Source organism: Neodiprion virginianus, chromosome 1 (assembly GCF_021901495.1).
Source record: "Neodiprion virginianus isolate iyNeoVirg1 chromosome 1, iyNeoVirg1.1, whole genome shotgun sequence".
NCBI lineage: Eukaryota > Metazoa > Arthropoda > Insecta > Hymenoptera > Diprionidae > Neodiprion > Neodiprion virginianus.
The window spans coordinates 12,837,308-12,981,486 of NC_060877.1; the positions used below are offsets into that span (position 1 = coordinate 12,837,308).

At 36.8% G+C, this 144,179-nt stretch overlaps 5 protein-coding genes across 10 annotated transcripts in view; 2 read left to right on the forward strand and 3 right to left on the reverse strand.

Annotated features, from left to right (window-relative positions):
- Positions 1-7,696: 7,696 nt before the first annotated feature.
- LOC124299707 (SRSF protein kinase 3) lies at positions 7,697-47,727 on the reverse strand. 3 transcript variants are annotated; one of them, XM_046753017.1, is made up of 7 exons: positions 47,661-47,727; positions 47,020-47,500; positions 32,156-32,369; positions 18,116-18,431; positions 12,223-12,816; positions 8,587-8,902; positions 7,697-8,373 (listed from the first exon to the last, which is right to left on the reverse strand). In XM_046753017.1, exons 2-7 carry the CDS (start codon positions 47,226-47,228, stop codon positions 8,082-8,084), a joined length of 1,941 nt encoding a protein of 646 aa, XP_046608973.1. In that variant the 5' UTR covers positions 47,229-47,500; positions 47,661-47,727; the 3' UTR covers positions 7,697-8,081. The 3 variants fall into 3 exon arrangements, with proteins under 3 accessions (XP_046608973.1, XP_046608981.1, XP_046608965.1); XM_046753025.1 differs by having other exon boundaries at positions 32,156-32,351; positions 47,020-47,726; XM_046753009.1 differs by having other exon boundaries at positions 47,020-47,726.
- Positions 47,728-50,963: 3,236 nt separating this feature from the next.
- On the forward strand, positions 50,964-55,352 carry LOC124308779 (nucleolar protein 11). 3 transcript variants are annotated; one of them, XM_046771827.1, is made up of 4 exons: positions 50,964-51,289; positions 51,842-52,373; positions 52,455-53,494; positions 55,190-55,352. In XM_046771827.1, exons 1-4 carry the CDS (start codon positions 51,158-51,160, stop codon positions 55,316-55,318), a joined length of 1,833 nt encoding a protein of 610 aa, XP_046627783.1. In that variant the 5' UTR covers positions 50,964-51,157; the 3' UTR covers positions 55,319-55,352. The 3 variants fall into 3 exon arrangements, with proteins under 3 accessions (XP_046627783.1, XP_046627790.1, XP_046627799.1); XM_046771834.1 differs by lacking the exon at positions 50,964-51,289 and adding an exon at positions 51,319-51,535; XM_046771843.1 differs by lacking the exon at positions 50,964-51,289 and having other exon boundaries at positions 51,842-51,924; positions 52,062-52,373.
- Positions 55,353-56,747: 1,395 nt separating this feature from the next.
- On the reverse strand, positions 56,748-65,828 carry LOC124308792 (cytochrome b-c1 complex subunit 2, mitochondrial). The gene is made up of 7 exons (XM_046771857.1): positions 65,672-65,828; positions 65,280-65,419; positions 64,313-64,504; positions 61,285-61,501; positions 59,575-60,006; positions 59,279-59,500; positions 56,748-57,010 (listed from the first exon to the last, which is right to left on the reverse strand). The coding sequence occupies exons 1-7, from the start codon at positions 65,714-65,716 to the stop codon at positions 56,924-56,926; spliced, it is 1,335 nt and encodes a 444-aa protein (XP_046627813.1). The 5' UTR covers positions 65,717-65,828; the 3' UTR covers positions 56,748-56,923.
- A 347-nt stretch (positions 65,829-66,175) lies between these two features.
- On the forward strand, positions 66,176-74,056 carry LOC124308747 (nuclear pore complex protein Nup107). 2 transcript variants are annotated; one of them, XM_046771763.1, is made up of 8 exons: positions 66,176-66,453; positions 66,802-67,363; positions 68,177-68,652; positions 69,077-69,284; positions 69,411-70,264; positions 70,547-70,864; positions 72,315-72,566; positions 72,726-74,056. In XM_046771763.1, exons 2-8 carry the CDS (start codon positions 66,808-66,810, stop codon positions 72,825-72,827), a joined length of 2,766 nt encoding a protein of 921 aa, XP_046627719.1. In that variant the 5' UTR covers positions 66,176-66,453; positions 66,802-66,807; the 3' UTR covers positions 72,828-74,056. The 2 variants fall into 2 exon arrangements, with proteins under 2 accessions (XP_046627719.1, XP_046627726.1); XM_046771770.1 differs by having other exon boundaries at positions 66,176-66,352.
- Positions 74,057-88,704: 14,648 nt separating this feature from the next.
- LOC124308762 (protein Skeletor, isoforms B/C) overlaps positions 88,705-144,179 on the reverse strand; it is a 68,573-nt gene continuing 13,098 nt past the window's right edge. The window contains exons 2-11 of the mRNA XM_046771782.1: positions 131,894-132,119; positions 130,430-130,541; positions 101,474-101,712; positions 99,728-99,908; positions 99,141-99,161; positions 96,577-96,943; positions 94,623-94,943; positions 92,759-92,882; positions 91,476-91,770; positions 88,705-89,056 (exon numbers count right to left, since the gene is read on the reverse strand). Coding sequence (XP_046627738.1) covers positions 88,910-89,056; positions 91,476-91,770; positions 92,759-92,882; positions 94,623-94,943; positions 96,577-96,943; positions 99,141-99,161; positions 99,728-99,908; positions 101,474-101,712; positions 130,430-130,541; positions 131,894-132,119 — 2,033 coding nt within the window. The 3' untranslated portion in view covers positions 88,705-88,909. The remainder of the gene's footprint in view (positions 89,057-91,475; positions 91,771-92,758; positions 92,883-94,622; positions 94,944-96,576; positions 96,944-99,140; positions 99,162-99,727; positions 99,909-101,473; positions 101,713-130,429; positions 130,542-131,893; positions 132,120-144,179) is intronic.

The window sequence follows — 144,179 nt, forward strand, 5'->3', positions numbered from 1 at the left end:
TAACTTCAATCGGGATGGGATGAGTGAGTGAGAGGGTGAATAAATAAATGACACAGTTTCGCGGGAAAGACAGGACGCTTGCTTCGGCATAAAAACCCTCACGGTGCAGAGGGAAAAGCCGAAGCAAGACCAGTGTTTATTAACTGCAAATCAGATCATCATAGAACAGGATAATACAGCCGCTGGTGCGTTCCTTGGCAACTAGATTGAATGATCATTCAATGATCTTAAGCCAACTTATCTAAGTCTCCATGAGAAACCGTGCTCCGCAACTTCCACGCACTCGTGGAAGCAGGGAGTGGGGAGCGTCAGGGTGGCCCAATGCCGCGCAAACAGCGGTCCCGACGTCTCGGGAACCAACGCTGAAGTGCAGTGACGCTCGCCCGGGAGACGCGACACCCCCGGCCCAACCGGAGGGTGAACCACGTCTCCCCCGACCGTGTTAAACGGATAAATCTTAAAACTACGCGAGACGAAATAATCGACGCGCGTGTCTAAGGAAAACCTAACACGTCCTACCTATTCGAGCGCTCGAGACTAACTAACTTGCGCTGCGCCCTCACCGGCCAAGCGAACGGACGTAACTGCCGATTCGAGTATCGGCCCACGAATTTCTGGCGTGGGCAATAAGTACGTAATTTGAATTACTATAACGTTGAACTACTCGTCATGTGGAATAAGAAAGTAAATCTACTGTTGTGACTCTTTAGTCACCTTATACGTTGTAAATAGGTGCAACATACAAATATAACGAAACTAAAGTATTTGCTGTGATAAATTTACAAACTAATATAATAATAGTAAAGTGGCGCGAACAAATACAATAAAAAATTCTACAAGTATCTAACCGACAATTATATATAGAGTTCAATATTTTCAATAAATTCCGTCAGATATCGATAAAGAATCGTTTGTAGGGCAATAATTTATTGTTGCAATTGTTTGGTAGTTAACCCCTTTTTCTCATTTTCGTCAGCTTCGAAATCTTTGAAATAGTACGATTTGATGGATTCAACCCAAGCGGCTCCTGAACCCAATAAATAGTTCCAGTTTATAAAAGTGGGTACGACGCGGTCGAACTTTGCCAGAAAGTCATCAACCAGTGCCTCATTTTGATAGAAAGCTGATAACAATGTAAAAAGTAACGTAGTAATGAAATATTTCTGTTAAATAACTCGCTTGTTCGTTTTGAAAATAAATATATCGAATATGATTACCTTCAAATCTAAACTACGTAAACACACTGGATGTATCGACCAGTTTTAATGTCAGCTGAGAGATTTCGAATAAGGTCTGGCAACGTGGTAGGCAAAATTGAATTGACGATTTAACTCGAATAATGAGCAATGTGTCGCTTTTTCACAATCTTGTTGAATATGAATATAGTTTTCTCATACATTAAATAAATACTTATTAATTATAAGTATATATAACGATAGTAAACATTTCAGAGAGAATTGGTAAAGCATGAAGGGCGGCGTCGCGCTCGTAGCGCGAGTAACGCAAGGTCAACGCTAGAGTGGATTCTGTAGAATTACGATTTTTAGGATCATTTAAAACATTTCAGGTATTTAGTATTCAATTTTACGTAAGCTTCCCAAGTCTTACAATTTTTTACTGGCGGGCGAGTAGTGGGTGGAGGAGCGGGGTGAGGGGAGGGGGGGCAAAATGGGCAAAAATCGTCGTACATAATAAATGAATGGCCGTTATCAACAGGCATTGGCATATTAACCACTGCGGTCCACTACCGTTTGCGACGTGAGTATTTTTTATACCTATCGTCATACATACTTATGTTGAATATAAAATAAAAGCGAATAAAAACTAGTGGAAGTAAAGAACTTCATTTTATGAGAGATAAAACAGCTAGTAGTTGCATCATGCAAGTTGTGTTGAAAGCGTGAACTTATTGGCGATAATGGACGATAAACTATTAAATGATATTAACTTTACTGACATTTATTGAAAATGTGTAACATTCCAAAAAAATAGTGCAATCAAATATAGTTTGTTTGTTTATAGATTTTTAGTTAACGATTATCATAATGATTGTATCGTAAGTGACAGTGTAATGTATTGCTGTAATCTAATTACGTCCTGAAACATTTCAAATAATGTGCACAGAGCGCACAAAGTTCTTATACCAAAACCTAACATATATTTTTCAGCTGATGGGAGAGTAAAATAATCTTCGGCTACTGGATGAAAGTGAAATCAGCATTCAAGTTACCGTTTTATAACATTCTCGATTCATTCAATGAATATACCCCGAAACAATAAGACAATGCCGTGTTTGAAATGTAGTATTACAAAGTTTAATATACTAAATGATAATGCAGGACAAATATTAGGATAGATAGATAGATAGATGCGTATTTGTTTGATTGCGGGGCAACACCCCAGCAGCGATAGATAGATATATAGGTACATAGAAATTATACATACTTACATACAATATAAGGTAAGGTGATCGGTGAACCAAATGAAAATAAAATAAAATAACAAACACATTATACTGGCACAACGTAAATACGCACAAATCCAAAGAAAAGCATATATACACAGAGCAGCCACATTCCGCGTACATCGTACATCATACAGCATACAGTACATCAGACGATTTCACTTATGTTCCACACATAACCCTCGTCGCACACGTTCAGTCGCTTCCGCGCGTAGGTAGTTCAAGTAACCTAGCACGAAACACAGGCAAAGTGGACGCTGGTGTGATTGTCGGGGGCAGAATTCCAGGAGCATGAAGAATCACGAGGGCTCCGCGGGAAAAATGGAGGTTGATTCTATGATAGAAATGTTTTCCAGATCTGAAGAGAAATTTGGCGTAAGGTATGGCAATTATATAGGTGATGGGGATTCAAAAACTTTTAAGGCCATTCTAGAACTAAGTCCTTATGGTGGAGTTAACTGTTGTAAAAAATGAATGCATTGGCCACGTAGAGAAGAGAATGGGCACCAGACTCCGAAACGTGAGAAAAGAAAAAAAACTTTCCGGAAGAGGTGAGTTAACGGATAAAGTTGTCAAAAAACTTACGAAATATTATGGTTTGAGCATTCAAAGAAATGTAAATAGTGTTGAAAATATGAAAAAAGAGATTATGGCTACTTTGTATCTCATTTTTTCAACAAAAGAAAAGCCAAATCACGAATACTGCCCGACTGGACCTGAAAGCCGGTGTAAATGGCAAAAACCAATCGCCTTAGGTAAAAATCCAAAATTGGAAGATCTTTCACCCTTACTTCACGAAAGTATCCAAGAGCATGTCCTGCCAATTTATCAAGATTTGTCCAGAGATGATTTGCTAAAAAGGTGCATGGGAGGCCATACCCAAAATGCAAACGAAAGCTTCAACTCGACGATCTGGCGATTGGCTCCAAAACATTTGCATTCTGGCTTAAAAATTGTTGAAATTTCGGCCTACATCGCTGCTGGTATAGTCAATGATGGCTTCTCTTCAATCTTAACGATTATGAATGCATTGGACATAGTTGTTGGCACCAACTGCAGAGTTTTTGCCGAAACCTCGGATGAGGCGCGAATTGTACGGCAAAACAGACTGAGTCTTTCCGAGACGAAAGACGAAAGAAGCTCGTATTGCCCGGAAAAAACAGCTGGCGGAAGAAAATCAGCTTTTCGAGGAAGAAGAAGGTCTGCTGTACGCGCCTGGCATCGCTGATTAATCGGTAAGTCACTACAATTACTAGTTTTCACATGTTGAAACTTTAAACGCTATTATCTTGAAACAACATTTTCAAAAGCTGCTCGTGTTGTAGCTCCAAAAGTTATCGACCGATTTCGATGAAATTTTGGGAGATCACACTCAGTAATATTATTGGAAGGATATACCTAAAGTTTGAAAGATAGCGTGTGAATAAATACCTTTTTAGGGGTCAAGTATGTCGAAAAAATGGTCGAAAATTCGAACTTTAGAGTAAAGTGCTCCCAAATTTTCAATTTTGCACTTAGTCATCATTTTTTAGGTATATCCTTCCCCTTAATATGTCAGTAAACGAATGACACTTGTTAAATCTTTTTCAGACCAACAGCAAAAGAGTGACAACTGCAGCACTTTTCGATGTCACGGAAAACAGGCGTCCGAAGACCCTTAATAACGCCGCCATTTTGTGTATCATCGCAACAAAAAAAATTCCTTCCAAACTTGAATACTTCAATAAAATTATGTTAAAATTTGAAAATGATTAGATTATTTTATCCCCTTTAAAAAAATTCTCGAAAAATACCTATTTTTCACGCTTCTCAAGGGATTTCTGGCCTTGATGCGCTACGCTTATACACTTCAGAAAATGTGTTTCATGCATGACAGTGTTCGATACAGATCACGAGGTCATTTGCGTAAAGCGAATAGTGACATCGCAAAAGGCACTGGAGGGAGATTGTTTATAAAAAGTGAGAATAATAGCGGGCCGAGAACACTACCTTGCAGTACACCTGACAGGGGAAGACGTAGCCGCGAGGTCATACCACTAGGATGGCGAACCACTTGCGTGCGGTCAGACGGGTATGAGTTGAATCACTCCAGCACGTTGTCTGATAGTCCGATAGATCGCAGCTTCGACAGAAGCAGCGCATGGTTTACTGTGTCAAAAGCTTTGAAGAAATCCAGAAACATCACCAAAGTCACCATGCGACAATGAAGCGCAAACCTAGTCACCCACCAAAAGCAAGAGGGCTGATTGTATGCCCTCAAGAAAACCAGTCTGACGTGAATCGAGATAATTACCGCGCGCTAGATGCACCGCGAGTTGATCATACACTATCCATTCGAACACCTTAGAGAGTGCGCAGAGAAGCGAAACTGGTCTAAAATCTGACGGGCCAGCGGGATTGCGAACTTTCGCTATAAGTACAACAATTGCAGATTTTCACAACGACGGAAGCGATGCCGTTGTTAGAAGCGAATTCAGACAATACACAATCAACGGTATCAGTAGACCTTTTAATGTCTTAAAAGCCTGTATCGGAAGGTTATCGGGACCACATACATGAGTTGTAGTCCGTGCCAGCGCACTGTCGACACATCTATTCGTGATCGGTGAAAAGATGAAGGATTCTCTCTACCTCTCGGCAGGGCTCTGAACCGCTGGGCCATCATACCGCAAAGTCACAGAGCTAGACACAAAGTGTTTATTAGGGTCATGAACCGAAGCCCCAGCAGGCAAAGCAGCTGGTAGCTTTTTACACTTGGCAAGACCAAGGTTCTCCATCTCACGCCAAATACATCACGCACCACCACTAGTATTAAACCGCTCTTGTATGTAAAAAGTCTTAGCGGTTGTTTAAGCACGCCTTATGTTTCTACGATATGCGATATATTTAGCGAAAAATTCCGCACTGCGAGGTCTCTTGATGGGCCGATAGCAGGCGTTGTGCTTTTCCATCAGACGTCTGATATCTATAACGATATTTAAGGCGGAGGTGAATGTCGCTCAGTAAGTTTCGAAAAGGCACGTCGCGATCCAGTACCTCATTCATGAGGTTATTAAAGATTGATACCCGTTCATCCACCGACGGCAGCGACGAAAACTGCGAGAAGTCAAACGTAGATAAGGCAGCAGAGGCGATCTGCGATTGGTCATCGCTTGTTAAGAGCTCACCGCCAAGGAGACCAGCATACATTTTGCCGTATGGCCCGATATGGATATCTTGGCAGAAAATACATTAATGCTCTCCTCTTCCAGACCGGTGAACTTGCGGATCTCCTTGTGCTCTGAGGGCAATGCGCGAACGAGCAGAGATACAGGGAGTTTGGTGAGCACTTTTTTCAATCGCTTCGTCGATGCAGACTGCCTTTCAATACTCTAGGTTTCCCTCAAAGTCGGCTAGAATTTGATTTCGGCGCTAGCGTTGGTTGAAGAGCACAATGAGGATCCGCGCACAGTCCACCCTCGGCGTGGTATTGCTCAACTAAGCTGCCAGTCTTCGTCAAATTAAATAGGTCATATTCCGACTCATTTACGAAAAAACCATTCGTCCAATTGCCGGAGGAATCTGCTGAAGCAGCAGCGCGGTGGGATGACCGCAAATGCTTGGCGATGGAACGAGGCTCGTTCGTAAAATCAATAAAAATTTATTACTAAAAATGATTTATTTACTCTTAATCTGCAATTCATCTACTAGGCCAACACTTAGCATTCTGTACAAAATAGTTATAATGAATCTGTAGCTGTGGTAATTTTTCAGATACTACAAGTGAGGTCAAACTTGATCGTGTACTTATGCCAAATCAGACCGTTCATGCCATGGTACATACCATTCCCGACCTGCAACGGCGAGGTGATGAGGAACAGCGTCAGAGTTAAGTTCACCGATTGTACCGCATCGCAACTGTAACTGTAGTTACCCGAGAAAGGTCCCGGAGAAATACCGTAGCCGAGGTAATAGCAATCTCGTACTGTGTGCCAAACTACGAGCCTCAGATGACGTAAATATGGAACTTGCTGAGAATTCGGGTATTGGATCATCAAGTTTCCGCCGGAGCCTTTAGCCATATAGACCGCAAGTAAGTTCACGGCCAGGGTGTATTTCCTAAAGGCGACCGATGGAGAGTCCAAACAACGAGCCGTTAAAGCCAATAACAGAACAGTAGTGGCCGAGGTAACAGAAACTCGAACGCGATGAAGCACGAATACAGCCACGAACGACGACGATCACGTGCGCCGATCAGCACAGAGTGAACCAGCTCGACGTTTTGCCGTACGAAGACACAATCTTTATATCTCGGAGTGTCACCTCGGTTTCGATGTTGTTCAACACTCTACCGTCGTGATGCCTTACCTCGACGAAAATTCAGCGCACAGATGATCCAGTGTTATTAGACAGAAAATCGAACTAGGTCTATTCGTTCGACTTACAGTCTGAGCCATTTTTTTCTAGATACATCTGAGTCAGATAAAATTTATATTGCTCCATGAAAATATTAATGAATGAAGTTGCGGATTTTGTGGTTGAAATAAAAAAAAAAATACAAAATAGGAAACCACGCAGTAAGCGTGGTAGCGGTGGAGGTCTCGCGAAGCAGCTTACTTGCAAAATGGAATGCCTCAGTTAAAAATAACCGTCCGATCAATATTTTTTTACAAAATCTATTGTTTTTATCTTTATTTCGGAAATTTATTACGCAATATTATAGCGTAATTAATTATTCCATATCAGCTATGCTTGTTATTGTGAATATTAGAATTGCTATACTGTTCCCGCCCCGTACCGTACTGTCTGTAATTTGATATCTAAGTGTTTGTCGTAATTTTTCTAATTCTTCCTTAATTCTATTTTCACGGTTTAACATAAGTTGTGGGTAATCGAGGCTTTTCATTTTATGGTACGATCTTACTATTCTTTGTAAGGCTTCGAGCTCGCTCGAGATCCAGCGAAGTATACTTGTCGTAATTACTTTAATTGTGTGGCATAGGCCACATTTCTATTTAATACGTAGGTTATCCAATTACTGCTTTTCTTACTTCTACGAAAGGTATCATCCCGATGTGTGCAGTCTTTTGCCGCTGCAATAACGAAAATTTCATTGTTAGATAACAAAATATTGAATTTTTATGAATATTTTCATTACCTAAAAATGAAACTGAAGTTATAATAGGGCATGTAAATAATAGACAAAAGCGGTCATTCGCTTTTTTAAATATATAATTTAAATCATTATTATTATAAATTATTACAACGTTATACACAATAATTTCAAATTTATATTCTAATGATTTAAATCGTATTGGAATTTTTATTTCTTAACATTCCAGAAGCTTAAACCATTTGCATTCGACACCTATTTTTCTAGTCTTGTTTTGTCAATTTGCACAGAAAATCTAAAAGAATGAACATCTGAGGCTTTAGTTTTTCGAGATCGCAACTATAGCCAACGATATACTGCATAAATAAGATTTTCTTTTAATATCTCCAAGTACTTTATAAATACGGTGGCTGTTCAGATACTGCGCTCTTATGTGTAATGAGAGCTTAAGTTTTTTTCTTTCCCGTTTATTTCGGAAAGGGTGAGGGGTTGAAAAATTGGATAATAAAAAGATTAAAAACGTAATCATTTGACTTGGTTTAACCACGGATGTTTCAAACACTCGGCTGCTGTAGCCCGTTTGCTTGGATCGAAGTCAAGCATAGGAGTTAGGAACTCAGCAAATTCACGCGCTTCGCTGGGCAACCAATCATACTTTTCTGTCAATACTTCGTAGAGGCTCCAGGGCTTGAGACCCGTAATATGCCTCAACTCTCCTTTCTTATTGAAAAATATTCTCGAGTGTTTCCCAGAAAGTGCGATTTTCCGCGGGATTTCCCCAAGTAACTCTATTATGTGGGCTAGGTGGTCTTCGTCTCTGAAAAATTTAAACAGCTATTACGTAAATGTGCACTATTAGGGTACTTTATGCAGAGTCCGTAAACTTCGAAATCAAACTTTCCGAGCAAGTGTTATAAAAATTTAAATTTGACTGACTCAAATTTTTTCTTAAGATATTAGAGTGATGCTTGAACAACTATGTCTATATCTTTCTTCGAACTACGTATAGTGAAATTATTTTGAATCTCACCTGCAGTAATCGTCGCCACTATGAGGTTCAAAAAGATAATCACCAGTGGCTAATTCAAAAGCCATACACGCTGTTGACCATATGTCTGCTGAAGTGTCATAGCCAGCTCCCAACAATACTTCGAGAGACCTGTATTGTCTAGTTTGAATATCTTCCGTAAATTTTTTATGGATCCAGCAAGCATTTCCTAAATCAGCAATTTTCACCTCCACTTCACATTCGACTATCGCCGGATCCAATGGAGCTACCGATGCACGTTTTATTTGCAGCTTCGTCTCTGGAGGGTTTAGTGTCCGCACATTGTTCAATGCATTACCTATTATACATACAATGATCTAAGAAAATTTAGGTCAGCCAAATTAACCACTACTTTCTTTCTCTTCGCCTTCAAGTTTGATTATAATTCTGGTATATAACTCAACCTCCAGATACTATAAATAAGTTTACTAGTAGTGTTTCTTAGAAAAAAAATTCCGTAACACCAGTATTTGGATCGTTACAGTGTTTTGCCCTGTTAAAGAATATTACATTGTGTTACAAGTGCAGAAAATGGATGATTTCCGACAAGTGTGAAGTTTACACCATGAGCCACAAAGGCGAGTGCTGCAGCCATCGACATGTGTACATACGCTATTTGTTCAACCTCTGTGAAGGAAAATATGATTTGAGAAGCACCAAAAGTGCCACGGACAGCATGTAATAAAATTACGTTCGTAATGACACAGTGCGTAAAACTGAGTTATTCGAAAGTGCGCATGCACCAAAGAAGCCCCAGTGTAAAATCAATTATTCCAGTTGTGCGCATGCGCAAACGTCGTTTTACGGCATTGTTTTGAAACGGGGTACTTTGCACACATTCCACAGACTTCGAAATCGAACTTAACAGGCAACTGTTGGAAAGAAAACAATCGAAGATTTGGAACCCGGCTAACATTGTAACTCGATAAAACGAATCGACCGAGAAACGCCGTCACAATAATATATGTATATAAGTACCAGTCGATTACGCTTGAAGAAAACCTCGAGTTTCTGCTTACCCAGATAACTAAGTGTGTTTGTGCAAAAAGTCTATTCCAGTTTTTGTTTCCGTTTCTGCGAACGTTTCCGAAAAATAATTTTTATGCGATAAATGCACATTACAACAATAATTGTTGTGTAAGTATAGCAAAGCTTACTTGCATTTAGTGGATATTGTGGACTTTTTTCAAAACAGTTTACTTGCATTTTGACAGCAATTGAGGACACACCTTGTTCTAATATTAATAGCAGCACTTTACAAGCGTTGCTGCATATTGCTTCAACATTTAAATGCACTTTGTTATCTGGGTAAATTGATATTTTATAATAATCAAATACAAGTCAGTGATTTATCCTCTCGTTCACCGGTTTGTCCCTTTGTATAGCTCACCAACTTTTATTTTCTTTTTCAACATTTCAATTTTAGAATTTTCGATCAAGCTTGATTGATTGAAATTTCAAGGACATGATAATACATGTCGTGTGCGAAAAATAACAAGTGCAAACCATACAAAATCGTCTGCTTTTGCTTAAGGGAGGATACAAATTAACATGAACACGATTCTGCCTTGACCACGAAAGATTCAGGAGCCAATTTTGCACGATTTTGGTAAAATAAAATCGTGAACAATTCAAAAGCTTAAACTTTTTCCTCGTTTACAGAAATAATATCGTTATTTCTTGGAGAAACAGGTTAAAATTCAATGAATTTTTGAACACAGCCAGTAGATACAAAACTTATTATACGTAATTCTTAATGGGTTTGGATTCAAATTTATATGAACATTGAAAAGTAATTGTAAGCAGGCTGTACGCTGTGCTATTAATTTCTCCCGCCGTTCCCCGCGTTGACGACGGTTTACAGGGTTCCACGAATGGAGGTACTCTGAAATCAAAAATCAAATCATTTGGTGTAAATTGATAGTATAGCTAAAATGTAGTACAGGGATATTGGAAAATAATTCAATTATGAAAATGGGACTGATTTGAAAATTACATTTGGCTTTTGATATAAAAATTGAAACTTTAAAAATATGTTTGAAACAACTGATTAATTAGGTTGGAAAATCCCTGTGCTACATTTTAGCTATATTATTCATTGACCAGAAACAATTTGATTGCTGGAGTTCAGAGTGCCCCCAATTTCGAATTCCTCTAGATACGCCGTCAATGCGGGGAATGGCGGAGGAGTTTTGCCGCACCGTATACAATGGCACTCCATTTGTAGTATAATTTCCATATATAATTATAATCAAAACTCATTCAAATATGTAATGTGTACCCGTAAGATGAAACTTTTTTCGCTTACTGGTTGATTCGAACAAAACAGTCATTTTAGAATGCTCTCAGCACGTTGACCTATTCTTCAACTCAAACTGGGAAATTTTTTCATGTCCTCTGGTCAGTCCGACAGCGTGCCCCCTAACTTCATTCTTTACTTCAGACTCATCCTTCGAGTCAAATCTTTCACTTCATTTCTACTCCATTCACGATAACTTATAAACGATATGATAAATGAAAGATCCGAAAAATAGCATGCAATTAGTGCTCGTGTTGGCTCGTACTGCATACACACCGGTACTTGTATCTCCAACTTTACACTCGTATTTGTGTGAAACCAGCACTCGCCTTTGGTTCACCATGAAAACTTTATACTTGTAAAAAATCGCCCACTCTCCGCACTTGTAACATAACATACTATTTTCAATTTTCTTCATACCTAGGGAAGATACAAAACTCAATATCGTAACTGAATATGCCGGGTTTTTGAGTTCAGTTGTGCAATCTACGCAAGCTCTAAAAGATCTTCAGAAAGCCATCCCAAAAGTCAATCAATTTGGATGCTATTTTTATTAGCCCTTGCTACATTTAGGGGAAAAATAGTTTCGGCTTATTTTTTAGTCGATAAGCTAGATGGTTGAAAAAGATTTGTCTTGAACCTGAAGAGAATGAATTCCTTCATCAGTATAGAAGATTTTAAGTGAGAGGATACTAAAACATCATCTCAACGTATTGCAAGAGAAGCTGATATGGCTCATTGATATGACAACGCCACTGATGTTTACAAAAATGACATTAAATAAAGCCCATTGTTGACTACCTGCAAAGTGAAGGATTACCAGTAAAATGTGTTTTAAAAAACCAAATAATCGGCAGAAATCATAGACAGAGTGAAACGAACTTAGAGCAACAAGAACACTGTTCAAATCACTTGGTTCCAGTATCAATGAAAAACAAGCACAAAGACTTTCTGAAGTTGTCAGTTTTTTAGGTTGATTCTTAACTTGGATGATATACCCTTCATACATCTCCAGAAGTGAATTCTGACAGATTCAAGGTCACTGGTATCGTCTGCTACTATCTATTTAACCTGCATATCAGCCGACATGGGTGGCCTTGAATCTATCAGTATCCACCTCAGAAGATATATGTAACATTTCATTGTGGGACTGTAAGAAACAATACATGTTTGCAGAGTTGTAGTTTTTAAAATTTGTAACAAATATTAGCCTACCTCAGGCAAACTACTAATCTATAAAATTTTATATAAATTCCGTAGATTTGACGATTGTGACGTAGCACACATACACGCTGTAACCAAAGTAACGAATAAATTACCTTCGCCACATTCAGTCGTCTCCTCCTGATCAGGTGGTAATATACCTTCTCCGCAACTTTTTTCAACATCACGCAGAACGATGTCTTCAACATTTTGGTATTCATCAGGAGGTTGGTTCTCCATTTTTTCTCCCCCTGCTAATCCGTCAACACCATTTGTCCGTGGTATATTTATTTGAGGTACAGAAGTATCTAATGTGTCAGGTGATTCTTTGCTCTCTGTTGCAACGTCTTCTATACTCTCTGTGTTTACATCCGCTGGATCTGAACTGTTGTTTTGGACTTCACCGTTTTCTACAGTATCTACAATGAGTTTACTCTGCTCTTCAATTTCTTCAATTTGTTCCATCTGTTTCTTCAGCAGCTCATTTTGTCGCTTTGCCTTCTTCTTCAACTTCTTCTTCTTGTTCTTTGACATTTTCATATTCGTTGTGGGCTCTTGAAACTCTTTTGGCGCTGTCGATATCAATGACACTGGCAATTTCAAGCCCAACGAGTGAAGTTCTGTTGCTTCTGATGCCAATTTTCTAATATAAGTTTCGTCAACACAAATTAATACATTCTCGGGTTTTATGTCTGTGTGAATAATTTTACCTGGAACAGCAAAATATGAAAAAATTATTTCCAGGATTAAAATTTAGTAGAAATGTATAAAATTGATGAGCAATATTATCTACATAATGAAAAAACGATTTCATGGGAATATAGCATAGAGATGAATAGAAAAATAACAGCTCAGTAATCAAATAATGTAAGAAAAATTTCACAAGGTTCTTCAAAAAAAATAACGTTGGCTTAAAATTTAGTACTAGATGTCTCGTTGAGCCAAAGATTTCGATACACGACGACAAGGAAAATCCTATTCAATACCGTTATTTGTATATCCGTGCATGTATGTGGTACTGCGGTTCAAAAATGCTATGGAAATTAATTTTTATATCGTATGTAGTGTATGAAAGATTTTGTTCATTCGATTTCATGTGCAGAAACTTTGATATACACGAAAAACCTATGATACAGTACGTTTATTGATACACAACAAAGCTACTGAAGAGTATAAATGAAATTCAAAAGTAAAACAAATAGCCCACAGGTACAGAAAATTGTGAAAAGTGAAATCTCGTTATCTGCGCAGATGAATAAGAATAACAAGACACTTTTATCTACAACGTGATGAAAAAACTTTACTAACATAACATCCACAAAATAAATCTAAGGTAGATTCATACAATAGAACGTTTTGAGGATAAAAGAAATCATCGTGGCCAACTAGCTTGACATGTAAAATCAATATGGAATCTGATTGTTATTCATGTTTTTTTTTCTTTTGCATAACAAATATCTAACAAAAGGAAGGTGCGAAGGTTGTCACTGCAGGTCACTGTCGAAAAACTTGGAATCAGTAAACGAAAGCGCCCGTAAAAGAAAATCAACGTGAAACTCACGAACAGAGCTGAAAACGAATATTGCAAATAGGCGAGAATAACAATACTTTACCACCATGGTGCACACGATACTTTCTGCAATGAAAGTATGATTTAAATTTTTTTCTGTAGCGGAATACATAAAAAACACATTTTAGTAATAAGACGTGAAAGTGTACGTTTTGGTACTCAGATGTTCTTTTTCTGTACTATCGCAGAAACGATTTACGTACGGAATGCAAACAAAAAAAAAAGACGCATTAACCATACTTGCGTTACTTAATAATATATATTCCTGTATTACATATAGGACTTCATTTCCGACTCAACTCTGGCCACATGATTGACTTGAAAATAGAGACTCGATATATCTTTCGCAATATTGGGTGTAAAATTGAGAACGTAGTTCAATAACGAAAAATTTATTTTTAAAAATACCTACAGCTAGTGTATAGGGGTAGGTCGTCTGGGGTGTAGGGGGCGAAGCCCCCATCGGGTGTTATGACACTTTAATTATACTTTTTATAAAATAAAATTGAATTAAAAAAAAAAAAAAAAAAACTTGGTAGTACAATAAAAATAATTGTCAGGCATTTATAGAAAAAACGGTTGACAGCTGTGTCTTCTTTCTCTTTCTCTCTCTTTTCAAGCACCAACTGCAGGCCGTACCGAAGAATCATATTATAGTGAATTGAATAGCATGCGCTTCCCCATATTTCCTGTTACACGTTTTCGTCGCATTCACGAAATTAGACGCACCAAATGTCACATTCCGAGAACTAAGATGTTACGCATCAATTTGTAACATATTCTATCAATATTTGCGGGAGAAATACGCCACTTTCGTCCCACTTTTCAGGCCGGAAAAGTTAACATTATTGTTGAACCGAGAATAGAGTATTTTTTACCACACATGTGTCGAAAACTCGTTTTCTCGCGCACGCGTTCGCCTACGACTCATACTGAAAATTTATGCTCGGCGTAAAAAGACCTACTTTGCCTCTGGTACACAATCTACTATACTACAGTTCTATACCTACATGAGCAATGTATAATTTTGATTGTTGATAATAAGACGAAGAAATACCAGTACCCCATTTTTGCATAATCACCAATTTTTTTCGAGTTCCAAAAAAATTTAGAAAAGTTTCCGTTTAGAGCTTCTGTCGGTGAAAATTTTTATATTACACTGCGTTACCGAAATATTGTATAATGTACTCTTTCAAATATATCGACTAAAGTTTGAAATATTAAAAATCATGGGAAATTCTTTTTTGTAGATCTTGATAAGATACATACACTTACTTCTATTACTTGATAAATCACATATTCACCGAGAAATATACAGATTTTTATAAATTGTAAATATTATCAAAATCTACCCGTACTAAAAAAGGTATCTGAGTGAATTTTATACATCAAATCTCTATTAAGATCATTGCAGGAAACGTGATAGTTAATTGTTTACACATTTATTTTGACACAAGACAATACTGACAAGTGGAATCGAAGATGCATTTAAGCGTTGGTATTAGTTTCATTCAAAGTTGACCATAAAATGCTGTTGGTAGATCTACTATTAATTGGGGCAACATTGTTAACCAAGTTCCTAGCTCGGATCAGATGGGATAGCGCGTGAGATAATAAAAAAAAAAATGTAGAAGTGCAAGCCAGTCTCCTGAGCTGGCTGCACAATTTTTGCATTGAGGTGGAGTGGGGGAAACGGGCCACTTCAACTTGTAATAAACAGTATGAAAAATGTTATTTTTGCAACTAACGTGACCAGCGACACGGTACCTGAAAATTGTCGTATAACTCCCGTATTTTCCCGATCATTTTATAACAATTTTCGGACATTCGTAACATTCTTTGAACTGTACATTTATTGAATATTAGTTGTTTTAAATAATAATATTTAAATACGCACGATACTTATTGTAAATAATATGCTCATCGATGAATATAAATTTCCGAATCAGTTAAATACCTCGAAAAAAAGGGTTGAATATCCCTATGCCCTGCTTAAGGTGGTGCCTAAGTCGATTTCGACGTTGACGTACATACATCAAAATATCGCGGTCCACGTATCTCAGTCGCGGTAAATAGCTTAACAGGCCCATTTTATACACAATTCAGAACAAAAACACGCCCGATACATTTTGATTTGACGCAGAAATAATGAAATGGCAGGGATTCTACGAAATAGCAATAGTAAATTTGTTGCTACACGAACTTGATGCCAGCTTTATTGGAAAAGAACAAAATTTTGGAAAATGAATTCCCGAAGAAAACAGATAAACCAAAATTTCGTTGGTATGTTGTTACTTTCGGTACACATGAATAATACGTTTATGTCTTTAACATTTTAGTTATAACAATTTTGGAAAGAATAATTTTGCTGGCTTTTGGAATAACAGTAACACAAAAAATTATATACCGAAAAAGTGAACACACCAAGTTTTGTTGTTATTTTTTTAAGCTTCTACGTTTTTGCTAGAATGTGTGAAACAAAATGTTACAATTTTCATATTACGGCTTTGATCATTTTTGAAGCAGCAGAATGATGCGTGCGGCTAAAGATAAAAACGATCAAAATTCCGAATTGCCAAAACTCTGAATAGTCAAGACTATGGTGGTTACCAAACTTCACATATACCGTAAAGCTTTTACTGCGCAAGCGTGAAGCATTTGCCACATGTGTAAGGGGCCATACTTAAATTACGTAACAAACGTAAGGGAGGGGGGGGGTCAGACTCGATTGTTACACTTTGTTACGATACGGGGGAGGGGGTCTTTTGATGCTTGTACGTAATTTTTTGAATTGAATGTAAAATTTTTTGATAATTAATAAAAAAATTCAAACTGAATTCCCGCGCCAGATTCTGTTATAGCCAAACCTTTAACATTTTGAAACTAGCTCGCTGCGGTAGCTCTTGGCATTAGATCACTCAACTTACAGTAATTAAAACACTTAATAATTAATTAATAATTAATAAATAAAAGAATAATGAAAAATACAAATGATTTTAATAAAATTTTATGCTATTTCGTTATTTGATTCCGAAAAATTACGTACAATTTGGGACGGGGGGTTGACATTTTGTTATGATCTGATACACAGGGGGGGTAGGGGTTGAAAAGTTCTTCAAATTCCGTTACGTAATTTAAGTACGGCCCCTAAAGGTTGGTGTGATTTTCTAAGTTTCGACCATTTAGAATTCTTATCGGTTGAAGGTTTGACCACTCGGGCTCTTAATCATTCAGAAATTTGACCAGCACCCAATACTTAGTACGGACTACGAAGCTTATTACAGAATATTGAATTTACCACTTGCTACCACTAAAATCGATTTCATCAATCATTTTCCACGTTATTTTAGTCGAGTGGCTCGCAGCAGTTCGTAGCGCGCGTTCAGTCGTATTAAATTTGTGCACATGTCGCCGCATGCACATTTGAACGTCCCGGTTCGCCATAAATTCACTGTATACTGAATATATAGTAGTATATATGAAATTTAACCGTTCTGTGGAAGAGATTTTTATTAATTTATTTGAAATCGATCTTTATGGGCGGCTCGATCAAAATTCTCACAAGTCTACTCTAAGGGTCATGCTAATACGGGGCATTATTTTTCACAAGCCAAAACGCACAAAAAAATTTTCAAATCGGACTCTGATTTAGTTCATCTATAGTCCAGTTAGAGGCCAGTTTTTGCCCTATCATAAATGATTATCAAAGTTGTAGGGATCAAACCTTTTGACTTCGGCGTGCGCATTATTGTATTTGAATGTATTCGACTCCTATCCTACTGTAGGAAATCAATCAAATTAACAGCGTTTTCAATTCATTGTTTCACGCGGTTTTCATTGATACTAAGCATTATACGATAATGGCAAATTTGGTTCTATTTTTTCAATAAAAGTAAAAACAAAAACGAAATATCGTCAAATTTCGGTATCGGTAATTTTTTTTTTTTTTTTTTTATTGCACTTAAAAAGAATCATAAAAGCTTTTTTATCGTAGGTACCACGAAGCAAATTATAGCTCGGCTTGTAGTTCTCTAGAAACACAGCACACCGTGAACGAAAATATTATTTCCGAGCGGAGCAGAGTTCGACCCTATGTAGTGCGCTGCACAACCGACTGAGACATAAACTCAATGTGGCCTAATGCAATGGATATCAGTTTTTGGTACAACACGCAAGGTCTCCGCTTTTCTCAGCTGGTTCAAATACCGTGGCGTGGTCTGCAGGTAGGCCAGAACTTTTTATGCTAATGGCAAACCACCTTCAGCCTTCGTCTTTCTGCCACGGGGTTTCAGTGACAATGAGCGCAAAGACAACAAAGAACCCGCGCTGTCGAACTAGGCACTACCGTAAGGGGAGAGAATCATTCGAATTGCACGTGCGGCCGTGAAATTCGAAATTATTAATTGGACATTAAGTAATTGTATTTTCATTAGTATTACATTTGTTATGAAGATAATCCAAGCCTTCGAGAACTTGTCTGATGATGCTCTTCACATTGGTTCTTGGAATGCCTCTGTAGTTCGACTTTATGATGAGTTTGAGGAGGTTGTGACCAAGGACTTCGAACACCATGCAAACATGGAGGCCATTAATTCCACTGATTCTAAAATCGTTCAGCAACTGGACGGTCTTATTCCGCTTTGGGTCGTTGACATCTGTGTCGCGGACGTCTTTGAGTAGTTTTATTTCATCCAAAGCAGTTTCCGTGAAGTGGGATGCTGACTTTACAACTTTAAGAGCAACAAATCGTTTATCCTGTAACAAAACATGCACAGTAGTTTTAGAAACATAACTGTAACGAACGATACGTTGTAGAGACTGAAAGAAGACTTCGATTATACATTACATTTGATAAATTAAAGTAGCGCAGTTACGCAGGACTGAATTTGTGGATAACTTGGAAGCGGCATACTAATTATGTCTCTGTCCATTAATAATGATTAAATCGTAAAACATGATGTGATGAACCGAATTATTCGTATGAATAGTTACCCAATTGTAAATTATTTCATTTCGTTCTATGATACGGCTTTGTGGAATTTTTAGATGCGATATTCTAAACGTTTTTATCATAGGAAAATTGCTTGCGACTTTGCATATCTTTTTAATAAATATGATGACTCAATTATTTCTTGTCATATTTTGAAACATTATAAGCAGATTATTTTTTTAACAAATTCTTTCGTGTAGAAATATTCTCAAACAATTGTTTTCAAGAATATAGCTCCTAAAAGACGCTGTATTAAACAAACAACTTGAACTAAGCACATTTTCTTCAGTCTTATTACTTCGATGACTTGATCTGAAATTTCAATGTATAAAAACATACTCTTCAAGTCTGATATTCTCAAATATTAATTTTCTTATGTCGAAATCGATTTCGAGGTTTACAATGCACTCTCCCAATAGGGCCGCAACAGTACAAGAGGGGAAGCGATTTTTAAGGATTCGGAGGCCCTGCACCAGTTACCTTTGCGCGAGCGTCTCTCAGACGCGCGGATACATTATTTATATCGGCTAGACTCCCATTTCATTTCATTTTAGCCTGGAAATATACTTGTGTGTCAATATTTTATTAATACATCAGTTTTTTTTTTTTACATAATTATTTATGTAAACATTTTACATGAAAGATTGTGTGTTCAAATGGGAATAAGTGATATTTTACTTCAAAAATGAGTTCTAGAATTTTTTTTCAATGTCTAGGTATTGTTTAAGAATTGCAGATAAAGCTCTCTTAGTCTTCCTAGCTAAAATTGATTTTTTAAATATTATAAATCATCGGCAAAGCTAAAGCAAATGCCAAAAATGTCGAAAAAGACCTTTATTTCGCACGAGGAATGGCGCGAAGAGATATATTTTCACGACTAAGGGATTGTACGAGGAGTTTGAAAAATATTTAGGGTGAAATTCACCCCCAGTGACCCGCTGGGGTTGAAAATAATTTTTTATTCTGATGTCCATATGAAGTATGAAGATTTATAAAATCTGCTATTTTTCATTGTATTTCTAATATTTCGTTCCTTTCATTCAGTGATTCAAGATGAGTTTACTACTATATCAAAGGTAAAAAAAAACTTTGCTGTTCGTAAAAAAAAAGTAGAGGTAGAGAGCAATTTACTTACGTCATTTCATTAAGATTGGAACAAAGTTTATTAATTAGAGTATACCTTCGAGATTCCATAAACAAAAAAGAAGAAAAAAATCTCAAGTCGAACACCCTGGCAAACAGCGACAACGCGGTACGTTAACGTAGATTTGCGGTCGGACGCGCTACGGATACTCAGAGTACCAACATTATTCTTTGTCTTATTCTTATAGATGAAGTGTGATTATCATTTGTTATTACGCATTTTCTTTGCATGTTTGGAACGAAACAATAAGCGCCATTCATACTCACGAGTATTTTGATCGACTAAACGAATGCATCTGTTATTGAAATTCGCATAAACATAAGTAGTAACAAAGATGGTGTTCTGTGTGACGTAAGCTTACTACCAAGCGTTTCATTGGAACGAGAAAAATGTTAGCCTGTCCGATAGAGCAATCGATTATGCGCATGCTCTGACCATGCTGAGGTCCGAAATCGATCAGTTCGTACCGAACCGTCGTGGCGTCGACACGCTCAAGCACAGTATTGGGCGCCGCCGTGTCGCAGCAGAGTTGTTAGCTCGTACGCATGCGTGAGCTAGCGAGTTGCTTGAGAGCATGCGTAGGCAACGCCCGAGATAGTACAGCGATATTCATGTATGCCTACTCACTTCCAGCTACCTATTTTCGGTCCGAAACAAAACGCGAATTCGATTCAATACGAATTTTGTGATAATGGCTGGCGATACAGCCGACGTGAGAGAAGGGGACGCAATATTACATAATTCGTATAGAATCGAAGTCGCATTTTGGTTCGGACGGAAAATAGGCAACCGAAAGGTAGCCGATAGGCATACGTGAATGTCACTGTACGAACGTTCGCGGACAAGCGAATGTGAGATCTTACATAAAAAAAAGGAGATAACCCGCGACCATGTTTAAGGCTTCATAATCACCACCGGAATTGGTAGTGGTATCACACGGCCGATAAACATGCTATTTTTAATGAATAAATTATACTCAAACCATAATAACAAAGTATGCGTAATGACCCCCTTCTTCGTGTTTCCGGTCGACTCTCATCTTTTATCATAACTGTACAATGCTGTTCGTCATTCACCGTTCGTTACTGGGAATTGTTTAGCATTACTAGAGAAAAAAAATACACTCCCAAAATTGTATATACTGTAGGATTCGGATGTGTAATATTGATTGTCGCCATTGTCGCCGCCAAATTGATCATCGCATCGTCAACATAATATTCATCATTTTCATCATCTGTGACAGTAATAAAAGCTGGTGAGAATCTAGCAGTGACTGTATCTGCGAGTAATTTATAAAACAAATACATTTCAATAATTCTCACTCAAGTCAAAGGAATTTTGAATTTTCATTATTAGATTTGAAAAGAAAATTTTGCGAGTTACTCTTTTGACAGTTAAACTGTGTCCCAAAACATTCTCCTTTATAATTACACTAATTACCGATTGAAAACTTATGCCATTTTATTTCTCAGAAATAACTTACTCTCGGAACAAAATTGTTGCGATATGAAATATCGATTTTTACTCAAGTTTTTGAAAAAAAACGAAAACTTTTACCCGTGATTCAATATAGGATACACTTTTCTTGATGTCCTATCAATTTTTCAATCAAGATCTTCTGAAATAAATCTGACTAATACAGTGTACTCTCTCCATAGGGCTACTTCCCCGCTTTCGTACACGGTTGCTATCCCCCACTCCTCGACCTAAGTTTATCTTTGAAGCAAAAGTCTCTCATTAACAATAAAGCCGCGCAGCGAATACAATAGTTCTGTCATTTCTATTACCACATAAACGAACTTATCCCCATTTGAACACACAATCTGCCGTGTAAAACGTTTACATGAATAATTATGTATAATAAAAAAAATGTGTTAATAAAATATTGAAACATAAATATTTTTTCAGGTTAAAATAAAATGAAACTGGAGTTCATCCGATGTAAACAACGTATATGAGCGTGCACGAGAGGCTGGCCCTGCTGAGAGAGTGCGACTTTTTTATAAGGTGCGGTAGGGGGGTCTCCGATTCCTGCAAAATCGCTTCCTCTCTGGTACAGATGCGGCCGTAATTAAGAGGGGAGACCCAGTTAGAATTTTGAAAAAATCGATTTCTTTTTTTTCCATTTTCTAAAAGTACAATATTTCAAGAGTATTTTCCGACCAATTACAAGCAAATCGGACCGTTATTCGCCAAGATATATAACTTTGAATGGCGTCGTGTCTGACAAAGCTAACCGGCGCTCCCTCGAAAATACTCGAGAGGCAAGGGTAGCTCGTCGTCAACAAAAAATTGCTGCAGGTGCAGTTAACAAAGCGGAAGAAGGCGTGGTATATGGCCCAGGAATAGACAATTCAATGTAAGTAACAAAATAAATTTTTTATTTGCATGCAAATCGTACTGAAAACTTTAAATGCGTTTTTCTGGAAATCATGATTTCGAAGTCGGTGATCACTGTAACTCGAGAACGGCTTTACCGATCGGTTTGAAATTTGTCACACTGATTCTATATATAGTTGTCCTCCGGATGAACGAAGGATTTTGTTTTTTGACAATTATTTTTTTTTTATATAGCCAAAAATGTCAATGAAATTTTGGTCAAAACAACACTTTTGACTTTTAACGTCCGCCATTTTGTGAAAAATTGAAATCTTTCAAAACCCTTCGTTCATCCGGAGTGATTGATTATACAGTGATTTATTATACATTATATCATTAACTGAAGATCCCCCCTCTTTTGTTGGCTTCAGATGATCCATTGCAGCGCGAGAGTGATCACCGCAACACCCTTTTTTTTGCAGACGTCTCGCCCATTGCCTCCTACCGGCTTATTTTTAAATATTTTTCTTTGAAAAAATTGTAATGTGTACTTTCAATATACATCTTTCATATGGAAAAACTATTGTTATAAATTATTTTGTCGTTTGGCCAAAAAAAATTCGAAAAAAGCCTTCTTTGGACGTTCCAACTGGGTTTCCACCCTTAAGAAAGTACAGTGTGTTTTTTCCACCAATTTCCAAAGTCTTCCAGATCCTTCAAATTAATTTTCGAGATATTGCTATACACATATATACACACGCACGCGCGTTTCTATCCGGAAATGGTCGGAGGTGATTCTTTGGAACTTAAAATGTCAAAATCTAGTGTTGTTTGAAATAGGAGAATGCTTCGGATGGCTCGGTTAACGGACCAAAATGTGTCTGTGAGAGTAAAGGATATATTGTAAAGAGAAGTATAACAACTGACATAAGATAAGACAATTAATGAAATTGGAAGAGTGAGAGTGGTGTTATCACGCAGCGTAAGTAGGTCGGTATTGGAAGAATCTGTGAAGTAAAGAAATAGTATTAGTTCGTTGTTGGTTGAGGAGGTTCGTCTAGGAACGTAGACACAAGTTGGTTATTTTTCAATGTAAGTAGACAATATCCAAGCTGTAAGAAAACAGTACACATAATGCGTTTTATGAATGTAATCGAACGAGTCGACTAGAGAAAAGAGCGCGAAATAGGCGCTAAGTATGTGGATTAAATGCTCTCAAGAAGGTTGCACGAACAAGGTGCCTGAAAGGATCTCAGGAAGGTTGCACGAACTAGGTGCCTTGGATGAGTGCACGAACTAGGTGCTTGAAAGGATCTCAGGAAGGTTGCACGAACTAGGTGCCTTGGACGAGTGCACGAACTAGGTGCTTGAAAGGATCTCAGGAAGGTTGCACGAACTACGTGCCTTGGATGAGTGCACGAAGTAGGTGCTTGAAAGGATCTCAGGCAGGTTGCACGAACTAAATGCCTTGAATGAGTGCACGAACCAGGTGCTTGAACTGGGTGAGCAAACAAATAAACCAATGCACAAACTCGGTGCGGTAAAGTAACAGAGCGTATTCAGTATCAACTTGTGATTCAACCAAGGTATGGGTGTTTGTAAATCTCAACGATGAACAAACTCGGCTGTGGTCAGACTAGAAGTGAGCGCCGCTCCGCGATGGCGCTTTTATATGGGGTGGTTGGTCGTATCATAAAGCGTTCAGCAGTCGTTCGGTGACGTCACAATTCTGAGAATAGCGACAGACAGATTATCTGCTCCCTTGCCGGATTATACTCTTAGGTGCTCATTCATTCATTATAGGCGAAAGTGAATTCGACAGCGTAAATCCATACATACAGAAAGTTACCGGTATGAATCACAAGAAAAGAAAACGTGTAACTAATGTTTTTCAAACAAGTGTAAACTCAATTTTTCATTATAGGAAGTAAAAAAAAAAATAGATGGAAATCTTTACTAAAATTTGTAAGACCTGTATTTTTGTAGGCCGAAATCTCGACGGATTCTACTTTTTTTGTTAATAACAATTAAAAAAGTGAAACACTGGTTGCGTGGCGCGGCAAGTCAAGCTCAGCACCCCCGTGCCGCCGCGCATTTCTTTTCTAGATCCATAAAGTTACCACCCTCACATACTAACAAATTGAAAAACGCATTCAACTACAATTTAGTACTCTATATAAGCTCTAACCATCGAACTTTCACCGAACCTAACGCGGAGTTTATTGGATTCCGAGTTGCACTGTATGCGGATGCTCAGGAGTTAATCAGGGTTTGATGTTGCAACTCGAGCTAAATAGGTTCAGCGATATTCATTCTCTCGAAGTGAGCTTTCGTTCTTGTATGCCCTGTTTTTAGTCTATTGACGATACTAATTCGGACCGTGTCCGAGTTCAAATTTCTAAACCATGGACTGAGTTTGAAATTTCCCGCCATTCTGGTGTATCTCACTCCTTTAGATATTGGCGGACTACCATAGGTCTGTATGAACCTGTTCGTGTTCTTACTTGATTGGTCTCTAAAGATAGGGTATAATTCTTTATATGATAGACCCATAAGGTCCACTTAGACCTTGTTACTCTCCTCTTTGGCTAGGGTGTTCGCTCGCAAGTTTCCTTCTATACCGCAGTGTGCAGAGATACATAATGACATAATGGCAATGTCATAGCCCTTGCTCGTTTCTTCTAACACGGTAAGGTCCAATGTCTTGGAAATTTTGGTGTCCAGTCCGAGGTCCAGTCCCTCTTTTTGGGTACTTCCAACTGCCCTTAACGAGTCTGTACACACCAGTATATTCCCTTTTACTTCCTTGTCTTTAAATCCTTTGTATTCCATGGTAAATGGTCATTATTCCTAGATTATCTATGCTTCTTTTCGGATCTGCCGACCAGGTTATAGGAGAATGTGGATATTAGTTTACACAAACTCCTATGCTACTTACTTTATTGTTGGGACGCCTTGACCCATTCGAATAGGCTACTTTGTAATTTGGGTACTCAAACTCGATCAAGATTTTGAAGTCCGTGGAATTACCTGTATTGGTTTTCAATATTTACCCCATTCAAAGTTTACGTCATTACTGAGAAATAAGGTATGGAAGTCTATCCTGTATGTGGCTAAGCCTTTCTCCTTTCCCAGCAATCTCAGTACCACTCTCATCTTTTGCCAAAGGTGTTATAGTTTCGAGTCTAGAGCCTGCCCATTATCTATATAACTTTGATTTTTCAACACCTGAATCTTCTTGAGCTTTCATTCTATGGAACTCTTTCGGTTAGCCAACCTTTTGGATAAGAATCGGTGGAATAATTTGTCAAATCTATCCTTTAGCGTAACCGAACCGCTCAAATGTATAACTGTGTTGATTGGGGTGGCTTAAAAGCAATCTAGACCTGTTCTCATAGCTGAATTGTGCCCACTAGCAGTCCTGCCCATCCCAAACCCGGTGTAACTAGGCCCATTTATACCTGAATTAGTGTCATTGGATGAGATCCCCATTTAATGCTCGCTATTGATTGTAAGATGTTCAGCAATTTTCCACTTTGCTTCCAACTGCATCAGTGTGTGGCTTCCAACTAAGTTTCGCATCTCACGTTACCTCGAGATATCGAGTCTGACTAACGTTACTTACCACATTTCTATAAATTTTTAAACTAACTGTGTTCGGTCTAATATGCGTTTTCTTGTAGTTAAAAATAATCGACTTCGTCTTTAAACACGAGATCTGTAAGTAATTTGTGAAGAGTTTACCCCCCAGGGCGGTTAGATATTTCTGTAGCGCTCTAGCTACCGATAGTGAACTAGCATTAGAAGTCAAGATCCTCATATCATCCGCGTAAGATGGAGTTACATTTTCCGGAAGGTACTATATCCCTGAGATAGATGTTGAAGAGTGGGGGACTAACGATAGTTCCTTTCGGAAGTCCCTTGCTTGTCGTCTTTTCTCCTATATTTCTCCCATCCGAATACCCAATTATTCTCCTGTCACATAGAACTCGGTAAATGAGCCTGATTTGTTTCTCCGTTAGTAGGTGTGTTTGTTAAGTGATCATATTTGATAAGAAAGTTTCCCTCGTTAACGGCTTCCCTTTCTTTGCATAACTTTTTAAACTCTGTGACAAAGGCCTCCCACCTTGCTCTTTTCGTACCAATTATGGACCATGTATCAATGATATGGAACTTCTCTCCCATCTTTTACTAGGAAAGTGGTCACTCTTCGTTGTATCCGGCAATACTTTCCATTGCGTAATTACACTCAGAGTGCTGGTGATGATGGTTATGTCGGGGACTCTATTTTTGCCCAGTTCTGATTGGATTGTGGTAACTTGTCCATTATTGATGACTCCTAGATTTACTTCTGAAAAGATGTCCGCAACCCATTCTCCTCGGGGGTTTCTTATATCGTTTCCCTATAGTGGGTATTGCGCACACCGGTTGAGTTCGTATTGGATGGATTCCTCAACTACACCTCTCTAGTTGTAGAGGGGGGCGAGCCCTGTTCCTCGTAGTCCCCACTCAGGCAGGCGTGTATGTACAAGGTGGCTAGACCTGGGATCGATGAATTATTTATTTATCATGTATGGGAAAGGAGTTAAATCTGCTGCCTCTTTTCTCCATTGCCTCATTTATGGCCAGGGCCTCTCTTTGGTTGAGAATCGTAAGTAATTCTCAGCCCTTCATTTTTTGGCTTATCAAAATTCTTCTGATATCAATTATTTCCTGACTGATTTTCATAATCTCTCTCTTCTCTTCCTCATCTATTCTAGAGTCTAATTTCGAGGCATATTGGCTATTAGTTCTCACCTGCAAACAGGATTCTCCTGGCCTTCCTCCATCAATATGGAAATTATTAACGCTACTTGCCCCAATACTTGGCTGAAGGTTCTCACTACCGCGAATTATGACCTTGGCTGTACCTGCCTCTGTTATGGTACCCCCGTGGTCCACGCCTCCATCTCCTCAAAGTTGGTGCCTATGGAGTCCCTTAATTTGACTACTTATTGATTAAACTTAAATATGATGCATCCGTAGTCTGATGCATAGTGTGGTTCCAAACAGTCAACACATTTAACCTGATTTATGCAGTTCTCCTCCTCATGGCCACCCCACACCTGTTACATCTTGAAGGATCGTTGCGGTTGGTCCCCATATGTCCAAAACACTGGCAATTATAACATCGTTTCATTTTTTGGTTAAATTCGCTGACGATTCTTAAATTTTTTTAAATCTTTTTGATGCTGGTACTACTGTATGTACATACAAATATTTTCGCGATACCTGTACTCTTGTACTCTGGATCCTACGCCCCTTCTTCCAACTCTACCCTCCTTTTTAATATCTCCATTTTTTCTATCACTCTTTCGGACATGACGACAAGGCCTTCCCGCTCCTTTGTGAAATCTAGAGGGATCCTGTGAAACATTCCAGCCTTGAAGTCGTTGGAGTTGGAAAGCGTTGAAATTTAAGATTCTCCGACTGCGTGGATACACTCTTCTACGAAGGTGGTGGACTGTCTCGAATTGAACCGGAAACTTCTCTTGTTCCACCTTATTTACGCCCTTAATTTTGATGTTGCACTGTCTTATTGTTAGTTTCCGTCCGAAGAGTGATAGTTTCCCAGATTATTTTACGGGTATTTATCGAATACGTGCACTATATAAGGAGGAAAAGAGTCTAGATCGTATCTGTTAACATTTCGTTAAAAAAGTTCTGTCCTGTATTGCACTTGGCTGTTCACGGTGGAGCTAACGGATGGCTATCCTCTAGAAGGTCTCTCTGATTCGCTGTGAACCCGTTTTACGGTATCCACATACTGTGTCTGTGATCTTTCGGTTAATGCCTCTGATTTTTCTCTGTGTGAGTCTAGGCTAAACTCTCTACTCGCACCTATTTTATGTCTTGTATATCCTCTACAAATGGATTTATACTCTGAGGAGAAACTTCCCTGGTGTTTATGTTTTTTTTTTTTTTTGTTTCGAAACCGTCTAACTTTGCGACTTCTGTCCCCTTCCCCTCTTTTTTCCATTGCTGTCTTCTCCAACTACTGATATGTTAGCAAAACTTTGAGCCTAGAATCTACTTACACAAGGATTGTTAATTATACTTAATAATTACTTTTGCTTAGGCCTACATATATCGGAGTGCTCTTACCCATTATTTATTTAGAGTTATTTGTAACTACGGAGTTGGTAGAAGGATTTTTTGGTCTTACTGTAATGCTTTGACACCTCTTTGCGTCTCCTCTGGATCAGTGCTGTGCCGGTTGTTTGCTTTTTTTGGAATCTTCCCCTGTACCTCGTTTCTTCTCTTGTTTGCAAAACTCTGTCCTCGTTGGCCTCGTGTCTCTCTGGCCTCTCAGTTAATTCTCCGATGGGTTACAGTATGGCGCTCTGTTGCCAATTTGGTTTAGTTCACTGTGATTCTTCCACTTCTTCGACACTTTACCGTAGGAATTTTCTACTCCCGCTTTTTCGAATCCCGTCTTCTTCACGATTAGCTGATAATTAGTTTCCTAAGATCATTTTACTTCTCGAATTTAACTCTAAACTTGGCGCTACTATACCCGCTCAACCGGTTGTCCCGCCATCTTGCCGGCCTCCCCGATATTCATATACAATTCGGAATACACTGTATGTGTTGTCTGTTCAGGATGGTTGTGGGTGTGTACCTCAGCTAGGTTGCACATCGAATGAATGCTGGCTGAGAATAGACAGAGTTATATACCCCTCGCTAGATCTGACGAAGTAAAGGAAAGAAGCGAAGGAAGGGGAAAATAGTACGTCTCTGTTCTTTCAATCGTGAGAAGTCGCCCTTTGCCAATATGACCGGTGGTGCGGTATAACCTGAGGAGCTGAACTCGGGGAAAGTGGAAATATGGTTAGCTTGATGTTTTAATCCGCGGTAAAACGGTTGGCTCAATGCGCCTTAATGAAAGGAAACCTGGGAGACCCAGAATGCCTAGAAGTAGAAGGTTCAATGCACCTCCGAAAAGTCAATACCACGTGAGGTTCAATGCACCTGTGACAACGTTGTTGAATTCGCTTGCCTCGGTACGGCGTACATCTGTGCGCCACAGTGTCGGTGGCGCGACTGCTTGTTCTGGTTGCGACTGCGGCCGTTATATACTCCGCGTGAGGTGTGACGTCGTGGCCGTGACGCACCGCGACGCCAGCTCACTTGCGCAGTCGCGGTGCGGGGCGCCATCTTGGGGCATGGACGGCATCGGGAGACTTTTAGAACTGAGCGTATATCACGCTCGGTTACAAAGCTAACTTTGACTACAGTTGTTAATTTTTTGTGCTTCGACAGGTAATCGGGAAAACACCATTTTTAATAGGGATGTTGAGTTGAATTGAAATGACAGCCCTACACCTATACTACGTAATATTCTAAAAAGTAACATCGCACATGGATTCTGTGCTACTTATATGCTATCAAAAAATGTAGGTCTCTTCATTATTTGAATAACACAATTGCGAGCTTCGTTTTACAACAGCTTTGAAAAGTTACTTTCGCAACGCGGCTCATAAAGTTTCATTTCAACAAAGACGTTTTGCACCACGTACACCATAATTGACAATGGCTCTTCAATGTTTTCTCAGTAAGATTTCTCATCTCCTGTCATTTCCAAGAGTTTCTTAATTTTGGTGTAAAAAATGACGATACCTAGCACATATCTAAACGCGCTCTGTCATAACAATTTTACGGATACTCTTGCGTTACGTCTACAGCTCTTTATCCTCTATATTTCACAATGTATGTTTCACACTTCTGTCTCATGCTGTGTGCACCTGAAGCTGAGATATCATCTCAGACTTTAGTATCACTCTATATATTAATATCACACGTTTTAGATGACCAAGTCTACGTTGTCCTATCATCAGCAATGTCATAAGGAAGACTAAATGAATAAAATGTGGAAGAAAACTGTCTGAATCTGTCGGATCATTGCTATAAGAGGTAAGGCTAGCAGCCAGTTAGTTTATGATTTGCATACAATTTATACCCAATTAACTCAAACCACCGTTCATAAAACATAATTTCCTACCTCCGCCACATCTCAATTACGAGTATACCTCTCAAAAGCAATATGCAATTGGTATCAAGTTAATAAATGAATTCCTGAATTATTTCTATAGGTATACACAGTAATATTCATTAATGCCTCAACATTCCGGCTAACTTATTTTCGGTCCGAAACAAAATGCAAGTTAGATTATATACGAATTCTGTGACAATGCCTCTCATTCTTTTACATCGGCTGCATCGCCAGTCACTGTCACAAAACTCGTACAGAATTGAACTCGCATTTTGTTTTGGATCTAAAACAAGTTAACCGGAAGGTTAAGACCTTAATAAATACTACTGTATACAAGTAGATCGTAGGCGACTCATTTTTTGGCCGATTTGGTTTCATTGTCAACGCAGATTCACTCCGCATTGCTACTGTCGGCTGGCCGCTACGGGCTGAAAATGCATTCCCAACATAATCTACTCTTCCGAAAAATAAGCCTTCCACGATTTTCCGTCCATACGGGCAAATAAATTCTGAGACAGCTAACTTTTTGGGCAAGTCAGTTAGACTGACAATGTAGAATCTGTAGCTTGCAGCAACTACCGCCCGTCAGCCACGAAGAAGGCTCAATCTTTACGCACAAAACATAAACATACAATATAAAATTCAAATGGTTTTCCGGCTAGCCGATGGTGAGACTGCGGGCTGGCTCCATTACTAACGTATCCGTCTTTTCGAAAAAGTTAGCAGTCTCAGAATTCATTTTCCCGTGTGTGTATACACCCTTTCCGAAAAACCTTTAACCGAACGCAGAATGATAACGCTCAGTACCAAAAAATTTCCAGCCTTCCGACGAGTGGCTATTCTCATCCAGTGAAAGTGGAATCATAGATGAGATATTATTATTCTTGCACTTGAAGAACTTTATTCTGGATTGTATAACCTACCAAAAGGCCATCCTCTGAGACCTCAAAACCCCGGAAGCTTAAGAACTCGAATGTGCAGAGTTCCAAAAAGTGAAATGCGGAAGGTTTAGAGCCTCGATTGCCCGAAACTCTAAAAGTCCAAACAAACAACCAAACTCCTCTGGTCTACGATTCCGTATGCGCAGAATTCAGAACAACCATATATTGAGAGAAAAATGTACATTCACGGACGGCGAAATGAATATTCATCTGTGTCAATTCAAAATCTGTTGGTCTAACAAAATATTTAGTTGATTTAAATAGTCCAACTAAATATTTTGATAGATTAACAAATCTTGAATTGACACAATTAAGTATTCATTTCGCCGTCCGTGAACGCACATTTAGTTTATTCAATGACTATTTTCCCTCCGTGTAGTTGTAAATAACAGAACGTCGGTGTAGCCAAATTCAGAAAAATCTTTGTACCGAATCCACTGTACTCACATCATAAGACAAATATGCTTACTAACACGCGCACGCGCTAGACCCGCGTGTGCGCAGTGATGGTTTAGGATTTTGCGCCGTGGTGCCTGGAATTGCGTGCGCCTTTGGGACCTCACTCGCTTAGAAATTCGTCGTTCGTGCGACAGGTCTTTCTAAACATTGTGCCACTGCTGCTTTACAACTTTGAAGGATTCTTTTCCAAAACGTCACATTCGGAGCCTTGCACTTTCCATGCTGTGTGACTCAGCGACACGAAATGTCAATGTTTCAGAATGTTGCACATTTTCCATAAAATTGTTCAGGTATTCAGTCGTTCAGGCTAATGGTCTTTCGATATTTCAAACTCCACCTACCATTTACATACCGCCCACGAAATGAAAATTAGATTATAGAGGAAGTATTATAGCTACGAGCATTTAGTGAAATTTCAAATTCTTGAAAAACTGTCGATTTCTACAGATAGATGTTCTTAAAAATCTTTTAGGAATGATAATAATTATGTTGCTAAAAGTATTTCTGCGCATCTTATCCACGTTGTCTTACCCGACTTATATCTACCATGTGTTTATTTGAAGTATATCTAATTTAGAAGTCGAAAGATCTTACCTGAAGATCCCAGCATAGCCATACGGTTGAAAAATGTCCCCATCCAAGTTTCCGGGTGACGTGATAACGATTCAGGAAGAGATCCCCAATCTTGACCGGATGGTAGCCTCCCTTGCAGTAGTCGCTGCTGTCTTCTTGCTCTTCATCGTCGCTGCTGTAGATCTCATCATCGTCCTCGATTGTCTCGTTACTTGAGCTGTGACAAGGCTCCAACCTGTATTAGCGTTCGAGCAATTTGGGTGGATATTAGGGTGGTCCTTATTTAGGGTGTTTTCGAAAATTCCTGCGGACAAGGCGGAAAAAGTTTGCAAAAAAATCAAAAAAAAAAATGTACGCAAAACTTGAAGCCTGTAGGTCAACTCTAAGAACTGCCTCCAAAGCAGAGAAAATTCCCATTTAAATAACATGGAAATTCGAGCTTACTACATTCTTTTTTTTCCCGCCTTAATAGTGCTTCGATAAATCTGAAATTTGGTTTACGTCTTCCCTGTAGTCATAGGTATTTTAATATTTTTGCAAACTTTTTCCGTCTTGTCCGCAGGAATTTTCGAAAACACCCTAAATAAGGACCACAGTAGTGGATATTGAACAGGTGAGACAATATATTCATCGCATGATTTCACTATCAGAATTTCCTTCCTTTTTGCATTAACCGATACCACTATGTAAGAATTATATTCGTTGAGAATCTGTGTCGTATTTTTCCAATGCAGTGAAACAGCCAACACATTTTTAGAGATTGAATATTCGCAAAACCATTGGAAGAGAGAAGTCGATAAATGTCTATACAAATTGTCCCGCTTGCAACATAAAACATCCGAAAATTCGTGTATGACATTGTACGTGTATCGATTATACAACAGCATGATTTTTCTAAGATATGAAATACTGTTTAGCCGTTGTAATATTCAGTCTTTTGTCCAATGAAATCTGCATTCAGGCAAACCACGTTGAAATGTATGCCGAGAAAATAGATTTATAATCGGTAATGAGGCCCGACCAATCGAACAGTTTTGTGATCATTCGTTATAATTTTGTTACACTTTGATTGGATGCAGGTCTCCCGATTTTGGAACAACTACACGACGCCCATTTTACCTATAGAATCTTCGTAAGTATCTGCATTAGATATTTCTCATATGTGATAAACTTACGGGCACGAATGTGTTTCAAGAATGTTATAAAATATTAGTAAGGTAGACATGTACAGATGAGACGTCCATGAAGCTGCTCCCTTCCCCCGCACTTGATGGAAAAGATACATTAAAGAGCTAATCGTGAGCACTGTAACGCCACAAATAACAACGATTTTTCAGCTCGTCTCTGTGGTGAGGAGATCAATTATCGAAAGTGGTGAAGCCAGCTTACCAAAAAGCTAACCCCCCATACCAGAGTTCTGGGCAGCCCCACTAGAGTTCTTCGGATTGTCAGGCACACTCGTCGCGAGACGACTCCGAGTGATCAACCAAGAGAGTAATTTCGATTTCTGGAATCGAAATAGGACCGTGACTTTTTTCAATTTGGTTGAATGTCTTGGAGTCAATGGGGCCATCGACAGAAATCGCGGGGAACCAACCACAACTACCGTCGGAAATTCAAAATTGCTCGAAAAATATAACTACATGAAAATTGGACAAAGTAAAAATAAAACAACTACATGGTGCCAAGAAAAAAAAGTATGTCTTTCAGAGTTCTGGGTAGCCCCTCAAGTTCTTTGGATTTCGGGTACACTTGTTGCTATCAAATTTGAATTCGCGACGTTATTTACAATTTTCATTTTGATTTATCGTACTTTTGATACTTAAAAAATATTTTTAGGGATTCAGAACTATTGCTACAACTATGAAAGAAGTCTAGAACTCTATTTTGTAGAGCCAGGACTCTATTCGCATTTCCGATATATTCGAAATGGGGTGGGGGGCGGACTCCGTGGAGTTAGCTCCCCATATTTTTAAAATCCCTTTTTCCGCGTTTAGTAACTGAACTTTTTTGAATTATCATCAGGAACTCTAGAACATCCTACAAAGACACCCGAAACTCTCAATAAAACTTTCGATACAGAAGATTGGAGGGTTAGATCCAAATTGGTCACGTAGTAAGGTTGTCATTCGGTACACTCATATTTTTCGTACCTCCTTCTCTTTACAATGCGCTTTAGTGGACATCGAAAAACTAAAATTTATTCATACGGTACTAATTTTAAGTGTAGTTCGGGACGAACCGTGAGAAGCTACATCATGCTGGAACCGCCACATTCGAAAATCGATGAATCTCCTGTGGAATAATTACGAGCTAATTAAAGGCTAATTAAATGCTCTATTTCCGAAGTAAATGCTCCGTTTTTTTAAAAAAAAACCTGTGGCGATGCCAACTCGAGATAAACCTGGAACCGCCACGCCAAAAACCAGGGGATCGAAGAGAAATTTCGAAAAACTGTGCACGCGAGAATTAAAAGTTCATTGAAGGCTTCAGGAGTCCGTGTTTAAAACATTTTCTGACAGCTACCTCTAGGTGAAAACACCCTCCGAGTTTGAAAAATCGGCGTAACTCTTTGACGGAACAAGTTACGAGGGTTCCTAGATGCGTTAAATTAATTTGACAATTATAGGCTCTCTGCTGTATAGTTTAAAAGGCTGTGTTCCAGAGAATCCATTCAAGTTTTGAAGTAATTCTGTGTTCATTTTCAGATTTCGGTCATTCTAAAACAACGAATTATTGAATACTCTCAGACAACAGAAGCATTATCAACATCACAACCCCAGGAACAATCAGCAGAGAAATCTGAGTGAATTTTCCAGAACATCAAATTTTCCAGTTTTCCTATCTTCCGTCAACGATCGAACTGATTATTCTGTTCTGTTACTACTCGAAAATAATTCAAGTTCCTTGGGACCGTTCGTCGGAATAGTTTGAACTACTTTGACGCTATCAGAAATCCTAAGACCCCTATTCATCAGTTCATGATCTCGGAGACTAATTTACATAGAGCGATTTCTAGTTTTGTCTGTAACTTTATTCCGGTGCATCAGTACGAAGTGTTATTGGAACAGGTGTCAACAGTATTAAAAATTGTTCATCACTGACAAATTTGTTGCAATAATATGTTCTGCCTGTATAAACCAGTCACTGTCATCCAAACCATGTTTCACTCTACGTTAACTCGGTTTGTTGCCAACGTAATCCCCCCTATCTATTGAATCGAGTCCACCCGTGAATCAGAATTGTAAATCAATGATAATTTATATTAAAAATGCTAGTAATGACAAGTTATTTATTAACGATCACAAAAATGCCGCCAAACGAAAAGTACTTCGACAATATTAGCACAAAGAGCCTGTCAATGCCTAAACGCTAGGGGCGAATTCATACCAATGACCTATATTAAATATCATTATTTTTATTCCAAAAACGCATGAATTTTATTCGCCATTAATTGCTAATAGTACACATTGGCAATGTTGAATTTCATCGATAGAAAAGAATCAATTTTATTCAATAGTTATATTAATTACCTCTTGATGATTCCACAGGAGATTTATCGATTTTCGAATGTGGCGGTTCCAGCTTGATATAGTTACTGTGAGAGCGCACGCGAAAGTATGCAGTGCTTGTAACGACGAAAAGACAATAAAACACTTATTGGCGATTGTACAAATAAATCAAATATTAATCGCAGTGTACTTTGACTTCTATAACCCCCTTTAATATCAACAGGCTGCACATGTTAGCACATGTCTAGGCAAAACTCGACAGGATAGCTAATGAAACTGAGCTAACTCAACGAGCCGGTTGGAACTGAGCCAACTCGTCGGAACGGTTAGAACTGATTGTGAGCTAACTTGACAAGAATGTTAGAACTAAGCTAGCTCGTTGGGACGGTTAGAACTGACAATGAGCCAACTCAGCGGAACGGTCAGAACTGAGCTAACTCGCCGGGCCAGTTAGAACTGAACCAAACTGACGTCTGCGAAGTTAGCAGCTCATTTTGCAAAGAATATATCTTTGCTTTCAAAGCTCTAAAATCTTCTCTTAGAAGTCTAGAGTTCCTGATAATTTTCAAAATTATTTTTGGACGATAAGGGTTCAAAATATTATTTCGAAAAAATGGAATAAAAAAGAAATAGTTCTGGATGCTAGTCATGGGAAAAAGGAAAAAAAAAATCGAAAAAGTATAAGTACCCAATTTCTGCAAAATTGCAAATACTTTGTGAGTTCCAGAGTTTCCCATAGTCAAAAATTTATATTCCGTTGCGTTACTGAAATATTGAACAATGTACTTACGCATACTCCTTGTCGATGAAAATTAATTTTGAGCATTTTTCAGCTTCTGACAAGACTTTGGGTAACTAGGTAAGAGTTTTAACGATAAATTCAATAACTTTTTGCGTAAGTTTGGAATTTGGCAAATTCTTCAGGTTTTATTTCCTTCAGTTACGTTAAAAAACCAAGTCCCACGGTCAAATATTTTGCAAATTCTGGGGGTTGAAAATTCATCGTAAGGAATGCGCGTAAGTATATCTTTCAAACGTTACAGTAACGCGACGAAATATGATTTCCTCCTGAAGAACTCTAGAGTTCTTTCAACTCTCCTTAGATTTTAGAAGAAATTAATGATTTTGCAAAAATGGGGAACTAGTATTAATATTTGTTCTATAATTGAATTCAGAAATATAGAACTATTCGAATACTATCCAGAACTGGCGAAAAAAAAATATCTTTGCAAAATCAAAATGAGATGCCTCCTGAATTTAGGGCTCTATTTTTTGAAAATGATTTCTCGAACCCTTATCGCCAGGAAATAATTCTCAAAACTCCTCCAAAGGATTTCACTACTCCCTAAAAAAATCCTTTTTCCGAAAATGGCATGCTAACCTCACAGGGCTCGCATGTCTCGATTCACAGTTGTCACGACTGAATCACGATGATCACGAATCAGTATTTTCCGGAAGCAAACACGAAGACGTTTATTCTAGTTACAATAAAATATACTGTACGCAATTTTCAAAATTAATTGGCAAATCGAGATCTTTTAGCAGCGAGGTGGCCATTAAATCTCCATCACGAAATTCCTTGACTTTTTCGAAGTTTTCTAGACAAAAATCTTATAATTTTCCCTGACCAATTCGGATAAATTGGTTATAGTAAATTGAAATTTTTTTTTTTTTTAATGAAAGTACGAACTTAGGAAAGAAGTTCGTGACCAGGAGGTAGATTGAAGATGAAGGATTCGTCGAAATTCCGGTCAGGAAGAAGAAGAAATTTAATATTTGTATATATATATTCAAGTCTTACAAATATTAAATTTCTTCTTCTTCCTGACCGGAATTTCGACGAATCCTTCATCTTCGAAAGTACGAACTGTCACTTGTGTCACACTGTCTCATCTAGCCAAAGCGTAGAATCGGTTGCAAGATAATATTTAGGAATATTGAAAGTTTGATGAGAACCTTCCGGCGATGTTAAAAACATTCGTATTCGATGTAATTTATCTAAAGTTTAAAAAAATTGTGTCACGTATTTGTATGATAAAAAATATACTAAACGATTCCCTGACATTTACCCAACTATTCTAGAATTTCAGAATTCCACGAGATTTCCAGGTTTTTCAGAATTCCCTGACCAGTGACCACCCTGTTTAGATTTTGAGTGAGAACGACAAATACACAAAATCGATCCTCAATCAAATTCAATCAAATTTTCTGCACAAAATGGAATGTTAGTAAATTTAGAATTACTGATCCTCTTTTTTCCCCACTGTCTCAACTGTACAGATAACAGTTTTATTCTATAATGACATGCCGTTTGCTTGTTATATCGCTGTTGCGATGGTACATATTTGTAACGATCACAATTATTTTTTAACACACCGTGATCGTAGTTATATGCACTATCACATCAACAATGTGGTAAAAAAAATAAGCCTCATCTCGTTAACGAATAAAAATTTTCTATGTGGAGCGTGGAGGAAGAGAGAATCAACAAGTCTGAATATTTCAATATTTCAAGGAAAATTGATTGATAAAAATCGATTCATGTCCATGTCTGTCGTTTCCGTTCTCAACTGAGATCTCGATTTGCCAATTGATTTTGGAAATTCCTTTGAGGTACCGCAAATTCGGCATGATGTCAAGAGTCTCTGCAGCAAATTTCCAGTAACCACCCTTAGGCCGGCGACCCGATTTACAATATTTTAGGGTAAAGGTGCCGTTTGTGGCCGGGGCGCTATGTTTGGTCTCTTATGGCGTTTAAATTGTTTCTGGTATTAGAAATCGTCTGCAGTAAATATCAGTGCATCTTTTACTGCTCAATAGTTTGAAACTCAAATTTTATAGTGCTTAAAGTTGACGGAACGCTTTCGTTTCATTTATGGCCAGGCTTTTTTTTTACACGCAATGGATATGGTCACAAACGATACGATAGACGGCCGGATACGGTACTAAGATGGGCAAGAACGGTACATCTACCCTATGGTAACTACAGTAGACTCCTTCGCGTTTATTTTGCTTCGGAAAATACTGATTCGTGATTTTTACCGTACAGAACGACACCTATGTGGACGTGGCCCCCACCAGATAAATAAAAAATTTTTGTCGACGGCATTCGTTTGTGCTCCGTTTGTGCTCATTTATGCAGTTTTTTTTTTCGTTTGTACCCCTAAGGGTAAAAAGTTACCAGGGGGTTAAAAATAGTGTGCCCCTCGTTTTGAAAAATTCGGATTTTAACTACGCCAGTTGTTAACTTTTAAAGTTGTTTACGCCACTTTCGATTTTGATTGTACCCCAAGAAATGGAGTGGTGTTAAAAATGGCCAACTCCTTATACTGAGTGACGAGATTTTCCAAAGTATCGTTTGACTTTATACCGTTTGTCGCCATTTGCGCCACTGAAAAAATCCCCCCGGTGAGAAGATGCGGATACTTTTCGAAATAACAAACCCTTCACCCCTTCAGAACAAGTCAAAGTATTCCGAGCGATATTCGTTCGTACTCAGTTTATGACAGTACGTTCGAATAGTGATTTCACTGTCGATCCTTACGTGATTAGGTTGCCATTTTGAATTTAGACCATCAGTGACCCCCCCCCCCCTCCCCCTCAAACTATAAAACAAAAAGAGCGATAAGGGAATTAATGTCATCTGAGGTGGATTTTTTGGTCATAGTAACAGGGCTACTCACCATAGGAGATATGGAAAAAATTCTCTGAGGCACAAACCGGCACAAACGGGGTACAATCAAATGGCGTAATTAAAATCCAGATTTTTTAAACGAGGGGCTCACCATTTCAAGCCCCCAGGTAACTTGTACCCTTAAAGGTGCAAACACAAATGAGTGCCAACGAAAAAAAAAAAAACTTTAGTTCAATGTCAGGGGCCAGGTTCACATAGGTCAAATGCATTTTCGGGACGCTGAGGTATTCGGACTTTCTGGAGTTCGGGCCTATAATGCGCACCGATTATTTCTAATCGATACAGTTTGAAAAATAAATAATCAGCCAGTACCAAGCGGCGAGCTAGCTCATTTTTGACCCTCCTGATAAGTTGGTTCAGTTCTAATCGTTCTACCAAATTAGCTCACTTCTAACCATTCCGAAACAATTTTTAGAAACTGCACATACATTAGATATGCCACATTTTAAAAGTTCTGTGATTTTTGGAGAAATGGCAGGACTGCAATTACAATGTTAATTATATGTAATGATGATGATGATAATAATAATCATTGTGCATCGCAGACATCTTAAAATATTAAATCGAAACGCCTGCATTTGCAAAGGGGAAAAGGAAAATTGTAGGAAACCTTGCCCAAGTACAGCCGGACTCGGTTGGAAGCTGAGCTTGCAGATTCGACGCCTAAACAACGTGACCCGTCTTACATTCTTGTATGCTGTCGCTCAGGTCCTCCTTGACTCGCCGGTGATTTGAACCCTAGTCCTCCCGTTCCCTAGTTTTGCATTCAGGCATGACGGCATCGATCACACTGTTCTCCAGAGTGAATTACGCGCTTTTTAGTTTCGGCAGAATCAATTTCTGCGCCGACTCCCTTTTAGTATTCTCATCGCGACTACTAGGCGTTATTGGAAAAGACAGTACCGTATGCGGCCATCGACCGATTCATTATTTGTGGTCATAAAATTACCTATAAATGAGGACCTGGTTACAAAAGGCACACAACTGTATGATCAACTTTGATAATTGTAAACATTGGTTTTCAAACGGCGGGTGAATAAATAAGAAGTTCAGTTTATTATTACTTTTAAGCTACGGCTTCGTATAGTTGAATTAATAATTGGTTAGATTCACTGTATTGCAAACAAGTCAAACATTTTGTAAGTGTGGCCAAAGGTGGTGTAATAGCCACAAACGGTGCCTGCTCACAACGCGAGGAAACAGAAGAAAAGTGAAATGAATTTATATCGAGGGAGATGAAAAGGTTGATGGCGTAGACAGTTTGTGAATGTTGATTTAAGGATATAAAAATAAGAAGTGTGTATAGCCTAAGGAAATCATTTTCGTGTAAAGTAGATTTCGGAACTTTGATTATGACGATTTGGAAGAAGAAATTGAACTTAACGTGTTAGAAATGTGAGAGTTAAGATAGTAGGCTGTACTTTATGAAAGAGGAAATAAAAGTTGATTTAACGAAAGTTCAATATAATGAGTACTTGGTGAAATGTAGACCAGAAGTCATTCACAGACAATGTACAATGTAAACTCTGGAATTGCGCAGAAGATTAAAATAGTTGCAGAATACATGCTGCTGAGTAAGGGCAATTGCGGGAGAAAGGAGGGAGATACCTGGCATCGCAAATTTGGAAATCCAAAAATTTATCAATCACAAACATCAGTTCTACTTGTACCCACGATTATTTTACAGTATCTGACAGTTTTTCCAAATTGATTCATCGATAACGAGGATGAAGCTAGCAGCCGAAATTAGCAGCTAAGCGTTCTAATGTTCATTCAAATAAGGTAATGAAGTCCAAAAATTTAAATTTTGTGAAATACTTAAGACCTCCAATACTTTTATAGACTTATGAGGATAAAACTGAACTGTATTTTTCTATTTTCAAAAAGTTTATCACGACTGGCTGTTAACTCTGGCTGCTAGCTTAAGCTTCATTCATCGATAAGCGGCAGAAGAAAGGCTTCGGTACAAGAAATGCGGGTAAATCGAAATTTAGTGCACAGTATAATTAGAATCTAACTAGATGCTGATTAAATACCCTACTCCCGGATTTAATACTCTCCGTTTTTAAAAAAAAAAAAACCTGTGGCGCTCGAAATAATACGTTATACCAGAAATTAACGTTCTTCGTTTAGAAAAATAGCTTGTAGCAGTGCTAGCTTGAGATTAAGCTAGAATCGCCACACTAAAAAAAAAAAAAATGGGTGCGTGTACTTATGTACGCGCGTGAGAAGTTATACTTCTTTGGCATCATTAAATAATAAATATTCAACATTGATAATTTAATAATATTTAGTATTAATTATATTAAATAAAGAAGTATAACTTCAATAATGATATTTTAATTTATATCAATAAATAATACATACGGATAACTAACCTCAATTATACTGGAGCACTTGAAAAAGTATTTTAGCACAATTGTTTCACTAATATTCACAAATAGTAAATAATATTAATCCAAATATTCAATTTAAATCACTACTGAATATATTTTATTGCCACATATATAATTCGCACTTGCATGAAAATAAAACACGTGTTGTGACTGTAAAAACTAAAACCATGTGGATAAATATTTAGCTTTTTTTCGAGACTTAATGAATTCGGTTGAGTGGGCAACTTCATCCTGTTAATTTTGTGTTACAATTTTGTGTTACAGTGATGCGCGCGCATCCTGAAATTTCACTATCATCAGTTTTTCATAACGCGCCTAAAGAAGTATAACTTCAAAAAATTAATGACGAATAATTGCAAAAAACTCTGGAAGCCAGAATTGAAAGTTAATTAAGGGCTCCGAAAATACAATTTAGTCGATTTAAATGCTCTACCCGTTTCAATCGCGAACCACCCCTAATTCCAAAAACCCATTTTTTTTATCCGTGAGTCTAGACGCATGGGAAAAAGTCTGCGAATTAAAAACTCTCGAATTATGACTCGGAAAAAATATTCATTTGTTCATTGTATAAAAAACCTGTAATAGTGCTAACTTAATAAAATAACCCGATCAAGTGAAAGTTCATCCGTGACAGATCTGAGAAAATTGCTCTCAAAATGCCATCAAAATCTTGACTCCATTCCTTTTGAGGTTGGAAAATAATAGGAAAATTTCAATTTTTAACTTTTTAAAGAATCTAATCCCATACAAACTTTCGTATTGACAAAGGTGTAAATTATTTTTTTCGTCTCGAGCCCTATATTATTAAATATTTTTAGAATATTGCGCCTTAAAAAGGAAATAACGTCTGGCTCCGTACTTTAGCGATATTGAAATGTGAAAAATTGTGTTCAATTGTGGTAGACTAGTTCTGACTGGTGCTTTAGCTCTGAGTTTTTGCAAGAACTTAAAACCGCATAGGAAAAAATTAAATTATTATCAAGTTCCTGGAAAAATTAGGAATCCAAATTCACGATTTTTGCCGAGTTGTGCTGGCCTTACTGATCAACTTCCTCGAACGTCATATATTAATAGGACGGGTATTCGACCATGTAAGTGTGGAAAAATCAAAAGATATTTCCAAATTTCAAAGTTCGTAAAACGAATTTCTTACCTGACGGAAAACCAACTTTCTTCCGAGAAAAAATTGACAAGATTTGAATTCAAATCAATAATAAAAATATGACAACGAACAATCGGCCGATGTAATGATACTCGTCTTAAAACTGGTGGAACAGCTCATAATTTCACTGATACTTTGCGCGCGAAAATAGAACGAGACTTTCTTGATACAAAATTCTTTCTGTTTAAAAATGGGAAAGTTACAAATTTTCATCGTTTTGTAAAAATCCAGGACTTGATACGGAAAAAACCACGTACATAACTCTATCAATATCTCAATTTGTACGGAACTTAAATTCATTTGAGGAGTTCAAATTTAATATTTTCTGCATATTCGAGACTTGAGAAAGAATTAACGTACGTTCTAAAAAGGTTTTGAACAATTCCAGAATAATTTTGGACAGTTCGAAAATAATTTTGAACGCTCATTTCAAAAAATTCTGTTCAGTAAAAAATTCTGTAAAGATGGAACCATACAAATATGCGAACAGCATCCGGCGGAAGTAGAAAAAAATCATTCTTCCACAAATAACGTGGCTTTGGCCCGCCATTTCTTGAAAATAATATTTAGCACCGTAATAATAACAACAATAATCACAAGAAACAACCCAACAAGAAATCGTTAATTGCAATCACTGCCGACGTCCACTCCCGAAAAAGCGTGTCCGCAAAAGCTACTCAAAGCTTGTACGAAGTTAAGGGGGGGAATGGTCATAACGATAAGAACTGTATTTTACAGAACTTTGGTGGCACGACCCAGAACTCTCGCCAGAACTGTATGCAGGATAACTTTTCCAGTTTTGGTTTCATCGAAAAGCGTCAAACTTAGCCATTTTTCAAATTTTAAATTAATTCATCGTCGATCAGATTTGGCAAACCTCTGTAATAAAACCACCAGGAATTACAGAACTCTTCGAGTAGTAGTTGGAGCTCGTGAAAAAATTCGCTTTTTCCAAAAACGGATTAAACGTACAGCTGGCACTCCGTATTTTTGAAACAGATTTTTTAAACCAATAGTGCTAGAACTGTTTATAAAAACTATCAGGAAGTATACAAGTCTTCCAAAAGATGCCAGAATTCTTAACGAAATTTCGTTTTTTTTTTTGACAAATGCCCCGCGCAAACTTCACAGACGTCTGTCGTTCTAGGTCAGGTGGAAAGCAAGTGAGAAGCCATGCTCATACTGAGAAAAAAATATTCCAACGGCAAGTATTAATATTTGCTCACGTCCACTACACCTTACTTGATTTGATTGCAATTTGCCTGAATTCAAGAAATACATTTATTGTCAGATCAATGCGTTTGTTGATAAACTCATTTACATTATTTCTTCGATTAGTAAATTCAAATTAAATCTAATATATTAATTACATATTAATAAATTCACCTGAAATTTACTATGTGAATTTACTGATGTAAGTAAGACTGACTATAACTTATTTGCGTAATTTAAGTAGTACTCAACTTTTCAAGTCACTTCATTTGGTGGATTTACTAACATTAATCTAGCACTCGAAAATTATTGAAACTTGTTTATGGAAAGGAGGTTGTGAGCTTAAAATCTTTAACAAATTTTATTTCGAGATGGTTGCACAAGGAATATTTAGCAAAGAAAGATATTCATAGGTCACTATATTTCCTCTGAAAATATAAGAATATAGAATACTAGAATTATTGTTCAAAGCTTGGATATCAATGTTCAATATTAAATGACAGCAAAATAATAACAAACTTAGTAGGTATGTTCGATTTTCGTTTACGATGGCTCTATTTATTTAAGACATTATTTTCTATATTTCCACCGGAGCACGTCTTTTATTTATGTTGGCATTGTTAAATATTTAAGAATACAATATTGCACTAATATTAATAATGATCAACAAATAGTAAAATTGAATTAGATATTTAAAGAAACAAAAATTTGCTTTCGTCAATTTATGAAAATAAGTTTTCTAAATAAATTAAGTCATCGTAGAGTGAAATCGAACAAATCTATCAGACTTTCCATCATTTAGAGGCAATGTAAAATGAAACGTCGATATCTCGGCTTTTGTTGAGAATTTCGGATTTTATTATTCTTGGATTTTCAAAGAAATTATCATAGCTCACGAATATATCAATTTGATAAATACTCGATTCATTCAATTTTGTCTCACCAACCTTCCCAAATTTATACAATTTGAGAATTTAGATAGGTTGATGATTTGGAAAGTCCTTAGATGATGTTAACCTAGCTGAAGAAACAGTTTAATTACATAAAAATATAAATACATTAATCTTAGTATATTTTCTTCATTTGGATAAATTTTAATCAAATCAAGTAAGGTGTTGGAGGGTCTGGTAAATATTATACTTACTATGAAGAGGTTTTTTGCTCAATGCGGGCACAGCTTACTATTGGCATATTGCTTGCGTGTTCAGAGAGACGGAGCCACATGGGCGATGTTCAGAGAAAATCTGCCACATTGTTGGTGTTTGCAAATTTCCTATATTCAGAAACCACTGAATTACCCCTGTATAATTGTTTGTAGACATGTTTTCTAAATTATATCAAATTGTGTGGTAGTAATGAATTACTTGGGCCGTCGATTTTGATGCGACAACTCCTAACTTTGGTTACTTCACAGAAAATGTGTTGTAAAGAAATTCTCTATCAATGTAATAGACAATGCTGAAGTAAGAAATGTTGAAAAACAAAACATTGCAAAAAAATCATTATTCAGCAACTTCAGGATAACTTTGAATCAGTTTACTCAATAAAATACGCGTGTTTTTTTTATTACACTTCACAGCATCTCTAACAATGTTCCCTAAAATTGAACAGCAGCTTTCAGTCGGATTTGACAGTTAAACCTATATAGTGTTTTCAAGTACGATGATGCAGTGGAAATTTACCACGATAATGCAGCGAAACTGAAGCAGTCGATCGGAAACAGCTTAATTTATTATGAAAATCTATTCTTGTATAAACAATTGTTATGTAAATGTTATCAACTCTGAAACTTGGAGCCTTTCTTTGAGATAACATTTTTTTGTCTGGACACTTGTGTATCCCAGCAAATTTTTATCTAAAGAACTTAAAATTTGGATGAAATTTCTGTCACAAAAGTGACTCTAGTTAAGCACAAGATTTTATTGATTGAAAAATTACCTTTTGAAAATTCAATTAGAAAGCAAGCTACATGTTTCACTAATTTTTAAAGGTCTATTTTTATACTGAACCATTTTTTGTAGGCTAATGTTTCTAAAAACTCTCATGTTTATTTGAACTGACATAGCTTGGCATACTGAATTTTTTTATTCTGGTAGTCTCGTTCGTGCCGGTTACACAGTTAAAATTACACAGTACTGTAAACCGGAATCGCAAATGATAAATATCCATTGATGAAACACATTCAATTCAATGAAATAAGAACTAGTAACCTATGATTTCCTCTATTACAGGTGGTTTTCCCTCTTAACACATTTGGCTATGAATTTTGGTTGCCAGCTTCAACTTCATTTTCTTAGACAGCCAATCATTAAATGATTTGGAAAATAAGCACCACGATGAAACTAGCAGCAGCTACTTTCATCCCAGCCACAAGCTTGAGTCGGTCAATACGCGCATACCAGTTTATATCACCAGTTTCACTGTCGTAATCTAATCAATGGTCAAGTATCTATTCCTGGTACAGCAGCAATTACATTATTTGGCATAAATTGAAAGGATCTTGTTTGAAATAAATCCAACTGCAGCCTGATTGGTACCTTCAAAATCGTATTAGGAAATGAAATTGAGACACCTAGATAGGTGCTCCATAAAATCTGCCAATCGAGGAAAAGACAAGAAATTATGCAGAATCCAAGCATGCAAACTTCTGCACTGTCGCACAAGCTTTTACATGGAATTCGAAAGATCTTGAAGTAACAAACAACAGTGTATACGTTGCGACACCTGCATTGTGGGTGCAACTAGTCACCAAAGATCCTGCCTTCGACAGCACTGCCAATGAACACAGCTAGTTAAGAAGACTTAATCGATGTACCCGAGTGAAGCAAAGAATAATATTGGAGAGGACCTGTGGTGATATTATCTAGATTCACAAGGATAGAAAGAATGGAGAACAAGGAAATCAGTACCTGCTACGATTTCCACCGGAGTGAACCAACCGTGGGACGGTATTTTCTTGAGCCGACGATCCAGTTTTCGAGCCTCCCTGAGGTGCATTTGACCCGGGGGGCTCTAATTCCCCTGATGAGCCTTTGCCCTTCCGTTTTCCAGGCTTATGACGTTTTTTCTTAGCCTGAATAGCGAGGACTCGCCTGTTCACGTCGGTTTTAGCGCTCATCGGTTAAGCGCGATGTTAACTTTATTGCCCGTCACCCCCACGTTACTAACGACAATTTCAAACCACGATGATAAGATTTCGGCACTTTTTCCTTTAGATTATTATCCCACCATTTCGTCACACTGCCAGACCAGTCACAATTCGCATTCGCACACTGTCTCAATCGGCGATTGTTTGAGTATGGCCGACACGCCGTTTAGAGATTTACCTACCTTTGATTTTATTTTTAGCGAGCGCCACCTGCGATCACCGAAACAATAGCACTCGAACGACTGAAATATATAAACGTTTTTCACTGGCTGCTCTCGGGACGCACTGAGTGTGACTTTCCTAGGATCTCGCTTTTGCTATTGATTGAAAACTAGGGAAATTACACTTGGTTATAACATCTGACCGAATTAGTATCTTTTATCGTTTATCGCCATTTTATACCACTAATCCTAAATTAACCCAACATTAAATGTCAAAACCCCGCGATTAAACATCTAAGCCACATCTAAACTAATCACGGTCTTACATACAGGTCCGGCAACTAGTAGAGTGGGGAATGACTCAGATAATGAGGCAAAACCGTGGTTTTCGTCTTCGCCGTCTGCAGCGCTGCCCCCTCGGGGTGAGCCAATCATAAATCAGATCCGAACAGCTGATTTTTCGGAATCAACAATCCTGAATAACACTCTAAAATGAAGAAAGATGCGAATAAAAAATGATTGAGATGTTTACTAGCATTTTATGGCGGGCGTGATGATTGTTTTATTTTAACGCAATTCTCAAATGTTTAAGTAAATAAAATCCATAAACATCAAGCGAGGGCTCACAACTTTTGAGACAGTTTGAGATCGTGTGTAGATGATCCACCGTTTACACACTTTACACCGAGTTATGAACTGTCAAAAACTTCGATGAACAGGTTATCTTATCGGTATATATCTATATCTATCTTACCCCGGGCCAATGGCGTCCCTAGCGGATAGATGGGAAACAAGACCGTGTGCCTCACTAACGGTGACACCCCCTACCACTCAAAAGTGCCGGAGTTACCAGATCTATATGTAAGACCGTGAAACTAATCATCTCACTACTTAACATATCTCTAGATGGGAGATACCAAAATACACTAGAGGCCCAGAGGTCACGTTGGGATCACGAGATCAGCAGACTATTGGCGGATTTTCATGGACAGCAAAATGCTGCCGCAGTATTTTGCTGCCGCGTTCTTGACGGGATGCCAATAAAGCAGGGTGGCTTGGTGCATGCTGAATTCGAATTACCTATTATATTAGCAATCCCATCTTAGAGCATATACTGTACATGCTCTAAGATTCCCATTGATCATAAACTAAGTAGCAAAATACCATGTTTGCTGCCCGTGAAAACACAGACTCTGGAGAAATACTTATTTTATTGTAGGGTATTTATCAACGTATTAAACCACAGTGCTTTGTAATATCCATCTAAACGACAAATTTCAACATTATTTGTGAAATACGGACTATAGAGCCGTATTATAAGCAATTCAACTTTACATGAATTGTTACATCATCTTATGGATGACACGATATTATGATTAACCAAGAATTATACTCCAGTCTCGAGGATAATGATTCAAATGCTTATATATAAAATAGTTAAATCATTTGAATGGAAGACATATACTCGTGGAACATTTGAAAATGATAACAACAATTATCCAGTTCGAATCATATGATTTACGGCGCTGCATTGCAGATAATGTAGTATACAGGAATGCTTTTCAGAGACGACATGAATAGGACGGTTCACAACATGGACCTACATAGACGTAGTATAGATCCATGGTTCACAATATCCGTAGCCGTAACCGTAACCGTGGCCGTATTGGACGGTCTCTTCTTTTTGATGAATTCCTTCAAAATGATAAGAGCGCACGCGCAGAACGTACTTCCTGCTGCGCGAGACAGGCACGTGCGCAAATTATTACAATGAGAATATAAACTCAAAATTGAACCTTGAAAATGATAGAAATGATTTATTCTCTAACTCACCTTGTTTTTACTCCAAACAGGTTGTAGTCAGCTGCAAGGAATCCTTGTCGAGCGGCGAAGAAACCGTAGATGAATGGTTAATGTTAAGGAGTCAAGTAATGGTCAAGATTTTTTAAATTAATAAAGGATTCATTTTCCCCAAGTGGTACACGAATGTGGGGTGCAAAGCTGCAAGAATACCCACGTCATACATTTTTCCATATTCTGCAAGATCTGAAATTGTAAGATTCAACGACGAATAACATAATCTACTCCAGTTCACTCAATTTAGTATTAAATAAATAGTATCTATGTCCCACAAACAATCACTATTGTACTGCAGGTGAATAATGATAGTAATCAATTATAACACATATGCAATTCTACACATTTACATGCTATAAAACTAACAAAATAACAAGTAACCGGTATGGTAATCTTAATAGATAAACTTTGTAACGAACAGGCTAGTAGGAACATTTAAGAAGTAAACTACGACTAGAACTCAGCGTATCGTGACCCCGAGAGTGCACACGGCATTAACGTCCGCGAAATATAACACCAAGAAACATGGGTCACCTCTAGCGTACGTACACTGTGATCACCATATAAGGAAAGCGCAGCTAAAATCGGCCCAGGTCCTAACGTCCTCGAAAAGGGGGAAAGAAGCACGGTAGCCAAGGGAGCTTACTGCCCCAACACCAAAGCCCACGCGGATAGGAAGCTGATGGCGCAACGATCCTACACCCACACCACCGCACCAACACGGCGTTGTACCATGTATAAAAAAGCTCGCAATATAGTAATAGCTAAAGATCACGGACGAACATGCGACGAAGATATCATGCCCCAGTTTTAATTCCTAGAAAAAGGGGGAAGGTGCGCAGAAGTTGACAAAGAGTTATAAAGAGGGGGATCGTTCTGCACAGCAATCGATACCCATAAAAACGGCGACCGATCACCGGATCGTCCTCTTGGATTCTACCACTAGTTTCGTTATCTTGTCCCGGTACAGTTTCGCGGTAAAATCCTTTTGCCTTTTGCATTTAAACTTTTCCTACGAAGTTACTCTGTCTAAAACTCCAGCGACCTTCCAGCTCCATTTTTGTTATATTAATTCAAAATCTAACAACTTGTAATCCCATTGTTTGTGACTTGAAATCTGAAACTACAAAATAAATACAAGTTAATCAAAGTACTCAAATATTACATCCAAATCAGTCATTCCGTTAATTCCTCTCACCAATCTGCGCTGCAATTCATCATATCCAGAATATTCTCCAAAGGTAAGGCCATTTAAATCTTTCATCCAACAATTACTCCTTCCTCGGTTCGTTCGATTAGAGCGATAGAATGACCGTTGTCCGATGTATTTCAATACTTTATCAGTAATTGGCGACCCAAACTACTGATGTGAGTCGAACTGTATCTGTGTGAACAATGCCAGTGTCTAGCATCTGTGAATTTCCACCAGGTACCGTACGACACCACAGCCGTATGGGACCTTCCACTCTATCCAATTCTAAATTCTCTCTGACGCGACCCAAGTAGCGCTTCCCTACTTTATTCACATTCCTATTGGTCGAAAGCTGGGCAGCAAAGGCCGTGTTCGTAAATTGACTGATGGTACTGAAAATTCCCTAGGACAGAGTCAGAGCTATCCGCGAACTTGGAAGCGCAACAGAAATAAAAGACTGCTGACAGTACTGTCAGTCAATTTTCGAACACGGCCAAAATAGTGCGGGTAGCATTTTGCTGCCCGTGAAAATTTAGCTCGAGGCAAGCTTATATTCAGTGAATATAGAGATCAGTGATGTAAATACTAAATATAAACCAGTGTGTGCGTTGATGACAGCGTATTTTGAATAGCCACGTGCAACCACACAAATCTTCTAATATACGAGTTGCATTTATTAATATGTTGTAATGGCTAAACTTAGCTCATATTACACTTTGTGCCCACTTATAGATCAACAAAATCTTCTGGGGGTCGAAAAGGATTGTAATCCTGGATGTGTGATAGTTACTTTGGGAAAAAATATCGTTATCAGATACAAGGTTATCTTCAGTCATCATATCTACGACATTCTCGGTCACATCAAAAATGTCCAAGAAATTTTTAATCCTCACACTCAGATAGCGAGATACCGTCTTTCTCACGCAAAAGACGTTCGCTTCGGCCTAATTTTATAACAGCCTTTGTTTCTCATAAAGAACATTGCAGGAAATGGAGTGTCCACATGTGCTTTTAGCAATCGAGTTTGACAGCAACAAAATGTTAACCAAAGCAGAATGCACCCTCAGGTTGACAGAAACTTATTGTACTTCGCCGTTTCATACAATTGCATGGTTGTGGTTTTCCATATGTTGCCAAATTTTTTCTAAGAGCTACATATATTCCTAAGTATTTCATTCGAGGCACCTCAAATACAACCATAAGATAGGGACACAATTTATTACTTGGCAGCACAATGCTATCTGGGTGGGAGTTATTTCTCATTTATATTGCCTGCACATTTTTTATATGTGCAAATACGTATATAAATACTCACGTTTATCTAAATGGTAAGATCAACTAAGCAGTTGTCTAATTTGATTTATCCTTCACAGCTACAGGATTTGAAACAGTTGAGCAGTTGGTCTACCAAGGACCGTCTTACGACTCAAGTAATCTACGATGAAATAGATGCTCGGTACGTCGCAGTTTTCAATGAAATTTACCTTAGGGTATGGCATGAGAGTGCTAGCGACCTTGACAAAGTAAAGAAGCATAAATTTCATAGCCCATTTCACGCTATACTTCGAATAGATAATTATCCTCCAATCTTAGTTTGTCAAAATGGGTCGACAGCATCACTTACTTGGGCTTTGACAAACCGAAAGTCATGGTATAGCAAAGGAGTCCTCCAAAAGGAAGAGAAGATAAGAGACTGTCAGCTCATAAATATTGGCTCAAAAATGTACTTGTGTATGTTAACATGTATAGACAATCTCCATGATTATATTGTCGTTCCACTTGATGGCCAGACATATGTTGAAGACTCGGAAAATTTAAAGAGGATCAAGCTGCAACGAACTGCAGAAAAACTTGTAGGCCATGTAGTTATCCAAGATACAAGTAATGCTTACCTTCTCACTTTGTGTAAGTAAAGGAAATCAAGTCATGATATCAAAATTTGACTGCTTGTCAAATAAACTACTATAAATTTCCCAAATTTTTTAGGGTCACATGGACGACTCTACAGTTATTCATTACTTGGATGCTCTGCTAATCCACCACCAGGGAATTTACTGAGTGTTGTAACAGCACTGAACACGAAGCACCCAATCATAATGACTCCCTTGAATGAAATAACAATTGCAGCTTACGGTGCTGATATTCAAGAAGAAGGAGCGATTTTGGTTATTTATAACCTTTCGTTTAAGTTGGTACAAGCCATCCAGAAACTTAAACTTTATACAAAAGAGGCGAAATTGTGGAGAATAGAAGACAAGTTGCTCCTAGCAGCCAATCGCCACTTAGCAGTAGCTCCATTTAGCCTAACACCACAGCGAATCGAAGCAATGGTTGGATCTTCGCGTCTTGCTCCAAATTCGACTGTCAATGTGAACGGAGATGACAACGAAATTGTTGTTATACAAGAGATGGAAACTGCTATTTGGGGATCAGAGGTCACAGAGACTGTAACATTTTCTGATCCTATGCCTGAAGATATAAAAGTACAGCTCTCAACGCTAGTCAAAGATGGTCTGCCTGAAGCTGTTATATTAGAAACATTGATCCCTGCTCTAATAAAATCTAGAGATATTAGGAATATAATTTGGTGCCTGAAGAACTTCAGAGATGTCCCTGAAAAACTGCTAATCAACCTTTTATCGTTTTGTCTTACCACATCTGACAAATCGTTCGATTCCGATCAGAATGGATTTACCGATTCTTGTGTAATTGAGCCCCTTGGGAGGGCTGTTTTTCTCAATCACATTCTTAGTGTTCATTATTCGGACATTTGCCTAATGTCGCATTTAAAAACTAGTCTTGGCTTCACTGAGATTTTGAGTTTACTCGATTATCTGACTCATGCTCTCGACTCTACACAAGAAGAACACGAACTGCCTCAAACAGGAACTTCTCAGCCCAGTGAAGAACAGCTACTGGACTGGGCCAGCCTCTTACTTGATTCGCATTATCAACAGTATCTTCTATCCCAAGACCCAAGAATCTGTTCATTGCTACAGCAGCTCAGCTCAGTGCTAGAAGTCCATGTAAGTATCATAATTTATTATCAATAAAATTAGTATGAAAGGTGTTGGCAAGATTTGAAATGGTACTGGAAAACAGCTTCATTCATCATTTGGTATAAAATATAATATTCTTGATCTCTTTCGAACGTCAATTTTTAAAAAACCGTAAACACTAAAAGTACCATCGTTGACTATTATTTTTCAATAGTCGTTTGAATACGCATAGAAATCAATAGGTTTTAATATCAAATATTGCGAAAGTAGATACATTTATATGAAAACAAGAATATAGCTCGTATATTACTCAATATGTGTACTTGCTGGACAATCTGTAAACTTAGGATACTTTGGTGAATTTTCGATTGATTAAGATAACTTTTTTGAGAAATGTAGGTATATTTTTTTTGGAACTTTTACAATTGTGAGATACTCTTTTTTTGTTACCTTCATATGAAGAATCTTCTTTTGGTCAGGACATTACAAAACCTTAAAAAATCTAAACTGGTGAACTGTGTTACAGTCTATGAATGCTAGATAATGTCTTTGAAACACTTGGCAAAATTTTTGAATTGGTCAGAAAAAACAAAATTGATATTTTCAACGAATCTTATTTTTAGATTTCATTGGTCACCCATTTCATTTCATTAGTCTTGAATTAATGCACTGCAATTCAAAGTTCTCTAGTAGTTAAGGGAATGAAATTCCTAAGAAACAGAGGTCATACTTCAAAACGTATACTTACTACTTATACATCAAAATAATGTATGATCATGACATTGAATACAAACGAAATAGGCTGTCGAAACATTGGGAATATTCATATTTCTGTATAATGTTTTTTTACACACCGTATGAATATAATGCTATGGTCAAATTATGAATATTTCATATATTATTATGTTTTTTTGGTAATGAAGTGTAGGTAACATTGATCTGGAAATTAATAATAATTAATTCAGCTGAAATTTTGTTTATAACATCAGGCTTCACAATGAAGGAGGATTTGTCTCACGGAGTAGAAATATGTTTAGAAAATATATATTACTATACATATTTCATTTTTTATCACGCACACTATCTTTTATGTCGAGAGAAAAAAAATAATAATAATTTGCAATATCAAATCCTATCAAACTGATTATTATTTTTTTTTTTTTGTTATATTCGTCATGCAAAAATATATTCTTCCACAATTTTTTTAATCAAAAGTTGCTGATTTTTGTGTACGCTCAGATAACTACCATGAACAATAAATCGTATTGGGTATTCTACGACAACTCGACCAATGTCTATTCCTGATAATCTCCAGTTTGTTTCAAGTTTTGTTAATGAGAACAGTTTTCCGCGAATTAAAAGATTGTAAAAAAAGTCTGTAAGTCACTTATTGGGCAGCATTTTCCTTTGGTATCTTCGGTACAAATACCAGTCATATTTACAGCTGGGTTCACAGCAGAGTCAGTATAATATGTTCAGAAAAGTTAACCAATGATTTACGGAAATAGTTTGCGATAAAAAAAGCTTGTCTAACAACAAATTTTTTATCGCTGAATTCGAATTGTTTATTTATGAATATAAATACCCCGTAACTACGAGAAAATTTATGAAATTGGCAGAATCCAGTTGACCTGTGACACTTATAATGTATCATCTCATTATCAATAACTGACTCTTTAATAGTAATTGATTTGATTTATAATTTCATTTTATCATTTCCAGTTTCATGTCATTGATGATCTGCAAACTCTAAGATCACTGGTAGAAAGACTTCGCGACGGCAAATCTCTCGGGCCAACTCCGAAAGGTGCTTCAAAATATTATTCTATTGAAGAAGTAAAGTTGTATTAGGTACAGAGTAAATAAAGATAAATTTGCACATTAAGACATTTGCATTTCGTTTAACTTAATATTAATTCATTCTTTTTCCATCTTTTTATGGGTTGAATCAACCGCAGTGAGTAAGAATTCATTTTATATGGCTAATTTCACAATTCATATCGTAGCTATCTGGTATCAAAAATACAATTTGTCTTTTATTCTCATATCTCATCTTGCGAGATAGAAGGTGATGATTTGTAAAATACTAACTTTAGAACAAGAAGGAAACACACATGCTACGTTTTAGACGAAACATACATATTATGAAATTCGTCTCATGAAGCACAATTATAGACCTTGTATGTATGTGACATGTTTTCAAGTGTATTACAATACTTGTTAAAAGCCACGTAAGACAGGGATCCCCTTGTTAGTGTTTGATTACGACTACGGTTTCAGTCTCACTGATCACCAGGAGAGAGTCTCCTGAAAATCATAGTCTAAACAGCGGGTTATAAATTCGCAATCAATACTTGTCAGGCAAGTGTAGTACTTGGCTCTATTTTTTGATTTCCCATCAGAGATTAGCGATTAATTTTCGCACTGTAATAATTACGTACTTGGCGGATGTTTTGAAATTCATAATGCTTTTGCGACGTATTTAATTCTTTGTCTCTATTAAAAATCTGCGTCGAAGGTTTTAAGAGTTAAAAAAACAAGAATCTGAAAAATGCTGAATTACACAGGACATGAACTCAATTTTTCTATTTTTTTTCATCAAATTTGTAAAAGATTTGATACTAAAACAGTTTAACATCCTGGCAAAATTTTAATAAATTTATGGAAATTATATCCTTTATGTCAATCAGTTTGCATTCTACCTTCTGATAGATTTATTTGTTGTGTCATTATTTAAGCGGTATAGTAATGTTCAGAATCTAGTTGAGATTATACCTCTTCAAAATATTGAAAAAATTAAAAAAAAATAATTTCACCTTCTACATATCACTCTAATGATTGTTGAACATATGGATTTTTGTGCCCCGAGAAGTTCGTTGGGGAAGGTCAATATTTGATCAGAAGATTGTCTTCCTCGACAGTAGCCATACTACGAACATCTATGCTATTAGGAATGTCTTTTAACCCTGATGATGGCTGGCTTGGCCTAACCGAAACATCGCTCAATGAAACTTAACAGTTTCACTCCGATCAAATATTGACCTTCCCCGACGAACTTCTCACTCATCTAATGATATTCTCGTTTATACATCGTATTTGCCATACCGCTCGGAAAAGGAATATATAAGTGTTAAATGATAAAATTGAAAACGAGTTCTAGGGCTATAGTAACACAATGCAAAACCTACAATGGCAAAGGATGATAGATTGTAAATTCTTTTATTCCTTGAAGTAAGACGGGACAAGAAGGTAGTCTTCAACAATAACTTTCAGGATGTTATTACAGTTCAACTGTTTATTATTTGGTAATATTTACACAATTACAGGAATTGTAATACCACGATGGCCGTCACTTTATGATCGATGCTCTAGTGACGCTCTTGTGATTTCTGATAAATAGATATCCATTGTTAAATAGTACTAAATGATTGACGATCTCTCTATTTTACTCTGTCTCTATTTTAGTTCTTCAACATATGGAACTGTATCAAGATCGCCAATTCCGGCCATGGACAGTTTACCCTTGCCAATTTTAGCAGCCACCTGTGAAAGAATATACTCTTTACTTAATGATTTTCATTGAAGGTTCCCAATAGACAAATTAGGCAAAACAGGGATTCTTCCGAATTCCCGTTAACTCGAATAATAATATTTTGCAACAACACATGGACTAGTTTGATATTTATGTTAACAATTTGTATCATGCGAACAAGGTATCAAAAAGTATTTATTCTTTCAAATAAATGATTTGCATATGGAATCCAAACATGTAAATTTCTATTTTTTTCATACTTATATTTCGAAATGTCAAGTTTACTACACAAAGACACATTTTTGTCAAGGAGCCCTATCAAACCAAACTTCTAAATTCAACGCCACTCAATCAGAAATCTACTAGATGGAATTTCAATGAAGCTCCTACCATCGTTGCCCTTTGCCGACAACATGGATCTATCAAGGCATAGTCCATATTTCAGTGACGCATTTGCCAGAAATATTTTACAAGGGAGTTTCAGCTCTATTCCGTAAAAAAAAGGTGATGGTAGTAACGTCATGTATACTTGCGGGTGCCAATATCAGACTGTTTGCTTTAATACACAGAATGGAGTAGGTTATGCATGAGCCTAGCGATCAAAGTGGTAAGTGATGTTTCCAAAGAGGGAGTTGAAAAGAAAAAGATTGAGCACCAAATGGACTACCAAAGATTACCACACAACTGTAAAGCAGCATCATCTGAACATTATACTTTTCTGTATTTTGTTAACACCTAATTTTTTTTGTTTCTTTCTTTTCTTTTCAATTTCTCGATTTTTAATTGCTGGAATATTTCATGTTTGGAGCTAATGCCACGGAAATGTTTATTTCCTTGAACACCCCCAACTATACCAACCTAGTTTTCTTTTTTTCTACATCGAACATTAAAGAGCTACGAATTTTTAAGCCCACTAACATTCTCTCATTATTACACTAGCTCTGACTAGTAAAAAAGCCTTCAGGATAAAAAAAAGTTTCCAGGATAAATCAAAATATTCCAAGACTTTTCCTATTTAAGGATATTCAAAGAAGCAGTAGATACCCTGTTCATTTGCAATTAATGGAAAAAGTATGACCTAATTCTTAGGGATTTTACAATATTATACAAAAACAAAGTCGACTTTTCAAGACAAACCTACGAAACTTAATTATAGAAAAGTACATTATTCAATAATAGTCTACTAAAAACTGTCAATATCAATTGAGGAAGTATAAGACTTGAATGTAATTGTTGTAAACCGTATGGCGAACCAGCCCGTGGGATGAGAATATTTATTTTGAAACTATATTGCGTCTGTTGCTAATACAATTGCATGAGAGCGGTCATGAAAATGAGGTAATTACCGATTGAGGTAACCCGATTCAAAACTTGAATGTATCCCCTAAAAGGTAGGGCTCATGCCCCTGGGGGGTGTTTGAATACTTGCTTGGTTCAATTAAAATACCTCAAAAGCGCGGATCAGGGAGTGAACGCAATAAGCAATGGCTAGCTCTAAAAGACAGAGCAAGAAGCCCGTGTTACTCAAGCGCTCGCATTCAAAGCTGGAGGTTGCTCCGACCGATATACTGGAAGAATGAACTCATATACAGTAGCGCTCAAAAGTATTCTGACAATATGAAATCCGTTATTATTTTGATCCATAATTCTTCTTGTTGTTCTTTATTTTAACATTATTTTTTAAAGAACGAGAGTTAAATTTCTACAATTATGTACAACATCGAATTTCTTCAATAAAAAATATCATTGATTCTTGTATTTTATATTTGTATCTAATCAACCCAATTACTATCTTTGTCAAAATACTTCTGAGCGCTACTGTACATACACTATCGAATGTGATAAACGCGTGACAAATCTGTTTTGCGGGCAGTGGGCGCCATCAGCAATCGAAGCAATCGAGCTTAAAACCGGAGCGCGAGAGATCAGTTGACCATTAAGACCTGAAGTGATAAGTTGCTGCACATGAGGACCAAATTCTGGCGAATATTCGAACGCTGTCATTTTCAGCAGAAATTAGATTAATTGCAAATAAGAGCAAACCCTTCCTTTGCTTAACAATAATAGTCTGCATTGCATTTTGCAACTAAATGCGAAAAAGGAGACATTTAAAAAAAAATTGGAGTACAAAATGCTACGAAAAGTTTAAAATTCGGTGAATATTTGTTATAGTATCTATCTAATTTTTTGTGAAGAATAGTAGAAATTTTTTTTACTATACATATCTTCTTGTATTTAACTAATTAGACATCAGCTCAAGTAATAACTTTAGGACTTACGTTTTTGACATCGGCGGCACTGACTTTTTCAATTTCCGCAATAATCGCACTTGGGGATGCTACAGTGCCTTTAAATAAAGCCTGCTGTGCGAGAGACTCATGTCTTGCAATGGAATTATCAGTAGCATATAGAACAGCAGCTTTCAATTCTGCTTTACCGCGAGAAATATCTGCATCTGTGACTGAAGGCTTGAGTAGCCATTTACTGGCTGCAGTTGTTAGCTGTTTGGAAAGGAAAAATAGCTTTAGTGAACTCATCTGGTACACATTATTACATACACAATTGAGAAACTTACAGTTCCTGCAATATTTCCAGGTGCCGTTAAAATAAAACCGAATATTCCCGAGTCAGAGTAGCTCGCATTCAACGCTGATACCGCAAAAGGATCTTTACCCGCTGCTGTGGCAACAGTTCGGTAAAGAGGGGCCGAAGTTGATCCCCACTTAACATGAGGCCCAGTCCCAGCAGCTCTCTGCAATATCGCGAAAGCTATGGCCTCTTTCTCTTTGTTCAGTCCTGCTCCTTCCACAGCCACAGCTACAGTAGCAAGAGAAGATGAACGCTCCTTGCGAAGTTCGCCACCAAAGTATCGAGCAGGTTCACCACTGGATTCGCTGGACCCCACTTGCAGCTGAGAGGCAAATTTATTGAGCTGTTCTTGAGAAACCCCTGTAGCAACAACCGCGCATCTCGGCCCAGTGAACCATGTATTGACAAAATGTTGAAGCTGAAAAATGAAAATAGTTGCGTATTTTGACACAATTTATAATGAATCTTGGGGTGCCAATTGAGGTATTGGAATAAATTTTCGTGACCATTCAAGGTTATCAAATTTAAAATAAGCTGTGTTTTCTAGACTCATTTAAACGAATACAGGTATGTGTTATCATACACAGAGGTATAGGTTATTTCAGAAAAAAAGCTTTCAGTTTAAATTCAAATCTGATTCATAACCTTTGGTTTGCTGGCATTAGGCATATGTTATTAGAACATCGGAGACAGTCTAGAAGGAGAATGCAACTTCATCTCTTCTTGAACACTCAACCAGATGGAAAAATTATGAATACAACTGTATACATACAGATTTACTTTTTCCATTTTTATGTTCAAAGTTTTAACAGTACCTGTTCATTTCCAACCAATAAAACCCAACGTGTAGTTATCTCTTGGGACTCGTAATATATGGTACATAAGGAATGAACACCATGCAAATTCGCAGGGATGATAAGTAATGAACTGATGATGTGTTTGATTTAGATAAGTCCTTAAAGTCACTTAAGATACATGAGAAACCTCAAATGCAAATGATCTGCGTTACCAAATACTTCCTGTACATTCTTTACTGAATCTTGAATTACAAGTTCAATATAACATTAGACCGCTTTTATAATCACTATTCAACATTTTACTCAGATCACAAATAAAAAGGAATCTAAATAAAATACGATGCTTGTCGAACCATTATCAATATAAACAGAAACTGGATTCATGGTAAGGAAAAACAAAAAAATTGCAGAAAATGCTATTTAAAACTTCTGCGTAAATTACAATGTTTGTAGTCTGGTTAAAAAATAAAGTTTCTTTATTAACTGATAGTTTTCCTCATGCGCGTCGTTAAACGTGAAGGTGAAGCCAGTAGCCAGAATTAGCAAGCAAAATAGTAATTTAGTGAAGTTTTAGATTTATAAACTTATGAAGGTCAAATCTTGGCATGAAAAATTAAAAAATTTTGATTGATCGGCCTCATTGTCCTATCTTGATCGACATTACTACCTTCGGTATCTAACTCTGGTTAAAACAACTCTATTTGACCAACATATCATTAGCCACCTTATAAAAGTTTCTTTTCGATCTCAAACAGATGTCCTATTAACAATTTCCTTTTTATGGCAATATTCGAATCCATGGCGTTTAGAAATCTTGTTCAGCAAATTTAATTTTTTTTCATGTTTCTGATTTTATTGCTCAGTTGGCATCCCAATTAAAAAAAATCGATTTTTATTACATTTTCTGTGCCAATTTTGCCAATGCGCTGTTTAGGGGAGTAGAGTGAGTAACCAAGACCCTTGCGATAGGCAGCTTTGTGTAGTAGTTCAACGATCCGAGTTGTCTCTGGAATAGATGAAAGCTCATAGCGCAAACGTGGAATCTGGTCATTCAGTTCCCATGGTTTGAATACTTGACGCGTAGCAACATCTTCCAAGAACTTAAGTCCAACATCTCTGCGAAATTAAAGAAAAAAATATGAGGTACAATCTGTCGTAAGTGAAATATTCAAATCAAAATTGAACTATATGAAGAAAGTAGAGAGTCCATTTATCTTCAATTATTTTGGACACTATGAAAACATGTCAAGTATGAAGTACATCCTATTCAAGTTAGGACACCAAAAAATATAAAGTAAAAGTACTTTTCAAACACAATGTTAGACACATTCAATATTTATTTCAATCGCTGTTCCTGTCAATCAGAATTTGGCATCTTTTTGGAATACTCTTCAGAGGTTGTTGGTTCAAATAGCTGATAAAGTGACATCATTTTTTAATTTAGAAAACGTTAATATTTGTTTTCCTAGAAACGTGGTGTTTAGAATGGTTTAGACATTTATGACCTGATTCTTGGGGTCACCGAATTGGAAATTCTTCCTGGTACTCCACACCAATGATTGGACGCTCAAAGGACAATAGTCTGATTGTAGTCGTTTCCGAGAAGTATTGTTTCAAGTCATGATGCTATTTTTTACTGGTCCAGCAGTCCTAACAAGCTTGGAGATGGCGAGGCTACGGGACTAGGCTCCTAAGTACCATATTGTCAACCCGGACTCAATTCCAAACACGATTGACTTTTCTTCACATCCAATTTGATAACGTATTTTGTTTATTGAGAATAAATCTAACTTTATCAAATATTTCGCCAATTCGAAAAGAGTCGACGCTATGAGTTCCTAAATAATAAGATTTGTTACAAAAGTACACCAGGTACATATATAATGATAGCAACAAAATAATTTCCTTCACAAGAATAAAAATATATTGATCGCTGTCTTGAAGATTCTCCATTGAACCTTTAAAAATACTCAGGTGAAAATTATTATAAATGCACAATAAACTAAAATTGTCTTTATGGCAAGCCTATTTGACAAATGCAATGCTTCGACAATACATGGTTTTTTCGTTTTACTGTTACATATTTTTGTTGAGTACTTTCGTAACATATCGCATTATTTATGAAATAATAGTGCCCACTCATTTGATTTAAAGAAATTGTTGATTATATTAGACTTATTTCTCACGAACAAACTTGTGTTGTTAGGTTGCAGAAAAAAGTCATCATGTTCATAATCTAACCCGAGATGGCTGCACGATAGACGTATACCTAGTCAATAAGTCATGTCACCGGTCAACAGTCATCTGAAGTACAGAATCAGGAATGAAGGGAGTCCTGACTTCAGTTGAAAATAGTTGAAAACAGGGTCTGGTCCTTTGAGACTAAGATTATTGGTATGGAGTACTATTCTATGCCGGAAAAACTTTGTAGTGATAATGGTGACCCTGAGTCTACTTTCTGTCTTTGTAAGATTTTATTTCAGTAATTCCTCTTCAATGCTTTCAAAATGGCTGTCTATTCCAGTGGACATACATTTCAAAAATTCTATCAAAAGTTTCACTGGTTAGATTCTTTTTAAAGGGATGGGTTATAAGCTCGGCCTCTATTAATGCAAAGTTGTAAGCTTGTAAACATTTCGTGTTCACTGTAATGGACATGCATATTACTTTTAATATATGTTCAGGTGAATTGTAAAAAAAAAATACAGATATTTTAGTTAAAGGATACCGAGTTAGAATACATTGAAAAAAATATTTGACCACTGGTAGATTGAATTTAGTTCTAAAAGGTATATATACATAAATGTATATGTTAGACCAGTCCAAAAAGAGGACTTTTTTTTTCAAAGTCACACGTTTAATAATTGTAAGAAGAGGAAATAAGACAGCTGTCAAAATTTGAGCCCTCAATGTTGGGATCTAGTAGTTCCTGGACACTATTTTTTATTTTCGATTTGATTAACAAGCTAAAATAGTTTTAGTTTCATTCTGAATTTTGTAGCTCAGTAACGAGGCAATGTAAATAAATCTTCGATACATATTTTTGTAGGTAATTTAAAAAGGTCTCTTATAATTTTTGATAACTCAACTTTTTCAAAAGTTATTCAAAGTTGAAGTTGAAATCACGTAAAAATTCACTTTTTCAAGATTAATTGCGAAAATACTAGACTTACCACAAAACATCGCGGGTTTCTTTTGTAAAGCATTTCAACCCCTATACAATTATGTCATTGCCTTGTTACTAAGCTACAAAATTCTAATACTATTTTTGCGTGTTAATCAGATGAAAAATGAAAAATGGTCTTCAGGAACCACTAAATGTCAACGTTAAAGACTCAAATTGTCACAGGCGTCTTATTTGCTTTTTCTACTACTATTAAACATGTGACGTGGAAAAAGAAATCACAGTCCATTTTTAGGACCAGTCTAGTATCTGTAAAGCCAAATTGATATATAACAGGAATACAAATGAAAAAAGTGAAAATCTTGTAGACATGTATTTAGAACAGTTTAGTATAACTCCTTCCAATAAGTTTATTACACGCTTTTGTAAAACAGACTTCATTAATGTAAGCTTCATAATATCGTCCGTTCTAATTTCTTGCTCAAATCATACTAATTAGACGTTTCACCACACAGAAGCTGTATTTCATCATTGCATGGCCATAACAAATGAGTTAGAATTAACAACCTCAACATCATTGTTACATCGGCATTCTTACAGTGTAACTGAGACATTATGAGATTGCAGATGTTATTGAAATATGTCTACAAATTCTGTCGTGTCAGGACTAGGGATTCTGTTTAGTATACTGATGACAGGAAGATTTTTTCCTGCGAATACTAAGAACGAAAAGTTATGGAAATAGGTATAGTTTTAAGTACCAGGCTTATCAGATTGAATTGGCAAAGCTGTCGACAACTCACAGTTTATCGCGGGTACATTGCAGAGTGTAGGCAATGCTTTCACGATCCGTGGTGGCCGTTAAATTTCCTCCGATTTGCTGAATATTTCTTGTGATGCCAAATGCGCTGGAGCGATTAGTTGTTAGCCCTGCAGCCAATCTCAGAACATGTGATGTGCCCTGTGTTTCATACGTTTCATTGCGTGGTCCTGCCCTATACGACAAAAGTTGTGTAAAATTGAGTTGAGTGAACAATTCTGATAAAGTAAAACACAACTAGGTCCAAAATTTTCAAATAATAAGCAATTATATTGTAATGTACCATTTTGTTAGATTTACATTATACTGTAGCTACGTAGCTGTAAATGACTGCACGACTGGTAACCATACACAGCTGCACGGTTTCCAGCTAAAAACTGGGTGTGCAATTATTATCTCGTGTGTAGAATATGCTAATTTATCAAATTCGTAGTAAGAGTATGATAAAAGCTGAACAGGTTCTAAGAAATAAAAAACAAAACAGTTTGACTGACTGGGGTTTCGAACTCAAGCTAGCAAGTTCACTGCAGCAGAACCTTAGCTATTGCACCTCCTGTTTGCTAAAGGATGGTACACCAAAAAAATATATGTATCAATAGCTGTGCTGTTTCCTAGTTGCCAACCAAACTGCTGTTTATCGCCTCCATTTGCTCAGCATTTCTTGACTGTCTAAGCCCTGTTTGAGATTACAGCAACAATCTATTCATGTTTGGCCAAATTATTGAGTTCCTTGATTCGAATTAGTGATTTGGAGCGACTCTAGGTATTTAGGGCAATAGCGCCAAAGTAAAACTGTACAACCAACAAAGAGTTGATTCATAATAGTATTGTACTTATATTGGAAAGATACTGCTCTGGACTACCACAAGTCGCCCCAAGTGGACAAATTGAAAAAAGGTAATAAATAAAATGTTACTGCGTATTAACTTTCCAAAATTGCTTCTACATACTTGAATATGACGGACACTTGAGTAACAGGGCTATCGTTGTCGAGCGTAGCAACGGTGATTTTGTTGCTTAGAACCTGAATGTCGAGGTTTTGGGCAGGTGCAGATTGTGTTGCAGCAGCAGCAGCTGCATAGTGTCTGACCTAGAGTAATAAGCGATGATTTACGTCTACTTTGAGTTTCGTAATGGACGAAAGTAAAATATTTACAAAAAATTTCAAACTTGCACTATAACTGCAGACTGAAGTATGGATAACATCTTTTACATAATAGTTTCAAGTACAGTATAGCTCGAAATGTCGACACCAAAGTGAACCGTGCGTACAGAAACACTTGAAATCATTTCGTACATAGGAGTTTCAGCCTTGTGGATTCCGATAGATTATTTTACTTACCGTTGTATTACGCAAAAGAGGAGCTCGTACCGCCGAGCAGGCCATTTTCGTGCGATAAAATAGCAGCTTCCAGACCTACTAGACGGAGGGATTGTCTGCTAGTCGAAAAGAATGTCGAAGTAGGGTGATAGATGCCGCTAGTGCATGCTAGGTTGTAGGCAAAATGGTGGAAAATATGAACTTCATTCTGTGCAGGCCTACTTCTGCAGCGTTGGCCTCGTGCTGGGGTTCAGGGCTTGGAATAAATAATAGCGCCATTTACGATAAGAACAGAACTGACTCTGGTAATTTCGATTCGCTGTCTTCTCTTTCGGAATTAAAGGAAAAACTTGTACGTGCATGCTTGATTCCCCTTCCCCTGCCCACGATTAACATGCTCACTCCTTAAGTCACTGGGTGGATTTCACGTGCGGCAACACTTGGATACAGATAAAGCTCGCCACGAAAACTAGAGATTTCTTCCTGAAGACTCGTGCTAACAATATAGGAATTTCTTTGAACAGTTGGTACAAAATTACCTAAAGGCTTTGATCCGTACACCACGTGAAGACTGGCCCGCCAATGGCCCGCCAATTTATACATATTGCATAGTAACCGGCAGCAATTCCGTACTGTGCTAACCTACGTTGTTTCAGTTATCAAAATTCTTGTCCAAATTTGTATTCTGAAAATATTGACAAGGTGCAACAAGTTTTGAATTCTTATTGTGTTGAGTCCGTGCATACTTGCAAATTGCAACACTGGGAAAAATGAATTAACCTGATACTCGTATTAATCTTACGGTTAGCAGTCAAATTACATGCATGCATCTATTACGGAATCGCGAGTTCTTTTTATTGGTTATCGATATAAATTGAATTTCGTGTGACGAAACAGTAGTTCTTTCTAAGTGCTGAACTACCTGTCATCAAAAATCATCGGCAAACGTTGCATTTTCCGCTAATATCCACCGTAATCTCAAACTTTAAGAAAAATTACTTTCCCGGCACATATTACATTCATTAGTTACTTTACTAGTTCAGAAGTATTCACTACTAGCTATGTTATTGCCCTCGCTTTCATCGTTTTTCACTCAATAGAATGCTGTGACCACTTGGATTATTATTTAATCATTGTAATTATTACATCAGATCAAGATGGAGCCGTTGCAAAAAACTGCAGACAACCTCGACCATTCAATCCAGTTGCTGGGCTCGGGTAGAACACAGAGAACTTCGTTGCTGCGATTAGCAACTAAGAGCACAACGCCTAAACGAATATCATTGCAACCGAATTTCAATCTCGAGAGAAGCTCGGATTCCATTGAAAATGTTCCCAGAAATTTTAGTGATGAATCTAGGTCGTTTCCATCCGATGCTAAAAACCCACGAATGCGGAGGTCATACTTACATTCGAAGGCAGTTGATAAATATGACACTGAGGACTTTGATACATCTATTACAATGGCACCACATGAACTTAGGGATATCATGAATACCACAGAAAAGACTGACCTTACTCTAAGAGAGCTGATGGATGATTCGACTGCCACAGGCTTAGTATTGAAAGCTAACGAACCCTGGCGTGAAGCGAATGCTAAACTATTCCATGAATTCCTTGAAAGTGTTCAGGCACACAGGGCTGCACCCCAAGTATTTGAAACCATTGCAGATTTCATACAGACTTGCACAGATACATTAGAGATAATGCGGGGTAGGTACTAATTCGTTCACTATCCGACATACACAAATATGTAATTGTAATTTCTATTTTAAAATAGTCATCATAATTTCCAGTTCATTATACACATATTTTTCAATTCTGGAATTTTATAAATCTCAAATGAAAATAAAATAGTTGCAAAACAAAACAGGTGATTGAAATACTCTGAAAATTATGAGAAAAGTTATTTATTCATTAATGGTACAAATGGTTTCAGTATCAACAAATGTTTCAAAAATACCATTCAATTACTTCTTGTCTTTATTGATTGAAATCATAATATTCAAATGGAAGATAGAGTGAGTATTTTTCATTACTGTCACGTTTAAAAAATTTGTTATCATCTTGATCACTATTTTTATACGTCTTGATGAAGAAAACACACTGTCAATCTATTGAAACTCAATACAAAGAATTGCCAAAATTCTGGTGGCTCTGTCCATTATTGTAAGAAGTACGAAAAATTATGTCTTACCTTGAAATAAAGTAACGAATTTGAACAGAATACATTTTTCATTCATATTTGCATAAAACTGTAGTGCTCTGTTTAAAAGAAAAAAAAAGGAATAATTTCACAATTAATTTTCAAGGGTCATATCAATGAAAGGCAGAATAGCCAATTCGGTTTCTCCTTAGTACCTATGAAAAGCGATGTGATTGATATTTTTTGCACTGAGAGTGTATTAAAAAGTACTTTGATACTGAAAGATTAGCCTTCACCTGTACTTATTATATTTATTGATTCTACCTCAAAATTCTAGCGACTTAATGTGTAATTTTATTAAGGATTCTCATATTGAACAGGTATGCAGTCAAAGGTCGAAAACACTGAAGTATCGGAGGAAGAGATCAACCTTGAAAATGAAAGAAATACTTGGCGTTTAGTGTACTGTCTGTACCAACACCGTGTAAACTCCTCAAACTTTCAGTCAAAAGTAGACATGGAACTGAAAACTAATATTTCAGAAAAGGATGTGATTGAAAACTTGTACAGAAATGAACCCTCGATTACTGAGTACCAGCTAATAGTCGATTGGTTGGAAAAAAATGCATCTGATCAAGCTGATAGTTTACCAATGATGGAGCATTTTACCGATAAAACTGTAGCATGGGAAAATACTCTTCATCAACTACAAAATCTAAATACAGGAATCACCTTCAAATCATCTCGGCCCATAGTAACATCCTTAGACCCTGATGCACCGATCCGAGAAGGCAGGCCCTTACACGACTTGGACAAAGAAGACGATGTTAGATTAGAAAAAAGAATGTATTTAGAGGTATGTATTATTCTTCTATGGAGGAATCATCACCACTTATACGATTTTGTTTAAAGAATATTTTTTTTTTTCATCAATTTTTGTGATCATATTTATGAATTTGAAAATTTTAGATAACTTTGTGCCAATGTCTACAGAATCCGTGGAGGTTTTTCACATTTCTTTTCTTTCAAATAACATTTATCTTAAATGATATTCGATCACTTCTCAACTTTAAATTATTTCTGGTATTTCACGATCATATTATTTGTTGCAAATATCATCAAACAAAATCATTTAAGCACTATTTATAATTCTTAGCGTGTAATATGTATTGTATCTATCAACAAATACCATGGTAGGATATTACTTTTTCGTATTCAGCAATTTTGTTCTTAATCTTGCCTGTCTTTGCACGTTAAAACGGAAAAAAATGTTTATATAGGTAAGATGTGGACGGTTGCAAAAGGCACAGTCTCTATCTGTTCATTGTGGTCAACCATGGCGAGCTGCCTGCCTATTAGGATGGAAACCGCATCACGATCCAAACTACACTAATCCCATCAATAACACAAAACTTCCAATTGAAGGTAATCCTAACAGGAGTGTGTGGAAATTATGTGCATGGGAGTTATCGCAGGATAATCGAGTAGGTAAGTAAACAGTTAGATTGTGAAACTTTTGTTTTCAACTTGAAGTTGTGTTACTCAAATTGAAATTTTACATTAAGTACTCGAAAAATTTTGTAGTGTATCTTTTTTTTTGCCAAATTATTTCAGGCGAATATTATCGTGCCATATACGCTAGCTTGTGTGGGAATCTTAATCAGCTGTTATGTGTATCAAAGTCTTGGCAAGACGCATTATGGGCACACATCAAAACATTGCTAGATATCAAAGTAGAAAAAGAGTTGAGAGCTGGAGTTTTAAAGAACTACACGCCAATGCCGGAAGATTATTGGAAAAACGAGATGACAATTGAAGAAGTATTTGATGCATTGCAAGCCTCAAAATATTCGAGTATTCGAATGCAATCCCACAAACCTGATCATTTGATACAAAAATATTTGATGCTTGATCAAATTCCAAAGCTAATGGAAGAAATTGAGTCATTTGTAGACTCTGGTACCTGCACGTCACAATTCCTACGTTTTGTCGCCCATTTAACTCTGTTTTTGAGACAAATTGGTAAAACTGCCAATGAGAGAATAGAGCACAAGATATTGACCACTTACGTACATGTTTTAATCGAAATGGGTGACCCGAATTTAGTTGCGTTTTATACAGCGACTCTTCCGCAAGAGGAGCAAGTTACAACTTACGCGAAATATTTGGAAAATATACGGGAATATGAACTTCGCAAACAGTGCCTTGCTGCGGCAGAGTCAACTAATTTACATGTGGAGGCAATAACCAAATTGGTCGTGGAAAATATAAGGCAGAAAAATCAGGAAGTCAACTCTTTGGATCTGAAAGGCAGTATTACAGAAGCTGATCAAGAAAAAATTGATGCGCTTGACTGGGTTGTATTCTATCAAAGTCAGCGAGAGGAAGCTTTGTGGCAAGCCAATGCTTTGATTAGGTATTTTCTTTCTATCGAGAAAATTGATGCTGCCAGGAAAGCGTTGAACAAGGTGGAGTATATTATTGTATGCCAAACGTGTTCATGCTACTTTAAATGGTTTTCAATATCAAAAATTTTAGAAAAATTATGAAATATGTAGACTGAACCTTTTACATCTAAACAAATGAAAAATTCGAGCGTCATCGTTTCGACAGTTGAGTCTACATTAATGTCAACGTTCAAAGTGCTCGCTAGATTAAACGTTCTGTTATTACTAGATAATTATGTTACCTAATTTTATCTAAACTTGAAAGTTGACCTTAATTTTTTCAAACACTCTATTATTATATAGATTCCCATGGATTCGATTGAAGTAATTATGACGGAATATCCGTCTCTAGAAGGGACAATGGCCAATCTGACAATGTCAAACAATTTACCGAAGAAAGCATCAGTGTCGATTCGCGAATATTTATGTTACAAAGCATACCTAGATGCGCAGGAAGGTTTCACAGAATGGTTCACGCATTTTCATCACGGCAAACCCAGCCCGCTACTCGATTTACCAATGTATGCGACGTTCACGGAAAAAGTTGCTCACGATCATAAGAAGGCTCAATATAACTCAGAGCTGGAGAGATGGAAGTGCACCATGCAGCATCACACTAAGGTATGTTTGTTATAAGCCCAGAATGAATGTAAATTATGATAAACTGCCATCTTTTCAGTATAAATATCGAAAGGTCACAAGCAACAAAAATCGACCCGTTTTGTCAGATTATTTTCCCGTTAGCAACGTCTATCATAAGCAATTTTACACAAAATCATTAAGTTTTTAGTGATCATAAGCAGTGTAATTTGTTTTATTTACTTGATACGTCATTTGTCTCTTGAGTATGAGTTTAATCCTTGGATGTGTTGAAACTTTGTTCATTAAAAGACAAACAGCGTGATGCCAATCCTATAATAATATTAAAATACGGAGAGATGTATCCGATTAGATACTCGAAATTTATTTTCAGATCCTTATTTTTTCAGCAGATGACTGAATATGCAAGATACTCTTACATGTTAGATTTAAATCATTTGAACAATTTTATTCAAGAAACTTCTTGAATGCTTGTCATAGATGTATGGATTCCTCTTATGAATACCGCGGAAACCTTATCATTGTAGTTGAGCTGTAGTTAATGTCACTGAAACTTGAGAAATGTATGGGGTAGAGAAGAAATGGAAGAGTTCTTGCGCAATGTTGGAAAGTACGTAGGGATGCCATTGTCTCTCTCGCTTTTGCGGTATAATTCACATGTGATTTGTTTGCGAGTGCGAGCAAGATCATGTTTGCCACTCCCACTACAGCGTGAAACTTATGACTCTGTACTATGAGTGCAAGAGAGAATGGAAGTGGCTGTATATTTTTCCTACCCTGTTGAATGCTCCTCCATCTCCTCTCTGCGTAGGGAATTCCACGTGATTTCACCTAGCATGAATAGTCACTATTCCCAATTTTCTTGTAACTTCAATATTTGATGGTACTTTCACTCTCACACAACTACCCATATACTTCTGTTCCTCTATATTGCTTACAGTTCCGAAATAGGGAGCCTCTGAAATTTTTAATTTCGGGCCACTTTGACATATCTGAAAAATTCTGAAGTATTGTCCGCACAATCACAATAATTTCAAAAACTTGCAAAAATTGGCTTAAAAGTTATAAATTATTCAATACAGTTCCAATTTAATATATTGTTCCAGTTTTTTCAAGACACTCTGAAATATCTGCATGAAATTACAAGAGATTCTAAAAAAATATCACAGTTTAACGGCTTCTCACTTCGAAATGGCGAGTAATATTGGGAACTAAAGAAATGCAGGTGTTAGTATTTGCGAGAACTACCGTATACTGATATTGCAACAAAATTGGAAATGGTAACCATCCAATGTGAGGTGAAACATAGTATGGAATCCTCGTTTGTTCTTGAATTGTTTTCTGAGAAATCCATTTTATATGACAAATATGACACATGACATAGGGATAATAATTCTGTGAAATAGAGCATATATTTGTATTCAGGTGGGATCAATCACATTTATAATATTTGGGCCTACTTTTTGTTTAGGCTGTAAAGCAACTCCTATTCAACGTTTTATTATTCCCTGACGGAGGATGGCTTGTTGATTCAAACTACAACAATGAGGAGCTCTTATCTCAGGAAGAGGAGTTGCGAGAAAATCAAATGGCAAATTTGCGAAAATTATGTATTCCAAAAATTGCTTTGCTACTACATTCCGTGATGTCGGAAATGGATGAACACGCAGATTGCGTTGAATTGGCCGACGTATTGGCCTCGGAACAACATAAGCTCTACAAGGTATTTCACGAATGATACTTCTGCCTGTAATATTTAGCCGTTATTGCACAGTGTTTCCAAAAGATTTGGTAAGACAAGTCTTACACGGTTAGGTCCAACTAAGTCGACTAATTTTTTCAATTTTCCGCTGTTTTAAAAAATCTTTTGCTTATTTTTCAGGTATTTCCCAAAGAACGGCTTCGGGACGTATTTAAAAAAATTTGCGAGTCATCTTTAGTATTGATGGATCAGAAAAAGGATCCCTGGGGGTATCCAAAATGAATAAAATGTTTTTTAATATAGATGTACAGCACACGAGGATAGATACTTCTTCGTACATTCATTTTTTTTTTGATAAAGTTCGCTTGTTACAGATAATAAAAATGAATTGAAAAAAAAAATAGTGTTTTAAAAGTACTCGGATGCTGGTTTTTTTTTTTTTACAAAACCCGTTTATTGTCAACCACAAGAAGTGAATATAAAATTTGATACAATGTTTAATAAGTAATAATCATAATTTATCGTAATTATATGGATATACATATCAACGGTATATCCTTGGTTTTTCTTTTTTTTTATTTAATTAGTGATACGCAGTACCAGCTTCTTCGTAAAACTACAGACATTGTAACATGTTGAATTGTAAATAAATGCGTTCACGTTATAAATAGGTATTGTAGTAGGTATGATAAAAATTAAGCAGAAACTTTCGTAACATGTCAAGTAATTATAACTACTATAATTTGTAAGTCGCGAGTAGTATTTAGTATACAATAAAAATGACGGATAAAAGGATAATGATTAATTTGTGTCACCAATTAAGTATCAAGGTAGAGATTTAAGATGTGAAAATACTATGCGAGACTGTGAGACCTATTTTTAATATGTTTATATCGTATTTCTGTACACGTAAATCGAGTAAAAAAATGATTAAACATGTACAAAGGTATACAGTATACAGTACAATAATTGAATGACAATATACACGTATCATTTTCAAATATTAATAATTTGGTTACCGACATATTTCTCTGGGAGCTATTATTATTGATTTGACAAGTTACAAACATTGCTTCCTTCTTTTCTTCGTTTTTATTCCCAATTGAGTATTACGAATTGAACAGATTTACGCATAGACTATATGAACAAAGTAACATTCAAACAACTGGACCTTAACAGAACGTATAATTAGTTCTAATAATTATTATCCAATGGAAGTATACCTTCATCGCTTGTTTGGGGGCACTCCGAATGCCTCGATTATGGAGAAAAAGCCAGGGGGCTTCTGATTCCCTGCTTAAAAACTGATAGGATTTGGATAGACACGATTAGGTATTAAAGAATATCGTAGAATAGGATTCAAAATCATGATACAAAACGACAAGTATTTCATATTTTACCAGTATTTTTCATGTCCTATCAAATTTTTTGAGCAGGGTTACGCTAAAAAAAAAAACGACAAAAAAAAACGTATTGCGGCCTTAACTCTGCAGTAAATTCATGATGCTTCACTAAATTAAGACCAATTGATTGATTAAACTTTAATATAATTGTACATGTGTTTTTCTGTTTTTTTCTTGCCGAGTATACCTAGTACTCTCAAATTGCTTTACATTTACAGTTTGGTACTATAATGTATAATTTAAATTTATTTAGTTTAATTATTGTTACTGTTATCATATTTTCTTTTTATTTATTTACCTAGCCTAACACATGAACGTTGAAAAAATGGTTGACAATGTTTGATATAATAATTATATAATGGTATTTTGATACGCCATAAGGAATAAATTTCGTTTTTTCACATTTTTTTTTTTTACTCATTCTCATATTTTGATACATTTTCGAACTTTTTCTTTATCTCCACTTACATTTTTCGGGATTTATTAGACGTAATATTGAATTTCCACTTTCTCTTTGTTGCTCGTAATGACAGCGGGTTATAAGTAATATTACATTAGTGTGTCGGAAATTACTCAAATGTTCGCTGCAGTTATGCGATGTTGGGACGCCAGCAACACTCCATACTTGTCATCGTTACTATAATCTCACTAACTACTCTACATATTTCAGATTTTACTATAATTTTCCTTCTACGCTAATTAAAGATAATATCCCTAGTAACAAGCTGACAATGAGTGAAAACTTCTCCTATAAATATTGATCAGATTCTTCAGGTTATACGGTAGATCACTAATCGTTTGTGTCCTTATTCGAGTGCGGATCTGTCATCAGACTTTGCAGTACAAGATCTATTGAAGAATTTCAGCAGATATTCGGCAGTTTTTCGAGTAGACAGTACAATAATGAAGAACCTGGTGTAAGACTCCAACAACTTTGCTCTGAGAAGAAGTGACTGCGGGAATTGTGCAGTTTGATGGAAAATTGTGTGTTAGAACATTCACGCAATCTGCTAGCAGACGGCAACTAGAAAATTATTTTGCAGCGTCTGTATTAATGATAAGTTTTCAGTCTCTGTCAGACAAGATTCTTGACGAAAAATCTTCGTCAAAGATTCACTGACGAAGTTTAATTGTTACTAGGGATTATAGCCCTGAAAATATAGTGAGAATTCTGATATTCATAAGATAGGAACTAGCCAATAATTTACTGACTTAAAAGGATATAAGTAAAATGTTTGAAACAAAAGCTAGAGCTGACAGATACAGAAAGAATCTGACGGTGAAACTGAAATTTTCTGAAAATCTTTCAGAAAGACACACCGTAACACTGTGTCAAATTGCGCGCCCTTTATTTTGAGAGGAAAAAATATTGGGCGATTGAGTATACGAGAATAAAATGTATGAAGTCCCCTTAATCAAAATGCGAATTTGTTAAAATCATTACGGCAGCAGCTAATCCATTTGAAATTAGAGTAAGCTGCCCTATTATAATCAGATAGATCAGGGCAAAGTGAATTGTTTGAGAATTTTATAATATTCCGAACCACGGTAATAATAAGCAATTGTTTCAATCTGAGAAAAATAAAGTAAAGTCAATTCTTGGACAGCATAAATCACTTCGGTGTGCGTGAAAAAATATTAATGATGTAAAACAAAAGAGAGTGATCAAAAAACCTGCTGTATACTTTACCCAGGTTTTGCTTATTTTCGTTAACTAATTACATAGGGAGAAATATTTATCCTAGAAACTATAGTAGAAACATGGCAGTTTAAGGACATAACAAAAGAATACCGAGATAAACTACACCTATATTCAGTGCTTTCACAAAAATTTTTGTACGAATTACAATAAAAAATCAGAATGACTTCAAGTCGAATTATGATTCAGATACAAATTTTAGCGGACGAATGTAAACGTTCACAAATACGAATGTAGTAAGTCCTACTAATTTTCCATTCAATCTCGGAACTATCATATTTCTACTATATTATAGCGTCTAGGATAGAATTTCAACCGTGCACGTATTGAACCGAACGCCGTGTCACTTTCAGCACACCTGCACTAGCGAGCAAAATAGTTAACTCTAGTGTAATCATTTCTCTACCAGCTTTAACGAGCGAACTATGAATACACAAAATAGAAAACCGGAACACAAAGTCTATCCACTCTCATCCTTTACACATTTGACCAAGCTTTGTATTGACAAACTTCTTAAATGCTAAACTTGGATAGCTATTGTCTTAAGTCTAAATCTTTATACGATCATTGTAAGCCTAAAGTGGATAAAATACGAAATTTATGTTATTACTCGTTATTATCATTTCCTTTGAAATTATTGTCTACGTACAGCTCGCGGGTCACAATTATATATATATATATATATATATATATATCTACCAATTCTCACTGAACAATTTGGCATGAAAATATTCAATTAATCTGTCATTTTCAGATATTATGTGAAATGCTAGGAAGTGATGATTCCTACAATATAAGTATCGAACCTGTGCAGGTCTTAAGAAAAAAACTCATTCCTTATTTCTGTGCAAAGCAATAGAATTCAGTTTTATTAGTTATTGAGTAGTTACGATTAGACTTGCAAGACAAATTCATATACACTAGTCTTTGGAATATATAGTTGGTCTTAATTCCATGCGTTTTCAAAGACTTACATTGTTTTTGACGAACTTTGACGAATTTAATGTAAAAGAGTTTTCATGATCGTGATATTTACGACGGCCACTTTCCTAGGCATGAATTTTAAAAGTCTGTGAAGTGCGTTGGAAAAGAAACTAATATTTAAAAATGTATGCCTCAGACACTGTTTGTCGTAGTTTTACTGTAATGCTGTTATTACAACCTGATTTATTTTATCTTAATTTAGATGAAATAGTTGATAAGAAACGAATTTGAGAAGAAAGGGGAAAACAGTTTTGAAGTATTATTTGATAGTCTTTCCTTTTGATCATCACTTTGAGAGGTAAGTTTTCATGAAAGACAAGCACGAACTTTACAGGCAAAAAAAAAATGATAAAAATTTTTGTTTGAGAGAATCAGGATATCACAATTTATTTTGAAAAAAAATTTCAGTAGCGAAGCTCCGCCCTCGTGAAAAAAGTAAGATTATTTTAAAGAAATTTAATCTTTTTCACCGTTTTCCTTTTTTTTTTTCCACCAGTCTCGTATAGGTCTGAAAAGTGATTAATTAAACAAAATCAGTACTGTTTTGCAACGAAGTAAAGAATATTTTTTTCCTCAATGCTAATGTAGAGTTACGGCGTTCGTACATTTTATTCTGTTAAATAAGACATGAGAATGGATAGACAAATTAAATTAGTGATTTCAGACTGCTGCATAAAAATTGGTAGATACATACGATACATACCCTAAACTTTTTGTCGTTATATATAGTATATATGTGTGGGTGTGTTTACGTGTGTGAGATATCATTATATCAATATCTGTCATAGGCATGTATCGAATTTGTTTTCTTAGTTAACTTAAACTGTGTACATTTTTCATGATTTAGTGTTTCACAAACTTTTCATCAGAGACCTGCAACGTTATAAAATCTGCCCTGACTAAAACGCTTTGGATGCATTTTCACCGTTTTATTATGCCCGGCTTGACAGGTATAAAAATATTTTGAGAACAAATAATTCTCAACGGTGGAATAATAATTTCAATTCTGATGAATAATTATTTTACTTCTAACAGCGGATGTGATGAATTTTTTTAAGTTTCCTCCTTTTGTTTGTATCTGGTTCATTGTCCGAATTTACGGAACACTTTTGCATCTCATCCCTACCAATTCGATTCTAATTTTTTATGTGAATAGTACAGATCACAAAACATGAGATCAGTTTATAACATAGACCAGAACGTTTTTTTTTTTTTTTTTTTTTAATCTCGCAACTCAAAAAATAAATCTATTACTAATTTCCAAGATATTATATAAAAACATGAGGTACGGAAAATCGTAAAAATTGTTATCTTTGTTCACAGTGGCCACTCGTTAGGGATTACCTGGAAATCAGAGAAAAATCAGTGATTTCTTGAAATAGTCAGGGAAGTCAGGGATAAGTCAGAGAATCTTTCAAGTGGTCAGGAAAAATGAACGGTGTTCTAGCGAAACGAGAAAAACTAAGCTGATAAAAATCAGTCGCTACAAATTTGTAATCAATAAAATTCGTATTGAGTAAATAGACTAGAGAAGATACAGGGGTTAGCATAAGTGGAAATAACTTCCTAGTTTCTATAAAAGATATTTTATATACGTAATAAGTGCGTTTGTATATGGATCTAAATGTTATTTTAAAATTTTCGTAAAATAAGTTGAAAAATGCTCGCTGTAAACGTTTATATAACAAAATAATTTTAGAAAAATATTTCTGTGCTTAAGCTCGGATGTATATAAATTACTTTCCGCTACTATTAGGTAGAATGTGACCATATTTCAGAATACCGATCAATTCATAGCTTTGTTAATTAGTTACTTTTATTAGCACTATTACTTAGAATTCTAGTCAGAGAAAGAATCTGAATTTGATAAGGGAAAGTGAAGCAAGAACTTCAGGAATTTAAAAAAAATGTTTTTAGTAGCCACCATGTTTTTTGGAAATCGTTGATTTTTGTAGATTCTCCGTAGAAAACGTTGAAATATTACGAACAATTGCCATCATGCACAATTTTCTATAAAATACAATTAAAACTCGAAACTCAAAATTGCGTATATTTTCGTAAAAGAGTTTGAAATTCGATGCAAATTTCTAATAATCGACAGTTTCGCCTTACGGAGAAGCCGTCGAATATTTCTGAGCTCACTGTGTCTCAACAGTGATTCCTATAAAAAAAACCAAACGTTAGTTTGCTCTATGAATCAGGAGTTCTAAAATATGTTAAAAAAATTATATACAATTAAGCGTTTGACATGTGCAAACCAGGTGCAAAAAACAAACTATTCTCAGAAAAATTCTATTTAAAAACTCGAACTCACGAACCAAAAAAATTTTTAAAAAATTGGAGTTACTTTTACTGATATATGTAGTATTCACACAAAGAGTTAGAATCACATTAGTGGTGGTGCTGTGCAAAAGTGCTTCTGGAATTCAGAGTTTGGTGACTCGTTTTCGTTTAAGAAATAGCCGTGAAGAATTTGATCTTGATTAAAAATAAAACTGAATACATGTAATGACTGAATATAACTAGACCAGTACGTCAAGAGTTTTATTCAGTATTTCAATAATCTGAAAATGAATTGATTTCACTTGTTTCTCTGTGTGTAAAAGAATTTTGGTAACAATGAAGAACCTTATTGATGTTCGAAATGTTATTTGGTATTATCGTGTAGTTATAGGTTAAGACGTGAAACAAGTATAATGATGCAGAAGAAGTTGCGTTCCGTTCAGGTGATAGATTGTATTGACAAATTTGACTAACGGTAAGAATAAACTGTAGATAGAACTTTTTTTTATTCAAAATGAATAAAACTTCTTGAATTCAATTGAATTTTTTATTTTTTTATTATTACACATATAATTATTATTGATAGGAATTTAAAATGTAAATTCAATCCAAAAGCCTAACCCAGCTTCTTTTATATCAATTGACGAAAGAAATGCTTGCTGAATTTTATCGTCAGTATTATTTACTTTGAAACTATCGCCTTGATACCCTTCAATACACAGGTGGAAAATAAAAAAAGTAAGATCGGAAATTGTTCGCACAGGTTATAGACAATTGGTATGAATTTTGAGGTGTACGGTACGCAACAAATCACACAAAATCCCAAATCAAAACATCTGAATAATGCATGGAGAGATAGATCGAAAGCATAAATGCTGAATTTAAAAGAAAAGAAAGCATGTAGATGAAAAAAAGTGTAAAGTTGTCAACTTTTTGTTAGAAGTACAAAAATGAATGGCAAAAGAAAATTGTAAAAATATTCACGCAAGGAGAAAGTCGCCGTAAATGATGCATTAAAAAACTAAAAAAGAATCGGAAATCTGACAATGGAATCCGACAAAAGTATTCATTGGAAAGTCAGAAACCACATATATGCCGGTGATGTAGAGAGCTAACCGTAACTATTCCGCTACATCTAAAATTATAATAGAACAAAAAACCACGTTGACCACGTTGATATGCATGTATAGTTGTACAGCTTATTATTCAGTTCAGTATCTAGACCTGTAAATAACCGTTTGATTTCTGTGTCATAGGATGCGATTGAACTGAATAAAGAAACTTAATTTTTTATTTTTTTTTTAAGTCAACAGTTATTGTCCATTTGACGTGGTACGAAAAAAAACTAATTGTATTCATGATAAAATACAAATTAAATTTTTAGTAACAATTTGCTATACTTGATATGTATGAAAAAATTGATTGCCACTTCTGGCTGTACACCTGATATAAATTCTATTGGATTGAACTTTAAGGTCACACAGTAATCCTACCCTTACCGGCCGAGCAAACTCACTCTCTTTCTTCCTATATTGAATAAACAAACGAACGGAAAGAGTTAAAATTTTGACGGTGCGCCGTTCTTTTGTACCAGAATTCAGGAAAGTTACTCAGTCACATTTTTTTAACGATTTTCTGGATATGAGTAACTTATTTGGATTATGACAGAAAAGAGCGAAGCACCGACAAAAATTGAACCATTTTCGTTGGTTTGTTTATTAAAGGGTGATTTTGCTCGGTCGGTAAAGATGGGAGTACTACATGACATCAAACCCTACCTTTCTTAATTCCAATGATATAACACTTTAGAGTTTTTTTTTTGTTACTTTGTCATGATGTATCTGAATTTCAAATATTTATGTTATCCAGAATTCCTAAATCTAAAATACTCTCAGATATGTTTTTGTACAATGATATCAGACCTCTAAAAGTCGAAGCTTCATAAAGATGAACGAGCAAAATCATTCGTATAATATTACATTAGCTGCAGGTCGTGTGACTGAGTTTGAGAAACACTACACAGGATAGACGAAAGTTTCGAGGGAAAGATTTTTCTTAATTACTAAATTATCATCCGTTTCTTAAATACTAACAATTCTGGGCTATGTTTGGCTGCCGTTAACATATTACGGCGAACAATTGATTATATATACATTTTAAAGATTTTTTTATTCCGTATTTGGATGTGTTTGCTACAGTTTGCTTTTTTTTTTTTTTGTTTTCAAGTCGGTTTTTAATATATTGATATAATGGTCACCGATTTATGTTATTGAAATTTTTCGTCACCTTTCTACGGCAGCCAGCCAAACGTTAGTCCGAGAATTGATTTTTATTATTGTCATGCTCACAGACGTAGGAGTTCGATCCGCTTACGAGCTATGTATGGAGGTACATTATATATAACTTTGTGTCTAAAATCTTATTTAAATTAAAGAGACAAGTAAACGACAAAACAACGAACATACGTGCTTGGCTCAAAGAATTATTGTCTTAAGTTGCCATCAAATATTGTCTTATACAGATTCGTGATATATTCTTTAATCGTATGAGGATAGGATTTATTTATTTTTCTCTTTCGATTGTTACTAATTCTTTGCTTTACATCTTATTATTGTCCCTTGAATTATTACTTAATGTTAAAAGTTTGTTATGCCACAAGTAAATTTACGCACAATATGGTATTATTCTTTGAAATATTCCATATATACTATATATATATAGAATTTAAAATCTGGTCTTCTGTTTTAATTTTTTAATTTCAATCAATTTTGAAGACACCCCGTACGTAGAAACTATAAGTTATTAGTGATTCGAAGTTATCTTTTTAAAAGTAATACCTATATTCTAAGTTGATTATGTATTTTACTGATTTCTTGGTTGCGTTTACTAGCCCCCGAAATAATCATTCCCAGTCGCACACTTATGCCTAATATCCTCTCTCATTCGCTTCTTTCTTACAATTAGAACAAGCTAAATATTTTTTCACAATACTTTCCCGTGCGCAGTGTGATGTTATACGTGTAAATATAATACGTAATACATAATATATATTTATATATATATATATATATATATATATATATATATATATATATATATATATATATATATATATATATATATATATATATATATATAGGGCATTCCATGTCGGCCAAGCCCATTTTTAGAATCGCTTGTTTCAACTACTAAACTCACTGAAGTTATTTATTTTCTTTTTCAGACGAGGAGAAATATTCAGAGTTCGTTATCACATATCCTCTCATTCGTGGAAAAAATATTAGAGTCGAAATAGTTGCTGAAGATTACATAGTCTCTGTAACAAAATAGTTGAATACTATTTTCGAGTATTCTAGTGGGCTATAAACAGTAATTAATTTAATTTGCTTTCAGTAGCCACTAACAAGTACTACAATTGCGTTGAAATTTTTTAATCGGGAATGAAAATTCAATCCTGATAACTGCAGGAGATACAGGGGTTCGCTGTTCGAAAATGCAGTGCAAAAATAACGTAGTTTTTCGATTAATTCATTCTATTTCTATTTAGGACCTTTCGTCACATTTTTCTGGAATATTTATTAAACAGACTTTTTTTAAGTTTAATTTTTACAATAAAAATAGAATTAGGTACCACGATTAAAATATACTCAAAAAAGTCATTGTGCACATTCACACCAAAAATGGAAAAATTTCGTGTAGATACTTATTTATCACAGTTATTTAAAGTTGCAGATAAAGTTTTATGACACTTATTACAAAATGATGTCAAACCCTTGGGATAAATAACACGGTACTATTATTCTGATTGACAAAATTAAATAGTAATTGTACAATACATAATTTAGAAGCATTGGAGTGTACCACACGATTGGGATGATAATAGTTACCCGAGTGATTTTGCGATGAAAAAAGTGAAACACCATGCTTTAAAGTGAAAGTGATTTGCCCACTATCTACGCTGCAAATCGACTTACTTATGAAATTGTTGTGAATAATAAATCTCCAAGCCTTTTCTAGATGTGGAGTGCAAACTTTCGCTTATGGATGAAAAACTTATTCATCGAAATAAGTACTTTAGATGAAGATTTACAAAAAATTGAATGAGATGCACGTGTGATGAAAAACGATCTTTGACGCCAGTTAAAACGAATTGTGGATTCTATGTGAACTCGCAGATATTGCGAAATATTTCGTCAGAAACTCTGTAATTTTCTCCAACTATTTCGACCTTGAAATTTTTAAGGTGAAAGTGTCGGTAAGTACGGATTTATATTAAATACATATTTGAAAAACAAAAAGCAGTGAAAAACGGTTCGGTTGATATAAAATGCCTTATAACATGTACTCGTCTGAAACCTTACCCCGTGGTTCGATGTGGCGGACAAGACGACCTTACTGGATATTTTCTATAAATATCTGCAAAACCCTGTAGAGAATTTTTGAATTTTTCATACACTTTACATTCGTTTAAACAAATTTTACCGATGGTTTGTGCATTCTTCTCTATAATATACTCTAGAATTCTGTATTCCTTTGTATTTTATTTTATGATTTTCGTACTGCTCTGAGATTGGTTTACTTTTTGAAATCTATCGTAAACAATCAATTTTCCGAATCCCCTTCGATAATCTGTTAAATTTTCAAGCAGTTTTGAGGCGTTCTGATTTTTTTTTAGCGTTTACATAAGATGGGCAAAAATAGTTCTCGATACAGATTCCATTACCGACACAGTTACTGACACTTAGCCAAGACACAAACCTTTTTCCTGAACATTCGGTGGTGGGGGGATATCTCCACTCCGGCTGACTATATCGATCATTGGATCGAGGTACGTAAGTTAACGGAATCGTTCGATGGGTATCGACATGCCGGTACCTGTATATGAACCGAAATTCCGAGAGTTCGCATAATGTTCATTCATTCTCTGCAATCCTCCCGATGTCTCACTTTCCCGACATGTTAAAACCTCTCGTACAATTTCGAAAACTGTCTGTCAGTTGAAATTCCGAAAATTTGGACAAGGTCAACATTCGTTGCAAGCTTCCACTGGTTGATCGATAAAGTCGGTCAGAGTGGTAATACTCACCGACACTGAACATTCTTGGAAATGGTTTGTGTCTTGACTAAGTGTCGGTAATTCTGTCGTAACGGAATCTGTGTCCAAAACTCTCATTGACCATCTACTGTGAACTTGATTTGCAATTGTTAGAATTATTCTGATTTTAGCGAACTTTGCCCAGTGTTTGTATAAAATGTCGATACATTAATTTGATGAGGATTTTTCTGAATATTATTCGAATTCTTCTCTGTGCCTAATCTGCAATTCATACCTAGTCTGGAATACATATTTTCCTGAGATATACACTGAGAAAATGGCATTGTGAAGACTAATCAACGTAGTTGATCCAACTACGCGGAGTCGTGAAGTTAGATACGGCGAAACCAATGGTACAGTTGAGTTAACTTCCCTAAGTAGTTGAAAGTATGTCGTTGAGCGAACTACGCTCGTATGTAAAAGAAATATTTTGGTATTTAACTGGAATAGGTCACATTTTTCATACAATTTTATAAAGAGTATAGGCATAGTTATGAAGAGTTGAGTGCAACTTCAATTGCTGAGGAAATAAGATAAAATATTTAAAATTACAATTACGCGTAATTTGAAAATGAAAATAAAGCAGCTTACAGTCACTTGTTCGAAGTTCCTTAACTATCTAATGTTTATCAACTTACAACACCATCGAGATGTTTTGCGCGTGACGTCACGTGATTGATTTAATAATTTTTACGAGAATCCATTTCATCCTTTCGTAGGAAACTGATTTAATTTAAAATTTTTTTTGGTATCATCCTTTTGAAGTTACGAAGTGCGCTCTGGTTCTCTGGGACTGGTGAATTGTTGTACGAATTAATAATCTGAGAATTTGCAAAAAAATAACGTTAAAGTCTGTAGCGGCGAAATAAATAGATGAAAAATCTGTACGATATTTATCGAGCTCTAGTTAACCAGAGCATACTTTCCGACAACAGCAATCATTTCACCAGAAATTTCAGATAGATCCAAAGTTGTACGAAAGGACGAGATGGATTCTTGGAAAAAATCGTAAATTAGTCACGTAGCACCACGTTCAAAACACCTTGATACGAACTATTGCAGTGTGATGTTGAATGTCACTGGGATAACTGCGAGAATTTACAAACGAACAAATAACAGTAGCTGCACCAGACTCGTGTAAACGGAAATATAAAGATATGGTTGATGAAATTACATTCATTATAAATTTTCATATTACGTACGTCTTGATCATACATTTGAGTATTCACACGATATAAACACAGACCGAGAAAACGATAGTATTTACGACTGAGGTGTCAGTATGATAGCAAATTATATTAAATTGATCTTTGATATCATTGGATTTACTTAATAAAGTCACGTTGATACCGTACACGACTCAACATTTAGGTCCGTATTTTAAATACCGTCACGAATTACTATTAATTCCGTATAAACAAAAATTCAAGGGCAAATCTTTCACATAGTTGGCTCAACGACTTGGCTTTCAATGAGACAACCTTCGAGCAGTTGACTTGTAAGCAAAATGACTTTTGGCGTACCGAGGATTGTTCAACCTCATGGGAAGGTTGGCGCTACTCCACATTTTTTTTTTAGTGTACAAAGAAATTTTCAAACTGAAATTTCTTCAGGGGTGATTCAATTCATTGATTCAACGACGCACATCTATTTGATTATAGGGAGCAGTTTCTGTACGTACGGGTTATCAGAGTTCCGAAATATAAAGCCAAATTTTTTCGATATTTATATATCATATTCAATTATACATCTGCACCCAAGGCACATTTTTTACTTTCACTCCGTTGTAGGAAGGTCCGCCGTATATACATAATACATCGTAAATGAATATTTTCATACTTTCTTAATGGTGAATTTTTTTTTTTTCCAGGAATTAGTCTATCTCCGAGACTTTTTACACTTGACAATCAGATATGAGTGGCTGCCAGTCACGAGTCGTGTAAAAATTCAAGAATATTTACTGGTAAATGTAATTCAAGCTAATCAAGTTTTAGCAATTAAAAATATCCCCAACCGACAGGAAGAAAATCTCATCTATGGATCGTAGATTTCAATCTCTGCACCCTCAGGGTCGAATTAAATTGAAGACCTGAACAATACGAACTACGTTTTTATGTTTTGTTAATTACTTATCTTTTCATCCCATAATTACGTAAACGAATATGAATAACTATGTTTGCAAAAAATCTTTGAAATACTTACTTATTTTTGATAGTTAAAACGTCTGCAAAGAAATGCTGTGACTTCATAAAATAGCTTTGAACACTTGGAACAAAAGTAAAAAAATATGAAAACTCTGGTTTCTTAGCAAATTCGTCTCTTGTATACGAAACTCAAAATACGAATTCGATAAATTTCAATCCAATCCCAAATTAAGCGTCTACATTGAAATTGGCGATCTAGAGTAAGAAGCTTCGCTATCTGCAAGATACATTTTATGATTCAATTTAATATAGGTGCAAAACTGTTTGACTGTCAAACAACGTTTCAATTTCATCTAAAAAATCCATTTTCTCAACTCAGTGTGCGAAATTCGATTTTTCATGCCCGTTCGTAGTGTGCGAAGTAATTTATTTCACACTGCGAATAGTGAATTTCGCACACTGATGCTAAAAAAATTATTTACGATCCACATCGTCGCACTTTTACCGTTATGAACTACGTTACTGTGTATCCTATTTGACGTTACGTAATTGTAACGAATAGAGGGTTTTAATTATTTCAAATAATTTTACTGTTTAGGATTTTCATCTGAATATATCCAGTTCCCAGCTGTGCTGTCTGTTTGAAACCTTATTTTCTTCAAAATAATTCGCGCATTTAAAATTCTACTCGTGTACTGTATTTTATACATTCATCAAATTAATACGCAACTATAACAGCAGCCATTCAGCTGTCTCGGGTTGTAGATTACTCCTGGCTTATGCGTTATTAGCTATTTTCTTTTCCTATGTATACACACATGCAAATATGTTTACGTATTATATTGTACATTTTATATTCACACTTAACATATTTAAATGCATGTATGTATATGTATATATATATATATATATATATTATATATACGTATATATCATAATATATACATATTATATTGTATTTATATAATCTACTTTCAATCTAGTGTAAATTATTGTCAAATAGACAGCATTTTGTTATAATATAATATAACGTTATACTTACATTCTATATGATAAATTTATGTTTTTACATACATATACCTATGTATACGTAGATTTAACTATAGCTTTGTGCAAAATTTACATTCGCTTCACTCAATCCTGATGCGATTGTACATTATTATATATGTATATAGGTATATATAATATATGACGACACAATGGGTAATCGAAAACTTTCAGAAATTACTTGTTGTATCTAATATTATATAACTGTTCTATAATTTTATTAGTCTGGAAGTAACGTGATTTCACGTTATTATTTATACTTATATATATACCTATACATATACATATTTGTTTCGTTAACTTTGTATTGTCAAAATTTTATCTGTCACTCCAATTCTGTTTGAATTGCATAGTTATTGTCAAACATTTCGTAATAATAATATTAATTCAATATTGTTATTGTCGCTTTTCCGTTACTACGTTTTTACGTTTCATTAAAATTTTTACCTCAGTTACTTTTCCCAGTAAACTGTTGAATATAATATTATATATATTATATATATATAATAGATATAATAAATATCGGCAATCTCGCAAATTACAGGTAAACAATCAGTTACTAAAATGTCATTTGACTGCAATCTAGATGTGTTATTGTGATATGAAGATGTGAAAATCTCTAAATCGTCAGATCTCTCGACTGTATCGTTGATGGGAAACAGTTTGATTTAATTTTCCACTGAATTCGTATCTTCAGAATTGTAGCACTTTCTGCGGCCGAAAAAAATGTAACAAGCGATATTCTTTATGTAAAGAGGCCTGATTTTTTCGAATATGAAATTTATTTTTAGGTAGATTTTCAGCAATAGCTAAGCCCCCCCCCCCATGGCCGTAAGATATCGCATCTGATTATGGATTGTGAGTTAAATGTTTGTAAAACTTGTGATTGCGCCAATTCACGTTGGATTAATTTTTTCTATCGACAGAAGGTGCTAAGAAACTAAACGCAAAAAAGCAGAAATTTTTTTTTAATTTAGGGGATTTTCATATCTTACCAGGTAAATACCCGAAACGTTGGTACCTCACCAATTCTCTTCATTCTACGATACGTTGGAGTACGTCGATAAATATTGTACACGAGTCTCCTTGAGCGCTAATTCAGCCGTTTGAGGGGTAAAGATCACCCCTAAAGTTTACCTCGAAACAATACGGGATGCAACCCCTTAGGATAGTGATTCCTAGTGATAATGAATAATGTTCAATTGATTTGCTCAAAAGATGTCAGGCGCTATTACCAAGAAATCATAAAGAAAATTAATTTCTGGCTGTAAACTTTAAGGGTGGTTTTTACCTCGTTAATGGCTGAATCAGCGCGTGAAAAAAATTGGTGTCCAATGTTTTCGAGGTACAACAACGTATTGCAGAATGAAAAAAATCGGTGAGGCACATATAGGGTATTTCCCTTGTTAGTACATCAGATAACGCATCATAGATCTGAGCAAGATAAAAATGTTTGCATCTAAATTGTTTACCTTCCGTTGGCAAAGTTACCAATATATATGCACCTAAATTTTTTTTTTTTTTTTTTTTGTTTTTACTCGTAAAAGATGAGTTACTTTCTTACAACCTTGTATCATTTATATTACTTTACAACCGATGCTCTATGCACGGAGCACCTCTAGAACTTTCATTGAGATTTATTTGTTACTTTTCACTGTTTGATTTAAACTTTCATTGGAACTAGACAGCCGTATTTACGTGCTAACTCTTCACCTTAAAAATGACAAAATACTTGTTACCATTATAATTGCCGCCCGCAATGATGTCAACATGACTGCTGGGTTCCCATTTTTCTGAAGCTTGAATCCAGGGTCTACCACGCGAATTTTCCATCCCAAGTTGTTGTGAGAATAACACTGTAATCGTGAAGTGGTTTAGTAAGATCTTTCATATTTTATCAAGTTTATTGAATATCATTATAAATCCCTCATTTCAAAGTTTCATTGTAAAGACAAACCATGTTTCAATTGAACGTAGGGATCGAGAGAGAGAGAGAGAGAGAGAGAGAGAGAGATGGGAATAATTTAAGCAAGTGTATATTTTTTGGGATCTCGAGATGTTTTGTTTTACATAATTATATGTTACGTAGTTAAAAATCTGATTTCATACCTACTCAACAAAAATCTCATGTTTTTGTTGAACCTTGATTTTGTCAGCTTAGAATCGTAACCCTTTAATGCCTACACAGCTAAATCACTATTTTACGGGAAAATAAGTATTTTCGAACCCAAAAGTTTACATAATGTAGCTTTTGTCTCATTGGGTTGGAGCAAAATAGTACATTTTCAAAATGTTATTATTTGAATGTTCTCTGTCATTTTTTCTGCTGCTAATTTCCGGTTCGCCAAACTTTTGTTCGATTTTTAATATCTTCTGACAAAAAATGTTAACGTCATTCAATGATGCTCTCGAAACAATGATTTTTTCTATAATAAAAGTTTTCTTTAAAATTACGTTAACCATTCTATTTCTGCGTTTGTCCCCTAAAAGTCATTCCTCTGGCCTATTATTATCAAGTTGGGTATATACATTAAAACTGACTGAAAGGGCTCTTTAAACTTTTCAATATTGAGGTTATAAATATCCTTTTAGCCTTATCGATATTTATAACTGTCCTTTTAAAGACAAAAAAAAAATTATGTGACACAGATACCGTACAATAAAAGACGGAATCTTGACATCGCGTTTATCCGTAATTTTTCTGGGAGCATAAAAATGAGTCAATATTCGCGCGGTAGGTGTCATTAACTGCGGGCATAGATTGCAGGGCAATATAATTATAGGGATTTATTTTATCGAATCAACCGATTGCTACTGCCATAAATTTTGTTACTGCCATACAAGTTGTGTGTCGTAAATAAGTATCATAAACGAACGAGGCATTCTTCTGGCAGGTGTAAACTACATATTATCGATTGAAATAAATTACTGAGTATCTTTTTAAATGTTACTATTAGAACCCCATTCACGGTCTCGTTTTAATATTGGGAATGCTTGATGTATTGTGTTCTTCAGAAAAAAGAATCGTTAAAGTCGTAATTTCTCTGGGTTCGTCTGAACGTTTTTCATACGTACTGCAAAAGTGCAATGTCTTTCCTACTTCAAAGTGTGATTCTGTGTTGATAATCAATAGCTTTGCATGAAAAGATGCACGATTATTAATTCCAATCGATAAAAATATTTTTTAGCGTTAAATGTTGGAAGTTACCAGAGAAATTACTTCTTCGAGTAAAACATGTCGAATGTATGAATGATTCATATACTTTTCTTTTTTTAATATTTATTTTAACCTAATACGCCAGAAAAACTATGAGAAATCAATAGATAATACTGAAAACGTTGCAGCGAAATATTCATGTGATTTCTCTGTAGCAGTAAGTATTTCTCTGAAATACGATAGACCGTATAAAAACTGAAATATCGGTTGGCCTACCGTATCATTTCAACCTGATGATCATTCAATCTTCTGTGAATAAGATTTTTTATTCATCGTTTGTTCGTCAATGCAAAATGATCGTTTTGAAAGTAACGGCCAAGCGCGAAATAGGACGTCAAAAAAATTAGAAATGTTCGAACAAGTCTGTTTTTTAACGGATTATCCTACTGCAAAATTTTCAAACAATGTATATTCTTTTTGCATTATACGATAGTACAGACGGGACATTGTGTGGACCTAGCATCGCCGATTGATCGTTAGTAGACAATTCATATTAAAATTCCACATTCGAAACTTTAAGCGTGTTTTTCTCGAAACGTAGTTTTAAAAAACGGTGCACACTCCCAAAGGAAGAGTTTTCAATTTATCCGTCTCAAATTTGGACACAACATTCTTCCCGCCATTATCTTATTTTGGAAGCTTTTGTTTTTAAAATCTTCATATTTTTTTAAACCTAAGACTATCGAAAAAATGGACTACATTAGATACTTTTTTTCAAACCGCCGCCATTCTGTCAATTTCGATAAAAAAGAAACCTCCATAGTACGATAGGGGCTTTTGTACTGTTTAATAATCTTTTCACAAATTTTATCTCAGACATTATTCTTTTTTTCCGAAGATATTTTCAACCGTTAAAAATAATGTAAAAAATATAAACGTTTAAGAATCTATTTTCCGATCTTCATGAGTGCTTTGGTCTGACATAAAAAAATCAGATTGGTGAGCGGGTTTTAACCGCCCCCAAAAAAAAAAAAAAAATCGCGCAAATCCGCCGTCTTTCGACCCGTTACACTGGGATGACCCTTTAAAGGCCCCTCTGTGTCTATGTTAAAACTGACCTGATAGTACAACAAGTCCGGAGCGTCTTCGGGGACCGTCCACGTGAGGACGGCAGGTTCGCCCTCTTGGCACTCGAGCCTCAGGGTATCAGCAAAGCTCTCAAACGTTTCCGAATCCTCGCTCATGTCGATGGTCTTGTGAATCCATTCGCAGTACCGTCCCGCAGCCGTGGGGTATGGTTCATCATCCCTGTTCCATGCCACCCCGGCATAAACTTTCTGCTTTTTTTGGTCAGCCGAGTTTCTTTGACCGAAGCCACCCTCAGGGTTATCGGTTATGTAGAATGGATGATACCTGGATAAGAAACGCAGCAATTTGCTACATAGACTTAGAGCCGTGCACATTCTCAGCGAATTTTAGGCCCGGTATGTGGAAGAAGCGGGATAATAAATTTGAAAGAGTTGAATGTCCGTCTCTGCTCATTTGGTATTTTTGTATATTTCAGGAGCACTTTGGATGCATGAGAAATATTTTTCGAGATTTCAATGGAATAAGAGAACCTGCATATATTGAGTCGCTGAAATCTATACAAGCTCCCTGATTCAGTTACTACAAAGAAGTCGAATTATTGTGGGTTCGAATAATCAAAGTTTCATTGCAGGATATTAAGGAAAGAGAGCCGGGCTAGTCGTCACAAGGTTCATATCTCCGCCACTAGATGTCGGAACGAGCGGCGCTATAAATTGAGGTTGTAGTTCGATGTTTAAAATTATTAAAAAACTGAAATTGCATCTGGTAAGTCATGATTTTCCATCTTATAAATATTTTTTTTCTCATTCTCTTGGCTGCCTTGGGATATTTCGTAATAAGATAATCGGAATGCTGATTCTTGTCGTTTTCATTTGATATACAGTCGAACCTGGATAAGCGAGAGTTCAAGGAACTGCGATCTCTATTAATAATCATAGATGACTCGAAGCCTAATTTCTTCTAGCCTTCGGAGTGCTTCGTTTATCTTTCGCGTTCGTACTAGAGAATTGTGTATTGCTGTTTCGGATGTGTACTAGCCGCTGGAAGCCCAAATTATACGTAGACGTAATAATGTAAATGATAAAAATATTAAAAATAATGTTAGCAACAATAAAAACAACAACAACACGTTCGAATCTTGGACATCATAATCCACTCCCAAGAGAAACCCAAACGTGGAAACTACGGTGTGCGTCTCATCCAGTGAATCTGTGGGAATTTTGGAAATTCTCCGGACGAATGGAAGTAATTTACCGGACAAGTAGACAGACCAAAACTATCGATATTGTTTCACTTAAGAGTAAAATATTACCTGGCTGGATTATTGGGGTCTGATCCGCCTTCGACGGTGAAAGTGTACGTCTGGCCTCTTTCGACGTAAATTTCGGGAATTAAGAGATCGTTTATATACCACGCTATGCCCCACGACGGTTGACCTGTAATTAAAGAAAAACGTAACCAATGGCAGCACAAAAGTCAACCGAATGTAGGAATTTCTATTAATGATCAAAGCTGATTATCCAAGGTTAAAAAATTTAGATCTATGTATAATAATTAATTTTCAGCCCCGACAGCATGCATTGATAATAAGACAAGGAATTCCATCACATTTGAAATTTGTAGGATTAGCATTAGCAAGAAAGGTTAGTTTCCGTTATTAGTTTTCTCATGTTTGGCAAACTGGATATTGATTATTAAATATTAAATTTTTTAAAATATACCATCTACTTTAAGGTACAAGCACGAAAATCGTCTTAGAGACACGGTAAAAGGAACCACATTTACCGTGCGTTGTACACTTGGGGACAATGAATCTGAGACGTCTAATTTTTTACACTAGACAGTTATGTTGGCAACACAGAGAAACTTACAGCGCCACGATCGGCCGACCGTGGAACAAACTCAATCTCAATAAACATAACACAATCCGTGACCGTCGAATCTAACCTTAGAATACCGCGGCAATGATGACTTGTTAGATTGATACGTATTCTAAGGTCAGATTCGACGGTCATGGGTTGTGTTAAGTTTACTAAGATTGAGTTTGTACCACGCTCAGCCGACTGTGGCGCTGTAGGTTTCTCTGTGTTGCCAACATAACTGTCTAGTGTAAAAAATTAGACGTCTCAGATTTATTGCCCCCAAGTGTACAGCGCATGGTAAATGTAGTTTCTTTTACCGTGTCTCTCAGACGATTTTTGTGCTTGTACCGCAAAGTAGATGGTACATTTTGAAAAATGAGTTTCTTCACATTTAAATTAACTAGCGGATTTTTTTTCGGAAAGTAAGAAGATACAGTCAAATTTAAAACTCACTTTCAAAAATTAGTAGTTGAACCGACGTGTTTTTCATGCACAATATTTGGGTAACCGAACGCATATTAAAATACGTATAAATTACAGACAAATGATGCAGTATAAAATAAAATAATTGAATAAAATTTTAACTATCGATAGTGTCTTATGGAACAAGCATTTTCTGGCTTGTTTAGATTACTCGTATTAGTCATGATGCTAGATGTTAGTTCAAATAACGTCAAGAATTGATATTCTTTGAAAAGCTTTTTGCGTCACAATTTTTTTAATTGAATGTGAAATAATTTCGTAATTTTTCTGGTAGAATTAAGAACGAAAGTTCCTCTTTGATTTGCAATTTACTGATTACTTTTGTTTTTGCAAATTAGGAAAATCTATTGAATGCATTAAAAATCGTTATGAAAATTATTACCAAAATTAAAATTTACCAGATCTTAAAAATTTGTTCAATTACAATTCTATGTTAATGAATTGCAAGTCAAGTGGAATAACTTGATACTGAAACTTCACATTGCAAATTGCACGACAGCTTTTGTTCTATACGCTGCCGGCACAACTGTGAAATAATTTCATATTTTTATGGGTTGAATCGTAACGCAAAGAAATTTTTTAAAGAATTCCAATTCTTGATGTTATTTAAACGAATATCTCGAAATATACGACTTGCTTCGTGAAACTTGATTGTTAGTTCAAATTTCAAGTCAATGAAAACAGTTTAGAGGTTCAGTAGCGTGTTTCTTTTATATTTTGACCCTCGATAATTACATAATTCTTACATTCGTTTGACATCCTAGAATCTCATCTCAGGGAGTGAAACTCAGTTTGTTGAAATTTTCAGCATTAGACCTATTAATTGATTACCTGTGATTGCCGAATATCCTCTGAGGCCTCCAGTGGGTCCGATTCTAGCGCTGAAGGTGGTTTCTCCGGAAATCTTTGCAGGTGGCCACGGAGTTAATTTGGACGGCCCAGGAATTTGGTAGAGCGAGAACTTGCACTGATGATCATTTTTCGAAGTGAAGTCTATTTGCATGTCTTCTGTAGTTCTGTCGAAGCTTTCGTGAGCGTTTGCTTCTCCCCTCGAATTCAATCGCCCGATAGCAGCAATCACGCTGACTTCAGTGTCCGGGATCATCTGGTCCATTACTAGCTCGTTTGTACTGACAGGTCGCATGTATTTCACTGTGGGTTCAACAAATTTTCTTCAATACTGAATTTAAAATCAATCACAAGACATCGCAAATCACGAATCGAGTTGATATCACTATTTTATGCATGATAAGTATATTTTTATTTCATTTAATTGATCCCTTAAAGTCACGGTTTTTGTTGAGATTCGGAAAAACGCGCAGGGTTCAGAAAAACTTGAGATTACTTCTTATCGGAAATCTGTGTAACGATCACACAATGGCAAGGGGAATGGTCTGATTTTTTTTCTGATTCCGCACAATATTTTTTCTTAAGCTATTTCGAGTGAAAATGGAAATATTCTCTATTTGACCAGTTTCTTGAAATTTGCCATTTTGCCACATTATCGAATGATGTAACTGTATTTTAGTCAGGCAAGTTTTCAGTTTAATCGTGACTTGGATCTTGTCGAAAATTTTGAACTTCGCATTTTCATGTCCTGATCAGTGAGACATCCAGATTACAGAAATAATAAATATCGACTCGGCTGAAACGGATTTCAATGATTTCATGCACTGCTAGGTATCATGAAAAAGACAGGCAACTCTACATTGAATCCGACAAAATTGATCTTGTACTTCTTAGTCAGATCGATACTTTTTTACGAAAAGTGCGCGTAAAAAGAGACGACATGTATTTTTTTATTCGTGTTAACCTTTCTTTTGAAAATTGCAGCATACTCAATTTAGTTAAAATGTGAGTGTGCCGTTCCACTTGTATGCATGTACATGTGTAACTTTTGAACGAACTCACATTTCAAAGCTAAGAGAAACAACTTTAATTAAACAATATAAGTTCCTGAAAAATGACAAATTTGAATTATTTATTATTGTTTATACCGAATTTTTGATAAATTAGAATTGTATAAAATTGCTCACGCATCGAATTTGTTACATTTCTTCTAATTTTTATAGTGTTTTTTTATTAAAGTCCCTTCTCTCTTCCACAAACTGATCATCTACATGATGGCGGAATTGGAAGATATTAGTCGATAAATAATAGGCAGCGTGTTCACTTTAAGATAAAGTTAAATATGTAAGGTTTGAACAGCGAAAGAAAAAAACCTATAAAATCATACCGGCAAGAAAGACATGATTTCATTTCACGTATACACTTTGCCTAAGAAAAGTTTTTTTCAAATACTGCGCGTAAAATTCAATTTTATACGTTGTTATGAGTGCGTAAAACGATACTTTTCGATACAGTGTGCGTTAAATCCAAAGGTCGACTTTAACCAATTTGACGCTAAAGTAAAATCGCCCCAATAGTGTATTCTCACAGCGTTCACGTAAATAATAACATAATCGTATCGTATCCTATGTGTTACTGAATATCGTTTTTTCATATCGTTTCTGAATTCCTTCCATTTTTTTGTTTATTCTATACGTTTGCATAAGCTGATTATTATTATAGTCGTTTATCGTTACGTTCACATCAAACATGAAAAACAGAATTATTATTGCTTCGTCGGCCATTCGTGCTTTCGATCGCCACCCGTGCGTAAAATCGCAGTTTACGAACTAGTTGCATAATATACTATCGAACGATTTTAAAAATAGCAGGACAAGAAAGTTAAAAAATCCATCCGAGTCGAAATGGAATTGTCCACTATTGAAGATTCGCTTACCGGAAGTGAGATCATTTTTTCTCTCTCCGTGAAGGAGGACGACGTCGTTCTTGCCGTGAATTCTTTCATCAGGGCAGACACCCTTGATTCCGTCGCACTGCGCGAGATCCGACATGTAGTAGTCGTCGGCATGGAACTCTTTAGTTTTTTCATCGTACCAGACAACGGCGACATCTCCGCCAATCATTTGCGCTTTACCCTGCATCCCCGACAATCCGAAGGCTACGTACTGATCTTCCCGTATCCTGGCTGTTACTCGGATCTCCACGTTTTCCCCGACCATCTCCCACTGCACTTGAATTCGGTCGTTCAGCATTTCCCTGCAGTTAGTCAAGATTGACTTTGGCGGGGCTCGCGTGCTACTAGTCTGTAAAATTCGAATAGGACTTATTTGATTTTGTTTAATTTTTTGTTGACCACTATCAGCGCTTCAGTTTTTTTCTTTTTTGCAATTATAAGATTACATTTAGGTTACGTAGTAAGTATGGTGGAAGAAGGAACGATGCGAAAGAGTAGCGTAATAAGGCCGGTTCTGCGTACAGATTCCGATACCGACATTTTAGTCGTTTCACAGCTCAGACGCAAACCCTTTCTTTCGGTAAGGGTCATCCACACTCTGGTCGACTACGCTCGATAATGTCTCGATCTTGTGATAAAATAAACGATGGTGACCTGTGGTGTGATAGTAAGGAGTTTCATCGAAAGCCAATAAAAAAATCTATGCTAACGTTGAGAGCAATGCATATGATATTTTTCCAGTTATCGATAAAGTCGACCACAGTCGAAATACCCTCAACGAAAAAAAGCGGTTGCGACTCAGCTGCGAAGCGGCTAAAATTTCTGAAAAATGTCAGTATCGGAAACTGTACGCAGAACAGGCCTTATTATACTACTCGCAAGTACAGGTGATTCCGATTGTATGATTTACCTCACTTTACTCAAGGACTTGGTTCATGTCAGTCTGATAACTAATAAGTTCAGTTAAATCAAGACATTTGACGTTTGTTTCAATTAAATATTCTATTTGAGGAATTTGAATTTGTTGAATGAAACTAATCTTTTTACGGTCATGGGAAAATTAAAATCACTAAATGAAACTTACGGATCTGAATAAAGTAGTCGAATGAATACGAAATGCTACATTGCAGTTGTCTGGTTCGACGAAGACATTTTTTTGTTGATTCCGGTTCCAAATTTATAGTGATTAAAATAAATTTTACAGAATCAAGTAAATTCTTTTGAAAGTGAATATCGTTTAGCTGAAGTGAAAAAGTGATAGCGCTTATGCATTGGTGAAAATTATTTTTATAAATGTAGATCTGGCAAGTTCTTGAACTTAAAATTATCAATGACAACAGGTGCAAAACCATAACAAACAAATCTTTTTAAATTGAAGCTGACTGTAAAATAACGAAGGCATGCATGTTATTTTCGTGTTGCCTATCATACTAATATAGTAGAGAAAATGTTGTAAGAACAAGTAAGTGCACATATCTGTTCATGCCGTTCAAATTTTAGTGCTTGAATCAGCAAGCTATTTATTTTGAACCATTAGTTTTCAGTTGATTCATAACTGCAGTGTAAGCTGTTGGTGGAAGAAGAGTTCAATTTAAAAATAACGAGTCAAACCAAAGCTGAGGCAATTTTTTCAATTGTTAATATGGCCGATAGAATACGTATAAATTGTTTTTGAAACTTTCAAATTGATTTTAAATTATATTGTTTGTGATTTTTAGAAAACATCTAAAATTGTCTACGCCGCAGATATTTAGTATAGCTTGTTTAATTTGAATGTCAACAAGTTTTGAGCATGGTGTCTCTTTTACCGACCGTGCAGCGTTGATTGGCTCTCGATCACGAACATTACTTAGTCGGAAGACCACCTCCTATCAAATTACGTAATATTACCGCGTTGCTCTGTAATTTACTCAGAATTCGTGCAGTATAAACCAAAGCATTTTGGAGAACATTTAACATTTTCACTAAGGCCATCATTTTCTTCAAACATTCGAAATATTTTGTTAAGGAAGCATGTAGTGATTTTCATTTACAGCAATGAGATTTTGTGAATAAAATTACAAAGAAACAAAAAACAGTGAAAAAAGGTTAGCATAACTTACCGCGTAAGCGAATATCACGTTGGATTTTTCTTGCATCTAGCATATAAATAATAAAGCTTACGTGTACATTCTACACATTATGTAGTGATATAACAGGAGTGGGGAAAATTATGTAACGCATCATTTGGATAAATGAAACAGGCTTTTTATTGACTAGTTTAAAAATAACTGATATGTATAGATGCTCATGCAACAAAAAAACAATTAAAATTCAGGCAAGGATAAATAGAGATAGATAAAGGTTGAAAGAGAAACAGTTTTTCCATGAAACTTCAAACCAGTCATTCTCGACGAATCAAATAAGGACTTCTACTTAATTAATCGTTTGTCGTATCATCTCTCACCCTGACATGAGAGAATTAGAATACTCAAAAATACCCTCTCTAATCTTGCTGACGTTCTAAACAAAAATGAATGACACTTATGTTGTAACATCGTACTCACAGGGTTATACCACCATGGCGGCTGTGCGAAAACGAAAGTTTTCATTAGTTCAAGTTGATATTGATATATAAATGACAATAACAGTCAGTCTGAATCCAAAACTCAATAAACCGAAAGTTTCACCCTTGATGACAAGGAATTTAATACAGAAAATTGAATAATTATTAACGAAAATCACTTATTCCCTATATAGTATCTAATACCCTCTAACACTATGAAAATAAACAGACTACTGTAAAAAATAATTACGATCATTGTCCCACAAGCAAAGATAGAAAAAGAAAACTCTCGATATTGAGCATAGTCCTACCTAATATACGTGTCGCAGAGAACCAGAATACTTGGCTCGATTGCTTGAAACCTTTACGATTGAAATCTGGCACGAACAATGAAGAGACCCAAAAAATTGATTAAGAAATTTAAAAAATTGATAACATTGAAAAATGATGTCTAAAATCTGAGCTAAAGAATGGTTTTTTCTTTGGCTTGTGAATGTTTGAGTTGTGTTTTCTTTTTCTCCCTGACGCGCTCTTCTTAACGACGTCGTTTCTTGTGGTTCTGTATTTCAATAGCTCGTCTCGATTTACCGTTATCTTCGTTTGTCCAAGAGCCGGCGGCACGTCGAGGTCCTTCGGTATATAAACGTGGCCAAAATTGTGACGGTATTGTACGCACCATACGGAAAGCCATTCGATATCGTAGACGGTCAAATTATCAGGTAGGACGATCTCGATGTCCTCACCCTGGTATCCGCGCAGTGGATCTAAACTGCCAAGAAGAAGGTCAATTGTACATATTTAAATCGGTAATTGAAACTTTCCGCGAAGATTGGTAGAATAAACTTCGGAAAACATAAAAATTTTACAGCGAATTCTGAGAAACGCTGATATCACGTAATTCCATAATCGGGGGATCCCCTTATACTGAAGGCTTACGCAGAATTTTTGGGAAAAATAAATTTCACACAGATAGAAAAAAGGGCTGAAAAATTGCAAAAATTTTCACATAGTTACAGTGATAAAATTTGTTGACTTTACCAAATATGAGAATCGGAGATGAGGAAAGACATGTTTTTATGTTTCAAAGCAATGTCATTCAATTTAACTAAAAAAGTGCTCAGAACAATAATGTGTTTTAACAAGTAAAACCAAATTTACTTGAATTCACAAAACATTTCTTTCGTTATATTTGTCTAGACTTCGTGATTCAGCCACATTTAATAAATCACGGAACATCAGTTAATTCAATAATTCGTTCATATTCTTTAGTTTACCATAACCACAGAACAAACGAAATTAAAAGTCATCATTACTTAATAACTGATATTTGATTTTTCGTTAAGTAAGCGAACGAATCGCTTGTTTAATTAATTTGATCATGTCTCGTAACCAATTCATTGTTGTAAACCAATAAAAAAAATAATCCGCTACTGGAATAAAATATTTTCACACAAGATTCATAGTGGGAGGACTTTTTTTTTAACGAATAGCTCCATTGTCGAGGATTATACAGGTCTGAAAATTGGTATAACAGGGAAGTTCAGGGCACGACAGACACCCCAAAAAATTTGGACAGAAGAAAATGTTTTTGTTTCTTTTCTTAATTATGGCAAAATAATGATAAATTTGTTCGAGATAGATCAAAACAACTTTTAGCCGTTGCTTAAAGGCCACGAAAAATAATTAGCGGATTAGGGGGTCTGCCGTGCTCCGTTCTTCCATATATTTCTAGTCTGACGTACCCTGAACTACTCTTGAATTACAGACAAAACACAACTTTTAACCCTGGAGAGCCATGCCATCACAATAACTGAACTATTAACAAGACATCGAGTTACTATTGCATGTTTACCAATTCATTGTGAACCAAACTTTATAAAGAAAAGCATATCGTAAAGAAAATCCCTGTACAATGAATGTGTAATAACAACAGGATAATACTTTTTTGCGTTATAACGATCGGTTCTTACATACCAGATAAAATTTCATACTCCAATTATGGTCAGAATCTCGCTATATCTTTTTATATTTTAATATGTCTGTATCGTGGTAGTACAGAAATTGCTTGTCTCCTTATTGGACAGAATGAACCGCATTATATGACTTTTGTTTGAATTAAGGTTATGCAGTACTTCTACTTTTACCGACCGAGTCTGATTACCGATCGAGTAAACTTGGTAACCACGACCTTAAGCCCCGATCCGCGAGCCTGTAACCTAGAAGAAGGACCTTAAATACCTTGGACTCGCTCAAGGCCACGTTGATTGATAAGCTCATTATCGAGATTTACCCACCAACTAAAGGTGTAAGTCTAGAGAACTCTTTTCGGCTTACCTTCCCATTTCGTTCGGCACTTTGACACCCAAAGGATTCGGTTCGGTGTCATTGCCCACCCAGAAGTAGGCATCGGGTCCTTCACCGTCGTAATGTAGGTTGGGAATGTACAGTGTTTTACTGTCCAGGATGCTGATGTTTCCGCTTCTCAGGCCGTGTGCGAATCTTGAAAATTCGGGCAGAACGCGTGGCTTCGGCACGTCGAGGTCACGCGGTATGAAAACGTCACCGAAATCGACCTGTGAGCAAATAAAATGAATACAAGTTGGAAAGATTGTTCGTATAACGTGTAAGTCGTTTTCGGAGGAAGACAAATCGATTCAACGAAATTCTTAAATTTGGTCAGTATATCTACAATTTCCATAAGGAAAATATAGGAATTATTCACCGGGGTCTGAATACGTACCCGCTGTATAAATTCCTGCTCAACGTCTAACGGAAGACTGTTCTTTTTGATTTTTCTTCGTAAAATGGAACACGGACTTTTTACGACATTACAGAGTAGCTTATCTATGACAACGCGCACTAGTATTCGTTGGTTACAACAATACAATTTTGCGGTGCGGAAATTTTGGACATTTTTGTCAAATATACATCAAAGTGCAATAATCTCATCTACCTTGAAACACACGCCAAGTAGGATACTACAAACTATTATTTGTGTATTCAGTGATTCGTCGTCATATTTGTCCGTACCGTGGAAAAAAATTACGTTAAAATGTAACTGAGTAACGTTTATTATACATTTATCATAAGTATATTATATGTTGTAGATATATATGCGCTATTAATTTTTAATCACATTTACTGCTTAATATTGTTTATACATGTGAAATGAACATCCATAGCATACGTATCTCACGTATATTCAGGGCGACACACGGTTCGGTTGTATTCATTTTTCCGCAAAATATGTCATATGTGCGATATATATTTTTTTGCTATATCTGACATGTATCATATTATCGTATCGGATAACAAATTGTTTCAAGGTCAGCGGATAGTAAGAATACACTATTTGAGAATTACAATTTTAATGTTGTGTATTAAACAGTTTAATCTATCGATATGCAAATGTGAAAATGATCCGTGAATTAATATCTGTATCGAATGATTAGAAAGATCAACATGTCAAGTTACTATCAACAGATCAACATGAGCTATTGTTGCATCGAGCTTTTGTCTCAAGTACATCTTCCACTTTTAACACGCAAAATTCTGGTAGTAGTACCAAATCAGTCAGAAATAATAAGTCGAACAAAAAAAAAAAAACCACAAAAAAATTTCAATAGCAAAAATATCACATTTGGAATTTATTTCAACATAATTTAATGTTTTTTCAATTTTTCGTCACAGATTATTTTTCTTGGGATTTAGTTTTGCGTCGGTTTATTTTTGTTTCACTCAAACGCTTAAAAATGCATACTCTAAACATTCCCACACATGCCTGGATTTCTTCGAAGCGTCTGCTTGTCTGTCGTTCGCTGGTTTGTCTAGATCTACGTCATAAATCTGGAAATCCTTGGTCTAAAAGTCTTCCCCTTATACACATCTAGCCGCACAACCAGCTCGAAACTCCCCCCGATGCTACTGAGATTTCCAAAAAAGCCTTTAACTGGACTGTCAAAAATCGACGGCAAAATCACACGCAGTTACTTGCCGTGTCGAATCCAGGGTCTAAATGAACTAAATTAAAATTAGCATTTACATTGCACATTACGATAAAGGTCTTACCCTAGTTAGTTTTCTCACTATGCAAACGAAGGCTATAACGTCTTATTCCGGAAAGCCCTTCTCATGTATACCATGTAGTTTTCTCCATCAGTCAAGCCGTACTTGATTTATATATTTCAGCGGGTATTGAGCAATTATTTCTTCTTCAAATTTCAGAAGGCAGTAGAATTATTGATTGCGATAAATTTTAAATAAATAAATCGATGGTTAGAAAAAAATCTCTCGAATGGGGTATGATAATATCGTTGACATAAAGCTCGTTCGGTACACGCACGAAAAACCCACCCAACAAAAGGGTGGAGAAAGAAGACCCCCGTTCTGCCGGAGGCAGGAGACGATGTTGGGCATCGCGAAGGGATTTTTTCCCTTTCCCACTTTTCTTCTTCTTGAGAAAAGAAAGCGAGGTTCGCCCCGCGGTTCCTCACTCTTACCCTAGTCTCTCACCCTCGTATATAACCCACGGTAGTATTTATTTGAAACCCCGTCAAACGCTGAAAGACGACTTAGAGACCGGTCCCATATAATACGAGAGCTTCACCCCCACGTCGGTTCGGCGCCCCATTCCGAAGGGGTGCTTTACTGCCGCGATTGACTCGCTGGCAACGATTTCTCAGCCCATTCTAAAACCCCGGGACAAATCTATCCGAGAAACTCAGGGGGACATTCTCCTCCACGCTGCTCGGTATCGTCGCATATAATTCTACGCTCGGAATTCTGTACTCCTCGTGACGTGCTTGCAGACTCGATTCTTTACGAGGCCGACGTAAGCATAGGGACGCGTTGCATCAAAAATGAAATATGGAAGGAAGAAACGAGTGAAAAATAGAATTAGAAATTCAGAAAGGGAAGGGGGCGGGAAGTGTCAAGATTTATACCTTTGTATCATTTGCTGCGTGTGGGAATTAGTATGAATTCATAAGGATAGATAATTTTAGAAAATTGTTTTTTGCCGAATTTCATTGATCGAGACCCGATAAAAACTTAATCATAAACATTATAAGGAAACAGCATTTTACACTTAGGATTATGTTTAATACCGGTTGGTTTCTTATGAATAACTGATTACATCATTCAAGTTTTGGCTGTGTAGACCTAATATGAATGATTTATTTACAGTATTGCAAAAAGGACTGTAGTACAAGCTGGAACTAGTTTTTGTAAGTAATTTCTCTTTGATAAATAAATAATCTACCAGATTGACAAGACTCAAAGGGTAAAGAAAATAACAGTTTCAGACTGTTTAAACAAACTGTGTAAGCAAATTTTTTTAGCAATGTTTTTTCAAGTGTTATCAGAAATAGTTTTATCGTAATAACAGTCGTTTTAAAAAATTCTGCAGACTCCTTGAAATTAAAGATTTCAGAGAGAACTTTTTTTTTCTCACTTTTTTCAATACGTGAAGGCTTGTGGAGTTTCAAAAAATTATACCGTCACACTGACAAATAGTATATCGTGCAATTATATAAACGAAACCGAAAAACTTGAAGCGCAAAATTATTGAAGAAATATGGAAGAACATTTTTTGTGAGAAACTTTGGTAAAAAACGTAACTTTGTTACATTTTCTCAACATGTTTTCGTAAATGGTCGGAACCAAGTTTGCAACAAAACCCCAAACCAAAACGTTCGCAAAAGACGCAAAATAATACATTGTGTATCGAGGACGGAGAGAAGGCAACGAGACGAATGAAACCACCTTCCGGCCGTAACGAAGACAATTTTCTTTGATGAATAGTATAATAACAGCGCAACGAGACGTTTTTTTTTCTGTGGCCCAGGTATTCTCTCCATAAATTTTTTTTTTAGGATCGAAGGTGAAGGATACAGGTATCTGATAAAAGTTATCTCCGTGAATTGTTGTTAGTCCCGCGGAAACGGCAGCGAAATCAAAAAAAAAGGTAAAAAAAAAATTGAAAGAAATTTTTATTTTTCAAAATAAAATTTTTTGTTTCAAAGCGCATTCTTTTCCGAACAGAATGATTGCAGGATCAGTCCGTTCCGATGAATACTTTAGGAGATATGAATTTTCAAACATAGCGGTGCGACAGTTTACAAAAATTCACATAGTTCTAACTCCGCCAGTTTTGAAAAAATTTCAAAATCTTTGAAATGATATTTTTTTTACATAGAACTACGGATATTTTGAATGGCGCAAAGAACCGTGACTTGACGGTTTTTCTTTTTCAGTGAAGGGACGTGGACCAGCTCGTATATTGAAATGAATCGAAGACCGATAAACCTTTGAATTTTGACTCATGGAGGATCCAGCAATCGACTAAAGTAATTGAAACGATGACGAACGAGATTATTCTCAAGTGCACTTCTGCACCACACCAATACAGAGCATCCACGTTATATATACGTATAAGACCGTCCGTTCCTTCTTCAACTAACTTAAATCACGACGCTATTTCCGGAAAAGTTATGAAGACGTTTATTTCATTACACAGGCTTACCAGGCAGAGGAATGTCCTCGTTCTTCGCGAAGGACCAGTACAACTCTATGTACGAACAATCTGTACTCCGTTGTTCAACATGAAGATGCTACAACGTAATCAGCCCACACAGAGGGGAGAAAATGGTGTGCAAAATGTTTTACAGATCAAGGATGAATGGTGCAGGGCAAACTTTAGTTACTTTAGTATTTTAGAGCCTGAAAATTATGGTGTGGAGATTGGAGAAATATCAGGGGTAACTTGCTGAAGTAGCATAAAATCGAAAATAACGCACTCCATGTTGCCAAAATCTACGTACAATCTTAGTATTAGGTAGTATTCGTTTGAACCTTTTTCTAAATGAATGTCTGTATATTTTAATCGGATTTGCTCACCTTGCATGGAGAGATTTTCTCAGTTCAGTCTTGGTAAAAGTCAAGTAAGATCTATTTAACTCGAGAAGGGCACACTTCACTTTCCGAACACAAAGTGTAGGCATAAAATGAAAAGAGTATACAGATCCAGTCATTTCTTTCGAGTTGGAATAGAATAGAATAAAATAGAATAGAGTTTATTATTATCTATGATGATATTAGCCAAACCTATAAGTAAGGTACAGGAAGAACTTAACACTAGCTATGAAGGAATGAAAAAGGGAAAAAAGAGAGAGAGAGAGAGAGGAGAGTGACAGGCACAAGAAACATCGGTTACATTAAAGGTAACATGAGCCAAAATAGATGCATCTTGTGAAACTCATCGAGTTTTCAGCAGAACATTCGACTATCAAAGAAGCTGCGATTTCTAGGCGGTTTTATAGGCACAATTTGTAGCCAGACATGTAATGCGTAACTTGTCATGTTACTTCTGGTATATTATAAATTTATTTAAAGATTCAATGATTGGTAACGACATGTCCTACGGTAAATGTTGAATTAAATTTTTTATCATTCAATTGTTCGAAAATCAAATTTTACAGCGGTCAAACATAACCAAACACATACCATACTTTGCGGCTAGGTCTCCATTAACATGTGATGAATGTAAGCACAAATGGATCAATTGATGGCCATATACGGCACTAAGGTTGCCAAAAGCTGACCATTATAAAATCATTAAATACGGAAATTATTAAAATTTATATACATTCCAACTGGCTGTTATATCTTTCCATATGCAAAACCAGGTCACCGATGAAACCATCATGAGATGTATTAAAATTCTGTTTTTAATGTATCTAATGGAAGAATTACTCTCGGTAGATTAATATTGACTAATGAACAGATTCTGAAAAGAATTTATCACCAAAAATACAAAACTTACATTATGTGTTTCACAAGGATTAGGTGAGACTGGTACAAAATGATCTCCTGAACAAAACAACAACATTGTTTTAAAATCTAAGGAACTTATGTTTTTTTCATTAATGTATAATGAAACTATGACTCCTTTTCTATAACTGCCACAACAAAATATTTGAGTGAAACTGTTACCAATGTTTTTTTCAAAATAATATTGCTAAACGTTACAAAAGGATCATTTTGTTCAATTGAAATACGCCAATTTTTTGAAATAATTTTATTATGTGGTAGTTACATCTTGTTTTAATCTATTTACGTACAATTTAGATCCATTACATAGAAATGTGTATCGCTTTCGTCTACTAAGCCAGTGCACAGTTCATGAGCCTAATTTTTACACTGGTAGTACTGTATCCATCAATCCCCACTTTTAGATTTTGAATATCGTGAGTTGCAATGCATACACTCCACATCTTTGTCCGTGTCAGAAAGATCTTGCTTTGGTATCATTCTTTTCTTGTTTGTTTTCTTCTGTGTGAGGTAAAATGATCCCCGGAACGTTTTATACACACACCAGGGAATCGCTTTACCCCAAACGGTATGTTTACATTTCGAATCAAAACATAACCTCACACGAAATAATACGAACAAAAACATTGTGCAATTCAATACTCGAACGGCAGTGCAATGTTAATATAACATAGCCAATGTTAACAAACACATCTCCAGTTTCATTGAGGCTATCAAAAAGAACCTTATCTTAGAAAAAAACAACGCATTCCAATTTCTTGTTAATAACTCACCGAAAATACGGGCCCACCATATGCCATTATTACCTATACGAACTTCACTTCATTTGTTGTTTTCCAGATGACGTTAGTAAATTCATAGAAAAAAGAAGGGATCGTTTTACTCTGAGTGTTCATTTTATACCAGTTTTCCCTACACGTGTATTAAAAACATTATACAATTCCGAATATGGTATGAAGTAATACGTTGTATTTTGATGATATGAACTAAGGTTGCGTTGCGTGATTTCTGCACAATTTTCAGAAATATTGGAAGAGTCGCAACGTTCGAAGAAATCAAATGGTTATTCAGGCCTGCGAAATATAACTTTCAATTTTCTCTTAAAATAACAATGCTTCTTTTTTAGGTATTTAGGTGTGCTGAATTGAAAATATAGCGCTAGTTTCTTTACAGCACATCGAGATTTGTTTCCATGTAAGATATGCGTATTTGCAGATTTTTGAACGATTTTTGGGAAATAATAAAATACAATGAATATTGAACTGAATGTTTGGATATAAAATAAACAGCATTGCAACATGCAACAGCAAAAAGTTGGCAAAACCGGCCATATGTATCGTTATAAACTTTCAATAATATTCTAGTTTTCAAACTGATAAAACGATCACATTGACGCACGTACAAAAGAATTGTAACGATCTTTAATCAAAAATTCTGAAGGTTCTCAACCAAATCATGACATCGTGACGAATAAGTTGAAATTTATCAGATGCCTCGAAATTTGATTAAACAAGGATTTACCCATGGGAATAGATATTGGTATTACACAATTGTGCAATATTCAATGACACATTCTCTCTATTTAATAACATAGAAGACATGTGCATTTTTTTTTCTCAGTGGCGAAGGAGGAGAGAAGCCCTCGCTTCGCTCGGGCAGTAAAGCCGCCTGCGGGAATAATCTCTGACTTTATTCCCTTGTTACACAATGTACTATTTTCTCAGAAAATTTACGCGATAGAATTTTTTAAATATTTGTTTCATAGATTCGTGCTTAATACCTACCGAAATCACGACTAATTGTAAGTTTTGTCAGGGGAAAACCATCGCAGGCCTGTGTTATCAGACAAGTCTGTCAAGATAAGTAATTATAAATTAATAAGCATTACTCGAGTAATGAAGGGGTACAAAGTACATGTATACATTATATACACCTATAAACGTAACCATACATCCGTGATCACGTACAGCTATAGCTATTGTTTGAGGAACCGGCCTGAACGAAGGCTGGCTGGGTATATAAGAGTAGGATCAATTACGTCCGTGCCTAAGCAGTTTATCTATTCGGTTGCAGGGTAGGACGTGGAGGGCGAGAGCAGCCCTCGCACATCGGCACAAGATCGCGCAGGGTATGTGTGCGTACACACCCTACGGCGCAACCGACGCATAATAGCTTTGGATCTAAATCTAAATCCAGGCTTATGAGATAAACGGGTCTATACGGGGGTCCGTGGCGGCCGTTGGCCCTAACGACTAGATCAAAGGTATCAAACTAACGCTTCGTCCCGGGCTTTTTGACGGTGAAGTGCCTTATGCAGGTACATCTGTGTGTACGGAATGTGTTATCATACGTATACCCCGCTCGCGTAATCGTCGCAGCGGTTGCCGCGGTTCCAAAAACCAACCATGAAGGTTGTACCCTCCTAGATATTCGCCCACTTTCGCGTTGCGGATAATGAACCTTTTGACTCGATTGTAACAATTTCACCGCTAAGAATTAGCCACAGCCTGCGTACACAAGGAACTGTGCGGGATCCTTTCCATAGCCATCCTAGTCTAATTCAATAATTCCACTCTCGTACTCTTTGAACATCTCTTCCCGCAACCAAATTATACGTTCTATTGTCGACGTTCAAACATTTTCCAGGCCTCAAAATCTGCAATATCATGTACTCTGTGAGAAGGTTGACTGTTGTCGTAGATCGTAATGTTCATGCATTAAGTCACTTCTCGACTTGACCTAAAAATATAAACATGAGAATTCACCATGCATGTCAGTTTTCCCTGAAAAGTAGCAGCTTTATTGCGTTGAGGCGGTACAGATTTGAAATTACTTATCAATTAATAGTAAATCTATAACCTCGCAGAAATCTTGAAATGTTTTGATTCAGTGGAACTAGGCAAGTTCATTTCGGTATTCGAATTCTTGGAAGTTGTTTGAACGAGTTACAAGGTGATTTAGGAAGTTTAACGCGCGAAGGGTGAAAGTTTGAATATTGAACATACATATGACTAATTGACTGTAGAAATAGAGTTTTTTAAAAATTCCGTGATAGCATTACGAAAGCAGTACACGTGGTTAACGACTTTCAGCTATGGTTCTCACAATTCCTGGAACTATAAGGCTTTTGAAACGCATTTGTTGCCAGGGTTCCAATGTTCAGAAAGCTTCAAAGTTACGTACATTACAGAGTTCATTGATTACCCGAGTGATGTTTGTTTGGAAAAGAAGAATGTTTCGATTTCAGATTGTGTTCTGTTCGAGCCTACGGTAGAAATAAGGACTTGATCGGGTCTGAAGAATAGCATCGATTCTCCATCAGATTGTTTCTGTATCGTACTGTGCTTGAAGTAAACGTCGGTTTGACGATTCATGCAAAAAAATATGAGAACAATAAAATAAATGTGAATTGCGCAATTCAGGGATATCAGTTATTCAATTCGATAAGAAAAATCTCCTGATCTAGGCGTTTAAAATATCGATAGTTTACCTGTAAACTCATTAGCAACCTTAGAGCCATTTTTTGACAACCATAACACACAGTTCTAATAATTTTAATGAATCATTGCCAATTATTGTCATAAATTCTCGACCGTTTGTCAATCATTTGAGATAAAGATTTCACTTAGATCTTCACTACGTGAAAAAATATTCTAAGTTATTGATAAGAATTAAATGGATTACACAACATACGGTAGATTTTGATAATCATTTTAAGTTGTCTGATGTCAACATCCTCTATTGGGAAAATGATTATAGAAAAAGGCTGATATTCAAAATGTGCAGCATCGTGAAGGATTAGAACGCAGTGAATTTGATATCTGACCCTGATAACCTAAGTAATTCATATTACAATAAGATTTCTATAAAGTCTTGAGGTAATCCTTTTCATGGCAGAGGATCTAACTATTTTAATCCTCCTACAAGTTTAAAATTTTATATAGATAGTCTTGTTGACGCCATGACACCAGACGCTATGCTGTCGTCAGAATTTTTGATCGGGTTGCCAATCTCTTTTTTATCAATCACGATGCTTCTTCATTTCGGCGTACTCGAGCGGACGTACCACACTGATTTTCGCTCTACATCTTTTATAGATTTTTACCGCATTCTCTGTTTTCCTTGTATTCTCTTCTGTTCATGCAAACCGGTTCTTCTTTGCTTTTATTAGTTGGTGCAATATGTTTTTGTTATGTACATTATTAAGTATGTAATAAATATTATAGTTCCGAGGACCTCCCCTCCCCCCCCACCCTTCTCATCAAAACGTCAACATCATTGACTGCTGCATTTCTTGACCTCCGAAAACGAAAAGATCACGTTCATTAGTCAAAAGGGCCGCGAAATTCATCTACATAGGTAAAAATCTATCTCAGAATCAGATAGGTACCAACAAACTGAGACTCTAATTTAACAGGTCCTTGGCATTTGAGAACAAAAAAACAATATCGTGATCTTTTCCCCTGTTTTCAAAGTTCGAATAGTTTTTCATTCCTTGCTACGGTAAGCAAATATCGTATTTGATGTATTTTAATTTAACTCGATTGACTTGAGTTACAATTTCGGATTCAGTTTTGTCGTCATTTTGGGGTTTCAAAAATATTTCGTCGATACTGCACCCACAACTACATCAAGGGGTGAGGCTCAATTAATGCCAATAAAAAAAATATGCTTTCGAGCGACTGGATTCTGCGCATTGAAAACTTCTGATATTACTTACAATGACAGCAGATTTGAAACCGAATGAGGGTATAAGAAGGCAGGTGGAATCCCACCCGAATATCTAGTCCCTACTAAACAAACCGAAGGAGAGGGAGTCGGAAGGGATAAGAGAATGAGATAATGAAAAGCTCGCGATGTTCGGAATGCTTTGGTCCCCGATATCGCCATACATTATACGCGGTGTAAGGGGTTGTGCATTAATATTCAATACCAGAGAATAAATGTCATATGGAATCAGTCGAGGGTGCAGGGTTCGGAGACAGAGAGAAACAATGGGAGGAAAAGAGACGTGCTGAGTAGCCAATTTGCCCCTCAGCGATACATACGTGTACATATACGCGTACGTATAATATCGCATTATGAAATTGTACGTGACGGAAATATTTGTAGATGAATGCGTATAATGCGTCAGGAAGATTGATGATTTTTTTCAAGCTAAACACCACAAAGCTTATTTAGAAGAACCAACTGGCATTCACTTGCGGAACCGGAGGTTTGGGAAAGATTTTCAGCTTTTTCACGTCTTCTGCCACTTTTTTTTTCCTTCTCTTTCTTCAATTCAAATTGGACTTTGCATGAAAATGAAATACGAAATAAAATGGACACGAGTATCTGGTTTCTGGATTACGGGTTCTGCTCAAAGATCCAGAGTCGTTTCCTTGGCCTACAATACGAAGTCTGCGATATGTAGTTTCATTTTGATACATTTTTTAGGTAAAATTGATTGTAGCGGTAGTAAATGCCACAGCAAATAAAATCCGCTTTACGTTTGGTTTAGTGCGAATCCGTGCTCCAGAGGTCTGATACTTCTCCTGTAAGCCTCCGCGTTGACGGTAATGTAAGTTACACATGTGAATTAAGGCAGAAATTGGCGGACGCAGAATTTAAACGCGTTAAATTGATACTCTCAAGCAGCTGAAAGGAGGTTATACATAAAATATTCCTTTCTAACCATGGTAGACGGTCGCAGGGCATGTCCGCGACGCCAAGATCAAAGGCATCAGGTTAAGACGATTTGTCTCATTATATTGCACGGCGCATGGCCGTACGATTTACCAACTTTTGTTCATCAACATTTCAGAAGTGGTTTCCTCGTGCAGTAGCCCCAGGTCTCATCAATTCGTGAACGGGACTCGACATTCAATCAAATAAATCCCCCAACAAACTAGAGGAAAAGATAGCATCAAGAAATATTGGCTCATGCTTCACTTATATACGTATACACGGGGAGCTACGGCGGTATATTATTTTAGCGCCTTATCACCCCCGTATCAGCGCCCCGAGGTTGAGGGTCCTGCCGAGACGAGCGTCGTTTCGGAAATTGAGACATCAGGCCTCGTTACAGGCGATAGCTGCCACCCCTCCTTTCGGCACGCGGCTTCGACATATAGCCTGCATGTGCACAGCAATGATTGGGGATACCGAGAGGGCTGCTGCAGTCGAAACCCAAGGCCAGTGCCCTTCAATTTCACGGGCTGAACCAAAGCTGCGAAATTTCCGTTCTCCGAACAGCAAGAAAACGCATGTTTTACACTCTGGCCGTTCAAAAAAATGTTTATGCTTCAAATTGAAAAATCTTAAGTTAACCTTGAAAAAAGAAAACCCTCCATCTCACTATTGAGGGGTGCCGGTGATTTTTTATGGATTTTTTTTTTCAATTCTTATCGACTAATTTCTAGGCTGTATTTTTTTGGATGCCATGTTGAATATTCCTTTATTCAAAATTGAAAATCTTTGAGTAAAAGGTATTTTCAATTCCAGGTTTATTTGTCTACAATTTGATTTTTTTTTTTTTTTTTTTTTGATTCTCTCCAAAATTCAAGAGGTCAAGGTCTGAAAACAAATAGAATCTTATTTTATAAGAAAAATAAATAAATAAAATTACCGGCACCACTTAACAGTGAAATAATATACCATTGAAACTTCGAGGATCTTCTTTTTTCGAGGTTAACTCAAGGTTTTCCAACTTGGAGCATAAACATTGTTTTTAACGGGCTCGCCAGTCTAATGTGCGTAATACTTGAAATCTTCTTTGCGATTGCGAAGCTTGACATATTTTTCGAACAAAGTGGAAGATTTTTACACATTTTTTCCATACAATGGAATCAATGGAAAATTTTTTTCATAATGTATCTGAAATATGGGTTTCAGAGTTATTCGGAGAAGAAGGTATTGAAAACGCCAAAGTGCTAAACGTAGTATTTCAACAAAAATAGAGAGTTTGCAGCAAAATGTAGTAATGTTCTCCACGACAACTGAGAACAGGAAAAAACAGTACTTTTGGCATCAAAAAAGTCTCGCTTCGGGTGGAGTAGAACTCTTGATAATGTTGACCAGACAAGTGATTCACAATTAAAATCCAGAAATCTTGAACATTTACATAACCCATGTGTATAATTAAAGAATAAGACTAATATTTGTACTTTTAACTGCATGAATTGATTAATGCATGCATTGAGTTACCTTACGACGGTTGTAAAACTGCGAGGATAAGCTTCAAGTTGAGGGCGGATTCTTTCTTTAGAAAAAAAAGATTACAGATTATTGGCTCGAAGCAGCAGCAAGAAATGTAACCCTCATCGACAACTCCCGGGTGTTTAAGACGTACGGAATGGGGGAGAGCTCAGTAAATTCTTAAACATCGCAAAAAATCTGGGCTAATTAGACGCCGGGACGTATTTAACGCGAGGGCTTAACGCGAGGAAAAACTTTGCGCGAAGAAGAGGAAAAATAAGGAGAAAAAACTTCCATTAAATCCTGGGGGCGAGAGTAACAGGCGGATCGTTAAATTTATCGCATACTTAAACGAAGACGCTTCGTCGCCCCTCGCAGCAGGATCCTCTTTCAAATCATACTAGGTACGAATTGTTCGTCAGTTCCCAAAATCCTTGGTTCTCAATTCCCTGTTAAAGCGTCATTCGTTAGATACAGATGATTTGTAAATGTTATACCTCGAATTTTTTGATGCGTCAAAATTTAGTTACAGGCACCGGCAAAAAAATAGAATATCTATATACCGTTGGGAAAGACTGAAATTTCCAGAGACAGCTTTTGAATATCTCCACAATTTTTTACCGCGCAAGGACTGCATGCTGAGATATTATCCAGAGAAAATTGGTAAAAAAAATTTCCCGGGCTATAGTGAAGAAAAAATAATTCCAAGTTTTGGTTCCGCAGTGGAAAAATATATTTTCTCTTGAAACATTACTGCTTTGATTTACAGAAATACAGGCCGAAAGTTCGTTTTAGACTAATCCAGAGCTTACTGAAATTCCTTTGAAGAATCGACGTAAGCTTAGTGATCACGTTAGTAATTTATAGCTAACGGAGTGGAGCCACTAGGGGGATTAAAATCGATTATGATTTGTGACGGACTCGTCATATCCATTTTTCAAATTCCTTACAGCAATCCGGGATATAGATGAAGCCGATCGTAAGGCATCAGCGTTTTTTAACTCCTCCCTCCCCTGTTTTGCCAGTAAGATAGGGTGCGCGGAAATTCGAACAGGAATAGTCCGCAAGAGTTTTACGATATGATAAAGAACGCGCTATTTTATATTTTCAAATAATTTCGAAAAGACAGAAGGATATTTGATCCATTTTCACAATCAACTATATAAATGCGCTACGTCTTCTTTTCTGTTGGTACGACATCAAACTGTTTTTTACGTGTCAGATCGAAATTGCCGAATCATTATGGCTCAATTAAAAACTCTCTATAGAAGCAATTTGAGTGTATGATTAGGGAAAACTTTTCTGATTCAAAATTCCATCACGCTTGGAAATCATACGTCAAAGTTGTGTGGTTTCGAATAAGCTGGGTATCAAGTGGATTTAAAATTTTGTTCCGTTTCATGATTTATAATGTGCATATCATAGAATTCCACAGTGCTGCCATAATCACTACAATTGTAAGTTGCGTTTTTGAAAATAATGCTTGTACTTGCAAGCTTCTTTCATTTCCAACTATATTGAATGATTGGAGACGAAACAAACGGTTTAAAAATTAATATAAAATTAACACCAAAATCAATTATAATTTCCCATGTGATTTTCTGGAAATATTCTGGATAACTCCTAAAATCAGTGAATCCAAATTATTAGCATCCAAGTCAAAGTTAGAAAAAGAGAAGAAAGTGTTCAAGAATCTCCAGCAACATTATTTCTGCCCATGATAATAAACATAAAGGAAAAAATTATATCCCTACTATGTAATTGAAATGAATCGGAGGAAAATGGAGCAAATGAAACTAAGATATCAACAATAATTGGAGAAAAAAAAATCCCTAATTTTTTCTACGGACCTATCTTGGGTTAAGAAAGCATTTTGCAAGGTTTCGAGAGGGTGAAAACATTGGTGCGCGATGCTATTTGTAGACTTCTTATTTTAATTTTGGATTCTTGGAAATTTATTTCGGTTTTTGTTTCTCACAATCATATTTATCTCACAGGAAAATAAAAAAGAAAATTTCGTTCCAAGATCATTCCAAACTTCAACCACACAGAAAAATGGGTCCAAAAATATGAGAATCGGTTGAAAAGACTGTTGTTACTTATTTTAAACGTTCTAATTGGGAAACCTTTTCTCGAATAGTTGATACCTCATTGCCAGCTTGTATGATTCAAATTTACTTGCGATCAGATTTATTTCTGTCATATATACAGTACGAGTGCTTCATTTGCGTTCACTCCCATAGCTGTAAATGGAAATTCTGGAGATTTTTTAGACCATTCTTCCCTCTTTTCGTAAAGTTTCATTCAGACAACCCCGTCGATTCACGAGGTTGAAGTTAGTAACGTTAACGTACCAAAACGTTAAGAAAAAAATCATTATTGCACGATTTCAAAATGCCTTTGAAGGAGTTCGCTTTTGGAAATTAGAGTATATTTCGTTCATCATGGTTCACCCAATTTCAGACATTCCTAAAGGTGCAAAATAACGATTTTTCCTAAACATGCATCGTACCACTAACCTTACCAACTTCACCCTCGTGTCGATCAATCCTTGACGTATTTGTCAAGCAGTGAGCTTTCGAGATGGCCAAAGCTACAATTTCCTCGTATTTTGCATCCCATCTTCTACATACGCCCTAAAACCGCGTGGGCACAATCTGCAAATCTAGCTTCGGATATCCTGTTGAACACAGCAGAGGGTGTATCCGATGTATCCGATGGATTCTGCACGTAGGCGTGTGAAATAACGCGACGTGGCTGCACGGAGATGCAGTGCAGATATTTGTGCCCACGGCTCGGAAGTCGGACTTGGAAAGCACATCCGTGATGGTCTCGATATTGGGCTATCCACCCCTTTGCTCGGTGCTGCACACGGGGATCCTTTGTAACCTTTCGGCTCACGTGAGCGTGTATTCCCGACACGCGCCTCTCAAACGACGGATGTCTGACGTCACGTCTCCCGCACGCTTCGCTGGCTACGTCACGCTCTCAATTCAACCCCCGCAACCGGCGTGGTAGGTACTCATTTCGTTTAACGCCGAGTAAATCGCACCCTCGCCGCTTTCAGGAATATCAGGCTTCCGTCGTGTCCGATCCTTGTATACGTGACAAGCACGGCACGGCGTTCGGGCGTTATTGGGCGGAAAATAAAACCGAAAAAAAGCTGTATGGTATTCGGACTGATCTCCGTTAGACACAAAATGAATTCGACAGAATTCGAATGGGTATCGTTAAGGCGTCACACGGATTTTCAAATTTGAAAAAAACCATCGAAGGATTTTTATATCTTGTCTAATAGTACAACATATCAAGAATATTTTTACAAAGTTTCAGATCAATTGGAGTGAAAGTCGAGGAGGGAGAGAGAGCGTTTGAAAATTCCTCTCATTAGACTCGACCAACCGGGAGCGTCGCAGAATTTTATTGAAATTTGGCGTACCTCTTCTAAATCAGATTGAGTAGTGATTGAATGAAGGATTTTCTTTCTTTGATCATAAATTATTTTACAAGGTAATTCAACGTGTCAGTTGCGTCAAAAATCGTACTTTTTTTGCATAAGCTCTGCCAAAAATTGAAATATCGATTTTTTTTTTTTAATTCTTCGTTTAATTACTGCCTTGTGATACTCAACCTACTAACAGAAAATATTTGTTTTCTTTGATTTCACGTTGAATTCTACATTAAATCGGAATTTCGAAATAGATCTAATTTCCTGTGATCAAGCGAGTCCATTAGATTATAATCCGCGTATTTGTAATATGCAATTGTTTAATTGAAAAAAATAAATTTATGATATCGAACAGTTGCGCTTACAATTTTTAAAACAATCTTTAAACAAAAACCATAAAATTTAGATCACTCTCAGTTAAAAATGTCTAATTTCATGTTAGAAAAGAATAATGTTTTGAACTCACGTTGCACTGGATATTCCTGAATCTTTATTTCTAGCATTTCAAGTTCATGAAAAGGGTCACGTCAATAGCTTTGAATATTTCAAATTTTGTTAATTGATTATCGTAATAAACAAGAAATGGAAATTCTTCATTTCTGCATTATCACAATGTCAGCCGTTAAAATCTTTGCGTATTCGGAAATGAATCTCCGTATATTTCACGAACTTCAAACTTATGAATTTAAATTCTGAAAATCATTTCTTTCACGATAACCAGAAAAAAACTTATTCTCGTCGAATAAACTTCGGATTCGATTCTTATTGAAATGAGCTGATCTGAATCAGACATAATTTTTGTCATAGTAAAGACTATAATACGTTCATTTGAACAATGAATAAAAATTCACCCTCCCGAAATAAATACGTATTTTCACAAAGGCGGAACTCTCATTTTGCAACTAAAATCATTACTTTTCTGAATATCTAGCCATTTTTCGAAGCCGATGGAGCCGAGGTGTGTTCTACACGAATAAAGCGATAGAAAATCAGCGAAGTTAAAACCAAAAAAAAATAAAACAACGATGCATCCTCATTCCTCGATCACTCTTGATCAAAAAGCGCGATGGGCGTTGTACTAGTGATTTTTCTCCTTTGATCTCAATTCCTTAACTTTTTTTTTAATTTACGCAGATCTATATTCATCGTTTCACGAAGAGTATAGTACGCCGGTATAAATGCGCGGGGATCCAATTCCTGAAGAAGCTTGAGTATTCCATACTGTATAAGAAAGAGGGATGAAATGAAATTGTCGCAAATTATTGCAAATAACATGGAATCGGCGAATGGGTTCACCGGCGTTACCCCATTTACCATCCACTCCCTCCCCTTATCTCTCTTCCATCTCCCTCGTCGTCGTTTCCCCTACGTTTTACCTCGTTCTGCTCGGCTCGCCCTCACGGGGATGACAAAACTTACGCGAGCGCCCGACCGCGAGGGCGTTCCTCGGCACCTGAGCCTGAACGCGGTCTCCAATCACAGGGACGGAATTTGCGGAGCAGAACTCGTCGGGGTAGGAAAAATTATAACTTTTGGTGAAATACGCCCGCCGTTCTGCCCGGTGGGTCTTCTCCGCAAGGGCTTCTGGAACGCGGCCAGTGAAAAAAAGTTGTATATTACAAAACATCAGCCACGGCCCGGGTATGACCTCTGCTTAGTGGTTGGTACGGTACCTTAGATGTCGAAACTATCTTTACGGTGGCTAGGAAAGTTTTTTTTCCACCGAGCAAAACTCTGCCAGATAATCTACACAGTTGCCGCATGCGCGGAATGACCGTTTTAGTAATGATCGTTGCGGAATTCGTCTCACCTGCGGTCATTTCTGAAACGAGACCAGACAGCGTGATGATTTTAGTGACGCTTCGATATTTTGGTGGTTCTTTCGTAACAGGTTCCATGATTTTTTTTTTTGACATTAGCTGTACCGATACTTTCAGGAAGTGGATACGACACAACTTCTAAATTCATCGCAGCTCAAGTTTCTATTTCTATTATTATATTTCTGAGAATCATTACCTGGTGGGAGGCTATTTTTGCAACATGTTTGATAATTATAATTTGCATAAAAAATTGTGGAAAACTTGAAAGCCTTCGAGGATATTGGAGAACGATTAATAAGATTAGAAATTGATTGAAAAGTTTATTGACGCAGCATCAAAAATCTAAATATTGAATTTGTCAAAACTACCATTTGTCAAAAACTTGTATCCAGAACGATGTTCAGCAATTAGAAACATCGATTTTTTGCAATACAACAATAACCAGAGCATCCGGTTTTTGATTTCGTGCAACCAGATTTCCATCAAGTACTTATTAAAACCAACCGAAATGACCTCGTTAAGTCCGCAATGTGGCATCAAAATTGAATCCTATCAAGGACAATTAAGCTCGGTATATTTTAACGGTGGTGAATTGTCTGGGAAATGATTTAGATCTAAAATTGAGTAGCCTCAGATATATTATCTCTTCCTAGATATTGAGTTGGATCAATTCCATTTTCGTTCAGCTTTCATTTTCAAACATTTCAGACAGCTCTTCACCGTTACGGAATGACAGGCTTCATCGTTCTTGACGAGGTTCACTTTTCTCGCATCGTGGACCAAACAAAGTCCTTTAGATATATTTTTTTACCCTGAATCTGAATTTGGCTGTAGGATTTTTTTTTGTCAAACGTTCATTCAGATCCAATTTCTTCAGTTATGTGATAACAAGTTTCAATTTAACAGATTCTATTCAGCATCAAACACCATTGTTGGACGGATATGTAGCAGCTTAGAGATTGTTAATCATTGTATGTAATTCGAACAAGTAGTTTTCAGGATGCTGCTTTTCTAAAATCTTTTTTTTCCTGCAGTTATAGACGGTGTTAGCTCGGTCGAATTCGTATTTCAGCTGTAATGAAACTTGTCTATCATTGTATTGGATTCGTGTCTCCAGTACGATGCTGACCATTGTTTCCTTTATCGCAACCGCGTATTCCATTACTTCTAATTCTGTACTCACTTTCCACTTACCGTGAACTATGAACACCTCGTTCGAGGCGTAGGCAGGTAGATCAATAAAAAAAATGCGTTTTTTAACTTGTACATATTCACAACAAACCTCCGCAGGAAAGTTTACTGAAAAAGAGGACCCCATGCCCAGTAGTCTGCTTTGTTTGTTAGCAAATTCTTCGCAAAAGAACAATAAGCATCTACTGCGAACAGAACGGCGAAATGCGTGTAACTAAAAAGCAATCGCTGCAACGACACAATCATTTTACAGGGAAGTTTTTACGTTTAAAATACACCCTGCAATTACTGCGCCGCAGCCGGATCCAGTTGATGAAAAACGTCGCATTCAGAGCAAAAATCATTACAGATATTTTAAATACCGCAAATACGATTGGTGGAAGTAACGGTTGACGCCAGTTTGAAGCTACCACTGTAGTGGTCAAGTCTGACCACTCTCGACCATAAGCGAGGAGTGAGTGTCAGTGATAAATTAACAGCCGGTCGGTCGATCATTTTGGAGTTATCTGTATCGAATAAGGGGCGGCTCATGGCCACGAAACGTCTCAAGGCCAGTCGGCAGAACCGTACCGGTTCCAAGATGGCGTCGATTTGAAGTCCGGGCATTAAGACAGCTGCATTCCTGGCGACGCTAGCCCGGCCAACATCGACCGCCACCCCCAGCGCAGGCGCGACTGTTGCCAGAATATCAACTGTGCTTCAATACCTGATCGTCCCCAACCCCAGATCCACCCCCGAGTCTACCTTCCCCTTCCAGGCCAACCGGCGAGACCAGCCAGTGATCCGACATTATACCTCGATCGTAGCGAAATCACCGAGAAGAGTGAGTCGTCCCGATTTCACCCCGGAAATCCATTGATATCTTCGGGTGGCAGTTATTCGACGGTTCAGCCGAAAATTTACTACGCAGGGTCTCTCTACGCGCAAGCAGTTATCTTTGGGAGTTTGAGTTTCTTTTTTACTGTCCCATTTTCACGTCGATCTTTTGACTTCGGTTGTCTCCATAAACTTCTGCCGTTTGAACTACCCTTGCCGGAATTGGCACGATTACCGAAAGCGGCGTGTCCTTAGGGGACGATGCTTAGCGAATGTGAGTCTCTCGGCTCACCCTGTGACAGTCGCCGCCTCCTGCGGAGACTCTGACGGAACCCGTGTCACCGCTAATCATCACTCGACACACACTTACCCTGGTGGATCCAATGGTTCGTTGTAAGCAACGCTCGAATGCTAACGTATCGTGGAAGTCGAAATTGCTCCACGTTTCGTGCTCGACACCTTTGAAATGGAACGGAAAATACGACCGAGACAAAATCTGATGTGGCAAGTGAAGGATATAAGTCAAGGTCCGCATTTTCCTTCAGATAAGAAATGAGTACCGGCACCGTCAATATGTTGACCTACTCTACGGATATGATATTTAGCAAATTGATGGAATAGATCGCGTATGAAACCCACTTTTTCACGATGTACAGAACCAGGCTTTGATTGAAATTAATTTATTTCGTTAGTAATACCCTTTCGAACAAAATATATTTTTCCTTACGGTCGATGTAACTTATTCATCGAAAGCCAAAAAAATGTGTTTGTAGTCAGTTACACTAAGTACGGGGAGAAGCTGCCTCGAGAGAAGTGAAAAGGTTGTACCAGCTTTCGGTGTGAAGTAGTAGAGAAAGTACCGAGTGTTTTAATAGAAAAATAAGACTGAATGTTGAGAATGGACTGAAAACGATCATGGAGCTTGTCCAACGCGAAGTATTGAGTATTAAACAGGAGGGAAGTTGAACCTACACTCTAACTGGCTAGTTCCAAGTTTTTAGTGCGAACATACGTATAATACCAAATAGCATACGTTTGGAATTTTAAACGGCAGCACTTTGAAATTGTATTCCTGATGTGGAACGCTCCGACTGCCAGTTCTCCCCCATAGTCTCAGGTCTACCCATAGGTATGTAGCTAAGGATTGCTCAGGATTGAAACCCAGGTCATCGTGAAGTAAAGGTTAAGAATGGATAGAAAAATAGTAACATACCTTCGAATGCTTTCATTTAATTTCTTTTGTTCATACTAAAGATGAAAAAAGTTTTACCTATCCAAACTTGGCGATCCATATCTTTTTTTTTTTTTGATCAGGCACACTTCACACTTGTGCCACGTCTCTACTCCAATGTGCTATCTTACCTAGATGATTAAGATAGATGGTTTAAAATCATCGTTTTGAAAAATCAGTTACTGATTTGCACTCACAGTCAGACCAACTTTGGCCTAATTCCATCGTTTTCTGTATGAAATTAAATTCTTCCCCAAGGTTTTCACAATTAACTTGCAACTTCATGGTTCGAAACAAGAGATTAATTTCTCATTTTTGTCAGCTGCAAGTCCAAAGTATACTGATCTCAAGTATGAGAAATCATAAATGGAAGAATTTAGTACACCCTAACAGAACAGAAGTCAAGAAATGTAATTAAAAATGAAAACAGACTTAGGTATATTCTTCTTTTTCTCTTTACACATATACATATTAATACCAAAACAGGAAGTTTAATAAATCTCTAAGTACGCGTCGTCGTAAAGATAAATGAAAGTTATAATAGCCAGACGTTCAATGCAAACTTATAGCTTAAAGAACAAAAGTCTTTTAGAAGTAGATAAAGTAAATCGATAATGCGAGGACGGGAAACTTAAATTTGTTTTCCCCACAAGTCGGTGCATTGCAGATATATTATATATATACATGCTTCCGCAGTTTTGTACAAACAATGCAACGCGTATTTAGATATCCTTCACGGACAGAGTAGTCGTAGCGAAAAGTTTTCGAACTACCGCATCCAGCGATGGTCCAAGAAAATACAACAAAAGATTAAACGGTCAAAGACAGTCCTCGCTGCTCGTTACTTGGCGCGGTATGCGAACGCAACCGGAAGCCGCCATCTTGCCGCTGGTTTGGAATGAAACTGCAGCAGCATCAGCAGCAGCAGCACCGGTGAATGACGCGATGGAAAAGCCGGGTTTATTGTGAGGGGTATACAAGTGCCGTTGCAGAGTTTTCAGAGCTCTGCTATATTATAAGCGGTAGGTGGGTATTAATTGACGCTTAGAGGACACGAAGGGCGGGGTGCAGGGCAGTCCACTTTACATCACGAGCAGGGCTTCCCGAAACTATGAGACGTTTAATTAACTGTAGTGTTCCGCAAGGGAATTCAGATGCAAATGCATACCGTGCGTGGCATGGCGCAGAGAGCTGTGAGGGGGGTGGGGGATGGACGTGCAACTAAGCTCGTCTGTTCTATTAACCCTCGAATTGCGAATCTCCTTTGCTCGTTGCTGGTGGCCGATCATTGTCACTGGGAACTATATTTACGTATCGGGTGTTCTGTTTTTATTTACGTCAGACGTTTTTCCTGTGATAATACAGCCATTTGAACACATACGAAGAAAGGAAAAAAAAATCGTTATTGACCAACCCGTTTTCAGATTGCGAATCTTTTTACCCAGTTCTCAGCAAAGTTCAAAACAAGAGTGTTATATTCCGGGTGGGTGTAAGAAATCAGAAAAATCGAAAATCAGAATGGCCAGAATTCCGAATTTAATAAACTCGAATAACAAAGATAAGAGAACGGATACTGTTGGAAATTTGAAGTCTCGAATGGTGTCCAATAAAATTCTGCAGTTTACCTAAAATTTATTTAATAGAGGGCTCTATTATCCGAACCCTCTTACTGCGGAAAACGTTAATCCAAGAATTCAGAGATGCAGAATTTAATAATGTATACAGTCAATATTCCAGAGAATAAATTTTTAGAAAGTTTCATATTCTCAAATGTCCACATATTATAAAAATAAAAGTTAGAACTTCATCATCTAGAAATGGCGGAAAACAGATATCCAGAATGTAGAACGGTCATTATTCAGAATCGTACAATTCAGAATGATCAGTATTCCGAAAGTAAACGTACAGATGGCTTATCACCAGAATTTCACATTCTCAGTCTATCTAACTAATCTATTTTGACTTGTAAAATGTTTTATATACAGAATCAAACAAATCCTTTACTCAATACTTGATAAAGAAGAAAGAACGCTATGCAAACGGACAACTTCGAGTTGTTAAAGCTGTTGGGTTAGGTCTTTAGAGTGTGGCCAACGATGTGCATGACTCTTCCGATATACTGCAATTCTATATTCCGAGCCTTCTATGAGATCACTACTCGGAGTTCTGACCGTTCCGATTCTTGATCCTTCGCATTTATGAATTCGAATAGATGAAAATTCTACTTTATGATCCATCCGAAGGTTATTTATTTGTGAATAGAAATAGAATTTTTCAAATTTATATCTCCAGTTATTTATTTGTGTTTGCGAGCAATCGCTTTTACCCTCGTTCTGCTAATGGCGTTTCGGAATTTTCACCAGTTGTGTATACAAAATTCTATAACTTCAAATTTCGATACTTTTATATTCTATTCCCATTATTTCTGGCTTGATGAAGATTCACTAATTTGTTCTTTCGTGATTGTGAGTTTTCGATATATTTATGTTCGGAATTCTGACCATTCTGATTTTTCTTATTTTTTACCCGCACCCTTATATTCCACGATTCGATACTGTAACTTATACATCAGTTTGGAATTGGATGAAATCATTCATTTGTAAATTTAAAAACAAAACGGGCAGTCCGATAACAATTTGGACACTTGCAGACTCTCACTATTTCAGATTTCATCGCTGATTCTGTCTACCTATTGTTGTTCCATTTCTAAAACAGTCTATTTCTAACAGTCTAATTTCTAACACAGATTATTGACTTTCCGGTTTTCTATTTTCAGAGATAAAGAAAGTTATTGTAACCACCCCGAAAATCAGAAGTCGAAATTTCACTAGACCTCGACGTTTCGAACATTTTCGGCTGAACGTATGTATGTATGTATATATGTACGTATGAATGAGTATGATCAATTTGTTTGTTCAACAATATCTCGAGAAAGAGTTACTGGAATTCCATGATTTTGGTCTCTATTCATGTAGCTTTCCCAAACTTAGAACTCATTAGATTTTGGCTTTGGTCTGTTTGGTACTTTGCGAACTGTTTAAATAAGAAGATTCTGAAAAATAAAATAAAAATGATAACTTGAAAATGGATGACCGAATTTGAATGATAATTGGTCTCACAAGGTTTTTGGAGTCGCTGATCACGAATCTCAGGTCAGATTTGTAAAATCCAAAATAGCGACCCAATATGGTGGAAAAAAAATCTAAAAAATTACTAGGTTACCGACAAAAAATTTCTTGGGTTACCGATAACAAATACAAGACTACCAAAATTTGTAATGGTGGATCCATTATACTAGTTCAAAATAAAAAAATCGTAATATTTTTATGTAATATTACAAATATTTCTGAATTTAAAAGGAAAATAATATCAAATTAAGCCTGTCTTTCGAAATCTGAGAAAAATAGTATATCCGAAATAAAAAAAATAGAGCAACACTCGTGTGTGCTCTAAAGTCTGTTTGATTTCTAAACCAAATAACAAATAATTACATTTGTGGTTTTTGTTAATGAATTAGAGACGTTTCTGAGGAAGGTTCGAAAATTCCTAGGATAAAAATGAGTCGTTCGAAAAAATCTCGAACCTTTTTGGTGCATTTTCAGGGATTCTACTATTATGAGAGAAATCTCCGGCAAAAATGAAAAATATCTTGGTCAATCGTTCACTGAGTTGGCACGGATCACTCTATATAATATTGGCCAGTTTCTGGTGTCTCTAATGAGATAACAATTCTTATCAACACTGGTAAGAGTAAAATGTGTTACTACGGGTGTGCCTCAAGGCTGGGTCAATGGCCCGGAATTATTTATATTGTATGTAAATGATATACCTGAAGATCAAGATACAAAGTTAGCTTAATTTGCTAATTTTGGAAAAATGGAACATCTAACCTGATGTAAACAAGTATATACGCACAATTTAATGTAAAAGAACAAAAAACAAAAATAAATATAGCCGTTATACGCATGGTGTAGATACTCCGACCACTGTCACTTTTCACTCCGTTTACTCTGGGTTACTCCCAAGGTTATGTAACGTTATGTTTGTGTTGCGAGTGCATGCATTTTTTAAAGTTCCACACCAACTGAACCATGAAATCGAAAAAAATTTTTTTCCAACAATTTCATACTTATTTTCAAAGGTTTCAAGAATTTTTCATCTTTTTGTTGTGGACATTTTTTAGAAATCGTACAAATTCCACAAAAACGTATACCATAAAAATCATGAAACGTCATAGTAACGTAATGTTAAAACCAGTCAATCGACTAAGAATTTCACCGGTTGGTGTAACAAGTGCTAGTATACGGTACCCATTGATGCAACTTCTGGTATAATCGAGGATCTGGTATTTGCGTATATGCAGTAGGCTAGAATTCAGCAAGCAAGTGTTTTATCAGTTTCACGTAGAAACAGCTTCACTGATTACTTCTTTGACCGTATCTACCTTGGTTTGATTCCATTGTATACGATGTCTCCTGTTAGGAGGATCTCCGCGTTCGTGTCTCCTTTCTTCCGTGTCCTCGACGGCAGAGATGTGATAGAAGATTGTCAAAGCCGAAGGACCTGCCACGAGCCGGTCACGTGGGTGGATTTCAATTTAAAAGTTCGAAAATTACCCAAGGATTCTGTTTGGCTTGTTTGTTCTTCCAAGAGCCAGATTGTCTCGCATTTTCAGTTTATCAAGATAAAAATTGCGGCTAACCGAGAAGACTGGCGCTTGCGTTCGGTTTTCGGGGATAGTGGGAAGAGCAGGGGGGGGGAGGGTGTGCACTATGGGGTGGGTAGCGTTGAACCGAGAGAAGAGAAACAGAGATGGGGGAAGGGGGAGGAAAAAAATGACCAAATCCTATCTGAATCGGTGGACCGTTGAGTGGCGATTTGATATCGGAGTAGGATCTATCCACTGAAAGGAGTTCCCCGTTGGATTTTCAGCCGCATTTATAGAGGGAGTGGGGTTCTGAGACGAAGGCGCGGAGGTTTATCCTGACAATACATCCTCTGAGCCAAAAGGAGTCCGGAGTTTAGGGAGCATTGACTGATAGACAAGCATCGCGGACAGCCAGTTCGATTCTACATATATATATATACTCACTAGGCCAGTAAAACGCGAACGAAATCACCGAAAAGATATTGCATGTGTGGGTAAGACTCGGATCCATACCTACCACGGGTATATAATACAAGTCACATCACTCCTTCACCTCGAATTATATCAAGGTCCCATTTTTTGGATGAACTAAGTCGGAACGAATCCTAAATATTTTTATCATTTTGCAGACGAGGCAAATGATCGGGAGGTGGCCACTAGTTATTTGCAAATTTGCAACGGTTTGTAATATTGAAAAAGAGAAGCTTGGTGTTATGGACAATTTTTCATCAAATTAAGAAGCTTTTCCAGTTTTGCAATTTTTCGACTTCAAAAGGCATACTTTTACTTAGACTTGTACTTGGCGAGCCCGCAACGATGCTGTGTGTGACAAATGATGTTTGAGGACAGTGAAGATTGATTGTAAAATTTGAAAATCAGAGCTTTTCGAGGTCATTTATTACAAACTTCAACTCAAAATTTGAGAATTAAAAATGGTAGATCCAATATAGCGGTCGAAAATGCAACGTATCAAATTTCATTCATACTAAATTACATCTTGACTTTTCGTTGGCCGTATCGAATAGACCATTTTCAATTCCGAAATTGTGAGTTCAGGTTAATATTTTTTTTCAATTTCCACATTCCAAGTCAGTCAGAGGTTACGAATAACGTATAACTTAAACAGGCAGGGGGCTAAAGTTAATACAATTCAATACGGCTGTACAACGTGGCGGACCAAAAACCAAAAAGTCATTCGATTTCGATAAAACTTGGTGCTCGAGGGTTTTCGAGGTAGCTGGTTACGAATCTGATCTTGAAACTGCAAAATTTAAAACGGTGGATCCAACATGGCAACATCGAGTGACTTTTGGGATTTTGGTCCATCATTTTGAACTGTCAATTTTGGAGTTCAGATTCGTAATCAGCGACCCAAGAAACCCCCGTACACCAAATTTTACCGGAATCCGTTCGGTACTCCGCTCTTTTGCGGGAACTAGTTGGAGTTGAAATAAAAATTTTACAAACAAGGGAATGATTTTTTAAATTATTTAGAGTCAATTTAGGTGGTGAGCCGATCGAAATTCAAAATTCAAAAATGACCTTTGTAAAGATCATCCCATTGCAGCTAGATTGATCGACGGTTGAGATTGTCAAAAATTTCTGAGCTTCTTTTGGGGCGAATTTTTCCTGATGAAATATCTTTGATTTCGAGTCCAGTGATACATAAAGCATCGAGATAACTTGATTTTTGAGGGGACGCCCTATCGGCCGTGTATTCGTGGTCAATGGCGCGTGTGCGATGGATTCGGAAGCCAAGACAGGGGCGTATATATATATTATTGGGCGGGGAGGTTCCCTTCCTCTTATATTCAGAGGGGTTTAATATCACAGTCTAAGGGGTGCTCCTGGACCGTGACAACCCTCCATCAGCTACGCATCGTCGCCGCGGTCGTAGAGTTGTCCGTTCGTCGTTCTCAATATACCGGGTGTCTAGACAACCGCCGTTTTAGGTAAACACGGCGAAAGCGATAAAACAGGGATGAAATGACGTGGCGTATTTTCTGTTTTTTAGTATCGGCTTAGGGTTTTTCCACCTCTGATTTTGACTTTTGATAGCTGCTAATGATAAAAGAAGTTTCGCTACTGATTAACGGTTTTAGTATTGAGAGATGCTAGTTTTTTTTTACCTGTATTTAGAGTTTTGAAATTTCAAGAATGGTTATTGATTGTTGAAGTTATGTTCAGCAGATAGCTTGAGAAGTCACATTTTTTCACGTCATTATCATGTCTATTATCGGACACAAGATTGGAAAAAAAAAGATAAAAATTTAAACACAGGGTTTTTCAGGTTTACCACACTTTGTAATTATCGCTGGAACTAAAAAATCTAATTTCATAAATGTATTCTCTTTTCAGTACTATTTTCGTAGTTATACTCAATCTTAACACCTCATCTTTAATTCGTAATTCACGGAGTCTATTTCAGAAATCAATCATTTTTTGAAACCTACGCATCAGATCGGAACGTGTACCAAATTTTATCGAAGTCGTACAAACTGTTTCGAAAATTTCCTATAAAAAGTGTTAAAGCGTGTTTTAAATGAAATGAGTGGAAAATCGAGCGATTGTGAACCACTTTTCAACTTTCGAAACCTCAAATAAAGTTAAAACTCCTGCCTGTGAACTGTACTTATTCGTTGGTTATTCGTAAGCTTTTTGGTCTCAATAAGCAGCTGTTCAGAGTTAACTTAAAGCCCAAGAGCAATATAAATACGTTAAAGTTGTTACTAACAGTGGTGAACAAGCAGTTGCGCTCGCATAGGTCGAGAAGACATAAAACGAAAAATGTCTACCCGATGGTCGTAAATCTTGATAGTTAAAACCGCGTATAAACCTTATGGGTGTGGCAACTGTGATAAGGATTTTTTCCTTTTTATTATTTTTTTCTAATTGTCGACCGACGACGAGTCAGCCTGGCAAGGTGCCATTGCGGTGTCGACGGTATTCACTTCCGCAGGTGGTTCCTTAGCGATTGTAAGCCGTGAAGGTGTTGACTAATTCTCTACTTCCGGAATCAATTACCCATACTGCAAGCTCGACCCAATACCACAAACTCTTTGCACGCTTGCGCACCCCTGCATGACCCTAAACCTCAAATAGCTTTTATCGTTGGTATTTCCACACTTACCGTAAATCTTTGACACCAAACGCTCAGCCATTTGATGTCTCTTATTCGATTTCCCTGCGGTAACCTCAGTATGATGTCACTGTTGTTATACGCTTTCAAAACCGGCGGGTCCCTGCAAAATTGACGTAGGGTTAGATTCAGGTTTCGATGCCGGTGGAAGGAATCGGTGAAAGTTAATCTTGAGAAGTTTGAGATACACAGATTCAGTTCCACTTCGTTAAAGGTACATAATTGTTTTCTCAAAAACTTGGTCTTTGAAACCATTTAGAAAAAGTAACTCTTAAGTAACTGTTCTTTAACTCGTTCAATTTATTTATCGACAGTAATTGACGATAATTTTACTAAAATCAAAAAATTATAATTTATCGGTAAGATGAATATTTGGTCTACAGTCGATCGTTGTGCTGGTTTGCCTTCGATCGTAATTCTTCACGAAACTTAATTTTCAAAACCATCGCGGAAGAGCTGGTTTCATTTATAAAGCATCCACGAGCCTGTATTAATTGAAATGATCCCCCCGCTCAGTAATTATTTGGAAACCTCACGATAACTGAGTTTTTCTATTGAAAAATTATAATTTGTTCCTTTCTTTTCATAGTTATTGTCAGTTGCTGACAATCACGAAATATGCGAATTTCGAAAACGTTTCGTGTCTTTTGAAAATCTGAAAATATGGCTTGTTAGAAAAAAAGAACGCTGACGATAAGAATTAAACTGTAGGTATTTTTCCCATCTATCAAAGACTTGGAAATTTGAGAAAACAACAAATGAATCCTTTTAAAATCACACCCATTATCTCATTACGCGAGGAACAAACCAATGGCTTTGTGTGGAAATTCATGATTAACAGTGTGGTTCGAAAACTTGCATATTGATCAAAAATGATTTCTAATAATACATTAAGCGTGATCGGAGTACGTTTTCACCGACTATAAGGAATCCTCATTATGTGAACGCTCCAGCCGCGATGAAGCGATTTCAACAGAATAGCAGCCCGGTTTCGTGCGTGGGACCACCCCCCGCTTTAAAAATCTATGACCGACGCATGAGGTTTGAAGCGGTGTTTGTGAAATTTTTGCGGTGAAGAACTCGACGCGGAGAAAGCATCGCGGTCAGGACTGCAGAAGTGTTAGAGTCCTGAAAGCGCACGGGTAACGGGGAATGGGGTACAGCGCAGCAGCCCGTGGCCAAGGGATGAAATGAAACTCAATGAAACTCAAAGGGCTTGTTGTGAAGGGGCCCGGGAGAGGGGAGTGGAGTGGAGGGAGAGAGATTGAGCCGTAGGGTGAGACGGGCGATATGCTGCAGTTAATAAAATTGGAATTACGAGCCTGTTCCCGCTCGGAGTTCATCTTCCCGTTATTGCGTTTTGCTCGATCGCCAACTAGGGGCTGAGAATCGCGGAAAATCTACAAGCAAAAGTGGCGGGGGTCAGGGTTCAAGGTCCGTCGTGTTCAGACCCACCTTTCGCTGTAGTCCTCGGGGTAAGGGACGATGAAGCCGTCTGGACTAGGCCTGGGGCTGTTTCCGACCCAGAAGTAAGCGGCAGGACCCGTTCCGTCATAGCTGAAGTCTTTGATGAATATCGTGGTGTCGTCGACCGCGTAAACGGTGCCTCTGGTTTGATGGGCGTACTCCTGCAGAGGTCCGATCAGTCGTCCGTAGTAGTTTGGTCCGTACTTGGCGTGCCCTGAAGCACAAAGAGAACACAGACCATTTGATTTATTCGCTTTTCACTCATTGAATGTTTCGAAATCGGTATTTTAGGGTAGTACTGATATGCAAGTATGATATTCGTCTTTTTCGACAATCGTTCCATGTCATTTTAACCTTGGCACGGCGTTCGTCCGCGAAGTTAATAGCTTATAACGCGTTTGCCTTTGCGAAAAACGTCGGACTGACAATGAGAAAAGATTCTGAAACCAAGTTGGAAGGATGTTTTGTCACCTACGCGATTGTTCACAAGTATTTTCGAAAACAGTGTATCGAATTTCGTGAACTCAATACTCAACAAACCACTTGTCGATTTGGCTGAAAATTGGACAGAGATTGGTCTACGTCTAGACAATGTTGCCGCAATTTTGTCAGACATTTTTCACACCAGACTTCGAAATGGGAAACGTTGAAACTTTTTTCAAATTCGCAATTTTTGATTCGTTAAGATGATTTATTGTGCTTTGATATCAAACTTTCCACAATTGGAACGTGAGGTTTTTTTTTTGTTAGAATTTTTTGTAGGACGGTGTACGAGTTTTTTGCTAGGCAGGGTTTCCGATGAACCGCTGAAACCATTTAACCTAGATGGAATGAAAACTGAAGTACGAAAGTGAACAGTGCAGATACTGTGTGCAGTCGATCCTCTCGCAAAAATGAAATGCTTTTCGACGAAACTGAACCATTAGTCTGAATTATATTTTAAAGAAGTGTATAAAGCAACATTGCAATTATTTGTTACACACGAATATAACGTTTTTTTCATCAAGTGAATTTCAATTTAACGCTGGATTCCATTCGCTTCAACTCGGGAGTTTATTCGTTCTGATACGTACTAGCAAAATACCTGAACAACTCCCAAGATCTTTTTCATTAGTACCATGACTGGATATTTGTATGAATTTCAACGTACATCTTATTCGTCAAAGCTGATAATATCAAAATGCATGCATTGAATGTATTGACAACTTTCGGAGCGAAATTCTCAGACCTTTCAGAGAAAACTTTGAAAATGACTTATTCTTCAATAACCATACAATGTATCTTTTCATGGTGAATATTGGGGGTAATCACGAAGCTACGTTGTGTAGGGTGAGTAACTTAATGAGAAAGTTGAAGGATCTTTGAAACGTGGCGGGAACCCCAGCCTACGATGTCATCAAGCATCTTACTCCGCAAATTTACATAGGGAAAGTTTATATAATACATGTAATATATACACGTTAATTGTGAATGATGAGTCCAATGCTTGAGACGTTTTGGAAGGTATGTGCAAGTCATTAGTACCAGTCCATGCACCCTTCTCGAGTTTGGGACGCTCGGGAGGAATAAAGCTATATATAAAAGCCCCTGCAGAAACGCACATATGTACAAGGTATACATCTTTATACATGCAGCACATCGACGTTTCCAATTTCCTGTAGACATTTCCTTTGGAAAGGATCAAAGGATGCACGCGAAATAGCTGTGAATAACAACAGCATCGTCGTTGCCTTAACGTCCCTTCAACTGTACAGGGTGTCCCATTTTAAGAGGAATGGTCCCATAACTTGAGAAAAATAAGTTGTACAGAAAATTGTTTCAGACGAGAACTAAAGAGTTTCGAGCGGGGCATGAGATGATGCTACCAAGACCCTTTTTAGTAGTTGTAAGAAGTCATTGCCACCTTTAATTTCTCCATAAACGAGCAATTGGTTTTATCAGACACTAGATCATAGCTGGATTATTTCTCGTAAAGGATCGTTTACCTTGCCTATAACTTCGCGCTCTTATACTATAATACGTCACGAGCATTAATCAAGAACCATAATAATATCCGTAAGGAAGTACAACTATTAAGGATAAACGCTTAAGCAAAAATGTCAAAGCAACAAAAACCACGTATAAAATGAAGGTTCAACAGTTAGTACTGAAGTCAATCAAGTCGATTTCAATTCGAACGATATTCTATTAACATAGGAAAAAAACATAAAGTTCAAGAATTTCAACTAAAAAAAGAAATACGTTTATGCAGAATTATCATCGACCAATAGCTGGATTATCACAAAACATATTAATATGATTATTAAATTCATTTCAAGTGATTGTCAGTACATAAATTTAAAACCTACAAATAATCACCGATTGAATAAAGTTATAAAACCAAAATGGTTTTGGCATCAAGAAAATTGAGCATAAAAATGAACATTCATTTTTGCCGTTTAGAGGATAATTTTTTTCATCAACCTATTCACTGAAACCAATTCCAATTTCGTATTTCAAACCTTGAATCATCACCTTCAAAATTGTTCATTGACTTTTTTTCAATTCCACTTTTCACAACACCCAATACTTTCTAAACATTTCACGTCTCGTCTAACTCTGACCAGGAAATAAAATTTTCTAAAGATTTTCTGAACTAAACTCACGACCAGCACCGCCTACGAAACTCACACTGAGATTTAGTGGAAACCTAACGAATACAAATCTTATACGGCTGAAAGTCCCACCTTCTAAACGGTCCGAGGCGTTCGCGAAACCTACATCGTTGGTATTGGGCCTGTTGAGTTCCGGAATAGATTTGAACGACGTATTTGCGCGAGATGGCCAAAGCGAAATGAAAGGGGACGGTGGCAGAAACTCCTCCCTGGCTGCACAGGTTGAACGAGCACCCCAATACAAAAACGATACGCTGGGGTTCCCTTTGATTTGCATGAATTTCATTTCATTTGCTCTACAGAGCCGTAAAACCGCCTCGAATTGAGATGAAAGCAGTAAAGATTACCGAGTACACCACCTAAGCGTATTCCTTGCTCGTGAATCTTCACGTTACGTCCCAATTTTCGCCTTGAAAATAAATCAAACCAATCTCTTTTTTGGAACGCTGCAAGGAACATTCGGCCGCCCTGCGGAACGTAACGCTTTGATTGTTATTCACAATCCATATTTTTGAAAAAGGATCTTTGGCATCACTGCATAATATGGCAGAACTTATCGCCAGAACTACGTCATTTTCGTTTCTGCTGAAACCACAGGTAATAAAACTTGGGATTATTCATACTTACAAGGAAGGTATCTCAGGGCGATATCTCTGATTTTATTTCTTGTGTAATATGTTACAGTAGACTGAAAACTAAGCGGCACGTATCTTTTTTCATCTGCCATTAAGCTCTTTGAGGGGGTGAAACTACCCTCCGAAGTAAGACACGTCAGGAGGTGATTTGGCAGTTTCACACACAAGAATATAACATTTTTTAACCAATCCAACTGGAAAAGTTTTCTCGTAACGAAAGATGAAAAATGTAATTTCCTCAAATAAAAAAACAAAAAACAAAGAAAACTGCTAAATCACCCGTTAAAATGCCTTACTTTTAAAACTCGTTTCACCCCCTTAAATTGTTCAATGGCAGATAAAAAAACAATACATGCGGCTTAGTTTTTGTCCCTGATTATTTCCATAAATTTTGGTGTTTGAGAACGAAGAATTTAGGAATAAAATCATAATTATATTAGAATACATCCCCCCACCCTTGCCCCCCCCTTTTAATAGTACAATAACATCAAAATTAGCACTAATCTAATATAAAGTGAACATTCAAACTCATATTACACCCAAAATTTTGATAGTTGTTTAACATTTCTTGGACAATATTTTTATAATTAGGATCCTTAACGTTGCCTAAAAATTCAGAAACAACAGTTTTCAAGGAATTCCAGGCATGCTTTTCTGAGCTTGTCATGACATTTTTAAAGTCTGCATGTTCATACCAACGAAGTAAACATGAATTGACTAGATTACTCCTCTGAAATTGATAAAAATATTTCTGTCAATAAAGTTCTTCTGAGACAAGCGTCTCTCCATACTTATGCGAATAAAAAAAGATCGTCGTGTGATATACGTAACGACAGAGTTGATATTCTGAATCAGCAGACCAAAATCTATAGGTATCATGTACAAGTATCCAGAAAACTTTTTCATCGCAGACCTGTCTAATTGTTCACGTAATGAACATCGGAATTCGTAGACTCGTGATTGGTTCATTATTATCAGACCCTGATTATGGGAAACTGCTTCTTCTGAACCGTTCTGATCAACGGACTTTGATACCACGCAATATGTGATACCTGTAAAGTCATTATTCCCAACAAGGCACTGTTTGAAAACCTGAACAATGATAAAATTTTTGAAAACTGTCCATACGCAGTCGAGAAAACCGTTAATCAAGAATTAAACTTCATTGTGCAAGTTCCATGCATGACATTCTCCGTCAGCGAGCAAAAACCGTATGAAAGAGTGCCTAAACGACGAGCGGAGTTGAGCGTTGTCGCGTGATAATTGTCGCACGCGGGTCCTTATCTGAAATGCGTTTCAGCTTTTAGCGAACCCCTTTAGACGACGACGGAGTCCGTGCAGGGTGTCCCGTTGAGGTCCCTTTCCCTTTCCCTTTCCCTTTCCCTTTCCCTTTCCCTCTCCGCCGCCCCATTCACCGTCCCGCAGGATATTATGGCCATGTGACAATGAATGCAATGATCACTATCTAACAGGGGTTCTAGGTGCGTCCCTATAACACTATAAGACACTAAACTACCCCTGACTGGTACCCAAACTGCCCCAGCTATATTATGCCCATCGATGTTTATTGGATTATACGCCATACTATTTGTTGGGAACCAAGCTAATGGAACTGTAATTACCGCACGCGCCTGACACTGGGGTTCTCACCACTGGCTGACGTCGCTGTACCGTTACCAAAAACAAACCAGCACTTATAAAATAAACATTTTCTGCACCTGTTCGGTCGGCCTTTCTCCCCTTTCACTGCAACGCGAATCATGCAATATGATCCGTCACTGCGAATCATATTAGCTATGGTATTTAACCGGTCATTTTCAATAATATCGGGAATTTAATCAGATTTTAGAAAACGCTCAGTCAATGAACTCGTAATAAGATCATCGGTAGTCCGCATTTCCATGCTATATATTGTATACGCATGCCATGTAAAATTGTTCTTCCACCGAAATTCAGTGTAATTTACTTAAGATTACAAATAAATAAGAAGCATTCGTGATAAGTGACATTCGTTACCTTGATATCATGTACGTACATCAGGTATTTCAGCAAAAGTCTCGTATAGAAACCAAGGAGCACCAGGTTACAGTAAACGTCAGACATACTTTTCAATATTACACATTGGAAACTTGCCGATTCAATGCATAATCACTTATTTCCAGCTATATCTATGTATAAGTACGCAGTTAATCTTGCACAAGGTACGATAGATGAAAAGCTAATACTTGTAATTTGATTTCTCTTTTTTCAATCAAAATAGAACTTTTCAAAATTATGCGGAATCACTTTGAATCGGTAACCATATGTATAAGATTCAAGGCAAAAGTAAACAACCTGGATATCTGAACTCAAATGTAACTAGGTATTACATTACAACAAGACGTTCTGTTCACGTCACCGAAAACGAAATCATACTTTATGGCCTGTTCAATTACATGCAATTAGCTTCTGCAACGTATATAACATCGATAGCGTTATGGTACATGAATCGTGAGACGATTCATTACGACATTTTTCTCTCCGAGTGTTAAACGATCGTGTCCGGAGGGTGTAGAGCCAAGGGTGGTGTGTCCGGGTTCACGGACTAACGCCAACGACCCATCTCACGCCTACTTCCGACGTGCTTTCTATTTTCGGGTCCACAGCCTGCAACGTTTCCTAACACGCCATTTGTGTCTCTTTGGTTATTTCGATGTGACGTATCCTTTGAATATTTCATGTAGATCCTCTGTGGGAGTTTGAACGAGCATAATTGAAATGATTCTAAAAGGTACACAATTATGATACACGTGAATTCAAAGCTCAACCTCCTAGGAGATACGGTTATCAAAGAGAGGAACAGAAAATTAGGAATATTGCAAACAGTCCGCTGTAACCTAGTTTTCAAATGTCTTTACTTCGTATTGATCGATCTGATCGTAGAAGTTGGAGATAGTTCAACTGTATGTTTATCGCAAGTACTAAACGATCTTGTTTCAAGATGACCAACACGGATATGACTGCGAATTGTTGCAAGGCGTCAACGGACCACTGGTTCAACTGTGTAAATAACTTTGTTTGCAGTAGAACAAGGGCCAAATCTCATTCTCGTATCAAGCTGAACTTTTTTTTAGGCGAGTAAGAACCTCCGTGGTAACAGGAGGAATCCCCCGAGAATAGACCAGGCATAGAGTGTATGGCGGCACGTGATAGTTCCGTGTTTGGTTGTAGGCTGAAGAAAGAAGCACCCTGCACCACTCTTCAAGAGGTGATCCTGAAAGCAGGATATGGTCTTGGAGTGGCGGTCGGGTGGAGGAGGACAGTGCGATGGACGCAGAGAAACGAGAGGAGGGGGTTGGTCAACATTTGAGCCCGGCAAACAGCTCTCTCTCCAGACTCTAGCGTCTCCATCGCTCCTCAGGGACCCTCCTTCACCCCCGCAACCTCAGCGTATCTCCGGCGAGGCCTTTGCTCAGTTTTGCATCTGCACAACCCGGGCTGCTGGACCCCCACTTACACTGGCAGAGGACCTGTCGCATCCCCAACTGCAGTGGACGAGGCGCATTATGCAACGTGGTGGATATAAAGGCACTCGCAACTTCATTAAAATCTGACTGTCGCGTCTACTCAAATTACCTAGCGAGTGTTGCTACACTGCCGTGTAGTTACCCGAATAGCGAGTCAAGGGATCATCAACGTTGGCGTGTGAAACATCTTTAGGAAATTAAAAGACCTACAGATCTTTCATCTTCGTACATCATGGAAAAAACGTTTTAATTATACGTGCTACAATGTGGTTTGTTCTGTGATTATATTATATATCAACACGATCGTCAGTTCAGGTTAGAAGTAGTACATTGCGTCACAAGTTAGGAAAATATTGGGCTCATACCACAAGCCACGTTCGTTCTGATGCCACCTATCCGCGCATGTCACACGCGATATTATTTGTTGCATTTTCCCGTGAAGTTTGTTTTGAGAAGCACGGCAGATGCCACTGATGGGGAGTAAACTTAAGGTTGTGTAACTTACGTTCAATGACATAGTGCGGAAAATTGACTTACTCGAAAGTACGCATGCATCACCGTTTTCGTCCGCACTGACCGAAAATGGAGCAGTTTACGCACGCCTCACAGGTTTCGAAAAGCGGATTTTTGAAGCAGGTATTGTAGAAAAAAATTCTTCGGTATATAGTATGTCACCCTTTTTGGAAATAGTGCGGAAATAAAAAGTTTACGCATGTGTACGTGCGAAATGTTCTTCTCTTCGTCGCAGGGCTTTATGATAATATCTGATTCGTGTGATCATAGCACTCGTTGAGAAGTCTCCTATAATTAATTTCCGCACTTATTACGCAATACAGCGGGTTTATTATTTTAAACGAGTCATTATGATATCTCGGAAACGTAGCGTGATACTTGACAAAGTTTCGAATGAAAGTTGCTCAATTTTGAGGATGACATCTATCAGAGGAATTGATGTAAATGTAAGCCATGCTTCATTTGAGAAGTCTTCATGAGAACCATTTGTTAAAATGAAAACCGATTTCCTTCGAACCAAAGTTGTAGTTAATATCAAAACGCTTCAGAAGTTTTAGTATTTTGTCTATAGAAAGACTTTCCGCCGACTAATAGCGTTTTGATTTCCCGTACAGGCTCGAGGTTGTGTCCCATTATTCATTTATTTTTTCTACAATCGAGGCATCTTCTACTGCAAATCGAATACAAATAAGAACAAAAGTGCCAATCCTTATCTCTACATCTGGTTAAAGTTCTCATTCAATGCTGCTTCAACCTCGGCTTCAACTTGGGTATGTTTGCAATTGGTAAAAGTTATGCACTCGCAGTGCCTTGAGGAATTGAGTCATGATATAGAGCAACCATTATCCAGAATTTTAATTACGAAGGTCCCCAAAGCCCGCATACATTCGATCTTAAAATTTCTCAAAGATTGCTCACCAAATGGCCCCTTCTATGCTGTACGACTGGGCGTTCACTGTTCAGGACCGCGAGGCAATGTGTTGGAGACTGACGTTAAAATGAAGCGCGGGCCCTTATATTTTTCAGAAAGCGGTGCTCTTCAATGCCGCCCGAGGAAACAAAGGATAAGGGTGGCCAAGGGACAAGCCTGCAGGCCGTGGTGCTGTGCCTTCCGATGCGTTGTTTTTATAACGAACTCTTCTCTCTCTCTCTCTCTCTCTCTCTCTCTCTCTCTCTCTCTCTCTCTGCATATCGCGTGGACGATATTACAATCGGTTATACGTACGAGGACCGTTCGCGGCACTATGGCAGATAACGCATCAACCGGAAGCTAAGTTCTATTGTCTTTGGCGGACGGGGGAGTGTGGAGTGGTGGCAGCAGGGGTGGCTTAGACATTAACGAGACTAACCGGATTCATCAGGGGGCGTGCGGCTCGAGAGAGAGGGACGTAGTGAAGGGATGCTGGGTTGGGAGGCGCTGATTTTAATCAAGATATGGGCTGGCAGCAGCCAACAGCAGATCAAGCGAGTCGGGTTATCGATCTTCCAAGTGCCGTAGCAAGTACACCGGCCTGATCGGATGCTCAATTTTTAAAGATTAAACTCGGGTTCTCTTTCAAATACGAACGTGCACTTCTGCAGGTTATGGGCAGGATCGGCCGGATAAAACTTAGTCAAGTGTAAAATATTAGTACAATGTAAAAATGAAATCTAAGATCAGACGTAAAAAAAATCTACAAAACAGTCTTTTCACTTGCAATGCAAATATACGTTTTCGTTACGTGAATTCCTTGATGATCTCTTCCAAATTCAATTTTTCAGCATAGGCGTAATTTGTGAAGAAAAGCTAAACCTATTATTGACGCACAGATTACAAACCTTCAACCATTTCGATGCAGAAAAAGACCTTTCAGACGTACATGAGGATCCAGGGATAATTAATACCAATTTTACAAGCCTTAAGAACTCGGTTAAAAACCCAGACCTCGATGGATTCTGTTTGAGAAATTAGAAAACATCCTTTAAAAACTCAATTTGCATCTTTCGGTCAGATAATACAACGAAAGACACGTTACTTTGAAGATTCAATCTCGTCGGATCTGTCATGTAATCTGTATTGCCAGATTCACAGAAGGTTCATGGAAAATATGTGCATTACTACCGGTGCTGTTTTTAAACCTTGCCACAATCTTTCGTGGGTGTTGAAGTTCGGGTTCGTCTACAAATACGAAGTTCGACCGCATAATTGAAAAATAAATAAGTATATAAATACGTTTTATTACAATTTATCTAAACTATTTCGAGCAATTATTATTTTTAAGCTATGGAATTCAACACCTACTGAATTCCGGTTTATGGAATTCTCTTTCTATTGAATTCGGGGATATGGAGTATTTCCCCAAAATCACGGTTACTTTGTGGTTCTGGATATGTGTTGCCGGATCTCATGCGTGGGCATACGATACGAATAGTTTATGTGCAATCCAGGAGTTTAAGGTTACAGAATGAAAATATTAGGCCTCCGGACCATGGATTCTAACAAAACTTCTCAAGGCACTCTCTTGGCCCATAGTCTGGAGCTTCTGATGTGCAGTTTTATCTGTCAGGCATTCCTTTGACCATTTTACAATCAATCACGTTGTCGGAAATTCTTAGTTATCGCTTTACTAACGAAAACATCACAAATCTCATATTTTACACCAACGAAACGAGTCTAGAAGCTTGAGCAGAATTCATGGTTCCAAAGGGCTGACGACTCTTTCTGTCAGTATGATCACCATCTTACTGACTACCTACACATTGTATGGGCACAGTCTGTAAGTATCTATAGCAAATTTATTTCAGGCAGTTTAATTACAAACATACCTCTTCTGGATTGTCTGTTCGTATATGAAACTCGTATTAGTTTTAGAGCTGATACACTGTTGAACGGCTCAATATTGTCCGTTGGGAATTGATGCATTTGGTGAAGCAGGTATACGCATCACTAGACACCCTTTCCGCAAGCTCAGCGCTCTTCTCGTTCTACTCACTGACTCCCCCGATCCCAGCTTTCCCGTCTCACCCTATGTTTTACTCTCGCGCTCTCTTTCTCTATATATCATGAATATATATATATATATATATATATATATATATATATATATATATATATGTGTGTGTGTACATATTTCTCCGTCTCTCTCCCTCTTTCACTTTTTGGCTCTATCTCTGTTCTATATGCTGCCATCCGAGAATATAATGGCTCTAAAACGAAGCCCCGACCATCCCTCGTCTGCTTTAATCTCTTAACGGGCAAACGACAAAAAATATCATTCATATTCTTCGTTAGGACTTAGCCAGGCTCTGACGATGAGTGGTGCAGAAGATTGGTACAGGGTTCAATTAGGATATTGCGCTGTCTTTTTCAATCACATCTATTGCGAGGCGCTAATCATTCGGACTAGATCCAAAAAAATGTATACGTAACGTCAAATAGAATAAATTTTCCTCCTGCGGAAGTAAAAATGTAAGTCGTACATGGATCTCGTACGTATCGGTTTGACACTGTACAAATTGTTTGATGAAAATTGTTTCCTTCTGACGAGGTTGAATTAGTAAATAGTAAAACTCAATCAAAGTTTTTAGTTGCCGTAACTAAATTGTTCAATTATCACACAAAATATTAATCTTCTTTCGGCAGTCTTCCAGTCGCAACGAGAACTTTGTTATTCGAAACAAATTTTTATAAACGAAATGCCACCGCAAAAAACGTTAGATTAAGAGTAAATTTTGAAACTATGTTGGAAACACGTTTTGTTCTTGAAAAAGTATTTTCAAGTATTTTCAAGAACGGATGTACCTATAAATACATGTAATTTATGTGTGCGTGTACGGATTTTTATTAGTACGCGATCCGTCCTATAGGTATACAAACGACTTGATCGATTGAGAGAAATTTGGATAAATAATTTTTTACATTCAGTCGGTATTCCATTAACTTTAAACTGGCCTTTTCCACATTCGGATTCAAATTGGCGAAGTTCAAACCTTTAATAAATATGTAACTTTTTCATTCTGCAAGATGATTATTTCAATTTTGAAATGAAATTTTTTGCCACTGCAATGACATTTTTTAGGAATTCATGTTTCTTTTTAAATCACATGGGTCAGTGTACGAATTTGTTGTAAATAGGATTCCAGGCGAACTGATGAACCGATTTTACTAAATTTAGAATGCAAAATGGTACATAGTCATATGCAATAGACTGCAGTGTTGACTTGGTTGATTTTCACGACCTGAAACCAAGCAAGCTTGCCATTGTCAAGTAACACTGCTGTTAATACTGGCCCCTTGACACTGGAAATGAGAGTATCAGGCGCCTAAATAATGGATTCTGTTCAAACTTCTACGGTTGTTTTTTCGCCTTAGAATATGAAGCCTATGATATGCATTTTCATATCCAGTCCTGTCTTTACTCTGGGTAAAATTGATTATATCAGTAGTTTAATGAGTGCAATGCCATAGTAAGTGCAACCTGTGGTGTATTGATGCTTTAAACATTAATTTTCGTTATTCTCCATTCATATTCAGATGACTGAATGTCGTAAATTCAGGCATAAACGGATGTATAATTATTTTTAAAGCCCTAGTTAAGGATAAACTACGACTGTTCGACGATTTGATCTAACAAAAACTGAGTGAAGGGAGGCCCAATGGATGGAATTACGCATCGGAAGCTCGAATTTTCAAATAATATAAGCCTTCATAAATTCTCCATTTATGTATATCCCCATTCAAAATTGTTTTTACGATATTAGGAGAAGAAAACTAATCATTTCAAGAATAGTAAAGCATTTGTACCTATTGCTGTGTTTTATAAAAAATTAAAGAGGTCGGACAGGTGCAAAATTTTGTTATTCCTGGCTGCAATCGAGTTGTGACAAATACGAATGAAAGATAAATATTGACAGACAGTCGATTCAACAAGGAAAAAAGGCAAATCAGCGACAATATGTTCAAACAGCAGTTAGTGGTCATCGCGAC

Bases quoted from the DNA above. Each gene is read 5' to 3' on its own strand.
- LOC124299707 (XM_046753017.1), bottom strand. From the start codon at position 47,228: ATGAGCGCTAAAACCGACGTGAACAGGCGAGTCCTCGCTATTCAGGCT. The intron at 8,903-12,222 runs GTAATTTATTCG...TATGTATAATAG, and splicing joins GACGACTGAATGTGGCGAAG to GTAATGCATTGAACAATGTG. The intron at 8,374-8,586 runs GTGAGATTCAAA...TAAATTTTTCAG, and splicing joins AGTGGCGACGATTACTGCAG to AGACGAAGACCACCTAGCCC.
- LOC124308779 (XM_046771827.1), top strand. From the start codon at position 51,158: ATGGCTAAACTTAGCTCATATTACACTTTGTGCCCACTTATAGATCAA. The intron at 52,374-52,454 runs GTAAGTAAAGGA...CAAATTTTTTAG, and splicing joins TGCTTACCTTCTCACTTTGT to GGTCACATGGACGACTCTAC. The intron at 53,495-55,189 runs GTAAGTATCATA...TATCATTTCCAG, and splicing joins GCTCAGTGCTAGAAGTCCAT to TTTCATGTCATTGATGATCT.
- LOC124308792 (XM_046771857.1), bottom strand. From the start codon at position 65,716: ATGGCCTGCTCGGCGGTACGAGCTCCTCTTTTGCGTAATACAACG. The intron at 61,502-64,312 runs GTGAGTTGTCGA...TTAATTTCGCAG, and splicing joins CAATGTACCCGCGATAAACT to AGATGTTGGACTTAAGTTCT. The intron at 57,011-59,278 runs GTAAGTCCTAAA...ATTCTTTCACAG, and splicing joins GTGCCGCCGATGTCAAAAAC to GTGGCTGCTAAAATTGGCAA.
- LOC124308747 (XM_046771763.1), top strand. From the start codon at position 66,808: ATGGAGCCGTTGCAAAAAACTGCAGACAACCTCGACCATTCAATCCAG. The intron at 67,364-68,176 runs GTAGGTACTAAT...CATATTGAACAG, and splicing joins TACATTAGAGATAATGCGGG to GTATGCAGTCAAAGGTCGAA. The intron at 70,865-72,314 runs GTATGTTTGTTA...CTTTTTGTTTAG, and splicing joins CCATGCAGCATCACACTAAG to GCTGTAAAGCAACTCCTATT.